General features: G+C 39.7%; 4 protein-coding genes across 4 annotated transcripts; 3 read left to right on the top strand and 1 right to left on the bottom strand.

The window, feature by feature from the left end:
* Positions 1–25,201: 25,201 nt before the first annotated feature.
* On the top strand, positions 25,202–38,342 carry LOC137286727 (betaine--homocysteine S-methyltransferase 1-like). Its single transcript, XM_067818709.1, has 7 exons — positions 25,202–25,281; positions 31,096–31,286; positions 32,188–32,382; positions 32,808–32,919; positions 34,305–34,483; positions 35,376–35,457; positions 37,317–38,342. The coding sequence occupies exons 1-7, from the start codon at positions 25,269–25,271 to the stop codon at positions 37,601–37,603; spliced, it is 1,059 nt and encodes a 352-aa protein (XP_067674810.1). The 5' UTR covers positions 25,202–25,268; the 3' UTR covers positions 37,604–38,342.
* A 5,669-nt stretch (positions 38,343–44,011) lies between these two features.
* Positions 44,012–53,913, bottom strand: LOC137286987 (monomeric sarcosine oxidase-like). The gene is made up of 9 exons (XM_067819059.1): positions 53,736–53,913; positions 51,979–52,045; positions 51,778–51,834; positions 48,756–48,887; positions 47,690–47,903; positions 46,948–47,114; positions 45,880–46,066; positions 44,792–44,925; positions 44,012–44,444 (listed from the first exon to the last, which is right to left on the bottom strand). The coding sequence occupies exons 1-9, from the start codon at positions 53,884–53,886 to the stop codon at positions 44,288–44,290; spliced, it is 1,266 nt and encodes a 421-aa protein (XP_067675160.1). The 5' UTR covers positions 53,887–53,913; the 3' UTR covers positions 44,012–44,287.
* An 8,126-nt stretch (positions 53,914–62,039) lies between these two features.
* LOC137287244 (betaine--homocysteine S-methyltransferase 1-like) lies at positions 62,040–67,853 on the top strand. The gene is made up of 7 exons (XM_067819471.1): positions 62,040–62,149; positions 62,982–63,172; positions 63,692–63,886; positions 65,100–65,211; positions 65,663–65,841; positions 66,651–66,732; positions 67,253–67,853. Exons 1-7 carry the CDS (start codon positions 62,137–62,139, stop codon positions 67,531–67,533), a joined length of 1,053 nt encoding a protein of 350 aa, XP_067675572.1. The 5' UTR covers positions 62,040–62,136; the 3' UTR covers positions 67,534–67,853.
* Positions 67,854–84,523: 16,670 nt separating this feature from the next.
* Positions 84,524–93,625, top strand: LOC137287245 (betaine--homocysteine S-methyltransferase 1-like). The gene is made up of 7 exons (XM_067819473.1): positions 84,524–84,700; positions 85,630–85,820; positions 87,486–87,680; positions 88,451–88,562; positions 88,873–89,051; positions 89,704–89,785; positions 91,951–93,625. The coding sequence occupies exons 1-7, from the start codon at positions 84,634–84,636 to the stop codon at positions 92,229–92,231; spliced, it is 1,107 nt and encodes a 368-aa protein (XP_067675574.1). The 5' UTR covers positions 84,524–84,633; the 3' UTR covers positions 92,232–93,625.
* The last annotated feature ends 16,415 nt before the right edge of the window (positions 93,626–110,040 follow it).

Below are 110,040 nucleotides of genomic sequence, written 5' to 3'. Positions count from 1 at the left end.
TTGAAATATGCTTGGGAAATATATAAAGATTCAAAACAAAGATTCGAGCATCAAGAAGCACTAATGTTAGATTTACAATTGAAATGATGTTTTGTAATAACAAAGTCTATAAGCCAGTAGTCTCACTTGGTGGATTTGCATGGTTATTTGTGAAATCGTGGATGCCAATGCCGAATAAAATAAGTATTGAGAAAAATATGTAAACATGGTCAAGCAACTTGAGAATTGGTTTTAATTGGTTAAGTTTTTTCGGGGGGCATCTGTGGTCAGTTGTGACAAATATCTGACATTTTCCATTAGGAGTAAGTGAGCCTGCTAGTTACATAGCGGGCTTGCAAATGTATGCAATAGCCGGCCCTGTGCGCCAATACATTTTCCAAGGGTATATATTTAACCATGTCATTGACTACGGGCTATATTTCGAAAATAATATACAACCGTGGTAACTTCGTGATGTCTTTTTAGTTCGTGATCAATCAAACTGTAACTTCCACAGATCAAACTACCCATTTATCTAACACTAAATGTGACTGGTCTAGAGAATGTTTACATTCAACGAACAACGTCGTAGTTTTCTGATGGTAGTGACACTAAATGAATTAACAGTGACCACCAAGTCATGGTTTTGTTAACTTTGCTTTTGCACATATTTAGGTTTACCTCACTACAAGTAATTCATTAATAATTATTAACACGGTATCTCAAGTCCTGGATTTAATACAGGGCTGGTTACGTGTTAACAGGGTCGGCATAATTTTCTAGTTATCAGCTCTGTGGGCTTCCTGTCTTTTTGTAGAAGATACATACACTGCTTTTACCCACGAAGGGAATCGAACTCGGGTCTTCGGCTGGACGAGTGAATGCCTTCACAATTAGGCTAAATCAGCGCCCCGTATAAATTTGAGAAAAAAGTGAAAATGATGTACCCAACTTCAGGAGTTGAATATTTAAAATAATACATTCATCGACTTACTATAAAAGAAAAATATTGTCTCGACGCATTAAAAATTATTGTTTACATTTTCAAGTATTTTTTCCCTCTCAGGGTATTGGCGATCTTACTATTAAATGACGTAGGCCATGATAAGTCACATGTCACAAGCAGGCAAGGGCAGTGCTCCAATCGGTCCTTTCACTGGACTGATACCAGTCCTCGTGTCACCTGACATAATAATATTAATCATTTTAAGTGTCGAATATTCCACCTACCAGTGCGTTCAACAGAACGATTGTTTATTCTCAGTGCTATACATCGAAGGTAGGCTGTTGTTTAACGCCGCACTCAGCAATCTCCAGCTACACGACGGTCTGTAAATAATTGAGTCTGAACTCGATTTTCCAGTGATTGACATCATGAGCATCCATACGAGATGAGAATACGATGACGTGCGTGTTAGCCAAGTCATTGAATCTGACCCCCAAATCCTGTTAGTCGCCTCTTTCAACAAACATGGTCTGTTGCTGAAGATCAGTTCTAACTGAGATCTTCACGGTGTTCTACATTGATTAATCGAATTAGTGAAATAGGGGGTAAAACTGAAATGTTTTTAAAATGTTGCTTTATCAACATATGCCTGAACATGATTGTGTTATTGGTCAATCACTTGATTATCTGGTTTGTTTAGAGTCTGTCCTGAATGCCAGTGGTACTCCCCAACGTCTCCAGGCAACAAATATACTGAGGGAAAAAATAACGGATCACATGAAAGCACACGTGTTGCTATATTTTCCCCCAAGGTTTCGCCACAAGCTGTGTATCGCAACCTTGTGAAGAAACCTGGAAACAAATAAGGAAATACTTGTGCTTTCGAGTGATCCCATATTCTTCCACTCATATATTTACTCTTGCATGAACATTGTGACTACACTTTATGGTCAAGATAAGAACTGGTCTTCAGTTACTAATGTTTGTCGTAAAAGGGGATTAACGGGATGGGGTGGTCAGGCTTGCTGAAATGGTTGACATGTGTTATCGGTTCCCATTTGCGTAGATCGTGTTCGTGCTGTTGGCTACTGGACCGAAAAGTCCAGATTTACAGGTCATCACCACAGCACCTGATGAAGGAGTAAGCATTAACTCCGAAACGTTGTGTTCTCTCATAAAGAAGTTGATATCCATAAAAATCTTCATTCTCATCACCATATAGCTCTAACATTGATTAGTGTGTGTCGTGTGTTGTCAATATTTGAAGAATCAAATTGAAACCTATTGTACAGTCAGGAAATATAGTTGTATCATACAGTGGACGATAACAAGAAACAAAGAAACTGTTATTATTTTAGTTGATATCATTGCAACAATGGTATTGTTTCAGACAGACAGACAGACAGACAGACAGACAGACAGACAGGCTATATTAAGTAATTAAGGCCCAGTAGCCCAGAATACAAGTTGCTCAATTTCAGCTACTGGTCATGTGACTTGAAATTATGGTTTTGCGTGGTATTTATGGATAGATATTATATGTTTTGTTTTTCTAAATGGCAACAGATATAATAATATCAGCATTATCAGAATTAAGTACATTATATATTGCTGGTGGGGCATCATTAGAGCATTTTAACTGCGGTATGGTATCCAGTGAAATAGCACTATAAAACCGGCTTAAGTCTGGGATAGTGCAAACAGAGCCACGTCCACATGCATGTACAATGTCTTTTGAGCGAAATGTTCTCAAGTACGTCGTTACACGCCATTTCACTTCACCTAACCCGGAGCGAAATTTCATAACCCACACCAAAACCACTCCTATTGTAATATAAATAATAATATGTACATTTATATAGCGCAAAATGCTCAGGCGAATGCTAACTGCGCTAACAGCCAAAACAGGCATATTATTATCCCAGATAATCCAAGCTGCATGTTAGGTACTAGACGGTTAAAGTCCCATGACTTACTTAGTCACCGGGTGCCCATTTTCTGGTGGGGAAACAGGGGCACAAGAGATCACATGTATCATTTGTTGTGGGACAGGACTTAAGTCCTAGGAACTCAAAGGAGCCAAGCTGCCAAACACTGTCACCCATCCAAGGACTGTCCGAGCTCAACTTTCTTAACTTCAACTGATTTGTGACCTGAGCTCCATGCACAAGACCACAAACCATAGCAATATAGAAGGTCTTCATCCATATACAGAGTAGACATGTTTTGTGAATCCTTTGCAGGTCAGTGCTTACATTACTGTTTAGTAAAAGATACTGTCACTTGTTTCATAGTAATGATTTATGTAATGATTGACTCAGGCTGGCTATCTATATACAAATGTATACACATGCACAAAAGTTGAGCGCCACTATTTTCATAGTGTCTTGATTTCACCACTGAAGATCAGAAATGCAAACTATAAATGTTTATGACTGAATTAGCCTTTCATAGATTCTTGAACCTAAGATTGTCAAGATATGACAAGGAAAACGTTCTTCACGTGCAACTCCATTTCCCTACCATCTGAATCTTGAAAATCAAGTTTCACACACTTGGTTTCACCGGTCTGTTTTGAGATTATCCTTTCACTTCAGTGTTAGAAAATCAGTCACGGTGAGGAGAAAGTTAACTACAGCTGAGAGATGGCATGTGATACTCGTGTAAAATGCTGGCATGTCATGCAGGGCCATTGCAAGGCAAATGGGTCGTCATCACAACGTCATCACCCGCTTTGTTGCCAAACATAATCAAACCAATGATGTCAATGACAGGCATAGATCTCGTCATGATAGTTACCAGTGAGTATCCAAAGTAGCATATCACAAAAATAGTGGGTGACGCTTAACTTTTGTACATGTGTATAGATAATACAGATCGATAACCGTTAACGAAATATCGATCCTTCATCAATGAATATCGACAAGATAAGAAATGTGCAAGACATTGATATATTTCACGTCACTGGTGACACGTTGATGCACTTTCTTATTAACAACAATGCGTCCAATATTGACCTTAAACCACTTTAACTGAGTTCATTGAGTGAATAAATTGAAACTTGATTCTGTCACAAAAGTTTTTGAACGATATTATCGAAGACACTATTTTCACATCGATAATGATTAATACTTTTCCTATCGATTATAATCGTTTCGATTATGGAGTTTGTCCAGCCAGTCACAGTTTTCACCATATACATATGTTTATGCAACAGTGCCAAATATGTGTGAACTTCCTACATCATTTTCGAAATATGAGCAGTGTCTTCAGTCGAGGTGAGGTGAGAACCTCACCCTCACGTATATTGCATTTACTAGGCTAAATATAAATTGAAATGTTTCTCGGGCATCGGCGCGTCACTATTATTTGTGCTTATTTCATTATTTTTATGCAGCCCTACCTTTTAGCGCTTTTCATGTGATATGTGTGCGCATGATGTGTGTCCGTGTGTGAAAACGTACCCATGAATTTCACTTCAAACAAATAACGTATGCACATTAAAGAAACACCGAAACCAAGTAGGGTTGGTTGAAGTTAACACTCATCACGTACCGCACGTGCATTTGATTCACTGTTTTTGTTTAAAGTGCAATTCATCGGTGCGTTTTCACAGCAAACTTAATACATTCTATTGTGTGTCTATCAAAGTTACTCGTTATGCAAAACTTTTCTGCGATTTAGTGACTCACATTATGTTTAAATTGTCAAAAACACTATTCAAAAAGAAAAACGAATACTTTAAAGTCAGTCTACATGTACGTATACATGTGACATTAAAAGTTGTTCACTGGTCGCGAGGGGGCTATGGGCTCATGTACCCTCGAGGGGTGTTTATGTTCCTCGAGCCCGCAGAGCGAGAGGAACATAAACAAAACTCGAGGGTACATGAGCCCATGGACCCCGAGGGACCAGTGAATAGCGTATTTATCCTACTGAACACCTGAATTTTAATTTTGAACTGTTTGAAGCACTGTTGAAGGCGAGACGAATCGCCATTTTGCAGACGACACAAAGTAAACAGATTTAGAGTGATCTCCCTTCCATCGATTTTCAATCGCAAAACATCGGTAATTTCCGTGCTTGATGCGTGATTCAATGTTATTCGAGGTAAAAAAGTACTACCGTGAAGCACCAGAAGAGTTCGGAATTCCCAGCGGTGTACATTGAAAATATACATCGCCTGTGAGCGGGGTACATTGAAAATAATCGAATACAGCTTAGCCAATCGGAAAGGGACATTCGTGTGTGAGGTAAGAGAAATTGCGAGATATTGTTTGTATATTATTTTCATTGTTAAGTAGAAAGTACTACGAGTTAGTGATTCATAATATTTCTAAATTGTCAACAAATACTATATTGGGTGAAAAGAAAGAAACACAGCTTGGACAGGAAGAAAACATATAGTCCATTGTATTATGTATTTTTGTTCAAAGAAATTGCAGATTAGCAACAGTATACATATTCTTGAAGATCACATACTCCAGGGGGTGCAAATGCATAAATCACTCATTGACATGATTATATATGAAACCCCATCATTAAAACTGCTCATTTCTATCTTTAATTACCTTAAATCGACCTTTTTGACAACAGTGCACAATTCTCAGTAGGAAACGAAATTTCAACCAATCACAGCGGCTCGTCTCCGTGACGTAATAGTAGGTATAAATAAGAGGGTCTATGCAGAATTCATCTATGCCGACATGCCAACCGGCGAAGGCGACCTCAAAAGCACCAAACTGAACGAATGAACGAACAGAATTCATCTACATTTCAGGGGGTAAACTGTTTCGTTTACAGGTTTGTACAGACCTGAAATCGCGACAGCTGTTGTGAAAACTGAAAGCTATGTGTTCTCACAATCTACTATTATTTAGTTTTGTCTCCTGCTTTGCCTAGTTTCCGAGTTACAACCCTTGTTTTTATAGACGATTCTGTCAAAATCACTTGGTGTCGCTAGGTTGTAATTCGTGTTAGGTGGTATAAATCTACGCGTTATTTGTGATCATTCACTTGATGCTCAGTTAATGAATTTATAACAGGTATTATTAGTGGTAACGTCACTTAGATTACTCGACAAAGGTCCCCATTTGGTATTTCTTTTGTCTGGGTCGATCAAAGGAGTAGCCCATAACACGCTGATTGATTAATTATTTTTATACGGATTTCAATGGGGATTTGTCAAAAGGTAGTGTTTATGTATGTACATTTACTAATCTATACTGAATACACTCTGTCGTGTATGTGTCCTTTTTTTCCTTTTCCTTTTTTCAAAGGATTAACCGCCAAAACATTGACTGATTGCTCATTATTGGCTAACTACATTACTTTTTTTCTTTTCTTTTTTTTAAAAAATGACGCACATTATGCAATTAGTGTGTGCTATCTTGGGTGACCAACGAGACTATACAGCAATGTGAAAAACCTGAAACGATACATTTCGTGTATTAGATTGTTGAAAGACACATCACTTGGGAAATCTGCAGATGAATTATACATCACTCGTTTTTGTGGATATTGATGGATACATTCCTCGAACAAGGTAAGAGCCTGACATTGCTCTAATTTGTTTTAATTTTAATATTTGCATTTTGTTTTTATTAAGATGTCGTAGCTTTCAACAGAATCATTGTTTTCGTCGTGAAGTTGTAATGATACAGACGACATACACCAGGGCGTGCGTGCGTATTATGATTCATATAGGCAAACTATAGGCCATTGCAAGGCAAATGGGTCGTCATCACAACGTCAACACCCGTTCAGTTGCCAAACATAATCAAACCAATGATGTCAATGATAGACATAGATCTCGTTGTGATAGTTACCAGTGAGTATCCGAAGTAGCAGATCACAAAAATAGTGGGTGACGCTTAACTTTTGTGCATGTGTATAGATAATACAGATCGATAACCGTTAACGAAATATCGATCCTTCATCAATGAATATCGACAAGATAAGAAATGTGCAAGACATTGATATATTTCACGTCACTGGTGACACGTTGATGCACTTTGTTATTAACAACAATGCGTCCAATATTGACCTTAAACCACTTTAACTGAGTTCATTGAGTGAATAAATTAAAACTTGATTCTGTCACAAAAGTTTTTGAACGATATTATCGAAGACACTATTTTCACATCGATAATGATTAATACTTTTCCTATCGATTATAATCGTTTCGATTATGGAGTTTGTCCAGCCAGTCACAGTTTTCACCATATACATATGTTTATGCAACAGTGCCAAATATGTGTGAACTTCCTACATCATTTTCGAAATATGAGCAGTGTCTTCAGTCGAGGTGAGATGAGAACCTCACCCTCACGTGTATTGCATTTACTAGGCTAAATATAAATTGAAATGTTTCTCGGGCATCGGCGCGTCACTATTATTTGTGCTTGAAACATTTTTATTACCATTTAAGAAATACTAATTTTGACTTTGCCGCGTCCCGATCATCTATTAGTCCACTATAAGAATGAGTGTCTGTAAGAACGAGTGTGACCAAATCTACAACTCATTAACACATGCTAAATTTAAACTTCCCAGGCTGTATTTCTGAGAGAAAAATAATAAAATGTATTCATTCCTCCCTCGTCACTTTTTTCTATCAAAAATGAAAAAAAAAATGAAAAAAATGTGCCCGAGAAACATTTCATTATTTTTATGCAGCCCTACCTTTTAGCGCTTTTCATGTGATATGTGTGCGCATGATGTGTGTCCGTGTGTGAAAACGTACCCATGAATTTCACTTCAAACAAATAACGTATGCACATTAAAGAAACACCGAAACCAAGTAGGGTTGGTTGAAGTTAACACTCATCACGTACCGCACGTGCATTTGATTCACTGTTTTTGTTTAAAGTGCAATTCATCGGTGCGTTTTCACAGCAAACTTAATACATTCTATTGTGTGTCTATCAAAGTTACTCGTTATGCAAAACTTTTCTGCGATTTAGTGACTCACATTATGTTTAAATTGTCAAAAACACTATTCAAAAAGAAAAACGAATACTTTAAAGTCAGTCTACATGTACGTATACATGTGACATTAAAAGTTGTTCACTGGTCGCGAGGGGGCTATGGGCTCATGTACCCTCGATGGGTGTTTATGTTCCTCGAGCCCGCAGAGCGAGAGGAACATAAACAAAACTCGAGGGTACATGAGCCCATGGACCCCGAGGGACCAGTGAATAGCGTATTTATCCTACTGAACACCTGAATTTTAATTTTGAACTGTTTGAAGCACTGTTGAAGGCGAGACGAATCGCCATTTTGCAGACGACACAAAGTAAACAGATTTAGAGTGATCTCCCTTCCATCGATTTTCAATCGCAAAACATCGGTAATTTCCGTGCTTGATGCGTGATTCAATGTTATTCGAGGTAAAAAAGTACTACCGTGAAGCACCAGAAGAGTTCGGAATTCCCAGCGGTGTACATTGAAAATATACATCGCCTGTGAGCGGGGTACATTGAAAATAATCGAATACAGCTTAGCCAATCGGAAAGGGACATTCGTGTGTGAGGTAAGAGAAATTGCGAGATATTGTTTGTATATTATTTTCATTGTTAAGTAGAAAGTACTACGAGTTAGTGATTCATAATATTTCTAAATTGTCAACAAATACTATATTGGGTGAAAAGAAAGAAACACAGCTTGGACAGGAAGAAAACATATAGTCCATTGTATTATGTATTTTTGTTCAAAGAAATTGGTGATTAGCAACAGTATACATATTCTATACAAGATCACATACTCTAGGGAGTGCAAATGCATAAATCACTCATTGACATGATTATATATGAAACCCCATCATTAAAACTGCTCATTTCTATCTTTAATTACCTTAAATCGATCTTTTTGACAACAGTACACAATTCTCAGTCGCAAACGAAATTTCAACCTATCAGGGCGGCTCGTCTCCGTGACGTAATAGTAGGTATAAATAAGAGGGTCTATGCAGAATTCATCTACATTTCAGGGGGTAAACTATTTCGTTTACAGGTTTGTACGGACCTGAAATCGCGAAAGCTGTTGTGAAAACTGAAAGCTATATGTTCTCACAATCTACTATTATTTAGTTTTGTCTCCTGCTTTGCCTAGTTTCCGAGTTACAACCCTTGTTTTTATAGACGATTTAGTCAAAATCACTTGGTGTCGCTAGGTTGTAATCCGTGTTAGGTGGTATAAACCCCTACACGTTGTTTGTTATCATTCACTTGATGCTCAGTTAATGAATTTATAACAGGTATTATTAGTGGTAACGTCACTTAGATTACTCGACAAAGGTCCCCATTTGGTATTTCTTTTGTCTGGGTCGATCAAAGGAGTAGCCCATAACACGCTGATTGATCAATTATTTTTATACGGATTTCAATGGGGATTTGTCATTATTGGCTAACTAAATTACTTTAAAAAAAAAAAAAAAAAAAAAAAAAAAATGACGCACATTATGCAATTAGTGTGTGCTATCTTGGGTGACCAATGAGACTATACAGCAATGTGAAAAACCTGAAACGATACATTTCGTGTATTAGATTGTTGAAAGACACATCACTTGGGAAATCTGCAGATGAATTATACATCACTCGTTTTTGTAGATATTGATGGATACATTCCTCGAACAAGGTAAGAGCCTGACATTGCTCTAGTTTGTTTTAATTTTAATATTTGCATTTTGTTTTTATTAAGTTGTCGTAGCTTTCAACAGAATCATTGTTTTCGTCGTGAAGTTGTACTGATACAGACGACATACACTAGGGCGTGCGTGCGAATTATGATTCATATAGGCAAACTATAAAATGTCTAGATATTACATTCATGTTATACATTCGCAGATCGCTTCTTTTTGTTAAGTTTCAAAATGCATACAAGTATGATTATAAAGTAATTACGATTATGAGACCAAATATAAAGACTTATATTGACAAGTGTCTACATACTGGTGAGTGAACGTTCACAAACCAAGTAAATTTAGCAAGTGTAGAAATTTATCTCGCAGTTTTTTCACTTCGACCCCGACCTCGCTTATGTTACGTTACAAATTGTGTCCTCCTTTTGGTCATGATTCAGATACATATTTAACTACTAGTAGAAAATAGTTTTGATTTTCTAACTTGATGAAAACAAACCATAATCTCATTAATTCAAATGGACTTTAGTCCGTGACTTCACGATTTCAAAAATGGCGGCGCCCTGTCTGAGAATGAATGCTATTTAAGTTTGTTTTCACCGACTTACAAAATCAAAATTACTTTCTACTGGCAGTAAAATACGTATTTCATTGATGGACAATAGGATTTTATATGACATTGCTTATAACATAACAATTTCACTCTTGGAAGCGAGATGGAGGGCAATATAATATTACTAGCAATATTAACGTCGCTTCGACCCCCCACCTTGCTTTCGTGGAAGAAGTCGTTATGTTACAAGTTGTGTCATGCAAAATTCTTTTGGCCATGATTCAAATACACATTTCACAACTAGTAAAAAGCAGTTTGGATTTTCTAACTTGATTAAAACAAACCATAGTCTCAATAATTCTAAACGACTTTTATCCCGTGACTTCAACATTTTCAAGAATGGCGGCGCCCTGTCTGACGATAAATGCTATTTAAGTTCGTTTTCACCGACTTACAAAATCAAAATTACTTTTCACTAGTAGTAAAATATGTATTTTATTGATGGACATAAGGATCTTACATGACATTGCTTATAACATAGCAATTTCACTCTTGGAATCGAGTCGGGGGTCGATATAATATTACTTATGATAATAGTGGCACTTCGACAATAGCCCCCCGTCCGAGGAAGAAAGCGTTATATTCATGCAAAATCCTTTTGGTCAGCAATGTGTAGTAAGCAGTCCTTATTTTATAAACTCGATGAAACATGAACTCCATTTTCTATCCTGGAAGCAGGGTAGGGGGCGAGCCATCCGATTTAGTATATACCACAGGCTTCCACAACGCTTGCTGCGCACACACAAACAATCAATTTAAGCACAAACTGCGGGGTCCGGTGGAAATCTGTGCATAGTGACACCATCACTCGACCCCAAGGAGCAATTGACGGCAACACAACAATTCGGCATGTCTTTGGTGACGTCGAGAAATCACCAAAATGACGAGCTTCCTACACATTTTCTAGAGAACTAACTAAAAATCGTTCCTTCTATGACGTCACTGCAGGGCTCTGGAGACAGAGTTACGTAACCTGTCTGTGGTTTCGTTTGCGGGCGACAGAGAAGCAGGCGGCTTTTTAGCAACTTTTGAGACCTTGGTATTAATTAACCACAAGTTTGTTTTTGTTTTGTTTTTTTTTAAAAAAAAGAAAGAATGGTGTTCCGTTTATGACTAACCAGAAATCTTTCACATGCAGTGGTAAATTTGCATGTACACCGCTGAGTTGAACAGTCTGTCTTGCACTGGCATCGAACCATCTCGAGAATAGCATCGTGAGCTGGAAGCTGGGCATCCTTATCCCTATAATACCCACATCTCACTTATTTATTTATCTGTATGATAGCATGTTAGATAGTATGGAATGTCAATCAATGAATAACTGAATGACTCGGGAAATATTAAATACATCTTAGAAGTCAAACAATGCTAAGGAGGAAAGTGGTCTCATGTGATAGATTTAAATGATGTCACATTTTGTAAAGTATTTTCAATCAAAATACATACAGAGATATGTCAGCACTTGAAATGATATTTATACTTACCTTGAAGTCATGCTTGATATCCTCTGGGTACCATCCTTTAGACACAAAATTGCCTACAAATTCTTCATGTTTTGCAAGACATCTCTGCCATGTTGACTTCATAGGGCAGGGTCACAAAGGGAGAAAACTCATATGGCAGTAATCTCCTACAACTAATTATGCTTCCACAACTGGGAAGGAACTTTGTGCTGCCAACTGTAAAGAAGTTTTATTCACTTTAAGAGAAAGTGAAAATTTGGAAACATTGGGGGTTTTTTTGTGAAGAAAGTAAACCCTAAAGAGTTTAAAAACACACACAAAGAAACAAATCTCCAAATGTTTTGAAAGAAAAAATAAAAGTGTACATAATGCAATGGACTAGTAGTTCGGAACTGGTTTAATCTGTGAAAGATTTGTCAAGTTGTTAATCAGGACGGGGTCATCCATGATCTGCAGATGTTGCCAACGACATGTAAGCATAATCGTAAACACTAACACTGAATGGTAATAAGTTTCACTTACTACAGAAACAGCAAACAGGTTCCAAAACTGACTTAATGGCATATCGCAACAATCTTCATTCACAAATCAGCAAAAACCCTCGGCATCAGATGTTCCTGGAACGGTGGTGCATCACTTTGCTTGAACTATTCCGCGTGAAGGTCAAGGTCATACTGGATTTGACCTCAGATGACATACATCAGCAACGATCTCAGCAGCTAAAGCTATTGAATCGGGGATTATTTGCTTCCGTAAACTGGAGATATACATCAAAGTTTTGATATTCGACTGTTGATGTGGAGTAAAATCACTCTTAGACTGTTGAAAAAGGACACAAATGTACCGAATAAATATTTAGGCAATCACCTCTGAAAGAAATATCTATGTCTCATGAATAATCCCTTCCCTAAAACTGAGGAATTATGTCAAGGGTTAGGTCACCGATTCGTACACGCGTGACATTGTATAACCTTTTCTAAGATGCTTCTGTGAAAGATCAAAGACGCCGACAATGCTTATCAGACGATAATGTGCACTTTTTGCATTACGTCACAATGTGTTGACGTCTCTGCACCATTCCAGTCTGCCCCTTCGTAATCAAACCTTAATTTTTGCATTACGTCACAATTTAACCGACGTCACGATGGATGTCAGTTGCCGTCGCCTCGTACAGCCTCCCACAGTACCCTGCTTCGTCGCATTCCGTTTCTTGGTTTGCAGTTGCATCAAACAGCTAACATCACCGGTGGAAACACTACGTATATGTTTTCCGAAGGATAAAACGCCTCGTAGTTCGACTCAAAACTTCACAGAGACACGGTAATGTTTACATTCCCACAATGCAATCGTTTAAGAGAATCATAGATGTGATTAAAATAATCTAGAGTGAGTGAGTTTATTTTTACGCCGCACTCAGCAATATTACAGCTATATGGTGGCGGTCTGTAAATAATTGAGTCTGGACCAGACAATCCAGTGATCAACAACATGAACATCGATCTGCGCAATTGGGAACCGATGACGTGTGTTAACCAAGTCAGCGAGCCTGACCACCCGATCCCGTTAGTCGCCTCTAACGACACGCATAGTCGCCTTTTATGGCAAGCATGGATTGCTGAAGGTCTATTCTACTCCGGGACCTTCACGGGTCAAAATGATCTAGAGAAGATAATTAACCCGAACATAGACCTTCACCAAACTGTTCGTCATTCTTTTTTTTTTCTTTTTGTCTTAACGTAGGGGGCTGACACGTCAAAAGAACAGCGTGTCAGGTAGCCCTGTGCGAGGATTCTTAATTTAGGTCACAGACACCGTCGTTTGTTTTCTGCCATAGATTAATCGAAATTAGGCTTAGAAATTATTAAATACGGCATCTTAGAAAAGAAGCACAGTCCGCTCTACCACCATATATAGTGTAATAAAGCACAATTTCGCCCTGAACTATTATAGTTAAAGCACGAGGACGCTTGCTTTAACTATAATAGTTCAGGACGAAAGTGTGCTTATTACACTATACATGGTGGTAGAACGAACTGTATTTCTTAATTCGAACTCAGAGTTCCCACGCTGGGTGCATCTATTGATTGTTGCATGTTTTCATCTTGGATACATTCGTCGTTATACTTCAAATGGTGTGGTGTTTGTTTAACAGGTTTATATAAGTAAGTATACTCTATGCGTTAAGTTAGAAGTAGTAAATCTAAATCTTTCTAGTCAGTACAGCAGAGATATCACCAGCCTTAGTATTGTTATTGTATTCGGGTTAGCGCGGGTAATTAACCATAGAGTTTGACCTAGCCTTGCTTCAAGGCTGAACTCAATGCTGAGCCCACGGATGTATAATATTCTATCATTTAAAGAGGTAAATCTGGATAAACTGACAGTACAGTCGAAGGACGCGAGTCTGTTTGAGGGATATTTATAATTTTTAGAAGTTATCATTTTAACTATTAATTACTACCTCAAATACTCGTGCAAGTCAGGTATGGCCAGTTGGGCAACGATGTGGATGAGGCGCTGGAAATGGTGGGCTGAGCATATATTTCAGATTATGAGATACTTGGCTGCCTGGCAGTGAGTATACACGTAGAATTCTGAGAGTGAGACGAGACGTCGGTGTGTGTGAACATCCCAACAACTCGCCATCAACACCAATCTCAGAGTTATGGAACTGTTGTCGAGAGATAGGATCGGTCTCTATTCCCACCAACTTTTCCGTCAAACTTCCAGCGTTGTCAAATTCGTTTTCTTCATAAACGACCAATCGCAGTCAACAGTATAGCTCAAATGGCGCTAAAATGACACCAACATTTGACAACATGTATTTGAGGCACGAAGGCGCGAGTTTAACAACTTTTAAAATTTCAAAAAACATGAGTTGTCAAACTTAAGTTTGCTGTGTGAAGGCCGCTTTAGTCTCCTCTTGCGACAAGAATTGGTTGCTAAAGACCCATTCTAACCCAGATCTTTACGAGTAACATATGTTAGAATCACTTTTATATTCTATACCGTGAAAGAGACAAATAGATACGTCAAAGAGATGGAGAATGCAGGTTTTCAACCACAATAATTATCATACACAATTTGCATCCGTAGATCATGATGCAAGTTTACGAGTATTGAACAGAGAGTAGTCATATGTATAAGAACTGGATACATTGGATATTAAATTCAAAAGTCACCACCAAAGAAGAATAATTCTCGAATATGCATGAGACGTTTCACTAGACAGGTAACATTACACGCACCGAGATCACTGTTAAAATGGCGACATTGAAACGTGATCTGAACGTTAAGCGACCTACTTAGTATATGAACTGGCAGCGAGTTGTTCAATGGCCTGCAACGAAGCGAAACCAGGAATATTGTATATTCATATGTTTGGACACTGTCGAAGCATTCTGCTCACAAGGGTACTCATCAGGTTGTTGACCCGCTGTTGTCAAATCCTATTTTTCATGCTAATTCGTAGGAGCTACAGCGACGTCAGGCGGTCTTTAATCTTTTTGCTGGTACCGGATGCCATCTTTGTCTGACTTTAGTGGTCCATTCTCACTGCTTACGGCTATAATATTAGCTACCGTCAAGTGACACACACACACACTATCACATCACGCACGCTTTTATTGAAACATCACACTATCATTCTGGCTTAATAACGGTGTAAACATCTACCCGGAAACGTCGCTCTATGCAATGAAGTCGTTTTGTATTAAGTTGTAAGCGTCGTCAGAATTTGAGCAATTAAACATACATCTGTGAAACTGCTATAGTATGCAAGTTAAGCAACAAGACACTGCTAGTGTCTATTTTTCTATTGCCTCCATAAGATATGAACGTTTCCATGAAGTACAATGCGTCTCGCATCACTTACCCAGGTAGTATTGAATGAATTACCTTCGCTGAAGCTGCATGAAAGGTAAACTCCAGGTTGCTCAGTTCCACATGCTTGCTGCACTCCATTAAACAGTGCAGGTAATTAAAATTCTACTTATGCGACGTAACCTTGGCGAAAAGCTGATTATTCACCGAGGCGGCAGTGTTTGAGTCTAATTAGCCGACGACACAAGAGAGCCTAATGACTGTGTTAATCTACTACGCAGACCCACACAGACCCTGAAACAAACACACCCAAATGCAGGTCTTCAAAGTTTAGAATATGTGGCAAGTCTAGAGTACCACAGATACAGTCCGAAAATGAATACAGTCTCTGTGCTCCTGTTTATAATATTTTATGAATATAGCACTGGAACCTTTTACTGTAATATCTGTAGTCTATCGTACAGTCCCGAACCACACCCCTACTGCAATGCACTCTCTTGCAATGCTAAAGCTCTAAATGAAGCAAGTCTAGACCTCCCAGGTACTGAATCTCTGGTCTCCTTGGGACCCGTTTTCAATTGATACGGGTTTGTTTGCTGTTATCAAAACTATAATAATAATAATAATGTATTTTTGTATCCCGCTAGATTCTATAAACTCGTGTATGCTCAAAGCGGCATATAGTTCAAAAGTTACAGTGTTCGCGTAATAGGGAGGTCTTTAGTTGGCATTTGAAAGAATCAAATTAAGGAGAGAGTTTAATGTTTAAAGACCTGTGTTCTAGAGACTTGGAGCATGAACACAGAATGATTTACCTCCTAAGCTTGGAAAGTTGTACTGGGGAACAGACAGGAGGTGGAGGTTATCTGAGCACAGTGAACGTTGGGACTGGTGGTGATTGACGAGACAGGATAGGTATGATGGAGCAAATCCACCGTAACACTTCTATGTCAGACACAGAACTTAAAATTTCAGTCTGGCTTTTACGGGATGTCAGTGATTGAAGAACTGGAGTAACTGGCAAGAATCTGGACACTCTATACACAGTGTATAATTATATACATTTAGAGACTTAGAGGTAGTATACCATATATCTGTTCATTTCAGAGGCCTGATGCTGGCCTAGACTGTATCCTGCGAGTCTTATTAGCGGACTCAGATGGAGAATCAAATGCATAAGCACCATTTGTTGCATGTCCTAACAGGTGACATATCACACAAAACCCCGTATAATTATACACTCAGTAAGTTACGACAAAGCCCATATTAGTGTAAAGAGACTCAGAGCCTGTAGTGTAAAGCATTGTTTTCCGTGTGGCTTAATTGTAAATGGAGATTTACGAATAGTTTTACTGCTTAAATGTATATATTGGAATATTACATTGCTAACAGCTGTTGTTAGATGCAGTCACCAGGACAGTTGGGAGTAACGACTTGGTTATACATATACCAGGGCCTGTTAATACAGACAATACAGTATTCAATGGTCTGTAGTATATAGACGGAGTGAGTGAGTGAATGAGTGAGTGAGCTTAATTAGCAATATTCAATTCGTTATTCACACCACGTAGTTATAATTTATCATACAGAGTAAACGAGCACACCGACATACTAATAAACCAACAAAATTACCTCATCAAGTCTTGACTGACAACCCAGGTAGGTATAACCGATATTGTTGGCTTTAGGTCATGACGTTTATTTCCAAGGCTTACATGTCCAGGTGATGATTGGTGTTGCTGAAACCTATGGTGGTGACTGAGTGATGATGTGGGGATGTGTTTCATATGACTGCAAGTTACAGTACATGGGAAACTCAATGGTCATCAGAACTATATGCCGTCGTGGTGCCACACTTTGATAACCATCCCCGTGCAAGTCCTCCGACCGTTTTGGATGACAAAGGGCAGTCTGAACTTAGCAACGGATTCGTTATTTTTTAACAACTATTTTTAACAACTAGTAACCTGTTAGCAGTGTTTTCGTTATTCACTCTATGTCCATTAGTTCTAGCAAATAAAAGAGAGTGTATATCCAAACAGCTGTATATTAAGTCACAACTTCTGAACAGCACAAAACTGACAAGATTCGTTCAGCGTATGTCCCTCAGCTCTGTGATATTCTATCTCTCCAAGTTCTTCTGAACATTCAAAAACTAAATATCCTCAAATTGATTATTCAGACCCGAGACAACAAATATAAGACACGTTTTCAAATTGTTTTCTTCTCGAATAACGAAAACGTTACCACTCACTGGGATGCTAGATAGTACTGGTGGGTGAACGGTGAACAGGAAGGAAACAACCGCGACTGCCAACTTTTCCGTTATAACGAATATTCTAAGATGCTTCGGTGAAAGATCACAGGCGCCGACAATACTTTATCAGACGATTATGTGCACTTTTTTGCATTACGTCACAATGTGTTGACGTCACTGCGGCATTTCAGACTGCCCGACATCACGATGGTTACACGAACACACTGAAAATTTGGTATGTTATAGTTTTTATCATACATTTGATAGAAATATATTTGGTGGACATAAAATGAATATCGAACCAGGTGCTGGTTAACCTTTCGTTATTCATAAGTGCTGAATAATGAAACAGCTCCTACACAGTGATACTGAGGTCATGCGAAAGGAACCTACTTCATTAGATTGGTTTCAGTGTATATGACAACATCACTGTAGATATTTCATGTAAAGCCTTTGAATAACTAACCCGCTTCTAGCACGTTATTCGTTATTCGACATACATACAGCTAGTGAAACACTTAATAGGATTTAGGCACCTAATACTTATAACCTCATATAACAAACTCGGTGCTGAATAGCTTATAGCTTTTATTTGGTACAACTGATGGACATATACCGAATAACAAACTCGGTGTTAGACAGCTTATATCTTATAATTTATGCTTGATGGAAATGATGGACACGATAGTGAATAACGAACCCGCTCCTAACTCCAGGTTGCTAACACTCTGGGCCTCATCGTTCATTTCCCACCTTGTAAGTTAAAAGAACAACATTCCAATCTTCATCTTGCATCCACATACAAAGCAAATGAAATGTTGTTTGAATTTTATTTGGCTTGATCGTCTATTGTAGGAAGAGAATTTTTGTCACTTGTTTCTTCTGCAGGTGTCCATGCTCTTCTGTATGTTAATAAGTATACAGAACATTTTTAGTTGATGAAAAAGAGCCCTGAGGGTTCTTGTTGTCACGTTGACGCACTGTGTCAGGAACTCTTTCCTTTGCTTATGCATTGAAAGGTTAACAATGTACATATTTGGGCAAGTTACAGTATTCATACGTAACAGGGTCTCCAACCGGTTTCGTGTTTCATATACAACACGAATGAAGGGGGTGAGGGTGAGGGTGAGGGTGGTGCGGGTATTTACTTGCGCAGATAGTCCTTGGATGTGTGACAGGGTGTGGCAGCTTGACTGTTGATGGTTTCCAGGTTGGCCTTCTACCCCACAACGAAGCACATGTGATACATGTGGTCTCACTGTGCTGTCACAAGCGACAGTAAAATCTGTTTGTTTTTCTCTTAAGACCGTAACCGGTTTGTGATACCAGTGGCGATACCTGGTTTCGGTTTGAGGCATGATCTGCACGTGAAAGTTCATTATAAGCGACGGTTTCTGTTGGTCGCTTTGAAGAGGGATAGCCGTAAGCCAGGCATCATCACGCTGAACTCAACAATATGTTGCTCTACTCATATGAGTGAGTTTATTGACAGTATGGGTGGCCACTGGCCCATTATACATTTAAAAGAGAAATACAGTGTGTAGCACAACAAAGCGCCTGGAACATCAGTTATACATTTGGCAATACAAAACGTGATCGTAGTTTAACTGCTAGGAATACATATTTTGCAAGCAGTGATAATACATGAACATTTTTTGATGCTAACAACTGTTGAAATTTGGTTTCTGAGGGAAATGTGAAGTAGTATGCAGGAATGAGGGAGCTCATATAGGACCACAGTACATCACCAAAGTGTATGTATGTTTTATTTCTTGTGTTTTTGGCACATTTCATGCTACAGAAATATTCTAAGCATTGTAATGTTATTACCAGGCGTGTTTCCCCACTTCATGGAAATCAAACCGCTACTTTCTGAATTTCATAACATTTATGGAAATTATCTTGATATTTTTTCCTGAATGTTATGTTCAGCATAATAATTTGAGAAATATGTATGGGAACTTTGGTGGTATTTACTTGAAACTCTTCATCCGCTTTCACATTAACATGTTCATGAAAGTAGGTTTAAAGGTACACTTGCTTGTATAATTTAGTGGCACGTTGCTATAATATGACGTTTCAAATTACATGTTAATGTATGGACCTAGTTGTTTATATGGACTTATCGTCACCTTATTTGTTACAGCTTTTTACCTTACTCCACGCTGTCATTACCAAAGTCCAGTGGTCAAAAGTCCATAATCTACCGACCATACATGCATGTCAGCAATGTAACTTGTACCGATAACAAAGGTGATGAATGGAAGTGGATTTCAGGTTCGCTATTCGGCATACTCACCTTAGGCAAGTGAGTTTGTTCAGAATTGCCTCTGTTCACCCAACAGAAGCTGGGTACCCGGTGAAATAGGTCGTGAGACTATAAACTCTCCAGTGCCTCACAAGCAGCTTGGGTTCTCTGGTGTAATAAGCTGTTATCATAAGCTGTTCACTGGTCGCGAGGGGGCCATGGGCTCATGTACCCTCGAGGTGTGTTTGTTCCCCGAGCCCGCAGTCCCCAAACCTCTAGGGTACATGAGCCCATGGTCCCCGAGGGACCAGTGAACAAGGTATTTATCTTACTGAACACCTGAATTATAATTATGAACTGTTTGATGCACTTCTATTGAATGCGAGGCGAATTGCCATTTCGCAGACGGCACACGGTAAACAGATTTAGTTATCTCCCTTCCACCGATTTTCAATCGCAAAACATCGGTAATTTCCGTGCTTGATGCGGGATTCAATGTTATTCGAGGTAAAAATGTACTACCGTGAAGCAGCAGAAGAGTTCGGAATTCCCAGCGGTGTACATTGAAAATAATACATCGTCTGTAAGCGGGGTACATTGAAAATAATAGAACAGCGCTAAGCCAATCAGAAAGCGACATTCATGTGTGAGGTAAGGTAAAATGAGTTAGCACTTTGAACATGCAGAGTGTGTGGAAAATTCGCGGTATAAATAGCCATAATTAATATTATTGGTTATTATATGTTGCATTTAGTACTGCCATTGTGCATCTGCATAGTGAACGGATTGTTAATATTCTCGTTGTGCATGTTGTATACAAAACCTTCGTTTGCTGTTAAATATCACGCACATGATTATTCCAGCGACTATGTTAGTCGTAAGAGGCTACTATCGGATGGTCAGGCTCGCTGGCTCGGCTGACACATGTCACTGGTTCCCAGTTGCGCAGATCTATGCTCAAGTTGTTGATCACTGGAGTTTCTGGTCCAGACTCGATTATTTACAGACCGCCACCATATAGCTGGAATATTGCTGAATGCGCCGTAACACTAAACTCACTCACTCATCATTCAAACTAAATGGTCTGGTACGACTGGAGCATGAAGTTGTTCAAATATAAACTTAAAATATAAACGTAAAATATAATATGTCAGCGCCAGATAATACCTGGTCCGCATTATGTGACGAACAGGTCAGCCTAGTTGACTTGGTAGGTTGGTTTGTTATTCAACCACATTCAGCAATATTTCAGCTAGATGACAGCGGTCTGTAAATAATCGAGTCTGGGCTAGACAATCTAGTGATCAACATGATGGCCATCAATCTACGCAAATAGATACAATGGCATGTGTCAACCAAGCTACCGAGCCTGACAACCCGATCGCGTTAGTTGCTGAATACCACTACTAACCCTGCCTGTGATGTGTGTACATGAGGCGGCGATTGGTACTTGCGTCCACATTTTAATGTACATTAACTGAAATGTTAAGACCAAATATCCGTGAATGTCCGTGGTAGAATAGGCCTTCAGCTGTAAAAGGCGACCATGCTTGTAAGAGGCGACTAACGGGTGGTCAGGTGTGATGACTTGTTGACACGTCATCGTTTCCCAATTGATCACTTGATTGCCTGGTCCAGACTCGATTATTTACAGATTGGCTCAGACAGTCCAACTGATCAACTGGATGAGCATCGAACTACGGCAACCGGGAACCAATGACATGTCAACCGCCGTTAGTCGCCTCTCCAGACAAACATGGGTAGGTGAAGATATTCACGGGTCTGGGACAGTAACATATTAATATACAAAAACAACAAGTCTTAGAAAAACATGTTATCCGTCTAAAAGTTTATCGTTTCAAATAAATAATACTTTATTCATTTCAACTTGAATTCAAAGCTTTATAATTGCCTATTTGGTAACAGAGATTCGACCACTGTCAGATTTAGGCTTCTTTGATACGGTCTGCGTGTAAAGGAATACATCATCCTTCTAACTGAAACTACAAACACCACCGACAAAGAATAGTCAGTTCATTGCCTAATGACACCACGTGTTCGCCGAAAAAGTTAGCATGTCCTTAGTACGGAATTTGTTTGCGTAACACCCTACAGATTACAGCTATAACAATCGCGTTTTGGCTTTTGATAGACAGGTAAGATACTGACGTGACACGATATCTTGAACTGATTATTTAAAACATATGTCGATATTTCATTTGTGAATTACATCAGCTGTGCTGAAGTTCTTCTGATTACCTGAAACCATTTCAGAAAAATTAATGGTCAAAACATTCCATAGCCAAGTGTGATGACACACACCTCTTTATGTGTGCGAGTTCCAAATAGACACTCCTAAACGGGCAAGATAATGGAGAAACAAAATTTTTGTCTTATTTTCCGATGATCTTTTGAACAAATTGAAATGTTTTAATTTTAATGGGGTTGTTAAATTTTAAACCGACAGACCGAATCGGCAGAAACAGTGTTTGGTCACTTTACGAAAAACCTGCAAGTACTATAGTTTCCTAATTTGTCATGACACATTATAATTGTTCCGGCATTGTGGGGGCGGTGGGGTAGCCTAGTTGTTAAAGCGTTCGCTCGTCACGCCGAAGACCCGGGTTCGATTCCCCACATGGGTACAATGTGTGAGGCCCATTTTCCGGTGTCCTCCGCCGTGATATTGCTGGAATATTGCTAAAAGCGGCGTAAAACCAAAACTCACTCACTCACTCCGGCATTGTGAATTATGATTTAATAATAAAAAAGTTGTTTAACAAACAAATATTGACACGGTTCACTATTTGCTACGATAATAAATCTGCAAACACGCGGCCAAAACACGAAGACGGCAGTACCAAAGCACGCAGATGACAACTCGCCCGTCCCATAAATGAGAACTGAGCAGTAGAATTTCATCAGCCTATGCGCTGCACTAATCATGCTACGAATAAGTGCTTGGAAAAAGGTTTCACCTCTTCACGGTAATATTCTCATGAATATTCAGACCGTATGGCTCTTTTAAATCGAACTCCGTATTAGTAACCAACATGCGATGCGTTATATTGTCTTGTACCTTGCCGACGTTGCAATGCATAATGCGGTCAGATAATAAAGAATGATACGTGTATTTTTGTCTTTATCTCGGTGACAGTTAAAACGGCCCAAACCAGATTGAAGCGCCCACAGCACACTATGACACAACCTATGTCAAAAGTCTACATTCCTTTTATCCTTCACTCCCCAATATCGTGAGTGCAAATGCTATTCACTGGTTCGTCCTTGACTTCCTAGATGAAGGAAAACAACAACATTGAACTAGCATGAATATCTGTTGGTCATAATGATTGTTACTTGTAACGACCACTGTAAATGCCAAAGGCAGACTATTCAACTCTTCAGTAAGAACTCTTCCCGTAGAAGTAACTCGGCTGGCTCGCTTGTCTCCTGCTTTCTGTATGCATCAACCACTATGGGAGCATCTTTGTCATCCCTGATGATAACAAGGGGACTGAGTGTTAACTCAGTTTCGGGAATTCCGCAGCATCCTCGTTAGACTGACCGACTTCGACCGACTATCTCAGCTGCAAAAGCTAAAACAATCCAAACAAACACGCACACAAATACACGTAGAGGAACATAAGGGAAATACTAGTAATCGTGAATAGATATATCTGTGATTCACCTCAAACTCTCATATAACACTTCATTGCTACATTTCCGTTCGATCCAATCAACAAATACTGAGACGCTGAACTACGAACTATCGTTCGTCTGAGTACAAGGCAGAACCTGATACTGACAATGTGAGTTTGCGTCGGTTTACGTCCGACCCAGTCTTCCGGGAAATAATGGAGGCAGTTTGTTTGCAACCCATGTGTAGAAGTAGAAGACAGAACCCAGGTGCACGAGTCATGAATCAATTTATTTTGGTTATGGCGTATAGCCTTAAAGGTGTTAAGTTCAAAATGCATGTGGTCAATGATTGAAGTTGTGTTTTGCATATTGTCATTAGCAGATAGGCAGGCAGACACGTAGGGGTCAATGAAACAGACATTGAGTTTTGTCAGTGACAGAGACAGCTTGTCACAATGACGATATTTTTCTATGTTTCCACAGACATGTATTTAAAACATTTCAGTTTTCAAGCTGAGCAAATTTTAGCAATGAAATTAGTATTTCTAATGTTATACTTTAAGAAAAACTTGGTTTGCAAATCTACATATATGGGAGCAGTGTATATTTATTCCTGCAGACCAAAGATGCATGTACCACAAGAAACATCTCTTGTTCTTCAGTTTCGACCATAGCGACAACCCTTGCACGCATCACTTGCTGATTTGTACGAGTCGCCTTCGCGGTTCAAGTCGCGCGAACCTAATCATTGCGCATACGCTATTGGCACAGTGCAGCACAGCTGGGGAAACCAGTTTTTCCTCCGGTGCTGAGGGAAAATTAGTGAATCGTTTGAACTGCGATTTCGTGGGCTTTTTTCGTTGCGTTATTTTTCAACTTTATAAGTTGAATTTGCATTTTTGATAATTTGTTTCTGTAGGTCCATACCGAAAGGTATCAGAATATGCAAAGTTGTGTTGTGCGTTGCATGTGACCTTCAAATGCAATGTGTGACTTAAATTAGATTTAAGCCATGTTTGCCTGCACACTTTAACTTCGTGAGGCGCCTTATTAAAGGGAAGGCACAACTGTCAGAAGGTAAAGTGACAACTAGCACGTGCAGTGTTACATAATATTGACTTCAGTTAAGAAATCCCATGTTACACACAGGTCTTTTGTTTGTGTACTTGTTTTTAGTTGTTTAACAGATCGGGTTATATTTGATCTTCAGCGACCCATGCTCTTCTCAAACGGTCACTCAGGTGATCGTTCAGGCTTGCTGACTTGGTTGACTCATGCTCTAGAATTCCAACTGCATAAATCGATGCTCATGATTTCATGATTTCAATTACTGGATTGTCTGGTCCAGACTCGATTGTACATAAATAGCCGTGATACAGTATAAAACTGGGTGCGGCAAAGAAACACCTTGGAACAACTTTCGAATTTTGGCATTTTGCCTACAATTGAAAATCCCCACACAACATTTGTATTTATTATTCAATCCACGTTTGTGTCATTGAAACCTTGAAACAGTCCCTATGACCAAAGATTTTAGAGAATATGGCCTCACTGATCTCCCATATATGATAACGACAGCCCCGGTGTGTATAAGTACCACTGCACTAGGGCATTTTCACTTGCACTATCGGCCTTAGACAACTACACCAGAGGAAACAAGATGCCCAAGAAAGGCAAGTCTCTGTTGCTACAAAATAATACTTTGTCTTGGAACTTTTAAGAAAGTATTATTTTGATTAGTTTAAGTCTGTTTCCATTGTTCTTGTGAACAGTGATAAACGTAAAGTGTTATCACTACTGATGCAGTAATCGCCCTGAAGACAGTTCCTATGTTGAATCGCGTTAATCACGTCGTGTAGTGGTTGTTGTGTATTGCGCACAAACGAATTCCAAAATGTGTTTGCAAACGTGTATAATAAAATATGAAAACGATTATGAATAGTGCTTGCAGAATAAGTTCCAAATATAATGTACGTGCAATGTGTCTTACACACGAAAAGACATCGACTACACAAGGCCACAGGAAATTCATCATTTCATTACGAACTTTACCACGTAAAAGAAGATATGAAATGCCAAACGTGAACGCTACTGGTCGAAATATCGCCATGTTTGGATGGGGGAGAGTCCCAGCCTGCCTTTGTAAGACACTTCAACTGTTACCACACAACCACATCTTGATCACGACATCGATGCACCCGCTTCAGTTCTACACAGGATCGTGCCAAACGTGGCAGACCAACAGTGAGTTGCTCAGGGCCGATTCATTCGGGCGTTTTACCTCTGTCACCACCGTGAATCATCAATGGACAGTGCAAGAAAGGTGAATGGTCTTCGTAGAATTTCCGACCAAACCGTTATTCTACGGACCAAACCGCCAGAATTCGTCCAAAAATTGGACTTGTACTGACACGACTACACCGACAATGACGTGTCCAATGGTACAACAGTATACAGACATGAAACCTGGTAAGTGCATGGAACGCGTATGTATCGCGGTCCCTCCTGCAACGACAGAATGAGAGACAACGTGCCTATTGACGTGAACATAATATCCCGCACCTGTCTGCGTTCGACAGGTAGATAGAATTGGACAGCTGGTGGGAGTTGTTTCAACACGACAACAGTTCGTGTGAAATATGCCTATCAAAACGTCAGTGTCCTTCCCTAGTTTTGCAAATTGCCTGATATGAAACCGATCGAACATCTAAGGGACAAAGCTGATTCGACGCAACCGTAATCGTCCTCAGATACTAGCAGAACTTGCCAGCGAGTTGCAGGAGGAATGGCGGAGTATTGTCTGCGTAGACACACGACGACACATGCAATCCCTCCCAATGCAGTGTCGAGAGGTGACGATTGCAAGGTGTGGTGGCGCCAGGTACTGACCTGAACGCCCCCTTGCGTCCACACATTTAATGCTAACAATGGCAATAATGCATATGCCCAGCCGTGTATCGAATTTCCTTAATCTATGTTCAAACTTAATCGACTTATGTACACAATTTCCGTACTTTTTGTCTGTGCGTTTCTTTTCTGAAGAGTATATTAAGATGTATTTTTTAAGCCACACTTTATAAAATTTGTAATCAGAGGCGAGTGATAGAAGTTGTAACAGAACCTAGGTGTTGTTTACAAGGAGGCGGGGGACTTTTTGACAGGTGACCTGCTACATTTGATGAGCGTGATTAATGAGTTCTCAATCCCTCTCACGTGACCTTATACGTCGGTTGCTAGGTGACCTAATGGAAAACCGCCATCCTTATCAGTTCATGACACTAATATGGCTATAACATGATATGACAAATAAAATCGTATTACCCAATCAATAAACAGTATCCATCCATGAATACGCCGCTCGTGATTCCATGATCCAGCACCATACATGTGTTGCTAAGGTGACCCATGAATACCGTTCTTGATTTAGGCAGATTGTTGTCAGCTGATCTATTTAAAACGATAAGTATGACCCTTTTAATCCCAAACACGTCCTCAAATACATAATCTCCTCACGTGGCCCATACCCTGGTTGCTTAGCAACCTAATGGATAGTCTTACCGCCTTGTTACCCCTCCGGTACACCATTGATGATGTTATTAACAAGAAGAGTAAAATGACATAAACGCAAAGACGACAACCCAGTTTATGTAAGTTCAGATGGAACTGAAAGTGCTAAGGCAAAAAGAGAAAAATCCAGGTAGGGGCCGTTAAGGCTCAAGACTCAAGGCCAAGGCTAAAGAAAATTGGGAGCAAGCTGTGAAAGAGTCATCTAAAGTGGAAAAACAACAACATTTGCTCCTCCCACAGTTGGCTGAAGAAACGAAGGTCGAATTTTAGATGAAAATCAGCTCGTAGACAGGTCTCATGTAGACTTGAACCACCATGCAGTCACAACGTGCCCCGTGCATAAAACGCTGATTCTGATTATTTCAGTACGCGATCCTATGTCAGAAGTGATCTTATCTCGTTCTTAGATTGCAGTATATGCAGGTAAACATGCACAGGTGGCAATGTGTAAAAGGTTTGCACAGGTGTGGCCACAGGTAGGATAGTAAAGCACATGTCACAATCAAGCTAGACTGGGAGTAACTAGTCAAAACATTGATTACAGAACAGTCTCGTTTCCTGTTTACTATGTTTCGTCCCATTGCGCAACTCGTGAAGGTCCCGGGGTAGAATAGGCCTTCAGCAACACATGCTTGCCACAGCTTGTCGTAAAAGGCCACTAATGGGATCGGGTGGTCAGGCTCGCTGACTTGGTTGACACATGTCATCGGTTCCCAATTGCGCAGATCGATGCTCATGTTGTTGATCACTGGATTGTCTGGTTCAGACTCGATTATTTACAGACCGCCGCCATATAGCTGGAATATTGCTGAGTGCGGCGTAAAACTAAACTCACTCACTCACTCACCCATTGCGCAACTTAGTGTGTTAACCAGTCCAGAATTTTGAGACTATGTACATACACATTTTGAACCATACTGTATATATGCATGCATACATACATATGCATATATACAGTATGGTTCAAAATTATTGAGAATAGCTAAAGCATTTCATATTATTAAACGAGAACAAATCAGATAAAATTGAATGTATTGTGAAAGTGAACTGACCTTTTCATGTTGTGTAGGTAACAATTTAATATTTTATCAAGTCTCCTTGAGCTTCACGGCACAGTCTAAGACGGGTAGGCATACTTCCTATCAGAGAGGTTAGTGTCTCGTGAGTTATGCTATCCCAGTATCGGACCACTTCTCTCTTCATGTCTTCAATTTTTGTCAACCCCTTTTGATTCACACATTCCTTCATCATCCCCCAAATATTCTCAATGGGATTTAAGTCAGGACTATATGCAGGAAATGGTAATGCAGTCACATTTTCCTCCTGAAACCACTGCTTGGCATGTTTTGCGGTGTGTTTAGGATCATTATCTTGCTGCAAAATCCAGTCATTTCCATAAAACACATGTGCACTTGGAAGGAGAAAATTATCTAATATGTTAGTGTAGCGTTGACTTGTCAGATTTCCCTCAAACACACACAGCGGGGTCGTTCTTAATAAGGATATCCCTCCCCATACATGAAACTTTGGGCTGTATTTAGGTCGTCGATACAACGGTGCTGACGCAGACTTTGTCCATATTTTCACATTATTGGGATATACCCATATTGAGCTTTCATCAGTAAAAATCACATTTTCCCAGTCAGAGTTTTCATGTGCCAAACACCACTCAACACGCCTGTCTTTATGTTCTTGTTTCATGAGAGGAGAAGGAATTCCAGTCTTTTTCTCCCATCCAAGATCAATCAAATTTCTTCTAACTGTAGATTTTGATACACCTGTTGATCCCCTTTCTATCATTTCATACCTGATGTTGGAGATGCTTGCCCTTTGCTTTTTAGACGCTAAAATTCCCAGCCGGACGCGATCTGAGAAGTCCAATTTTCTGGGTCTCCCTGCTCCTTTCTGGTGCCCAAAATCCTTTCCCTCTTTAAAATTCTTCCTAATCCTATACACAGTAGAAAGAGGAGTTCCTGTTCTCTCTGCCAATGTATTTACATCATCAATTCCTTGATTACACAACTCAAAAATCAACCTTCTTTTATCTTCAGCAGACATTGTTGACAGTGCTGAGGAAAATGACGTCTGCTACAAATTCAGGGGAGGTAACTCTAATTGTACTATACTCAGTAGGCCAAGATGAGTTACCTCCCTTATACCATTACTTAGTTTTAAGTATCAGTGAATCAGTTGAGGTGTTAGGATAGCTCAAAGTAAGAAGAAAAATTCTCAATAGTTATGAACCAGACTATATATGTATACATAAAATATATATTTTCATATTGAAAGTTCAAAGAACGTAAGTAACAGAATTGTATTGCCTCATATGAAGTTTATTTTAATAAGGATAACGCCTAGTTAGGATGTTGAGAGATTCAAATACACGCACGTGCGTTTGCTTACATAATTTGAGGGCTTATATGAGTGAAAGCTAATTCTGCCGAGCTTGTGGGCTGGTTTTGGAGATTGTACGTGCGCTTTACAACAATAGGAAATATACTCGTGGAAACAACTAAGGGAACATGAAAGTATAAGTGGTCCTTTCGTTATTTCCAGAATTTCACCAACTGTGCAATATATACCCTGTGAAGAAACTTGGAAAGGAACACTTGTACTTTTCGTGAATAACAACATTCAAGTCATTGATTATACAGCAGTTAACTTTTCCTGTTAACTGGTTTCGTCCTATTGCGCAACTTGGAACAATAACTACTCCAGAAAGTTTCAGTTGGATACCTAAATATTAATAGGTATTATTTGATGCATCTAATTACTTGTAAATTGCAACATTACGCTCCTTCTAATCTTTGCAAACACGTCCTGTAGCATGCTCTATCGTACAGCGAAAAGGAAATCTGAAAATCCTTGTGATCTCAAAACTAGGCTCGGCCGCTAGAAAAGTCCATCTGATACAGACTTGATATCATATCAGTCACGATGTATGTTAGAACCATGTAGTTAATATGCGCAAAGAACACATAACAGGTGTAACCAGGTAGCCAGATGAATTGTGAATCATTGTACGACTTCTTCACACTGGGGCAGTCTGTGAGGTGTAACAATTTGTTCAGCTTGACCTGAAAAAGTGAATACTAATGCATTGCGTGACCGTGTCACAACAGGATGGGTCTACTATTGTGAAGGGGTGCGTCTTTGTCAGGTGATTGTCAACGTGTCCGAAAAGCGGTGGCAAGGTCGCTGTTTGACATCTCAGAGTCGAAAAACCGTCAGCTATGTCCTAATTTTCTTTAATCAATTAGCTACAGATTGTTTAATGTTTTCGGGCTTTTAGTCAGCGAGTAGCAACAATGAAAGCAATCGGATTATGAAAGTAACTGACTTTACGTTGTAAAGTTAGTAAACCAAACTAGACAGCTTATGACTGTAAAAACAATTCATTTAACACATGAAGTGATTGTTTTTGTCAGAAGAGTTGTTTTCCGGGACTGTAACGAATCCATGCATACATGATTCGCATGAACACAACAACAACTCTGCTCCCCCATTTCATGAAGTTAACTCTTTTGTGCCATTTGACCTACGGAGTCGTGCATATGTACAGTAACTCAGGTCAAGCTGAACAACCTGCAGCTAACGATATGCTGCTTAAACGTCGACATAAACTATAGAAATACGATTTGTTTAAACTTTAGAATTAATCTTATGTGTAAATACCACATTCTTATGATACAAGGATTTGGAATTCAGTGTAACCATAGTAAACATAGTAACGCCTCTTTTCTCTATCATACGAAACAATAGGCTGAAACGTAGATCATTGTCTGTATTGGATAGCGAGACTCATGTTTGGGTTTGATATTTAGATAGTGATAATCAGTGTATGTAATGCATAATTGTTTTTGCTATTACTTTGCTATCACAAACGGGTTAATAAGACGCACTACCAATATGCTTTATAGGTTTTCTGGAGCGCCTACAGAATGGCGGCAGTGTCATCATGGCGGAAGGCTTTGTGTTCGAATTTGAGAGAAGGGGCTATCTCCGCGCAGGACCGTTTGTCCCTGAGGTGGTTCTAGACTATCCACATCTTGTCAAGAGTCTGAGTGAAGAGTTTGTCCACGCTGGAAGTGACGTGGTCTTAGCATTTACCGTAAGTAACACAAGATACTGTCTAAGCTGTCCAAAATCGGCATCTGTCCAATTCGGCAAGTTGTCAACACCAGAATACAGTCTCAGTTCCACCCTTGGCTTGTACATTTATCACCAGCTCTAAAAACTAGCACGCTGTCTGAAGCGTACTATTTCTTCAGCCTCGATGAGTGCCGGTTTAGACAGCTTCCATTGTATTGCTTCCCCAATGTGAACTGTTGTCCCCTGATTGTATGAAGTAAAAGCGATATTTTGCAAGGATGCGTGAACTGTTTTTCTCTTAGCGTCTGAAGTAAAATCAATATTTTCAAAGGTTACGTGAATTGTTTTTCTCTGAACATGTGAAGTAAAAACGATATTCTCTAAGGATACTTTCAATCACGGGGATGTAATTTCCACGGTGCAACGAAGTTAATCAGCCATTAGAAAACGGGAAAACGGTTGTTGGTTTGTTGTTTAACTCCGCACTCAGCATTATTCCAGCTATATGGCAGAGGTCTGTAAACTATCGAACCTGGACCAGACAATCCCGTGATCAGCATCATGGGCATCTACGAACTTGAGATCCGATGACATGTGTCAACCAAGTCAGCGAGCCTGACAACCCGGATCCCGTTATTCGCCTCAAAACCAACCCATCCTCCTGGGTACCCTTTAGCTGCTAGGTAAACTAACTCGCCTAAGGTGAGACCACATGTGTCACGATTGGTTCGTTGGGGGAATAGGATTCAGTCCTACCAAGGAGTCAAGCTGCCGAAGACGGTCACACATTTCAGAACTCTCCTTTGTCTATCTTAAACTGATTCATACTGCAGACTGGCATGTTATACAAAAGATGAAGAAATTAATGTTTGATTTATGGTCTTTTGAAGGGATAAAATGTAATATTTTGTTGATCCCAGTACTATGGCCACCGAGAGAAGCTGAGGCTGATCGGCAAGGAACATCTCCTGGAGAAGCTCAACAAGGATGCCCTGAAGATTGCCAAGGAAGTTGCTGACGAGTCGGGGTGTCTGTTGGCAGGGAACATCTGCAACACTACTGTGTACAGGCAAGGCAGCAAGGAACACATAGAACTGGCCGAGGCCATATTCAAGGTACTTTAGTCAAATAAAACCCTTAAACCTTTAACACATCATAAACTCACAGGCCACCGTACGGTATATTCAAGAAGTTGTAGCTGACCTGGTCATGCTACTAACTAAAATTAGATATATAGCTAATGTCATGTCCCTCCTGAACGATGGCTCTCAAGGATTCGCAAAGCATGCCTTGAACACGAAAATCTTATCTAAATATATGCAAGAATTTATGATCGATTTCTATCAGTCAGAAGTCATACCTCTGTAAATCGATTCAATCACAGTCTGAATATGCTGCATGTATTGTCTGTGGAACTCGACAGAGCAAGCCAGTTTGGCTTAGCTTACACGGTTTTTGCTTGTAGATATTTACGTCAAAATACTCATATAAGGCATGTCCAAGCCACAACAGGTGATTTGAGGAATATTTCACTTTACAGGAACAGATTGAGTGGGCGGTTGAATACGATGCTGATTTCATTTTGGCTGAGACATTCCCAGAATTCAGTGAGGCTCTTCTCGCCCTTGAAAGCATCAAGAAATATGGGCAAGGTAAACACACATGTACACGTTCTGTGTTCTCGGTGTGACATCGTATATGTAGTGTAATGTTAAGGCCGTATTTGAGGTGGCACGTTATCGTGTGTACATCCCGCAGGTGACAAATCTGGCGAAGTTAAGCATCGTGGTCACGGAGAATAAATGGAAGGCCGCCTTCGCCAGCATGACTCCAGAAAATGTCTGGAGCTTTGTTGTTACCCCACACTGAAGGTTTTATATCACATGTGATGTCTCCTAAGGCAAGTGACTTAGTTCTAAATATACTGAACCGAAAAAGAAACGGCACTTTTCAAAACCAAATGCAAAACGCTGTTGCTTTTATAATGGTTGTACCGTATTTTAAACAACAACAGTAGCTGGACATGATCAGTCATTTCTTAAAGTATAGACCCTATGGCCTTCATCAGACACCAAATTCATTCTATGTACCAATGATGCAAATGTCATCGACGCCCTCGTAGGCCGTTGACCATACTGACTTTCAGGTATCTTAATGGTACCAATTTTGGTGATTTTGTTTGCATGAACTCTAAATGCCATTCCCGAAAGTTTTAACGCAATCCCCCGTTTTGAATGTTAATTAGAGCGAATAAAAGTCTGTGATTTAAGAAACCTCTATCGGTGATACGTTTCTTTTGCGGTTCAGTATACGTTTGTACTCAGTCAATAGGTTACCAATAGAATGATAAGGTGTTGTGATTTGGTTGTATATTTCCCAGGGAGCTGAGAATGAAAGTGCGGCTCTTCTATTGGCTGGGTAAAACTATAACAACAATCAAAATGAAACTAAGAAATTTTGTTTCGGAAATATATATTATAACTGACCTCCGCAGCTGATAAACACACGTTTTCACTTTTAAACCTTTATAAACGATCTGTTTCTAGCCCTCTACTCCGATATATCATCTTGCACACGAAAATGGGGACATGCATTTTAGTTGTAAATAGTAGAACAGACACTAAATCCACGAGTGTCTCGTGCTGTAGGCTTAAACTTTGTTCTGTTCACCTTAAAACACAAACTAACATCTATGACGAAACCTTTATAAGGTGTTTTGTTGAAAAGCAAAGTCATCAAATGAGATCTGTCAGATGTCGTACACAGGAAGCACCTTTAAGGGCAGATAACTGCCCAGTAAGTTTCATACGTAAAACCTGTTTATAAGTTATTATTAACTTAGATCCATGCCACTCAGTGTTCACCCTTTTAAGGCATCGAAGAACAGGCTTGGAACTCATGACAAAAGAGCTCATTGTTAGAAAAGTATATAAATAACATAACATAACTACATTTCTTTTACAATATCAACATCGATATTGGAAGACGTGTAAGAGAATGTGTTAAAATGCCTTCTATTTCTGTAACTGCCGTGAAGGTAAACCAGCTGTTATCAACATAAGTCCAATAGCTGGAAACAAGACTCTCGACGGTATACCCTTCACGGATGCCTGTCGCCGGTTGGAAGAAGCTGGGGCCGCCGCCGTGGGCTTCAACTGTTACAGAGGCCCTTCTACGACGTTACCCCTGCTGCGAGACATTCGCAAGGTTTGCAAGGTGAGTGGTTTCGTATACCGTTGCTACAGTGACGTGTGATGGCAATATTGGCAAGGACGTCATGTACATGTCTTCTTACTTCTGAAAAGGGGCAGTATCTTATTTTGGCTAACGTTTACCTGAAATGTGGATAATGTCTTTGCTTTCAGTCTTGTAATTAAATGAAATGTTGTGGTGTAGTACTCATAGACCACCGATTCAATCCGAAAAAATGACAAAGCATTGAAGTAACTGCATTATAAGAATGAAAATCAATGCAATGACGTTCATGTGTGCAGTGTCAGAATAGATGATAATGCAATGATGTGTAAATATCTATTGTGAGAATAAATGACAATGCAGTGACGTGCGTGCATATATTTTAAGTATAAATGACAATGCAATGACGTGCATGTATGTATTTCGAGAACAAAATGTCAATACAGTGACGGGCATATTAGTATATTAAGAGAAAAAATGACAATGCAGTGATGTGCATGTATACATCGTGACATAGCACTACAATGACGTGCTTTTATATGTTGCACAGATACATGAGAATGCATTCATTGTATATATTGCAAGATTTAATGACAATAAAATAACGCGCAAATACACATGCAGAGGTAAATTGCAATGCAATGGAGTTTGTGTATATATTTGTGAATGAATGACAGTGCAATGATGTGCATGCATATATTGTTAGAATAAATGATCATTTTTATTTTGGTTTGCAACACTTCATATGATGAAACTTCATATGGACAGATAACTGATTATGTTTTTCGCACGTGACTGGATGAATTGCCCGTAACCATGACAACATACACAGATACCAACTGACCTTCTATTTTCAAAAATGAGTGTTGTGTTCTGAAGTGGTAAGTGTGTTCATATCAGGTTATGATTCCAGGGACCAATTGCCGCTTTTCCTGTTCCCTACAGAACCTCCAAGGAATTCCCAACAATGCTTTCTCTGATTGACCCTTTCACTGGTGAGTACATGTCTCTGGTTGACCCTTCAACCCGGTGAGTACATCTTGTCTCTGGTTGACCCTTTCACTGGTGAGTAGATGCTGTACCCGCATCTAATCTTCTCTCCACATGTCCTGGTCAGACTGGACTACCATCGTCAAGGGTGAGTGTATATGGTTTTACGCCGCTTTTAGCAACGTTCCAGCAATATTACGGCTGTGGACACCAGAAAAGCTTCTCACAGTGTACCCAGGTTGCGAATCGAACCTTGATCTTCGGCGTGACGAGCTTTAACTATTTAGCAACTCACCGCTACCCCGTGTTCTGTTCCTCGGCAACCCTTTTGGTCTTAAGTTGTTTCAAAGGCATTTAGAAGTTGGAGGAATCAAATTAAAAGTGCTTTATGGTTCAACTTCTTTATTATACAAGGTCACAACGTTTCGAGACAGATTCTAGTCTCTTCTTCAGGTGAGGTGAGGATAAAACTAAAGGGTTGTAGTATATGTACACATAACAGTAGACCGATAACAATGGGTAACAAGATATACAGGTTTGTATTGATTGACGTATGGGCTTCGATTGATTGATGTACAGGCTTCAACTTATGTACAGGCTTCAACTGATTGGTGTGCAGGCTTGTGTTGATTAGGTTAACGAGTTACAGGTGAAGATGTTTGGATAAAGATTAATCACTGAGGATAAGGTGGTTCCATGCATTGGGTAAGTAAACACCTCCGTCTCTGTTGATTGAGGGCTTGTTCCGCTTGATTGCAATGGCTTCTAGGAGCTTCCGTTTTTTGAAGTCACTGGCGTTCCTAACTAATGTCCTGGTGTTGTCCCAAACAATCTTGTGATTGGGGTTGTGCATGATGTGTTCACATACGGCAGACTTCTGATCCAAATTGTGAACTGATGTTTTGTGCTCTTTTAACCTGATAGTCAGTGGTCGACCAGTTTCACCAATATATGTCTCTTTACAACTACATTGGATCTGGTAGATGCATCCTGCTGGATTTAGGTGTTGTTGGCCCGCGTCCATTAGCTGATAGTAGCGTTTTCAGGTTGGTGTCGCTACGGAAGGTGACGTCTATTCCTGTTGTTTTCTTGATGAGACGGCTGATGCGATGACTTATCTGGTCATGGTATGGTATGTTAATTCTGATGGGGGAAGGTTCTGGTTTAGTTGACTTGGGAGTTTCTTTCAGGGTCTTGGTGATGGTGTTGCTGACTAGATAGGGTGGGAACTCGTTGAGGTCTTGGAAGGTTGATTTCAGGTGTTTTAATTCGCTGTGGAGGCTGTCAGGACTGCAGACTGCTTTGCTCTTCGTGCCAGGGTAGCTACTATGCCTTTCTTGATCTGGGGATGATGGTTGGACTGGTGATGAATGTACTGTATGTGTTGGTTTACGGTAAACACTGGTGGCTATGGATTGTTGATGTCGATGGAAAAGAATGTCCAGGAAGGGACGGTGATGGTGTGTCTCTTCTTCCATTGTAAACTGAATTCTTGGGTGTTGGGAATTCAAGTGTTGCAGCAGGGCCTCTGGATCTTGGTTGTCCAGGAGGGCAAGGACATCATCTACTTTGCGGAACCAATGCTTAGGGTGGAATGGTGCAGTTTTCAGGGCAGTTTCTTCAAAGGCAATCATGTATATTTCTGTCAGTAGTGGTGATAGAGGGGATCCCATTGGCAATCCTTTTGGTCTTAGTCAGCATGCCTTGTAACACTCTGCTGATAGGCCTGTCTTTGACATGAGTTTGATAATTCGTTATGTTTAGGACTTTAAATTCTTCTATTTCTGCGTCTCAATTTGCATTGACGGATCCCTTTGTCCTGAAAGTTTATGAAATGACTATTTCTATTAATTTTAATAAACAGGTAAGCGGGCCTTCCCCGACCTGTCCTCACAGCTGTGTGGTGTAGCAGAAATAACGGCGTTTGCGAAGGAGTGCAAGGAAATTGGCGTTCAGGTCGTCGGTGTCTGCTGTGGCAACACTCCCGCCATGACCAGAGCCGTCGCCGAAGTGTACGGCCGTAATCCCCCCGCATCCAAGTTCTCCCCTTTCATGGAGAAGCACTACATCTTCGGCGAGCACAAGGCGGACTATTTCACCGATGACTACTACCTCTCCAAGTTGAGCGCTGCCCTCAGTGAAGCTCCATGAACACTGGTTTCCCAAACTTAAATTCAAATTTTATGTTCAGCTTTTGTGTATGAAATGAATCTGTTGATTTGTAACATCAGAATTTCCTATCCGGATTATACGCAGTGAAACATATTTAATCTCGACAACGTGGAACATGGAAAGCTGACTCCTGAGTCTCTAGGTTTTTGGTCCGCACCAAAGTACATGTTACAACATGTGCTGTCAGTCTTTCCTAGGCAGGTGTACAGTGTGTGCCCATGTTTGGTTGTATGCAGCTGGAATATTGATAATAACGCGCTCCCTCTTTCATAGAAGTAAGGGGCATTTCTGGCAGGGAAAAAGCACCTGAAAGCATGCGCTGGTGATATTCAAGCTTCAAGAACCCATATGGGTTCTCCAGGGAGCAGAGAATAGTCGCGGACATACAGACCCAGTGGTGAGGGAATAATAAAACATTATTCGTATATACGCCCACACAGCATGTCTCCCTTGTAGTAAAGTAACGGGATTAATGATGTATCCTTTATTCCCAAAGCTAATTGTCAAATTAAAAGAAAAGCCCTGATTATTAAAACAAACTGATAATGATGGTGTGGCAGTTATAACTAAACAGAAGATAAATTTTGTTATTGATGTAAAAAAATAATGTTTTTAAACTACTTAGGTTGGAAAACTCGGTAAATGCCATATATGCCCATGTGAGTCAAGAGACTCTGGTGGGAAGATGTAAATAAATAGATACCATCCCATCCTGGAATATGTTGGGTTTGTTTTGTTAAGGTCTGGCCAAAGTGTTCATTCATTCATTCATTCATTCATTCATTCATTCATTCATTGTCCAAGGTTCCTTGACGCCGGCACGGTAGTTTATCATAGGGTTGTGCCATGTGACAAGTAGTCACGTCCTACACGCTCCATTCAGGATTTCCATCTGTTTTTGACGTATCTACATATATATCAACACATGTCGCAGTAAGTTCTAATTTTACTGAGAAACCGTAAACTAATTATTCCTATTTGTGCATTTATCCTATCGACTGCCGTCGAATCCCCACGTGGACGTCGCTGGTTTCACTTACGCCACAGTAAGATTTGCAGCAGCACCTCTATAACTGCGTAAAAACAATATATACATTTCACTGAAAGTTTTGCAAAAGGCGATGGGATAGCCTAGTAGTTAAAGCATTCGCTTGTCACGCCGAAGACCCGAGTTCGATTTCACACATGGGTACATTGTGTGAAGCCTTTTTCTGGTCCCCCTGCAATAACATTGCTGGAATATTGCTAAAAGCATCCTAACATTGTCACTCTTGCAACAGGCTAGTTTGTTGATTTAATGGTTAAGGCATTTGTTCATAAATAGGGTCTGGTTACAGGAAATTAGCCTTCGGTCATCGCAACGTCTCTATACGTAATGTAGACAACACATCGACTATTTTTCACGTTCGAAAACTTGTTCACGGTGAAGACAGCGGAAGAGCTTGTGATATTGGTTTGGATAATGAGTTGGAGCATTCAGTAATGCCTCAGCGCACTGGTTGAATGTGGGAGTAAAACCCGAAATAATGCAGTTCTTAGAAGGGAAGCCACCAACGCCCGTAATATTGATAGAGGAATAATCATTAGTACGGGAATTCGAACTATAAATCAATTAATACTTGTGACAACAGCACAACTCCTTTAATGTTCACAGCTAGCGTTTTATTTGCAGAAAAAATTGTTTCTGAGGATATTTTCTGACTCAAAACACACACACACAAATACGCACGCAAACACGCACATACATTAAATGTACCCGCTCGTACTCACATGCATAACTACACACGCACACACACATAAATATATACGTATGCACATGTGTAAATGTAGTCACACTCACGCTCATACATAAATGCACACACACGCACATACATAATTATCTTACCCCACACCTAAATGACGCTTTCTGACTAGCTAAACGCACTTTTGTTATTTTCAATGCACTCCACGTACAACACAAGTGGGGTACATTGCATTGCACTTACTGCCAATGGCAACTCATTCGTTACTTCGTGGTAGAAATTGTATACCTCGAATAACACTGAATCACTCATGAGGCGCTGAAATTACCGATGGTGTGCGAATGCAACTCAGTGAAAGGGTGATAACTCTAAATTTGTTTTTATTGTTTCATCTGCAAAATCTAGCGATGGCTACGAAAACATTTGCCTCGGATTCCAATAAATAAATTTTAACAAAACGTTTATATGTAGTCCCCGAGAATATTGAGAACGGGATTTACACCGTACACCGTTAATTTATTAAGGCAATACCAGCAAAGGAAAACAGCAAGAAGCAAGATTCGAATTGTTTGATTCACACAGGTTGGCTGAAGTGTACGATCCGATAACCATGCCTCAAATAGTTCGGTACGGTAAACACGTTGTCCACTGATCGCTCGGCACTCATGGGTTGATGTACACTCGATGTCTGTTTATGTTCCCATCTGTTTATGTTACATAAACAAATATCGAGGGTACATCAACCCATGACCCCTCGTGACAAGAGAACAACTTATGATATACATACAGCCACATACATAGATACACATGCACATACATAAATATCCATGCACACACACATACATAGATATACACGCACGCACATACGTCCTCAAGAACACACCCATTGCTCGCATTTCACATCTCTTTATTACCACATTACCCTATTAGATATTACCCTTCACCAGATGGTTTTGGTCACAACGGTTGATTACACTGTCCTCGATGATAAAACACATCTCTTTTGCGATCAGTTTTCTCTTGTCACGGGAGCCGTGAAGGTCCCGGGGTAGAATAGACCTTCAGCAACCCATGCTTGCCAGATAAGGCGAGTATGCTTGTAAGAGGCGACTAACGGGATCGGGTGGTCAGGCTCGCTGACTTGGTTGACACATGTCATCGGTTCCCAGTTGCGCAGATCGATGTTCATGTTGTTGATCACTGGATTGTCTGGTCCAGACTCGATTATGTACAGACCGCCGCCATATAGCTGGAATATTGCTGAGTGCAGCGGGCAACTAAACTCACTCACTCACTCTTGTCACCGTTCTCTGACGCGTCAACACAGTGGTAATATGTAGCGTCAGATGAAAATACCCAACTCTAAACCGATTAGAACTCGCATTCTCCCGAGTAAATCTTCTTCCAAAGCAAAGGGGGGTAGGGTAGCCTAGAGGTTAAAGCGTTCGCTCCTCACGCCGAAGACCCGGGTTCTATTCCCCACATAGGTAAAATGTGCGAAGCCCATTACGTTGATTCTCCAGTATTAGATATCAGTGCCATATTTTTGTGTAGCACTATCTCGTTTCGCTGTTTAAACAACCATACAAACAGAAAGCCGATTTTCATACAACAGAGCGAAATCAATACTGAAATAGAAATAAAGAGGTGATGTTTTCACAAATGTTTTGTTTTACAGTTGTCTGAAGTAGATCAAATGTGTCAAATACAGTTGTCACCAGTGCACCCTTTGGTAGATAAAGTCTGTCTAAAATTGCATCTGTAATGAGCACGAGCTAGTGTAGTGTCTTATTTGCTGCTGACAAGTTCTGTATAAAATATAAAAACCGAAAATATTGTTTTCCTCTGAAGAATTTCTACCAATGACATCAAATGAAGTCGCCACACAGATGAACAGATATGTTACATATCACGTGTCCTTAGGTGTAACTGTATATTTTCAATAAAAACTATTTTTCATTTCCACGTAGAACTAATCGAAACGTAACTTCTTCACTGCCGCATAAAATACACAACTCACCTTACTCAGTTCATACAACCTAAACATTGCTGCTTGCAGTTTATACCTGTCAAAAACGAACCTAGAAAGAATTTATGAAATATGGTGCCAACAGACTCGTTACTCGTATCAGTACCTGTAAACAAAAAATAATTTCCCGGTGAAATTACAATTAAAACGCGCGTTATATGCACACTTGGTGCGAGTTCTGTCATTTGACACGTTGCAAGCTAAAACCCACATACATATATACATAAATTTAAAAGTAACCAAAGAGCCAATTTCACTCATGCATGTTTCATTAATTAATTCAGGGAGTTTTTAATGAGACATGTAGGAGTGAAATATGGCGGAATTGGTTTCACAAAACATGTCACCTGCTATGGTAACGCACAAAACCAAAATAAGGTTCTCATGACTGAGGCTTTGGTGAAAAAGGCAGCTGTAATTGAGAATCTTTCAGCTCCTGGAACATTACGGGGTGCTCAGTTCTTTACATCCACGACAGGTACCAGATGTAGAGTCATTCATTGCTGCAGTGTATGAGGAACAAGTTTTGGAAGTGGATGAAGTAGAAGAATTCAAAGTGGAGGAAGTGGAGGAAGAAGCGTTTTATTATTCCTTAATTGTCATTTCACCAAGCAAAGGACAGAAGCAATACCAATCTTTTGACAAACCTGAAAGGTTTTTAGTTCCGTTCAAGGACATTCTGTTTAGTGGAACCCAGTCCAGCAGGTCACTCCACAAGGTCCTGCAGGTTATTCAGTGAGGATGACAAACTTGTCCAGTTGTTTTATGGTGATTTTCAAGTTACATTGTAAATCCTAAATGCTTGGATCCTGTTATTCTTGATCCTTGCAGCTGTTCTAGTTTGTTATGATTGTCATATACTGACAGTGAAACCGTCTCTGCTTTCAGAACAGAGGCGTTACTGCTCATTTACTCTGAGCGAAATGACTTTCGTAATAATTTGTTCGTGATAATAAAAAAGATGATTATTTGTTCAGTTACTTGGCAACACCACTTAGTATTTCAATGGTTGGTTGGCTCCCAAAGACCGAAACTAATAACAGATACTTCACAGTGGGAACTGATGGGTTTTTTTTCAGCGAAAATATCAGGTTAATGTTTGTCTGAAAATGAAGTGATGAAGAAACATTGACTGCTGTGTTAACTGAGAACATTTCTTGACGTTTGATTTCTGCAAAATACATAGTACTCTTTTTATCTTGCTTTGAAAATTTGAGAGATTAGTTACTTTCTGCAACTATCACTGGCTACATATTAAAACAAAAGTAGGTTTCTTATCCTAAGTATTCAGATACTTTACAAGAATACCTTCAAAATAGTTGTTGCGTTATGTAGTAAAGTACTCTGTATGAGAGGAAACTCTTGTGTAGGCTTAGGAATGAACAAAACTATATAAACAGTTATGTCCCCTGGTGTAGAAGAGGGCTTTCTGTGCTGACACGGCAGATTTGAAAGCAGAAGAGAAAGGAAATTTGGTTCTAGATGATTTGAAAACCAAGGTGTGTGACTGATGCGAAAGAGGTACCTGGTAGCTGACATACCTCTTCCTACAGGATACAGAATTGTGAAGATTGTTCAGTCAGGGATATGGAGACCATGGACGTCCAGTGCTACGGAAAGCCGGAGGCTTGACCAGATTTTGAGAAGCGGAAATTAAAAATCGCTGAGAATATCAGAAATGAGATGATTAACAGAGGAACTCCTCAGATATGCAATGAAATCCTTAGACAAGAACAAGAAAAATGAAAGATGCACAGAAACAAAGACGTTTAGACCTGTGTTGGGCTCACGAACATCAAGAATGGGATGCTGTTTTCTTTTCAGATGAAACTTCTGTGTGTTTGTTATCCAAACTGTGTGACAATGTGGACAAAAGATATAGTGAAACCTATCAACGCCCAAAACAGGAATATTATCACTTGGAGTGACACAGTTGTGTGATTTTACTGGAAATTTTACGAAGGAACGATATGTCGACATCTTATAATTACACGGTCACCTCCTTCCAACATCCCGAACACTGTCTGACGAAAATATTAAAGTTTTACACTGTCCCAGCCACAGACCAGATCTAGACCCCGTTGAGAATGTGTTGGGACTAATGAAGGAAAGACTAAACCAAACAAGGACGTAGAAATATTGAGGATATGAAGAAAGAAGTGTATAAATATTGAGATATGCTGTCAGACGATTTCCAACAAACTTTGATCGGTAGTGTACCTAGACGCTTTCAGTAGTGTCTTGTATGGCAAGGAAACCTCACATTATATTGAAATATGGAAAAGACGCTTTGACTGCAAGAGAATTATATCTCAAAATATTCATGTAAGAAAAGCTGCCATAGTTTATAAACATGTACTAGATATTTGCCAAAACAGTTTCTGGGAATATTGTAATTACATAAAAACCCGACCCCATTCTGGACGTAACGTGTGTGTCCAGTGATAAAATCCTTGGTCTGTTTTTCAAAATACTCACGGCAGGCGAAGGAAAGACGTTTTAAGATCATTACATTTAGGCACTATCCAATTTAAATAAATGCATCGTGTGAAAGGAAACGCTGAAAGATATTTGTTCTGGATATTACAGTGTCCCATCAAACATAAACAAAAAAACTTTTGACAAAGTAGAAATATATTAGCTTTAATACATGACACAATACAGCTGAGGATGCATCAATCATTATATCTACATAAGGTACATGTTCTCGATGTTTCACATATATTCAGAATGCACAGAAACGTCACTGTTATATGTTATTCTTTCAGAAGGCTCAGGACAGAAAGCCATAACACAACGGTGTTGATATCCACTTGTCACCTATATACACCAGCTCCTTTGGAAGACACTATCCGAAGACTTGAAGATTTGAAGACTTGAAGACTTGGAGACTTATAACTTAGCTTCAACGTCGGATCCCAAGTAGAAAATGTTCTTTGCATTCGGGTTTTGGATTGCATCTCTGAGGATGTTAAATTCCTCGATAGGATATTGTGTTTTGCCGTCTAATGCCAGCTCACTGAGAATCTTGCCAAACAGGCAAGAGAATCTGCAAAATACGTTATTCTGTTACACAGTTTGTATCTGAGAGTTGTTACCACGATGGTTGGCAATAATTAGCAATGAAACCATTTCGACTGAGGTGATATATACCTGATTAAAAATGTGAGTGAATATGGTTTTACACCTCTTTTAGCAATATCCGAGCAATATCTTAAATGGGTTTCACACATTGTATCCAAGTGGAGAATCGAACCCATGTCGCCAACGTGGCTACCAAACACTGTAACCACTAGCCCACCCCGCCGCTGATGATGGTGGTAGATTGTAATGATACCACGTGCACTACTCAGTTATATTATTATTTAAGTTATAAACCGAGTTATAAGACATTACTTGAAAGCGTGTCCAGCCCCGCAGCAAACAATTACATCCGGGTACCCCTTGTGAGCGCATGTATCAATAACGAAGCTCCGGTCGGGGGGCATGGTGTAAAGACATGTTTTTGTATACAGCAGAGGGCCATTAAACTGAAAGTAAATATTCAGTAGTAAAGTAAAAAAATATCAAACTGACAGTAAATAGTGAGTAGTAAAGTACAAATAAAATATCAAATTGAACGTGATAATTCAGTAGTAATGTAAATAATATCAAACTGAACGTAAAACTTCTGCAGCAAAGTAAAAACTTAAAGTATAAATGCAGCAGTAAATTAAATAATTTCTTGCTATAAGGTGGTATGTCCTAGTATTACTGCCAAGTTAAGATAACAGAGGTGAGATTGTGGGGTCACTGTATAGCTTAAGCAATTCCCCTACGGCATTACACTCATCAGTGATTAATTCAACTTTCCTATAACAATAACAAGTATCCCTGTAATCAAAGAAACGCAGAAGAAAAATAAACACATATTTCAGTTCCTTCACGACGGAAGCCCAAAGATGGAGGATCAACGTTCACAAGCCTGAGAGAAGCCACGGTATGAAATAGTGTTAACAATCAAAGAGAATTCGCCTCATCGTATTACAGACATTGGTAGAAATTGTTTCGAGGAAAAACAAATTTTAGGCTTTTATGATATTTGCACAGAGCCAGCCAACAGTATACAAGGCAATAAAACTGGTTCATGCTGATTGCATATGTGGACATATCTAAGGGAAGCAACTCTGTATTGCGAATTATGCGAACACCTAAGATATGAATTAGTTAATGAATGCATTTTATCTGTGCATTTGTTACAAGGAATACAGAAAATTTTGCAATGTTAGGAATAACATTTTCCCCATTGAGTTGAGACTGATAATGATGTGCCGTTGAGACTGAGACCAAGTGGTCGAGGAAAACATGTCAGAACCTTCAGCATGTACTAGTGACATGTACATGTTTATATACACTATATAGATATCTTACAATGATAGCATCCGTAATAACAAGTTATTAATAACATGTTAATAATAAGACGTATCTGGATGTGATCCAGTTACCTTCGGACAGATGTCTTTCACAAGGTCAGTGCAGACCTTCTCTCTGGCAGGGTCGGGGTCAAACGTTCTGGTGTTGGCTGTAACAGCCGGACCCCCTGCATCTATTCCAATCTTAGTCCCCGAGTTGCCGTGGATGGGGAGGGAGTAGATGTCGTAGGTAGGGAGATGGTAGTACCACACGGGGAACCTTCAAGAATAATGTCATAACTGGTGAGACCTTTCTGGCGTTGATGTTGGAGAAATTAAACTTTGTTAAAAGCTAATGCGACGACTGCACCCAGACGTCTGTCACTGTAAGGATCATAATCAGTTCGAATTTGGGATTGAACATCCTGTCGCCACGAGGGGACGTAACCATGCGCTGAGTGCGTATGCCAGATCCACTTGTCTGCTGTGCTGTTACTGGTTCAGGAATATCCCATAAATGGTTTTAGAGAGGCGACCGAGTCGATAGTGAGCGTCACTGTGTTCCTCGTGAAGATCCCGATTAGAATTGGTCATCAGCAAGTCACGTTTGTAAGAGGCAACTAACAGGATCGGGTGGTCAGGCTCGCTGGCTTGATTGACACATGTCATCGTATACCAGTAGATCATCATGATGATATTGATCACTGCTGACATATTGGTAGAATATATTTCTGAGTGTGGCGTTAAACAACACAGCTGCCTATCATCGTGTCCCAGTTCGATGCACATAATATCACTCACAGACTTGTCCTGTCCAGAACCGATTGCTTGCCGTTCTACAAGGCACCATCAGCGACAACAGTCGTAAGTCTATATTAAAGTTTGGAAGTTACGATCTAAGGGCTTTTTGTTCAACGGTATCCTGGCATATTAAATGAGCAAAACCGGATGACCCTGCATGTTACGTGAACGCCGGGGGCGGTGGAGTACTCTAATCGTGAAAGCGTTCGCCCGTCACGCCGAAAACACGGATTCGACTCCCAACATGGGCACAATGTATTGAGCCCGTTTCTAGTGTTCCATGCCGTGATCTAGCGGGAATAATCCAAAACGAGCGGCTTAAAACTAAACTCACTCACTACCCGAAGGTCGGACACTTACTTGTCTATGGTAAAGTCCTTCATGTGGGGTGTGCCAAGGTACGACACTTGCTCCTGGGTGACGGTGACGGGTATGTGCACTCCGATGGTTCCCAGCACTGAGTTGAGCCAGCCTCCAGCAGTGACAACAATCCTCTTGCACTCGAAGGTGCCCTTCGTTGTGTACACCTACAACGGCCAAGCATAAATAGCATAGTGAGTGAATGACTTATGTTTTACGCCGCACCCAGCAAGATTCCTGTTATATGGGGTCGGTCTTTAAATAATCAAGTTTGAACCTGACAATCCAGTGATCAACAGCATGAGTATCGACCTACGCAATTTGGGTACGATGACGTATGACAGCAAAGTCAGCGCACCTGACCACCTCATCCCGGTAGTCGTCTTTTACGACAAGCAAGGGTGATTGAAGACCCGGATAGTCACAGGTCCATAGGTAGCACTGATACACATGGGGTGTGATGTAAACAAACCGGAAAACAACCAGAACAGACAATGTCTTGTTTGTTTGTTTGTGTCTTGTTTAACACCGCACTCAGCAATACTCGAGCTATATGGCTACGGTCTGTAAATAATGACCAGACGATCCAGTGATCAAGTGGTATACGATGACATGTGTCAACCAAGTCACCGAGCCTGACCACATTAGTCGCCTCTTACTCACATTAGTCTGCATGGGCTGCTGAGGACTACCACATGGGGAATCCCAGACAACTATATGGGGTGTTTTGATGTGACCTTACCACAACGTTGCCATTGCTGGCTCGACCTATCCTCGTCGCCGGACAATTTTCCAAGATTGTAGCTCCATTCCCGCGGGCCAGTTGGATGTGGACCGCATTGGCGAGAGCAGCGTCAACGATGCCGGCGTTCTCTTGCAGCAGCCCTACGATGTCAGGACCAAGACGGAACTGTGGATACCGTTCCATCACCTGTCTGTTGTTTAGCTTCTGGTACCTGTTGAGATGCAATACATCTCACAGAACACTGAACGTGTAAAATGACATATGCAATATTTTCTTAGAATTTTACAAGTTATTATTTCAGTTTTGAGAGTGAAATATAGCTAAGTATGGTGTGCAAGGTTCACAAAATAATCTAATGTGGGTTGAACATAATTCATTTGAAATAGGGACGGTAGGTAGTCCAGTGGTTTAAGAGTTCGCTTGTCATGCGAGCAGCCGGGTTCGCTTCTCCATATGGGTGCTATGTGGTAAGCCTATCTGATGTGTTCTCAATGTACACCACGTGGGGAATAGAGACTGGGTCTTCGGCTTGGAGAGCGAACGCTGTTACTACTAGGCGAGTGAAACACAGATCACGTGTTAAAAAGCCATAAGACAGGTTACAGATAAAAATGAATTAGAACATTTGTAATTTCAATTAGAAAATGATATTTCAGTGTTTATTTATTAATATTTATTGAAACCTGTAGCTTTGGGGGCCGAATATCCAAATACAATATGATTATGTCAACAAAACAAGATACAACACACGTACCAAGTATTAATAGTGAGTACTAAACGACCTTCCGTGTAATACCAATACAAAAAACATGACTTCGTTGCACAAACGTATGTTACCGTATAAAGCCACCGTAACTCTCATACTGTATGTAGACTTACAATGGTCGTAGCGCTTTGTGCAATATAGGACCCAAGAGAAAGTGAGAAAAAAATCGATATGCAAGGATAGGGAAAGACAGATGTGTGTTATCTGCTAGATAAAGGACAATCGGCCAAGTGAGATGGCACCGTCATGACATTAATTTTCAACATATATGAGCAGGTGGTTTGGTCGATGTCCTACTTTATATTGGTTCTGTCCATCGACTCGGCGTACACGTTCATGATGTGGTCTGCCTCCCCTCGTCTGGCTAGCTGAAGACTAGGTGTCTTGAACACCACCTGGAGCCCAGAATCCTTCTCTACTGCCTCCCATCTGTCAACATTAGGAGCAATATTAGCATTAGTGTCAACATTAACATCTTCATTGGCATTGGTGTCAACAATAGCAGCAACATTAGCATAAGTGTCAACATTAACATCTTCATTGGCATTGGTGTCGACAATAGCAGCAACATTAGCATAAGTGTCAACATTAACATCTTCATTGGCATTGGTGTCAACAATAGCAGCAACATTAGCATAAGTGTCAACATTAACATCTTCATTGGCATTGGTGTCGACAATAGCAGCAACATTAGCATAAGTGTCAACATTAACATCTTCATTGGCATTGGTGTCGACAATAGCAGCAACATTAGCATCAGTGTTAACAATAGCAGTAACATTAGCATTAGTGTCAACATTAACATCTTCATTGGCATTGGTGTCGACAATAGCAGCAACATTAGCATCAGTGTCAACAATAGCAGCAACATTAGCATTAGTGTCAACAATAGCAGCAACATTAGCATTAGTGTCAACATTAACATCTTCATTGGCATTGGTGTCGACAATAGCAGCAACATTAGCATCAGTGTCATCAATAGCAGTAACATTAGCATTAGTGTCAACAATAGCAGCAACATTAGCATTAGTGTCAACATTAACATCTTCATTGGTATTGGTGTCGACAATAGCAGCAACATTAGCACCAGTGTCAACAATAGCAGCAACATTAGCATCAGTGTCACCAATAGCAGCAACATTAGCATTAGTGTCAACAATAGCAGCAACATTAGCATTAGTGTCAACATTAACATCTTCATTGGTATTGCTGTCGACAATAGCAGTAACATTAGCATTAGTGTCAACATTAACATCTTCATTGGCATTGGTGTCGACAATAGCAGCAACATTAGCATCAGTGTCAACAATAGCAGCAACATTAGCATTAGTGTCAACATTAACATCTTCATTGGTATTGGTGTCGACAATAGCAGCAACATTAGCACCAGTGTCAACAATAGCAGCAACATTAGCATCAGTGTCACCAATAGCAGCAACATTAGCATTAGTGTCAACAATAGCAGCAACATTAGCATTAGTGTCAACATTAACATCCTCATTGGTATTGCTGTCGACAATAGCAGTAACATTAGCATTAGTGTCAACATTAACATCTTCATTGGCATTGGTGTCGACAATAGTAGCAACATTAGCACCAGTGTCACCAATAGCAGCAACATTAGCATCAGTGTCACCAATAGCAGCAACATTAGCATTAGTGTCAACAATAGCAGCAACATTAGCATTAGTGTCAACATTAACATCTTCATTGGTATTGGTGTCAACAATAGCAGCAACATTAGCACCAGTGTCACCAATAGCAGCAACATTAGCATCAGTGTCACCAATAGCAGCAACATTAGCATTAGTGTCAACAATAGCAGCAACATTAGCATTAGTGTCAACATTAACATTTTCATTGGCATTGGTGTCGACAATAGCAGCAACATTAGCATCAGTGTCAACAATAGCAGTAACATTAGCATTAGTGTCAACAATAGCAGCAACATTAGCATTAGTGTCAACATTAACATCTTCATTGGTATTGCTGTCGACAATAGCAGTAACATTAGCATTAGTGTCAACATTAACATCTTCATTGGTATTGGTGTCGACAATAGCAGCAACATTAGCATCAATGTCAACATTAACATCTTCATTGGCATTGGTGTCGACAATAGCAGCAACATTAGCATAAGTGTCAACATTAACATCTTCATTGGCATTTGTGTCGACAATAGCAGCAACATTAGCATCAGTATCAACATCAGCATCACCATTAGAACTGGTGTCACTATTAGCATCAGGATATCTGTTAACATTACCCGCAACATTAGCTTACTGTTAACACTGGCATCAGTAAATGTGTTAACATTAGAATCAACATTACAACAGGTGTCCATAATAGCTTAAGCTTTGATGTCAACATCATTACTGAACCGGTATCGGCATCTACATAAGTGTCAGCATAAGCATCTACATTAGTGTCAGCGTTAGCATTAGTACCAACATCAGCTTAGGTGTCAACATTAGCATCTATATTAGTGTCAGCGTTAGCAAATGCATTAGTATCAGCATTAGCATCAAAAGTAGTGTCAACGGTGTCAATATTAGCATCTATACTAGTGTAAAAAATTAGAATCAAAAGAAGTGTCAACGGTGTCAACATTAGCATCTATACTAGTGACAACATTAGCATCAAAAGTAGTGTCAACAGTGTCAAAATTTAGCATATATTCCAGTGTCAAAATTAGCATACACATACGTACGAACAGTCGTGTCAACATCGACAGCGGAAGTGTTTGCTTTGCTTGTGTTTTAATGCAATCAACGTACTTTTAATATTCAAGCTTAATTTACTGTGATATCTTAGTAATTGAGTCTGGCCCAGACAATCAGGTGATTTAAACCATTATCAACAGTGGCATGAACATTAATGCAGCATCGGTGTTTAAAACTTCAGGTAACCATAGTGTTCAAGGCGCCATTCTAGCGTTATATTATTCGACCACATACTCAGCGAACCTATTCACGACTGTCACCAATAAAAAGCTATATGTTGACGGCCTGTAGGTAACCGAACCCGGATGAGACAATCCAGTGACTGATAGCTTCTCAGTAGCTCCTCACACATTTCGGATACAAGTTCTCGAAAACATAAGAGTTCGTAACTTTCCCGTAGCATTCCCACCTCCTATAAGGCAACACTGATCTGCGGTAGTCGTAGCGCCACGAGAGCTCTGTGAAACGGAGCCCAGTTCCGTCATTAGGGCGACAGGCCTCAGCTGTTCACAAAACTGATATACCTTAAAATTTTGAATTAATTTCCGGACACAGTTGTACGTGCATCAAGCAATTGAATGAAAGAAAGATCTTACGCCGGGAACGTGTGTGGAGTCAATCTGGTGTATTTGTCCTCATGATATGTCAGTCGGCTGAAACAGAGGGACAGGCTTTTTAGGCCATGTGACGTCATCCATAATCATACTGTTTCTTTAATAGGCTGACGTAAATGATGAATTGATAGGTTTTAAACCCATCATATTTTGGATGGATGGATGGATGGATGGATTACTTACATGATCCTTGAGAGATCTTGTGAACCACCATTATCATGACCAAGCTTAAACTGCTCCAATCCCAGGACTACAACACAAAATAACATGAATTTACTGATTTGAACTTAATGCCAATTTAAAGGGGTATTTCATTAATGAATAAATATAGACTATTAACCAATAAACACGTACATTATGTTCACTGTTCAAGTTTCTAATGAAACACGTCCCAGATGCTCATGATATCGGTCACTGGATTGTCTGGTCCTAAATCGATAATTTACAGATCGCCACCATATAGCTGGAATATTGCTGTTTGCGGTGTAAAACTAAATTCACCACTACTAACTCTGTCGAGTTTACAACCATTGAACCGAGACATGGCAAAAAGTCATACGATTTGTCAAATAATTTAGCCCGCTCGTCGGGCGCACATTTCAATTTTGTTTTACTGTTTGGGTCTGGTAGGGCCTGGTTTAGCATTACTTCGCACAATAGCCATGTTGTATTACTCATGCCAAGTTGTGACATCGTGGATTTGATGCTGTGATCGGTTCATGTAATACGCCTGCATTGTACTAGGTTTGGAACGTGCTGTGTGGTCCTGTACATTGAGTTCAAGTCACAAATCAGTTGTAGAGTCATTTGATGGGTGACCTCCTTTGGCAGCACAACTCCTGAGAGTTTCTAGTCCTGGCCCACTAAGAAGCACATGCGATATATGTGGTCTCACCTCAGGCAAAACGAGTCTGTTCAAAATTGCTTCGGTTCACCCAGCAGAAAATGGGTACCCAGTGGGAAAGGTCACTAGCGACTAGAGACTCCCAGGCAGGGTGAGTTGTCCAGGATAATAACGTGCAATGTGCGGATAATGCAGGTCTCCAAGACTCCATTTGAATTGCAAATTTGTGTTATCATAGTTTTTCGGAATGCCAAAATGTTATGAATTTCCGGAATTTTATTAATCATCCGTTGAAGATCTGTTTAATAAATGTTATTACACATTGTGTAATAACATCGACTGGTGCCAGAACAATTTGCATTCGGTCACATGACCAAAGTAACGTGATCAAAACAAAATGTGGGCTCTCATTCACAACAAATCTCGAAGACTGGATCTTTAACGGTTGCTCGGTTGCGCGTAACCGGATTTATGAAAAAAATGTCGTTTGAAGTCATTTAGTCCCTTTTTCGTACCCCTTGTATATTTCTAAAAAATCAGATTAAGTAGACTAATGTTGACAATCATAAATGAAATATATTCATACGCGTGCCCCCTGATATGGCTGTAAAATGCACTCTTTGTGTAACTTTTATTCTGTGACACTGTTTTGCTAATATTGGGTGAGTAATACATATGATACTAACCGATGTCCCGTAATACCATATTTATGAGACTCGTGAATGGCATATATCTTCATTCACTCGTTTCAAAATTATAGTATTACACGGGGCATTTAGTATTCTCTAGACATGCACTATGATACTAGTACTGCAAACAAAATGATATCGTATAATACGTTTACTAGTCACTGCAGAAAAGAGTCTCAACTATTTAACATTGTCTGTAACACCTTTAGAGTTTAATTCATCAACGTCAATAAAACCCAGTCTCGATTATCCGCCAAAATAGAATCAATAGGGGTAAAATACTATCAGATTTGTAAGGACCATATAAAATCAGTAAAGACTATACAAAATCGGTGAGTGCATGCATTTAATTGAGTGAATAACCCGTTGAAGAATAAGAAAAGAATAAAAATTGTATCACTATTTACCAGATCGTGATCTTTTCGAGAGCCAGTAGACAGCGCCACTTCCAATGCCTCCACAACCAATCACTATATAGTCGAAGTACGGACGTTTGCCTGTGTTCGACATTCTGCTTATCTTACCGCAATGAATGCATTTCTTCTGCTCTCCGGTCATATACTAGGTATGAGAGCAGGCAAATCTAGCTAGTCTAAGCGGGTTCAAGGGGCGTATATCCTGACGTTGCTCGGCTAACCTGCTGTTGCTACCCACCCTACCTGTACACCAATGAAGATTGACTTAAATGCCTTGACATAAACACAGTGACCTCTGATTTACAAACAACGTAAATATTCTTGGGGTAAACAGATCTACAGCGATGCTTGTGACAACCAGAGGTGGCTGGAACTTCTGCTATCACAAGCCATCACACGGCTCAGCCTCTGAGTCTGACTCATTTTGAATTGTTTATTTCTGAAAATAATTCTTCACTTATAATGTCAAACTGTTAACGCTTCCATTCAACGTTGCGGGGTAAACGATATTCTACAATATCCAAAGCTCGTCATAAGAATATCTTGAGAACGTAAATCAATCTTGTTCATCTTGACCTAATCAAGTGATGCTAAATTAAATGCATTGCGTGACCGTGTCAAAACTGGTGGGTCTATTATTTTTAAGGGGTGCACCTTTGTCAGTTTATTGTCAACATGTCCGAACAGCCGAGGCAAGATTGCCATTTGACAGGGCCGTTCGTTCTCGTCAGCAGTGTCCTAACTTTCTTCAATCAAGAAGTTACAAGTGGTTTAAATGTTTCCATTTTAACCTTTTAGGCAGTGAACAATAGCAGCAACTGGTGTTTCCAGTAAAAATTGAACTGGATACAGGGGACGATAGCGTGAATAGGAATGTGATCATGAAAATAACTGACTTCTTCACGTTGTAAAGTTAGGAAACCAAAATAGATGTCATATGACTGTATAAACAATTCAGTTAAAACATAAAATGATTGCCGTATTCAAAAGTGTTGTTTCAGGAACAAGTTCTGAAACGAACCCTTGTGTTCATGTCCCGCACGAAAGCAAAATCAATACCATTCTCTAATCCCCTGTGTAATTAAGTTAACTCGACCTGTCGTTTTACCTTCAGGGTCAAGAGTAGACCAGAGTCGCTCATGCCAAGCTGAACAAACTGTAGCTGTTTGATAATGTGTTAAAATCGAAGTAGATTCAAATGGTTCTTCTGTTAAAGACATTTAGAACGAAATCAGCTACATGCACAATGAACATTCCACCGTCATTGTTCTTGTTTCTAATCAATGAAATAGACAGCTGTATGCAACATGATTAGCTGTTTATCTCGAAGGCATAAGACATAGCATGATATATCGGGCAGGCCAGTGTCTGCTGTTATTAGCATTTTGTAATGGAAAATATGCATGTTCAAAACCTGATAACGCCGAGATTCGTGATGATCTTGATAGAATTATAAATGATCTTGTTCAAAACATGCTTGTCGTAAGATGATCGATTATTTACAGACAGCCGCCATAAACCGACCAAAAACACAGGAGAAAACAATAGTGCTGTGAACCCATTTACTGTTATTCGTCAATGTTCCACAGAATTTTGCTTACAGCAAAACTGAATTCATTTGAAAACAAAACCAATAAAGGCAAACAGTCAGGTCACTAGTGCACATTCACGTACATACATACATCTACGAATAATCAAACCATACAAGCATCTCAGGTGCAGAATGTACACAGTGAGATGCACATACAAAGACGAAGCATACATACATACATACATACATACATACATACATACATACATACATACATACATACATACATACATACATACATACATACATACATACATACATACACACATACAAGAACGAACGTACACACAGCTGCAGGCAAAATCACATGCCCCCTCCCTCCTCATCAGCCCCTGCTCCCTCTCTCTCTCACACAAACACACACGCACACAAACACACACACATGACCATACAAACACATGCAGTCGTATTTAAATAGACACATTAACATGGGCGTTAACACACGCAGAAATGAAGAAGATATACACACTCACACAGGCACACACATACACATAGACAAACACAGAGAGACATAAACACACCACACATATTCTTGCACGCGGACACACAATGTCACAAAGATACATATACGTGTAGATTATACACAGACACCTTGATATCCACACTCACACATGTTGAGACACGCGGACACATAGACGCAGACACAGACACAGGTACTGAGGTAGGCATGCACAGAGCTACAGGCACACATAGGCGAACAAAGACAGATGCACCACAGCAGACATAAACACATGAACACGGAGAGATAGACAAACACACTGTGTTACCTACACACAAACGATTCGATCCGGTACAATATCACAATAAGCAACCACTGGCATGATGCACACACACTTACATACATATGCAAGGTAAGTTTATGAAGGTAATCGCGGCCCATTCGACTCACCCCCTCATACCCATACCAGACACACAAATAAACCACCGCGCGTCCACACACGCGCAAGCACCACACACAACACATCACACACCGCACATACAATACACACCCACACCAGACAAACAAATACACGCCCACACCGTTTATACAAATATAAACCAACACCATATATACAAATACATACCCACATCAGACATACAAATACACACCCACATCAGACATACAAACACACACCCACACTATACATACAATTACACACAAGCATCACACATACAAATGCACACCCACACGATACATACAAATACACACCCACATCACACATACAAATACACACCCGCACCACACGTACAAATACACACCCGCACCACACGTACAAATACACACCCGCACACCCACACCTTACATACAAATGCACACCCACACTACACATGCAAAAACATCCCCGCACATCCACACCACCACCATTCAGACACGAACAAACAAAATAATTACTTCGATAATCCTAACCAACCGTCAGAGGTTTTTACAGCATCATTAATTATAAGTCATGTATTTCTGACTTTACAAACATATACAAACATGCACTGTATTGAGTGTGTCTGTGAATGAATGAGTCGCAGTAATGCACTTAAAATGTCATCACAGAGAAACATGTTTATCTTTGTCTTATCATGCCAGGTGATGCAAGTAAGGGCTGGTTCTAACTGCCCGATACAGACCGTTCCCGCAATTACTCAGATAAGCGTTGTTTATATCAACCTACAGCCGCTCACTCGCTCTCCAACGTCTACTCGAAGGTTGAGTAGCAGGTAAAAACGTGTCAGGTCAATTCTCAGGTTAATTCTTAAGAAGGCGCGAGTTAGTTCCCTCGCATACAGTGAGTGATGTGAGCTAAGAAGAGAATCTGATGGCTATAGATTTTATGCTGATATATCTTTATCGTTCGTTCGGTCGTGTTGTATGTGTGTATGTGTGTATATGTGTATGTATGTATGTATGTATGTATGTATGTATGTATGTATGTATGTATGTATGTATGTATGTATGTATGTATGTATGTATGTATGTATGTATGTATGTATGTATGCAGCGATGGATGCATGTATGTGGAGATGGATGGAAGCATGCATGCATGTATGTATTCATGTATGATGTCTCACAGAAATATATTTCACTTTCATGCGAACAAAAGTATTGTTGTAAATGTATATATATATATAATAGTCTTCCTCAATTGTACAAGAACATCTTGTGCTTTTACTAATATCACATAAGGTGAGACTTAATTAAAGGTATAAGATGAGACTTAATTAAACTGTCTGTCTATCTCTCTGTATTTGTGTCGGTAAACCATGATGAATATAATAAAGAGGAGTTACTCTAAAGACTATCCCTTATGGGAACGCAAAGCGACGTGTGAATGGCGCAAATCGTCACATCCATCAATATACCGATGTTTTGTTTTGCACAGGCACACCTGCACTAACGCGAGCGCGCGCACACACGTGCGTAAACAAATGTGTCACTGTGTGTGGGTGTGTGGATGTGTGGGTGGGTGGATGTGTGGGTGTGTGGATGAGTGGGTGTGTGGATGTGTGGGTGTGTGGATGTGTGGATGAGTGGGTGTGTGGATGTGTGGATGTGTGGGTGTGTGGGTGTGTGGGTGTGTGGGTGTGTGGATGTGTGGGTGTGTGGATGAGTGGGTGTGTGGATGAGTGGGTGTGTGGATGTGTGGGTGTGTGGGCGTGTGGGCGTGTGGGCGTGTGGGCGTGGGTGAGTGGGTGTGTGGGTGTGTGGATGTGTGGATGTGTGGATGAGTGTGTGTGTGGATGAGTGTGTGTGTGGATGTGTGGGTGTGTGGGTGTGTGGGTGAGTGGGTGTGTGGATGTGTGGGAGTGTGGGCGTGTGGGCGTGTGGGCGTGTGGGCGTGTGGGCGTGTGGATGTGTGGGTGTGTGGATGTGTGGGTGTGTGGATGTGTGGGTGTGTGGGTGTGTGTGGGTGTGGATGTGTGAGTGTGTGGGTGTGCGGGTGTGTTGGTGTGTGGGTGTGTTGTTGTGGATTAAAATAAATGATTGTTTCCGCTTCAGTCAGGCCTCTAATGAATTTGTTTTAGGAACTGGAACCTAGCTGAACGGCAACATCCGCCACGGTGACGAAAATATGTTTACATTGTATTTGTGTCAATATTTGTTTTGCGTCTGCTGCCCTTTGTAAACAAAATGCCCAACTCAATATATATGGTAAGAGCATCCTGCCAATGTCATAAAAGTAATATTTCACACCAATCTACCATCTACCAGCAGTGAAAAAAGGAAGGGCAGTATTGTCACAGAGTAGGAATATTGGCAATATTGGCAGTGGTTGCTCTATGCAGCAGGTGCAATGACAAAATTGACCGTTTTGTGTCGTTGTGTGCGGACTCAATGGCGAGATGGCCAACCAGTACTTATGACTGCCACGTGTTCAGGAGTAGTAATACGCAGTAATGTATGACCACATTTCACCGGGCGATTCGTTCAAATTAATAACGTGATGTATTAATAGAGTTTAATGTTGCTATTAGATAACGAATCAATGCTGTAACCGGATCCTTGTCACGATATAATTAGAAATCACAGTTATGAATAAACAAACGATACACTGCTTGGTACGCACGTCAATGGATGCAGAAGAAAAAGTTAGTTTTTGGTGAATGAGACAAGTCATAGTGTCCATATTTCATGACAACGTATGTAAAGCCGCTTGTATAATAAGAGTGATTCATTAAAATTAAAACTTTAATGCGACGTCAGGTTTTATTGTTGCTATTAGCTGAGGAGAGTATGCTGTGACTGGATAAAGGTCTTGATGGAATCCACCGTCAAGTATTGGATTTTATTTTCGGAACATTAGTTCATAAAAGAAGCCATGCTGTCGGGTGAGAAAATATGTGATGGAACAAGAATCCACTAGAAAATCTTTCTACATGTGAAATCACGGTACACAAAAGCTGATTTCCTGAAGTTTCAAATATTATGTGTATTCTCAGGGTGGGGGTGGGGCGTGTGTATGTATGCCCCGATGTACATATAAGATGAGTCCAGATATTTCTTCTTACCAAACTTCCCTCATATCTCTACAAGATCTTTCTCCGTTTAACAGTTCTTCAGATGGTTAATGAAAACTGAGTGTCGTCATAGGCGACGCACAACTGTAAAAGATATGACATCATCATGAGCGTGATGTTACGGTAAGTGACAATAGCGGGAGACGAAAAAAGCAGCCATGGATAACAGTAGGGATGCGTTTGTGAGGTCATCGTGGTTTTGACGTAATAATTAGAAGGAGCTTAGGAGCTTAGGTTCAAACAGCTTTGTGAACACTTGTTCTTTTTCCATCCTCATTTGTTTGTCATTGTTAAACAATTGATAACATGGAGAGATAATAAACTGGCCAGTTAAGCATTCATGATTGTGTTTGCTTATATTTATACATCGCTCATTAGGATCTCAGATTTGCTGTCTTTGTGTACAGTGACCAGATCCTTTACCTACAAAATCCAGTTTCTCCAGTAAAATGTTACATCCCGGTTTGATTTGTACTCTGAATCCTGTGTCTATCTAAATCTTCACAAGATACAAACACTGTCAGTGTAACAAAATGTCACACAGCTAGATGTGGAACTTGTTCAGCCATAACCGAATACTGCAAATTTACATATTGTGATGACAAACTATTTACTGTGAAAACCAAAATGAACTGCAGCAGCAAAACTGTTATGTATATGTTTTAACATGTGCGGGATGTGGGGAACATTGTATTGGATAAACTGGATTGCAACTAAAGGATGTGTGTGTGTGTGTGTGTGTGTGTGTGTGTGTGTGTGTGTGTGTGTGTGTGTGTGTGTGTGTGTGTGTGTGTGTGTGTATGTGTTTGTGTGTGATAGACAGGCAGGAATAATTTCGAAACTACTAAACGTGAATATACACACTGAACAATAACACGCATGTAATACTTTCTCCCTCTAGTTTCCGGTCAGAGGAAGTATTTCTAACCTGTACAACACGAGAATGTTCAGACTGAACAATAATACTTTTTCCTGCTGCTATTTTCACTATCTCGTGTGACCCTTCATTCAAACAGTAAGGGCTTTCATTTCGATCAATTATAACCAAAATGTCAAACAGCAGCTAAAAAGTGAATCAATAACATATTCCAACCAAGCAATTAAAATATACCGATATATTTTTCTGTTTTAATATTACTTTTGTAATTATATCACGAACACGAAACATCTGAAAACATGGAACTGAATGTTCCTCTGTAATGACGGTACACCTTGACTAAATTAAAATGTTATTGCAATGTTACATGAAAAAGTAATCTCAAGTGCCACAAGTGATAGCGCAGCGATAGCAACTCTGGTAAGAACCAGTCTAACTGTTCAGGTCAAAGGTCACGAGATATAGACCCTGATTTCATCCATTAAAAAATCGAGCATTGCGTCGAATCATGGGGCATTACGAACTGAACTTGTTTATGTGGCACTCTGCCCTGTGAAGATGAAAGGGTGTCAGATGTAATCATCATGTTAATTTTTTTACCTATATATTACATGACTGCAGCTGTTTATACAGAATCACGAGTCCTAATGAATTGTGTCAGTGCATGTGTCATAAGCGTGCCGGCTCGAACGTTGATAAGTGAACCAGGGCTTTGTACGAATGAGACATCTTCGTGCTGCATGTTGTCGCAAATATAAAGTTGTTAAAAATATTCAGTCTCACCAGCAGGAAAAACAATACAATTGATGCAAAGGACAAAATAACTGTTAAACTGTTAAATGTGGACTACAGAGAATCAACGATGACATCAGGTGTTTTCGAAAATGTGTGTTACTGTATGTCAGGTACGATCGTGTTTGCGTGAAGATTGGTTCTAGAAACGGAAGGTTTGATCACTTTTAAAATAAATAAATAATGATGTGTGTACTGACATTGCCCTACCACCCACATACAAAGCCTATGCTTAAAACGCTAACAATATTAACCAGGACAACTATATTATCAGTTAACATACCACCAGGTACCTAGTCATTGCTGACAGAACAGGGTAGCTTTGAGATGAAGATAGAGGGCCGTCAGACACCTATAAGCCTCATGCCATCTTACCTGGTGTCATCTGGAACATACATCACATAAATAATAGCGACAGAGCACCTTCTCACATCCATGTGAAACCTATGCTTAAGGTGGATAGTGATCAGAGTCGCCAGTACAATTGTGAATATATCATGGACGTTTGGTTATGACAATCACAATAAAATGGAGTTAATAACAGGTGCCCGCGAAAAGGTGGGGGCATTCTGACCGAGCGGCCTAAAAACATCACGTAAGTATGGTGCAAAATAAAATAAGGAATCACATAAGTGAAGCGTCATTTGTCACGATGCAATCTACCTTTCGACACATTCAAGCATACTTTAGTGACTCGATAAGAATGAATTTTTTTCTGCGAATATATGCAAGAACTTGATATTTAAATCTTCGTGTAGATGTCCCCAGCATTCCCTGTAACCAAGTTATCAATCTACTCGATAATATTTTGGCGTTCGCATGTATTTCATGTTTTATTCTTCATTCATCGCAATAAACATCATTATGTCATATCAGCATCCACTGCGTATGAGAATAATGTCACTCTGTACCGATGTGAGCCTCCCAGGTTTTAGACTGATATTATCTGACAGCGAATGTAAATGCGCTATACCCGATTGGTTAAATGGAACCTGACTGATCCGGATAGCATTGCTGAAACGCAGATGGCATGAACAGCCCCGCCTCCATCAGGTTGTTTGAGTGACATGCATGGTGTGTATATAAGTGGAGCCAGGGTTGTTATAACCTTCATCTGACCAACGTGTGAAGGTTCACTCACAACAATGTCGAAGAAAGGTAAGCAAAAATTCGCTCGTGTAAATAGCATAATTGTAATAGAAATACTGGTGCACAAAACATGCGCTCTATAGACTTTTCCTTAATCATAAGAGATTTAAAAGCAGAGTACATTGTCTGACTGTGACTTCATCAGAGGCATGTGCTCATCAAATCATTATCAACCAGTACTAATTCTGGTTTCAGAGTAAAGATTTTCCCAAAGCGTGATTTGAACGCTGTTAAATTGTCATATTTATCTGTTAATATATTATCATCATTATTATCATGATTACCTTAATCTGAAATGTTTGTATAGAGTCCAAATATCTCGCTTAGTTCAGTTGCTCAAAGGTCGTGCGTTCCTCCCTCGATCATTGGATGTCAATCTCAAACGGCACATTGTATTACCAACCTCCCTGGGGACTATTCAACTCTAGGCGCACCGCGTTAATGTGGACTGTGTTCACCATTCAAGGCAATGCTATACTTTGTATTAGCAGCTTTAGCGATCAGTGCCTTTTTGTTTTCAGTAACCAACTTTTGGTAAATCAAATGAATACCAACATATACCTTAATGGTACCAGTTCTCCTGATCCTCATGTCTTTGAGTGTAAATGTTCTTCCATAACGCAGAATAGATGATGTTTGCTGCTGAATGACAACACGAACCCTACCACTGACAACTGACATGAGAATACAATGTACCAGATTCATGCGTTGTGTGTTGCCATTTATATTTCATTTTATCTCTGACAAGTATGCTGACTACATGTTTGTCAATGAAGAATGTTTGCATATCATGATAGATAACATATCATGAACTTACAAGGGAAATTTGTTTTGTTTCAAGGTTTTTTGGAGCGTTTGGAGAATGGCGGTGATGTCATCATGGCCGAAGGGTTTGTGTTTGAGTTTGAGAGGAGGGGCTACCTCTCTGCAGGACCGTGGGTTCCAGAGGTGGTTCTAGACTATCCGCACCTTGTCAAGAGTCTGAGTGAGGAGTTCGTCCACGCTGGAAGTGAAGTCGTTCTAGCTTTTACTGTAAGTTGTTTTTTGATTATTATATAATATAATACAATACACACATACATGTAATATACAAATGTTCCTAAAAGGATTATGACATTTACCTTGAAATATAAATGATAGTTCATTAATGGATTTCTGTTATTTCCAATTTCAACGTTGTCACTTTCCACTTTATCAAATATCGTAAAAGAATATTTTCTGCATTTAGAACACAGTGAGTGAGTTTACTTTTACGCAACTTCTAGCAGTATTACACCAATATCATGACGGGAAACAGCAGAAGCGGGTTTCACACATTGTCCCCTATGTGGGGAATTGAACCCGGGTCTTTGGCGTGACGAGCGAGCGCTTTAACCACTAACCGCTTTTAATACGTGGCTACCCGACGTACCACTAATTACACAAAGTGGTCTTATGAAAGTAAGAAACCTTTTCTCTCGTTTTCACACTGACAGGCTATTGACAAAAGATATGTTGCTGCTCGTATGCATCATGTATTTTTTATTTCTGATTAACTATTAATGGCTTCAGTACTATGGGCACCGGGAGAAGCTGAAGCTGGTCGGCAAGGAACATCTCCTGGAGAGGCTGAACAAGAAAGCTCTAGAAATTGCCAAGGAAGTTGCTGACGAGTCGGGGGGTCTGTTGGCAGGGAACATCTGCAACACCACTAGGTACAGGCAAAACAAGCAGGAACATATTGAACAGACCGAGGCCATATTTAAGGTTTGTAGACCCTTTGTATCAAGTACGACTGGTTTTAATTACTGAACTCGTTGTTCGTCTCGCAGTATGGTTGATATAATGGAGCTGAATAGAGCTGCGTCGTCCTACTACTCCTCTTTCTCCTCCTCCTACTGCTGCTGCTGCTCCTGCTGCTACTACTAGAACAACGACTATCATCACAACCACCACCACCCCACCACTACTACCACTACCATTACTACTACTTTTAGTACGACCACATCTGCACCCACTACTAAAACTCTGCAACTACTACTACTACTACTACTACTACTACTACTACTACTACTGCTGCTGCTGCTGCTGCTGCTACAACTTCGACTACAAAATTTAATACTAATACCACTAAATAGGTAACATTTCCAACCTAATCCTTATGTTCATCATAACGAGCTGTCCTCGGATCCATCGAGACAATTCTTCATGAACATCTCGTCATGTCTAAGGTGTGCGCAAGATGGGTGCCAAGAATGCTTCCAGATGAAATGAAGCAAACAAGGGTCACCATAAGCAACTCCATGCTAACCAGATACAAGAAGAATCCAGAGGATTTTCTCTTTAGGCTAGTAACCTGTGATGAAACCTGGCTCCACCACTATGATCCTGAGAGCAAACAAGAATCCATGCGGGTACGAAATCTTGCTGCATCCCCCCTACTCTCCAGACCTGGCACCAAGTGATTACCATCTGTTCCCAGATCTCAAAAAATACCTGCGTGTTCGTAGATTTCAGGATGATAATGAGCTTATTGCTGCTACTGAGGCTTGGTTTGAGGACCAAAATGGCGCCTTCTACAGAGATGGCATCAGCGACTGGCAGAAAAGATGGAACAAGTGTCTTGACTCACAAGGGGACTATGTTGAAAAATAAATGTGGTTCATACCAATATTTTGTGTTTTTCTATGCAAGGCTCAAAACTTATTGACATCCCCTCGTAACTGTGTCTGTCGCAGTCAGTCAAGTAACCAAGTGTCTCTAACAGCAGTTACAAGTTGACGAGAACCAACTCTAGCGTCATGTTTTCACCGTTATCTTACATTTCATATGACCGCCACATGTCACAATGTCATAAAGGTGTCTGTCGTAGTCAGTCAAACAAATCAGGTTGACGATGACAAACTCCAGAGTAGCAATTCGTACGACGACGCACTGGATATTTTGTGTATATTACCATATGGTCATCTTATCACTACAGGAACAGATAGAGTGGGCAGTGGAGTATGATGTGGACCTCATACTTGCTGAAACCTTTGTGGAACTTGGAGAAGCCAAACTTGCTCTCGAGTGCATCCAAAAGTACGGGCAAGGTAATGCTGAAATATGTGTGTTAATTTATCGAGGTTTTTAGTCTAACTTCGAGGTGAGTCTAGAAGAGAAGCCAGTGAGCTATAACATACAGACTTGATATTTACCACAAATCTATTGCCCTGACACTGAAGTAATACCAATTATTTGACTCAAACTGAAGTGACAAAATAGTTAACTTATCTTCTACATGTACGATTTCAGTTGTTACAACACTCGGCGAATTTATTCAGCCGTTGAAAATACACCATGCTCAATCTCAAATACTATGCTGTCACTGCAGTGATTCTAATGTATCAGTCAGGGTCTAGCAATTGAGAGTGAGGGAGTATGTTTTCCAGGAATGTTCCAGAAATGCAGCAGAAATAAATATACATGTATTACATTTATTGGTCATCACCAGTTGTGTGTTAAGTAACTATTATCTAACTCGGAGTATGTGATTATTTACAGGTAAACCGTCAGTTGTCAACATTAACCCCATTGCTTCCGACAAAACACTTGATGGTATACCCTACGCTGAAGCCTGCCGCCAGTTGGAAAAGGCAGGAGCCAACGTTGTTGGCTACAACTGTTGTCGGGGACCCGCTACAACCATACCACTGCTCCGAGAGCTGAGAAAGACATGCAAGGTAATCAGTCAATGAGAGTATATATGGTTGTACACCACTTTTAGCAATAATAGACAGTGTATACCGAAAAATAGGATTCACACATTGTATTCGTGTGAAGAACCGAACCAGGTCGTCGGCGTGACGTTGGTTTAACCGCTAGGCCACCCCCCCTGCCATGTAAGTTCAGTCCACGCAGAACAAGGTAGGACAAGGTACATTTCCTTGCTGCAGTGACAGGCAAGGACAATACTTTCATATTTCCCTGTATTGTTTGGGGTAGAGTCGGAGCGGTGTAGACAAGCTATACTAAGAGTAGCAGAAACAGATGTATTTATGAAACAGAAGCGTCAAAACTCTTTCCACATCGACGTATTTATGAAGCACTATCCAATGTTGATGATATCTGATTTTTATCGTACCTTTTTATCGTGCATTTGGCAGCCGTCATAGACAACTGCAAAGGCTTGTCAATTAGCAGAGACGAACACACAGCGATTGACAACATAATGATATTAGATTAGACGGAGTGATGTTTAGTAAAACATTCTGGTTATAGAACAGGTAAAATCAGAAATGTATGTATTAATAATAGGTTTGTGAAAGGAAATTAATTACTTTGAATTAATCTCCATCGACAGGTGTGCGTATGTCTATAATTGAATTAAGTTCATATTTCAGTTAGGAGATAAACATCATATGTTGGCCAATTTCCGGATGTTATTGAGTATTTGGAGCACGGGAATACATTTGGAACCGACGGCATCAGCTGACCTTGAGGAAAGCAACGGATGTGTTCGTAATGAAATAGTCTTTCTTGTTTTGTTCAGGGTCCGATCGCAGCCTTCCCTGTCACCTACAGGACATGTCCTGACTTTCCTACTATGCAGTCTCTCATTGACCCCTACACAGGTAAGTGTTTTCCACTCGCCTATGTTGATGTGTATTTCTGCATTAAATGGGGAAAATCCTTCAGAGGAGAATTACTTGCTGATACATGCCAATCAATCGGACCTAAAATTGTTTGAGCACACGTAATAATCGATTACCAGTTGTAATCTGCGAGTTCAATAAACAATTTAGATGGCAGTTATGTGATTCTTTAGGATGACCCTTGATCAGTCAATTAATTAGTTTCTTTAATGAAACGATTTTTGCATTTATATTTTCTATAAGTCTTATATTTTATATAGATCCAAATATATCATAACATGTGTCTAAGGCATTTCGCTATCCTATCCTCTGTTACATGCAAGTTGTCCTTTGTTTTAAATGATCGATTCTCCTTGCACTTATCAGCTTATTTCAAGTTCTGCCATATACTTTCAATATTGCTGAGCATGGCATTAAACAATAAACAGAACATAACTGAAGTAATTTCCACACCAGAGCTAATCCCAACTCATTCATTTACACATGATCCTATTTTCAGGCAAGAGGGCCTTCCCAGATTTGTCCTCACAACTGTGCAGTGTTGCGGAGGTGACTGATTTCGCCAAGGAATGCAAAGATATCGGCGTCCAGTTCGTGGGCCTCTGCTGCGGCAACACGCCAGCCATGACGAGAGCCGTCGCCGAGGTCTACGGTCGTCGCCCACCTGCCTCCATGTTCTCTCCAAACATGGAAAAACATTTCATTTTCGGAAAGGACAAGTATTTCCCCGACAACTACTACCTGACCCAGCTTAGACAGGGCATGTCGAAAACGACATGATCGGACAAGACAAGACTGCTTTATACACTGTCCAAAGCTTACATGTCATCCGATGGTCATGTGGTGCGATTATGTAAATATCCAAGAATTCACTTATGCATTCATATATGCATTGACCTTTTTTATTTTGAACAGCTGGTAACGGATTTACTCTCCGTCTGGGAAGTTCATGTATGGTTTCTCAGAATTCTCTAAGACTTCACATTGAAGCTGTAACCTTGCTTTCCTGACGAAAGTAAAGATTGTGAGATTTGTAAGTCTGTTCCAGCTCCGGAGTTGTTCTGTTGTCATGTCTAAATAAAATGGTTTCACAATCAAAACTGTTCTCGTTTCGATGGGTCCTGGCTATGTTTCGTTCATCAACCGTAGATATACAGCATATTCAACATAATATTGTTACTCTGCTGAACAAAAATAACATCAATGATCCAAACATAGCTGGGGATTGAGAAGAGAATTATTCACCAGGTTGTTTAAGTGTCAACCACAAAATGATCAAACCGCCCCAAAGACCAAAAACTCTCCATTTGAGTAAATGTGAACCTCTTTTGAGGCGAGACCGCCTCCTTTGTCCAGTGGACTGAGCGTCCGCCCACAGAAACGTTATCTCGATGGTGCTATTCCCATTTTTATAGCATTATGAAAATGAACCATGGACTGACACACTCGGATTAAGCTGACAGGACCTGTCGCCTGGGACACAGTATGGAAACTTAGTTTTACACCACACTGGGCAATATTCCAGCTACATGGCGGCCGTCTGTAAATAATCGAGTATGTGTGTGTGTGTGTGTGTGTGTGTGTGTGTGTGTGTGTGTGTGTGTATGTATGTATGTATGTATACAATTGTTTCCGCTTCAGTCACGCCTCGGAGACGAAAACATTAATATTGTGTCGATATTTTGTTTTGCACGTGGCAGCTAGCTGTGTGTGAAAAGCGCGCAGCTCAATACATGATAAGGGCATCCTTTCAGTATCATAAAAAGTAACATTTGACACCAATCTACCACCAACCACGAGTGAAAGAAAGGAAGGGCAGTATTGTCACACAGTAGGAATATTGGCAATGTTGGCACTGGTTGCTCTATGCACCAGGTGCAATGACAAAATTGACCGTTTTGAGCTGTGTACGAATTTAATGGCGAGAGGCGTGGATGGGTCTCTCAAAAAGCAAATCAGTCGCATCACACAGAAGCTGACGTATAATCTATCTCTCCAACATAGGATTCCGGCCAGGACTCCAGTTCATCCAAAACAGGTTTTGAATATTAGTATTCAAAAGACTCTCAGAATGCAAATACTTGTACCACCAGAGAACAGGGTTATCATACAACTATTTCTACTCAGTTAGCTGTACATGTTTCTACCTCTAGAACTGATACATTAATCTCTCAGGATACTGAAGCAGACCTACATACTCTCTGCAATAAAACAAAGAAAAATGAAACGATCAAACAATGTACATGGAACATACATGGCCTTCAAGCAAAAGTTAAGTATACTGAATTTATCGATATTTGTCAGCTGTTTGATATATTTTGTTTACTTGAAACAGCGTCCACTGATTCATTAAATGTGCTGCAGACTGCCTTTAATGAATATATCTTTGTTAGCGATGCTAAACGTTCTGGAAACAAAGGACGGTTATCAGGTGGTATTGCTGTCTGTATAAACAAAAATATGTCTTCCTATCTTGAAAGAGTTTACTGACAGTGGGAAAATACTCTATTTTTCAGATGCACAAATGAGCAGTTATCCTTCCACCTGTTCCTGGTATTTGTATACATCCATCCTGAGCACTACTCTCCTGTCTACCACAATGAGGAGTCTTATGGTATAGACAAGTTGCAAGATCAACTTATTCAAATCATGGATGACTTTGGAGATAAATGTAATTTCATTATCAGTGGTGATTACAATAGGTAATGAAATTGATTATGTTATTGGCGATGAAGCAAAATATTTACCTGTCCATCAAGACTATAGATCAGATAACTTCTGTTGGTGTAGAAACTCATGTGATAAAGTCGTTAATAACTTTGGTAGATCCTTGCTGGATATGTGCAAATTGTTAGCTGTCCATATTGTAAATGGACGATTTGACAGTGATAATGTGGGTGATTTTACGTTCGTGTCACACGCTGGGTCTAGTACTGTTGACTATTTAATCATATCTTCTGATTTGTTCGCTGATGTTATTGATTTGTCTGTTCAAAGTAGAACAGAAAGTGGCCATTTGCCAGTGTTATGTTCAACGAAAAGTGTTTTTGTTTCCTGTACACAGAGAGATAATTATGTTGATGAGAAACAAACTCCCATTTTAATTACAACTGGTCCCAAATATCGTTTGTCAAGTGAGCGAATTCCTGATTATATAAGGCACATTTCAAGTAATGAGTCTACACACGTTTACTGAATTCTGTTCTTCATTACAAATTGATTTGGATATTGCCGCTGAAAAGTTATCAGATATACTTATTTCCTGTGGAGAAAAGGCAGGTGCATTATGCTAAAGCCCAAGAAGAGGTATAGAAAAAAAATCAACCGTTGTGGTTTGATACAGAATGTTTACAATTAAAGACTAAGAAGTATTACCTCTTAAACAAATTCAGAACTTTTAGATGTGATGAGAATCTAAAACAAAATACTTGAATGCAAAATCAGAATATAAGAAGACATGTGCTTTAAAGCAAAACATATACAAGATGAAAATGAGTAATGAAATAAATTACGCTACCAAATATGGTGATTGTAAAGAATTCTGGAAAACTCTTAAGAATTATTTGAGGGGCAATTCTAATAAAATTGATGTAGCACCCGAAGTGTGGTACAAATACTTTCAGAACCTAACAGAAACAACAAAGATGAGTGAATTTGATAAATCAGTATCCGAATATTTAGATTATCACTCGTGCGCAGATTGTAATGACTTTCCTTTTACGGATCAACTCCTGTCAGGTAAAATCAGTGAACATGCGATTAAACAAGCACTGAATGAACTTAAGCTTGGCAAAGCTCGTGATATGGATGGAATATCACCCGAATTCCTGAAGAGTATAAGTCAGTTTATAATTCCGTATCTTAAACTACTGTTTAATAAGATTCTGGATACTGGTGTATTTCCATATGTATGGAATATAGGTATGATAATTTCTCTTTATAAGTCTGGAAACAAATTGGAACCCAGCAATTATAGGGGCATATCGATATTAAATGTTACCAGTAAACTATTTTCTGCTATACTTGAAAAACGTATCAGGATACGGCTTGATGTAAATGATTTATTGTAATACATCTATGAAGGTAGTTTCGTATTGTAAGTACTTAGGATTGGTGATATCTTCCAGATTAGTATGGTCTGTTGCGTGTAAGCAGTTAGCAGTCCAAGCATCCAAAGCAATAATGCCCGTGTATAATGTTCAAGCAAAATGACTTTATATCATTTAATTTGGCTTCTTCTATTTTTGATAATAAGATTGCACCCATTCTATTATATGGTTCTCGAATTGGGGGTCTAAAATACCATGACTCAATAGAAAAAATACAAACTTCATATTTTAAGAATACTTAGGTGTCCGTAAATATGTTTCCAACAGAGCAATTCTTGGCGATACAGGCAGATATTCTATCTTTGTTTCAACACAATTAAGAGCAGTCAACTACTGGATAAAGTTATTACGTATGGATGCTTACAGATACCCATATCAATGTTATCGCATGTCAAAACAACTAGATGATAAAGGGGAAAACAGCTGGGTGTCTGATATCAGAAATATTCTTTTTGAGTGTGGGTTGTCTTATGTTTGGATATCACAGGAAGTCTGTTAAAAAAGCTGGTTAATTTAATTTTTAAACAAAGACTAATAGACATATTTTTTCCAAGATTGGCATGCATATGTATTTCATCTAAATATGTCTCCCATTATGCTTTTGTAAAATCGTTACTAGAGCCAGAAAAGTATTTTACTGTATTGCATGACAAATCTTTGAGAAGAGCTTTCTGTAAACTCAGAATTTCCTTGCACGATTTACGTGTTCAGTGTGAACGTAAATGTGAAAATTTTATTGTGTAAAATGTAATAGCAATGAGGTCGAGGATGAATATCATGTGTTATTTGTGTGCAAGCACTACCGAGACCTGCGGAATAAATATCTCCCACACTTATGTACAGGGTATAAGGATAAACATTCTATGATACGTCTATTAAATTCTGAAAATGAAGATGTTATTATCTCCGTTGCACGTTTTCTGAAAAATGTGTTTATTTTTAGAGGTAAAAGGTGATACGTATGCAAATTTTGAAAACAAAATATGTAACTGTACTATACGCCGTTTGGCCTAAAATGCTGAATAAACTGTCTGTCTAACTGTCTGCTAATGGCGAGATGGCCTGTCAGGACGCATGACGCTTTGGGTATTAAATTCAAACCAGATTTGAATGACTTATGGGTAATCAACACACGAAAACGACTTGAAGAAATTGATACTATAGATTACAAGCAACGTGGAGAAAAAGATATTTGACACTGTAACATTGGCTCTTTCGAAACTGGTTCACATTTTCAATTTTTAGCCTAACCCAACTGATGAATTTACCACTTTCCTAGAGAGACTATTTTTCAGATATATTTGGAATGACAAAACATGAAAAAAGTATACGGAGCACCTTGAAAAAAGATTATACAGAAGTGGATTAAGCATGACATATGTTAAAACCTTTATTAATGATATGAAATTACCTACATTCAAATTGTATTTTAGAAAAAAACAAATATGCATAATCCATAGAATTTCCATTAAATGATATCTTAAAATATGTAGCAAACTGACAGAATATTGTTAAAATTGAAAATTCTTTTTGGAAAGATGCTTTGTTGGCATGGAAAATATACTTTAATAAAAATATCATACAAACAGACAATATTTAAGGAACTTTATCATAACCCCTATGATTAAATGATAATTTCGAAAACCAAAATCACTTTATTAGGCATTTGACTGATATATAATTTTAACAATTAAGGACCTTTGTAATGAAGATGGTTTGATGTCTTTTGAAGATATGAAGCTCAAATTTGATACTAGAGGTGCATATATGGATCTTAGATATGTTTTGTATATCATACGTGAATCAAGGACCATAAAACAATGCGGAACTATATATAACAATGACATGGATAATAGTTTTATAGATATAGATTTTATGGATTTGATATAGGGTCCAAGATTATTTATGATATACTCTTATCTGACAATGCTAAAACTCATATCTGAGTAAGAATGAGAAAAGGTATTTTATGACATTGATATTGCATGGCATAAGATTTTTAACAGTTGCAAAAAATTGTGGAACATATGAAACGTCTAGGTTTTCAATTTAAATGCTTGCACAAAATTATTTACACAATGAAAGTGTTTTTGAAAATGAAAGGTGTTGATGATACAGCTTTTGTTATGTGGACAGTGAAACTCCATGTCATGTATATTGGGAATGTAACGTAATCCAAACCATCTGGAAAGAACTTGACTATTGGATAATCCAAAACATACAGGAATTTGAAATAACAAGGACATGGGTTTGGAAGATTGGGAAATAAGCCGTTGCTAAATCATATAACTCACTCTCTCTAGCTACCTCTCTCTCTCTCTCTCTCTCTCTCTCTCTCTCTCTCTCTCTCTCTCTCTCACACACACACACACACACACACACACACTTTACGTTTACACCAAAAACGTACTTGGCATACTAAGCATAATGAGGAAAGCAGCACATCTCGCCACGAACTACTAAATTTGCCTGATGATAAACTGCATTAATACAACCATACTGCAGTGCTTACCAAATAGGGGTTCCATATGAAAGAATGGGCTGAACAAGATCATCACATAACTTATTGTAAACTTTATAATGCATACCATCAACTGCCTTAAACTTACAAAAATCATATCCAAAGCTGTTTTAGCAGACTTAGCTATTTCTTCAGCAGTAAAATGTAAATCAAGATTCTCATGAAGCCATAGACCCAAGTATTCGCAAGTGCAACAGCAAGGAATGATCTCCCTGTCCAATGAAAATACAAACTCTGAGCGTTTACCAGAAACAAGAACTGTAATGTACCACTTCAGTTTTATTAACATTAACTAAGATCCGCCAATGTGAACACCACCCAGCAACACAATCTAGCTTCCCATCATCAAGACTGCTCATCAGGTGCAATCAACGCAACACCACCAGCGTAAAGCAAGCAACTCAACATATCTCATTCAGTACTTATGCCACAATGTAAACTGTCGCTTTCATTGGCAAGATCATAAATATAAACTGAAAAAGTGTCGGGGACAAAACACAACCTTGTGGTACATCCACGTCAAACACGTCAGTGAAGCCATCATGCATACGAACTCGAGACAAAGCGCCCTCGTATATCGCCTTGACGTACCATCAATGCCCAATTTCAACAAGTTACAGGCACTTTCAACGTACAGGCACTTTGGAGCGTACAGTGAAGTAAATGATTCAATCGTCATTGAGTTTGAGTGAAATAAAACATTGTCAAAAAACGAAACAACAACCCAGTGCACGTGGAAGACTGACTTCTCGTGCTGCCTGTGGCACAGTTTCCTGTAGAGGAAGCTACAGACAATTTTGAAGCCCAGCAAATTCTTCGCCATGTCATACCTGAGACCGTTAAGCGCCCATGACAGAAGCAGGGCCATTGCATGGTTACAGGATGGCGAATCCATAAGAAATGTGGAGCGCTGTCTTCAGGTGTCTACCTCTGTCATTCACAGACAGAAGGCCAGGTTTCAGGCAACTGGTAGAGAACAAAACAGACCTCGCTTTCGGAGACCCCGAAAAGCATCAAGGGTAGATTACCGATATGTCCAGTTCAAAGTGCCTGGGAACCGATCCACAACTGCCAGTGCCCAGTTATCACAAGCTGCAAGGGAAGTCTGTCTTCCACATGCACTTGGCTGTTGTGTTTCGGTGTTTGAATCAAAATGGATGTCGGTGTGTTTCAGCACCCTTGTTTTTCCCTGTTATGACGATGTTTCATTTCACTCAAACTCAGTGAATATTTACTCAGTTGCTTCACTGCATGTTTCAACATGTCGTTTAAAGTGTCCATTAAGCACTTAAAAAGTTGTATTTACCTCAGAGTATATGTGATCTCACCACGTTTATGTTGATATATACTTTTTGTTTGTAGCATAGATTACCGTTACGGAAGTGGTATGTTATGGAGGTTTCTTCACCAGAGACATCTAATTACAATACCTGTCATCATGTGCGCGTTGAAGTTACATATTTTAAGTCCTCTTTCATCAATTATTTATTGAGTGAATTTAGGTTTTGTTAAATGATAGTTTACAGGAAGAATTAGACGTTACGGAGGTTAGATCCTTAAATGCAATATTCACCAAATCAAGTTCCATCGCGATGCTAAAGATATATAATTTATATTGACATTAACGCTAACAATATATATTCAGTGACCATTTCTTAACCCTTCTGAATGAAAAATGCATTTATTCCTGGTTGTAAGTTGAAATCACGGGTGACAATTGAAACGTTAGAGTTTTCGCGACATTAAAAGTAAAGAAATATATATAATGTATACAGGAAGCTGACTGACATAAACCTGTCATGGATAAATCTCTCCGTGAGAACTATTTTGTTCTATCGTCAAAACTAGGTCAAACTGACCTTCTGGTATCACTGGAAAGCTCTTGGAGAGCTCTACACGACAGAAATAACATCAATAAGATTTTCTCAAGAATGAAGGTGTCACAAACAGAATCATTTTGTTCTATCTAAAAAACTCCACTGGATTTCAGTTCGGTCCGTTTCTATACATTATTTCATCCAATCAACTGAGATAATTTGCTTCATGTGATCAAAGTTTTTTTTTTATTTTCGTATGGAATGGATGGGATGTTCCTCATAAAATCAGGTGAATTAATACTTACATCATTCTATCATGGTATTCATTCAATAATAGACTTAATGATTTCACAATTCTGTAATTTCTATTTAATTCTGTTCTGAAATAACATCACAGATGAGAATTTAACCTACCAGTTAATGACAATTTGGACATGTTAACAGTCTTTAAGGTTTGTACTTTAACATCTCATCAGACAATGCTCTACAATATTTCTGCAAGACCTCTTTCACTGGCATATAAACTATAGTTGGTGATACTTGTGGTTCCAGGCAACTTATAATGTTAACATTTGAGATGCATGTCCTTTTGATTCAGTCACTTCCAGGCGTTAATGTTTAATTCTTTGAACCAGGCAAATAAGGTTCGTGTTAATGTTCATAAGCCATGGTGTGAAAGCCAGGTCTATTAAAATATTTTCTTCATTCTTATTTGGCGAGGAACCTTCATATTAAAAAGGTTTGTAATTCAGCCATAGTTGGTAGAGTAATTATTTCTTAGAACAATTGATGGCCATGTTTAATCCATGTCCGTTATCTTTTAGAAATGTTAATAAGCCAAGACTGGCGTTCAACACATTTGGGTAACTTACTTTTATCCTTTTCATAGAACAAAAAAATTCTGAGCTGAGTTTATCCATATGATTTCTTGGTTTTGAGTTGTAGTATTTACGTCAGTATATTTTATAATTAAAAGTATTCACCAAACTTCAACCTTTATGTTACTGTTTGCCTCAAATATTAATGCCACCTTTGGATAAAACAAACAAATCCACGCATTGTTCATATTTATTATTACGCATGAATGAAGAACAAAAATAGACCACCATAAAACTAAAAATATGCTTTAAAAAGTATAGAATAGTTAAAGATTTTTAACTCAATCGTTCTGTCTCAAGCATAAAATCCCCTGTTTCTCTTAAACTACGTTTGAATGAGGGTTTAGACGATTAGTTTTATTAAAGTCACACAGAATAGATACCAACAAAGCCATTTGCAGCAGCATAATATTGAGAAATACATAATACCATTATGCCAAAATTTCAAACTCAGATTTCCGCTAATGCAAAATATGACGGATAGCACAAAATAATTCCCATAGAGCGAAATGTACAACCGCCAACTGGTCTTGCCTTAAACGATGTTCCTCTCTTCAAGGGATGTAACTCTTGCAGGCCCTAATGTTTGATTAAAACACCGAATGAGTGCAACGCTCGTAATATATCCCGCTTACAAAGACCTGACAGCTTCTGAAAATCCTTACCTCTCAAAATAATGTCAAAATTGCAAAATATAATAATCAATTACACAAAATGATCCTCGAATGAAGGAAAAGGTTATATCTACTTGAAAAGCTAGCGCGGCTTGAAACCCATGGACTTATCCACTTTACTTAAAGGGATGAAAATTGTCTCATATTGAAAACAATATAAAATTCTCTGTGCCGAATGTAAATTCAGACCTGACTCACACTCTAGAAGAGAGGAGTATTAATAAATTAAACTTACCTCACAGAACAATAGTAATTGCATTAAGCAAACAGTAGCGTTACCCTAAATGAAAATAGACTCACCCAAGCATGCACTTGCCTGGACACTTTGAAAATACTGAAAATATTGCTCCTTACAAAGACTGCCATGTGAATTTACACATACAATATAAAGATTATACGCAATTTGAACCATGAAACGAATCGTACCTGAAGAGTGAGCCTCCCAGCACTAGCATTTAATTTCTCTTTCTCCACATAGGCTGTCTAAACCGGAAATGCACGCTTTTACGTCCACGTCATGAAGTAGCAAAATTATAGGCGTGCGCAACGCAAACTGCGCTCTGAATATTCAGTAGTACAATACCTGACCATAATTTCCCATAGCTAACCTAAAATAACCCTAATAAAAGATCGTAACTTAATTATTGAAGAGATATTTCCTCACTAACACATGGACACTTTAAAGCCGTTGAAAATGTCATTCGATTCAAATCAATTGTTATTTTCTTAAACTTACCTCTTTCGGAAATGATATGTGATCAGAGTACTGCAGAATATATTCCTACTAGCAGACAAAAGGGTGATGAGTTCTTGTCACTGGTACCTGTTGCTCTGAGACTTGTCAAATCCGGTGTTTAAAGGTTGTGACGTCCAAGTTCGCCATGGTACCCCCTTCTGTACAGATGTTTCTGGACATCTTACTTAGTAGCCAAAACCCTGTTGATAATGAGTTTGCAGAAGGTGAAGTAGGCGTATCTGATGTTGAACGTGTTATGGCAAAGCACGTGTTTATGAATCATTATAAAACAGTGATGATACCTGGTGTTTGTGAAACGATGAGGGTGTCCGGCCCCACCGTTGGTATGTGCACTATCCAGAAATAGACACGGATAGACGAGTAATCTGTTGCGAAAATGTCGTAATTTCAAACATGTATAATTCGTCCAGATATATACTTTAGTGCTTGAACTTGCACACCAGTTTAGAAGAAGGTAATGTCTATACAACCAAGTGGATACGTTTTGATAACGGAGACGTTGAGTGCAAGGGTGACGACGTAGCATGACGAAGACGTCGGGTTTCCTGGCTCTCAGACCAATCTCCTGCAGCTTGTCCTGTACACACGCACGCACGCACGCACAGGCTATATATATATAGTTAATGTTCAGTCTGCGCATTCACCTTTAGTACAGTATATGCGTATATAGGGAGTTACCGGCCTTGCTGCGGGCAAGACGTGTCTGCGGGAGCTCCCGACTTAGAGCTCGTAAATAGCTCGTAAAAAGGCAGTTTTGCCTAATACCTAAAGTCGACAAGTATAGTCTGGTTCATAATTATTGAGAATTTTTCTTCTTACTTTGAGCTATCCTAACACCTTAACTGATTCACTGATACTTAACACTAAGTAATGGTTTAAGGGAGATAACTCATCTTGGCCTACTGAGTATAGTACAATTAGAGTTACCTCCCCTGAATTTGTAGCAGACGTCATTTTCCTCAGCACTGTCAACAATGTCTGCTGAAGATAAAAAAAGGTTGATTTTTGAGTTGTGTAATCAAGGAATTGATGATGTAAATACATTGGCAGAGAGAACAGGAACTCCTCTTTCTACTGTGTATAGGATTAGGAAGAATTTTAAAGAGGGAAAGGATTTTGGGCACCAGAAAGGAGCAGGGAGACCCAGAAAATTGGACTTCTCAGATCGCCTCCGGCTGGGAATTTTAGCGTCTAAAAAGCAAAGGGCAAGCATCTCCAACATCAGGTATGAAATGATAGAAAGGGGATCAACAGTTGTATCAAAATCTACAGTTAGAAGAAATTTGATTGATCTTGGATGGGAGAAAAAGACTGGAATTCCTTCTCCTCTCATGAACCAAGAACATAAAGACAGGCGTGTTGAGTGGTGTTTGGCACATGAAAACTTTGACTGGGAAAATGTGATTTTTACTGATGAAAGCTCAATATGGGTTTATCCCAATAATGTGAAAATATGGACAAAGTCTGCGTCAGCACCGTTGTATCGACGACCTAAATACAGCCCAAAGTTACATGTATGGGGAGGGATATCCTTATTAGGAACGACCCCGCTGTGTGTGTTTGAGGGAAATCTGACAAGTCAACGCTACACTAACATATTAGATAATTTTCTCCTTCCAAGTGCACATGTGTTTTATGGAAATGACTGGATTTTGCAGCAAGATAATGATCCTAAACACACCGCAAAACATGCCAAGCAGTGGTTTCAGGAGAAAAATGTGACTGCATTACCATTTCCTGCATATAGTCCTGACTTAAATCCCATTGAGAACATTTGGGGGATGATGAAGGAATGTGTGAATCAAAAGGGGTTGACAAAAATTGAAGACATGAAGAGAGAAGTGGTCCGATACTGGGACAGCATAACTCACGAGACACTAACCTCCCTGATAGGAAGTATGCCTACCCGTCTAAGACTGTGCCGTGAAGCTCAAGGAGACTTGATAAAATATTAAATTGTTACCTACACAACATGAAAAGGTCAGTTCACTTTCACAATACATTCAATTTTATCTGATTTGTTCTAGTTTAATAATATGAAATGCTTTAGCTATTCTCAATGATTTTGAACCATACTGTACATCTGTCGAACAAATAGGTTGCTAAGTCGGACCACGGGCCTTTTGAGCGTTATGGGGGTGACCGTAGGACAATGGAGGATGAGAATTGGACTTTTTCGTCAGCCACGAGGCACAAGGCAAGTCGGCCATATTGCGCCATATTCCCCATTCTTGAAGTGGTCCCAAGGACAGGGAAGTTATACTCGCTGTTGTATATATCAATCCCTCTGGGTCTCCGTGGTACAAGACCAAACACTTTACATGTGGTTTATCATTTTTCTTTGAAGCCCTGTTATACATTATGTGTGACTTCAGTGATCCCATTGTCATTATCGGTGGAGACTTTAACGCTAGAACCGGCGAAGAATCAGGTAATATTGATACCACAATTGCAGATATCTTGGGAGATGACGAAGTAGATACAGTTTTTCATACAATAAATACTAAAAGATATTCTTGCGACAAAATGATTAACCATGCTGGAGAAAGTTACTTAATTGGTGCGCTTCTCTAAATGTATCTATACTAAATGGCCGTTGTGGCCAGGACGCTAGTGTTGGATATTTTACATTTTTAAGCCATTCGGGCAAGAGTGTAATTGATTATGTTATTGGTTCACCTGCAGTTTTTTTCTATGTGTAAACAATTCGACATTGTATCTAGGTCAGACTGCGACCATCTACCGTTGTCATGGCAATTTCAGCTACGTCACTGTCATGTGAAGTCCGTGCAGTATCCAGACGTCTCTCCGCGGCCGAAGCCCGGTTTGTTTGGGATGAAACTAAAGCCGAAATGTTTAGAGAACGGTTACTGTCCACTGATAGTATAAACGATTTTGATAATTTTCTTGATGTTGTGACTGAAAATATCACTGAAGCTGTTGACATATTTGCAAATTTGATATGTAAAGCTGCCTGCTGTATGAAACGAAGTAATTCTGTAGTCAACACCAAAGATTAACCGTGGTTTGATAGGGAATTACCGCTCTGAGAGCGAGAGGTTACTAAAGGTATTCAGAAAGAGTAGATTTGAGGAGGATTTAGCAAGATTTTTGGCTGCTAGGAATTAATTTTCTTCAGTCGCGAGAGAAAAAAAACGCCTTTATCAGGACAAGATAGTGAGACTGTTAACTGACAATTTGTTTAATCGTAAATCTTTTTGGAATATATTTAAACGATTTTCAGGATCGGTGGTACTCCATCCTAATATATCTTTGCAAGAGTGGTATGAGTACTTTAGTAATATGTACAAGGACGCGGCGGGTTTGCAAGATCTAAATACAAGTTACATGGGTGATTATCAGCCTACGGATAGTAATGTTACAATTCTGGATTTTCCCATAACAGCAGAGGAGGTTACAAAAGCAATAAATACTCTCAAATGTTCTAAATCTGCTGGTGATGATAAGTTAATCGCTGAATTTTTAAAACATTCTTCTGACATTCTTGTTCCGTATTTAACAGTTTCATTCAATATGATTTTTGAGAAAGGTGTGTTTCCTGCTGATAGTCGGTCGGCCTTATTGTCCCTATTCACAAAAAGGGAGATCAAGATTCAGTTTCAAATTATCGAGGAATTACTATCCTCAGTGTATTTAGTAAATTGTACATATCAGTTATTAACGACAGACTCAAATTTTGGAGTGAAGCTTACGTTAAAATATCCGGAGCACAGGCAGGGTTTATAGAGCAAGATACTCAACTGTTGACAATATTTTCATTCTCCACTCTGTCAAACAGAGGATTCTAGCAAAAAAGGGTAAACCGTATGCTTTCTTCGCTGACTTCTCGAAAGCATTTGATTTGGTTAATAGATCGAAACTATGGTTAGTTTTGCAGCAGAAAGGATTATCACCTAAGATGTTAGGTTGCATTAAATCTATTTATAGCTGTGTTAAATATTGGTGTTCGCCAAGGCTATGTTTTGAGCCCTTTCTTGTTTTCTATTTTTATAAATGATTTAGCGGATAGTACTGAAACGTTGTGCTACCCGGGTATCCAGCTTAACCCAGAATTAACCCAGTTGTTTCTACTTCTATTTGCGGATGATGTTATTCTGTTCTTTGACACCATTCATGGGCTTCAAGAGAGTATCAATGTCCCTGAACAGCATTGCAAGGAATACCAGCTACATGTCAACTTAGATAAATCCAAAATTGTTGTGTTTAGAAATGGTGGCACCCTTACTAAGCACGAAAAATGGTACTTAGGAGGTAAGTTAACTGACTGTGTTTCATCATATAGATATCTAGGAATAGTATTTTCACAAACATTGTTATGGCACAAGCACTTTGAGAGCTCTATTTTACAATCCAAAAAGACTTTGTTTAATATTTTGAAAAGTGTATCAAAGTTTGAACATATGAAATGTGATGTGTTGTTGAAAATGTTTGACACTAAAGTAATGCCTATTTTGCTCTATGGTGCAGACATATGGGGTCTAGACTGTGACAGTAATTCAGCTATTGAAATAGTTTATACCCTAGCCTGTAAACATTATCTTGGTGTTAAAATGTGTACTCCCAATCATGTTGTACGTGGCGAAATCGGGAGATATCCCATGTATATCTGTGTGTACAAACGCTGTATTATGTATTGGTGCAAACTGTTAAACATCCCTTCTACACGTTTTCCTAAGAAATGTTACAATTTACTACTGTTGGATGCTTCAAATGGTAAATTTAACTGGACATCAAAAGTGAAAAATGTATTGTATACTATGGGTTTTGGGTACGTTTTGAGTTCACAGCTAGAACCCGAAACATATATTTCCAGGAATGGCATTTCTCGCTGTCTACTGTCCCTAAAACGCTTTTATATTCTCAATTTAAACCTCTTTTTGGTATTGAGCCATATCTCCATTCCTTAGCTATCAGGAAATTCCGTATTGCTTTAGCTAAATTCGGGTGTAGCTCAAACCAACTGAATATAGAAATGGGTAGATATACAGAAACACCAAAAAGCATAAGATTGTGTGAAATGTGTTCCTGTAACTACGTGGAAAATGAGTATCATTTCTTGTTGATATGCTGTGCTTATGACCTACGTAACCGCTGTATTCCCGCTGATGTTTTCACTCATCCAACCGTGTGTAAATTCACCGACTAATGAGTAATGCTACTCCTATGGTCTTACGAAATCTTGCCATGTTTATATTTTACGCTAATGATGCTTGAAGGCTGCAAATGTATCTGTACCAAGGGCCGATGGCCTACATTCACATGAATAAAGGAAAGGATATATATATATATATATATATATATATATATATATATATATATATATATATATATATATATATATATATATATATATATATATATATATATATTGTTATACTAGATTGAAATGCTTCAACATGGAATTTCTAAACTGTACCAAAGGTGAATGTGCAGATTGAACATTAACACGCTTTTGATACTTTTTTCTCTCTCTTTGGTTTCGGTTAGTGGCAGTGTTTGCAACCTGAACAACTGTTCAAACTGAGCAAAAATACTCATTCAATGCTTTTTCTGGCTACTTTCACTATCTCCACATGGTCCTTGAATCAAATAGTAAAGAGCTTTCATTTCCAACAGTCATGACCCAAATATCAAACAGCAGCTACAAAATGCCAATAACATATTCCAACCAAACAATTAAAATTATGCCGATATGATTCTGTTTTACAATTATTGTGTTATTACATCACGAACACAAAACATCTGAAAACATGTATCTGAATGTTGTACATCTTGACTAAATTAAAAAAGTTACTGCAGTGTTACATAATAGTGTAATCACAAGTGCCACATGTCATAGCGCAGCGATAGCAACCCTGGTAAGAGACAGTCTGTTCGGGTGAAAGGTAACGCGATAACAATGCGTCGAACCATGGGGCATTACTGACTGAACCTGTTTATGTGGGACTCCTGTTAATGTCCTGTGAAGATGAAAGCGTGTCAGATCTAATCATCATGTTAAGTTATTATATTACTTATATTATATGACTGCTATTGCTGCTGCTGCGCTCGCACACACACATGCACGTGTGTGGGTGGATGTTGGGTGTACATGGTATGTGTGTGTGTGTGGGTTGGTTGTGTGTTTGTGAGTCACAAGCAGTCACGGCCGCAAGCACGCGTACACCCAAACACACAGACATGCGGGCTCAAACGTAACTTGTTTTATAAACAAAATGAACCAGAACTGAGCCACATTAAGTGCTACGTTTGTTTGTAAATATAGAGTTGGTGAAAACACCCAAATTCGAGTTTCCTGATAAGCATTCTATTTCATGCAGAGGACAAAAAATTATCAGAGAATCAGCAAGGACACCAGGTGTTCGCGAAAATCTATGTTGCAGTGTGTGAGGTACGATTGTTTCGCGTTAACATTGCTTCGAGAAACTGTGATCTGAACTCTTAAAATAGAACATAACGTGTCTTATTATATTGCCCTACCATCCATACGTAAGGTGTATAATAAAAGCGTGTTATGACTGTGGATCAATGTGCGCTACAACCCAAGCTACCCGTGAAGCGTTTGTGGGTTAGTTAACATTCCACCGGGTACCCATTCTCTGCTGGGAGAACAGAAGCGATTTTGAGATGATGATACAGGACCACATCCCAAAACTATAAGCCATATGCCATATTACCTGTTGCCATTTACGATGTACGTAATGTAAGTAATAGCGACAAAACCCTTCTTACATCCATACGAAACCTCTGCTAAAAGTCTCCTGTAGAATTCTGAGTATTTCGTGACCATTTGTTTACGACAATAAGCCATAATGTTGGGTGTTTGCGAAAAGGTGCGGGCAAGCTGACTGAGCGGTCTCAAAACTCATGGTGCAAATCAACCTAAGGAATCACACAACGGAAGCGTCTTAACTTTCGACACTTGATGACGTGGCAATTTCTTCAATTTCTTTCTTCCTGTCGGACTTTACACTGATAGTATCTGACACCGATTGTAAATGCGCTAAACCCGATTGGCTAAACGGAACCTGGATGATCCGGATAGCATTGCTGAAACGCAGATGGCATGAACAGCGCCGCCTCCATCTGGTTGTTTGAGTGACATGCATGGTGTGTATATAAGTGGAGCCAGCGTTGTTATAGGTTCACTCACAACAATGTCGAAGAAAGGTAAGCAAAAATTCGCATGTGTAAATGGCATAATTGTAATAGAAATATGGGTGCATAAAACATGCGCTCTATGGACTTTTCCTTAATCATCAGAGATTTAAAAGCAGAGTACATTGTCAGGGTTGTTATAACCTTCATCTCACCAACGTGTAAAGGTTCACTGGCAACAATGTCGAAAAAAAGTAAGCAAAAATTCCCATGTGTAAATATTAGGATTGTAACAGAAAAGATGGTTGCATAAAAACGCATGCGCTATACAGACCATTCCTTAACCATAAGAGATTGGTTCCAAACGTGATTCGAGCGCTTTGAATTGTTATATCTATATGAGCTAGTTTTTGTCATTTTTAGCGCTATTCTGTTTATATCTATACTTGTATAGCGCCAATATCCATCTCAGTTAAGCTCAACTGCTCAAAGCCGCTTTTCCCTCGATCACTGGATGCCAATCTCAATTGCATATTGCATTTGTAATCTCTACTCACTGGGGACCATACACACTTGCAACCACACGCCACAAAGTTCATGTGGCTTTTCCATCAGTATGTTAATCATTCAAGACAATATTAAACTTTGTGCAGGCAACTTTAAGGACCAGCGCTTTGTCTTCTGCAAGCGACTTTTAGTATATAAAATGAACAGCCATTTTTACCTTAAAGGTTCCAGTTCTCCAAAGCCTGATGTTCTTCCATAACGCGGAATAAATGATGTTTGCTGCTGAATGACAACACGATCCCTACGACTATTTTTGAGATTACAGTTGCTTTACTTACTAACATGTGAATACAGTGTACCAGATTCGTGCGCTATATACTTTAATATTCAGCATATGCTATCTCGGCAAGGTTTCTGAATAAAGAATGTTTGCCGTGTCCATAAACGTTCAGATAACATATCATGAATTTGCAAGGAAAATTCGTTGTTTCAAGGATTTTTGGAGCGTTTGGAGAATGGTGGCGATGTTATCATGGCCGAGGGGTTCTTGTTTGAGTTTGAGAGGAGGGGTTACCTCTCTGCAGGACAGTGGGTTCCAGAGGTGGTTCTGGACTATCCACACCTTGTCAAGAGTCTGAGCGAGGAGCTTGTCCACGCTGGAAGTGAAGTCGTTCTAGCGTTTACTGTAAGCTGTTGTTTTTAATTGTTATATGATATAAGGCCTGGCGAGACAACTTAGGAATGGCCACCGAGTCCTAACTTGACACACAGAAGGAAGCAAGCTACAAAGACATATTTTATATCATTGGAAAGATCTCGAGGAGATGAACACGAAACGTTCATTTGCCAGTGTGTTCACGTGTTAATAATCTAAGAATTTTTTTCCTGCAGAACTTTCTAGCAGTATTTTTTTTTCTGGCAGAATTCTTTTATTTCACTACCAGAATTATCTTTATTTAACAAAATTAGAGAGTATACGTAATGATACTGCTGCGTGAGTGGTAGTTTCATGTTTATTCCAAGTAATAAGCTCTTAGCGTGGTCAGCTGATCTGATTCGCTACCAGAATTATCTTAGTTGAATAAGATTAAACGATTAATCGTTATATAATTTAATATAAACGTTCTTAAATGATGTCGTTTTCCCTGTTTAAAGCCTACTAGTACCAGACAACCGAGTATTTTACAGTGTGATTTTAACCGTATTTCATTATAGCTTTTACAATTTAAAAGACTTATGCATAATGATTATTCCAATCCGTTTCATTAGAACACAGTTGTAACTTCTTAGTGGATTCACATCGTGCAAGATTAATTTAACAGTATCGGGGTGTATTTTCCAATCCCAATAAGCCTACATTGTTTTTGTATGCGATATGGGTTGAAGGCGAATAGAGACGAAACCAGGCATATACTACATACACACAATAATAACAATGTAAGACGTGTGAACCATAATTTGAATTCATCAAGAAAGTTTATATTAAATTATATAACGATTGTGTTTAATCTTATTCAACTAAGATAATTCTGGTAGCGAATCAGATCAGCTGACCACGCTAAGTGCTTATTACTTGGAATAAACATGAAACTATCACTCACGCAGCAGTATCATTACGTATACTCTCTAATTTTGTTAAATTAAGATAATTCTGGTAGTGAAATAAAAAAATTCTGCCAGAAATTTCTGCTAGAAATTTCTGCAGAAATGCATTTTCAGAGCCGATTTGTGAGATTATTAACACGTGAACACACTGGCAAATGAACTTTTCGTGTATATCTCCTCCTTTCCAATGATATAAAATATGTCTCTGTAGCTTGCTTCCTTCTGTGTATCAAGTTAGGACTCGCTGGCCATTCCTAAGTTGTCCCGCCCGGCCTTATATGATACACACATACATGTGATATACAAATGTTTCTTAAAAGATTATGACATATACCTTTAAAACCTAAATGGTTTATATAAATATGCTAACTTATTAATCGGAGTTCTGTGATTTCCAGTTTCAACATTAACGCTTTATCACGTTACCAAATTATCAAATGCCGTAAAAGAGATCAGTAAGTTTAGTTTTACGCAGCTTCCAGCAATGTTTCAGGATTATCACGGCCGGAAGTGAGAAGTGGGCTTCACACATTGTCTCCATGGGGGGAATCGAACCCGAGTCTTCGGCGTGACGAGCGAAGGTTTTTAATACTCGCCTAACCCGACCATGACACAGAGAGTGATGAAACCGAAAAACCGTGTCTCTCGTTTTCACACTGACAGGTTATTGACAAAAGACAAGTTGCAATATACCAGCTGTTCGTAAGCATCATGTATCATATTCCTTATTAACTACTGACTTCAGTACTATGGGCACCGAGAGGGGATGTATGTCGTCGGCAAGGAACATCTCCTGGAGAAGCACAACAGGGAAGCCCTGAAGATTGCCAAGGAAGTTGCTGACGAGTCGGGGTGTCTGTTGGCAGGGAACATCTGCAACACCACTAGGTACAGGAAAGGCAGCCAGAGACATATTGAACAGGCCGAGGCCATGTTTAAGGTTTGTGGAGCCTTTGTATCAAGTCCGACTGGTTTTATTTACGGAACGCGTTGTTCGTCTCACAGTATGGTTGATATAATGGAGTCAAATAGAACTACGTCGTCCTACTACTCCTAGTACTCCTCTTCCTCCTCCTCCTCCTCCTCCTCCTACTGCTGCTGCTGCTGCTGCTACTACTAGACAACGACTATCATCACAACCACCACCACCCCACCACCACTACTACCACTACCATTACTACTACTTTTAGTACGACCACCTCTGCACCCACTACTAAAACTCTGCAACTACTACTACTACTGCTGCTGCTGCTGCTGCTACTACTAGACAACGACTATCATCACAACCACCACCACCACTACTACCACTACCATTACCACTACTTTTAGTACGACCACCTCTGCACCCACTACTAAAACTCTGCAACTACTACTACTACTGCTGCTGCTGCTGCTACTACTGCTACTACTACTACTAGTACTCCTCCTAGTACTGTTTGGTTTCATATTTTCCTTTATTTGTTTCCATGAGTATATATCAAAAGTCGGTCCTGCCTGTATGTTAATGTAATACATGGTTGACTTGAATCTCATGTTCTCACCGTTATCTTACATTTCATATGACCGCCACATGTCACAATGTCATAACGGTGTCTGTCGTAGTCAGTCAAACAAATCAGGCTGACGATGACCAACTCCAGAGTCGCAATTCGTATGACGACCCACTGGATATTATGTGTATATTACCATGCGTTCATCTTATCACTACAGGAACAGATAGAGTGGGCAGTGGAGTATGATGTGGACCTCATACTCGCTGAAACCTTTGTGGAACTTGGGGAAGCCAAACTTGCTCTTGAGTGCATCCAGAAGTACGGACAAGGTAATGTTGAAATGTGCGTGTGGATGTATCGAGGTTTTTAAGTCCTCATTAGGACATTCAGTAAATCTCATATTTTTCATGATCTAAGCATTGGTTGAGAGTGTGTTAGTATACTCCATTTTCCAACTATGTGTGGAATGGTACTAGGGATGAACGAACGGTTTTACAGCACTCGCCTACCACCTAACAAGTGAGAACAACTATCGCGAGGGATGTGAAATGTCATGTTGTTGTTCAGACGGAGTGCTCGTCATTACCAGTTGTGTGTTAAGTAACTATTATCTAACTCGGGGTATGTGGTTATCTACAGGTAAACCGTCAGTTGTCAACATTAACCCTACTACTGCCGACAAAACATTTGATGGTATACCCTACGCTGAAGCCAGCCGTCAGCTGGAAAAGGCAGGAGCCGACGTTGTTGGCTACAACTGTGGTCGGGGACTCAATACAACCATACCACTGCTCCGAGAGCTGAGAAAGACGTGCAAGGTAAACAGTCAGTGAGGGCATATAGTTTTACAGCGCTTTTAGCAATATGTTAGCAATATTACGCAGTGGTACGCCTAAAAATAGGATTCACACATTGTACCCGTGTGGAGAATAGAACAGGGTCGTCGGCGTGACGTTGGTTTAACCGCTTGGCCACCCCACCTGCCATGTAAGATCAATCCATACAGAACAAGGTAGGACAAGGTACATTTTCTTGCTGTAGTGACATGTAAGGGAAATACTTTCATATTTCGATGTATATTCCCTGTTTTGTTTGGGGTAGGCTCGGGGCGGTAAGCTAAACTAAGATTAATTTGATAGGATACACACAGGAATTGACAACTTAGTGATATTAGATGAGACTGAATAATGCTCAGTTACACATTCTGGCTTGTGAGCAGGTAAAATTAGAAGCGTATAGTCAGACTGTTTAATAATAGATTTTTGAAAGGAAATTAATTACTTTCAATAAATCTGAAACGACAGGTGTACGTACTGTTCACTAAAATCATGTTTTCTTGTACCAGTCCACACCTGTAAGTGAAGTACATATTTACAATGAATATTTAATGTAAAAACCATTGCAATAATCCTGATTTGAGAAAAACAAAGGATGTGTTCGTAATGAAATAGTCTTTCTTGTTTTGTTCAGGGCCCGATTGCAGCCTTCCCTGTCCCTTACAGGACAACTCCTGACTGCCCTACTATGCATTCTCTCATTGACCCCTACACAGGTAAGTATTTCCCACTCGCCTATGTTAATGTGTCTTTCTGCATTAAATAGGGGAAAATCCTTCAGAGGAGAATTACTTGCTGATACATGCCAATCAATCTGACCTAAAAAAATGTTTGAGCACATGTAATAATCGGATTCGATTTAATCCTCCGTTTAGTTTGCGACTTACAGAAATCCTGGATTCCCTGATTCAGTTATTTACAGACCGCCGTCGTATAGCTTCCATAAATAAATAAATAAATAAATAAATAAATAAATAAATAAATAAATAAATAAATAAATAAATAAATAAATAAATAAATAAATAAATAAATAAATAAATAAATAAATAAATAAATAAATAAATAAATAAATAAATAAATAAATAAATAAATAAATAAATAAATAAATAATGCTTGATTTGCACATCGCTCCACTTCTCCATTACCGACCTAATAAGTGCTACATAACTAGAAGACCCGTGAATATCGGGTTAGAACTGGTCTCCAGCAAGCCATGCGACTAACCAGATCGAATGGCCAAGATCGCTCACACGGTTGACAAGTGTCATCCCTTTTGCATAACTAATGCTGTTGATCACTGGACTCTCTGGTCCAGTTATTTACAGAACGAGAACTGAGTTAAAAAAAGAAATTTTACAAAATGTAATGTTTAAAATTAATGAATATTTTTTCTCTGATGATACATCTGTGTATCCGAAATGGATCCCTATCTGTCGACTCTAGAAAAACGTTAGCAAAACCCACTTAAACTCACCCATTCGCCGTGCAAAAAACGTTAGTGCCAAATCAGGTTTTGCATGTGCAGCCGATCACGTGATCTTCGCATCGAAGTTTTCTTCATTTGCACGTGTTTGCATTGGCCTCAAAACACTTTGAAACCACGGTACTTTAAATGTCACGATTGTCAAATGTGCCACGTGAACGTGCCCTTGGCAGGTTGCAAGCGGGAAGATCAGTTTTTGACGTCGCAAGAGCAATGGGATGGAGCCGTCGTACTGTGTATGACTTGCGAGGTAGTCTACACCAAACTGGCACCACTGGCCCAAGGTCGGGTCGTCCACGTGGGACGTCACGAGCAGAAGACCGCCAAATCGTCCTACGTCACCTACGTGACAGATTTCTGCCGGCTACGCGAACTAGGACTGAGATAGATGTTTAGAGGTCGGCTGTCCTCACAGATCATTCGAAATCAGTCGCGGGCTGCCTATCTCCATTCTCGCCGTTTCATCAACGTCAACGTCTGCTGTGGACCCAACGTCACCTCCGGTGGACTCAGAGAGACTGAAATCGAGTCGTCTTTAGCGATGAATCCAGGTTTACCCTCAGATTCGCAGACGGCAGGCACAGACTGCGCCTGGGGACGACGTCGTGAACGGTATGTGTACAGGAAGTCGACAGATTCGGGACCGGAAGTTGCATGGTGTGGGGTACTTTCTGTGGGAACAACCGTTCCCGATCCTGGTCATCCGTGGAAACCTCACAGCTGCTGCTTACCTGCTCAACACTGAACTCGTTCCTTTCGTGGCGGCTCATGGCCCAGGTATACAGTTCCAGCGTTATAATGCTCGGCCGCATACCGCGATGTTGACACGAAATTTCCTTCATGGACTGGCCGTCGAGGTCCCCTGACCTTAATCCAACAGAACACGTTTGGGATGCACTTGGGAGATGGTTTCATGGTCACAGGAACCAACCTCAGACTTTGCAGGAACTTGCCGCAGCCTTGCAAGAGCAATGGCGCAAAATCCCACGTGTTCACAAGCATCAGGCATCGATGAGGAGACTGTGTTAGCCAGTGGTGAATTTTCGGGGCGGCCATACACAATATTGAACTGAGAAATTTGGAATTTATATTCTTGTGACTTGACATTCTGTACACCCATGTTTTGGAACGGCAGTGTAGCCTAATGGAACTGGTTGTGGCACTGTCAGTGTATTGAGTACATCACACAGATCTCAGCAATGAAATAATAACAATTTAACCATCTTACCATCTCTTGTTCTTTTATAGTGCCCTGAAGAAAAAATCTGAAGTTTCTTTTTTGACTCAGTATAGCTTCAATATTGCTGAGCATGGCGTTAGGCAATAAACAGAACATAAGTTGAGTAATATCTGTAGCAGAGCTTATCCCAACTTACTTACACATGATCCTAATTTCAGGTAAGAGGGCTTACCCAGATCTGTGCTCACAACTCTGCAGTGTTGCGGAGGTGACTGATTTCGCCAAGGAATGTAAAGACATCGGAGTCCAGTTCGTGGGCCTCTGCTGCGGCAACACGCCAGCCATGACGAGAGCCGTCGCCGAGGTCTACGGTCGTCGTCCCCCAGCCTCCGCATTCTCTCCAAACATGGAAAAACATTTCATCTTCGGAAATGAGAAATACTTCTGCGACAAGTACTACATGACCGACCTTAGAAAGATGATGTCGAAAACATGTTGATCGCACAAGAACTCACTAGATATCTAAGAATTCACAAATCCATACACACATCCATTGACATATTTATTTTTGTAGCTTGTGACGGATTTACTCGCCTTCTTGAAAGTATACACATGGTTTCTCAGAAATCTTTAGGTCTTCTCATAGAAGCTGTAAGCTTGCTTTCCTAAGTTTTGTGCGTTCGTTCCAGCTCCAAACTTGTACTGTTGTCGTGTCTAAATAGACAGGTTTCACAATCCAAGTTTTTATTCGTTTCGATATTCTTTGCACTACTTCGTTCACAAAACAAAAAAAATAAAAAATAAAAAAACCCCCAAACCCCCCAGAGAAAAACAACCCAAAAAACAGTAGTAAGCCATGCGTGAGTCAAGTCTATTTGTATGCGTGCGTGTGCGTGTGCGTGTGCGTGTGCGTGTGCGTGTTCGTGTTCGAGCTCAGGGAACATACACGAACATCAAGAGTACCTCAACCCATGGTCCCAACGTGACCAGTGAACAACTTATAATGTACACAACATAGGACCTTTTTCATATGTATTGTGGTGCAAGTATATGTTCATGATATTGCAGTACCATATCCAGACATGACATCGAGACACAGCATGTATACATGGCCTGCATGTGATAAATCAAACATCCGTGGAGCAAATATTTAATACCACCAGTGTTTCACAATGACCATTAATTGCAGACTGCAGATACTAACCTGTAACACCTTTAAGCTGCACCACTAGGCTCTTTATCGTTTTTGTACTTATGTGACAAAATTTGATATTGTCAGCGTTCAGAGGTTGCCCATAAACATGAGCACTACACACTGCAGAATATGTGACAACTGATGCCACTTTCTCGAAGTTGAACACAAAATAGAAAATATGGCGGACTGATACGACTGTATTGGCACCTTACGTGAAGGTATTTCCAGGGGAGGATGGAGTAAAAGTAGGGTTTTCATTTGTTGTTTATAAAGCACCTAATATCCACCGTGTACGTAGAGATGGGGTTGCGTTGAAAAAGAAAAGGTCTACAGCTACAGCTTTCCCAGACTGTAGCAGTAAATAGATGGGTCTTTAGCAGAGATTTAACAGTTTCTTTCCATGAAGTGTTCTTCATTTCCTTTCGAAGAGAGTTCCACATATCATGGCTGTCAAAAGAGAAGTGTCAGACAGTTGGTTTGGAGATACGCGTTGGGCCAGGAGAGAGTCAAAGGAGAGACTCCGCTCGGGTACACGAAGACGTGTTGTCTGTTACATTTAGGAAAGTCATATTTGTAGATGTAGTCATGAGACAGGAGGAGGATTTTGAAGGAATGTCAAGTCATCAAATCACACAGCTGTGCATGTTACAGGAGAATTTGCAAAATTAAAATTAGGGCCTTCATTGCCACAACCACAACCGTGTGAGCTGTTATTTCCCTCTACTGGCAATGACCACGCATGGATTTGAGGTGACGGAGATAACATGTCGATGTCAAAGCCACTTTAGTAGGCCATATTTATCATGCCCAACTGACGAATGATGGATACAGAACGAGAACAAACCTCTTCATGTTTCCATCGCGTTATACAAGAAATGAAAGATTCCATGTCTCCTTCAAGAAAATGCTTGTGGTAGTCAAACTTTTACTGTACCTAGTACTGATCGTCCTGTAAAATATTAACACGTCTCTGAATCACAGGATCGAGAGCCTAAGTAGATTGTGACGGGTTAAAATGAACAACGCTTTTGAAATGTTCCGTGTTTCAGATTTTAAGGGTGGTAATAATTTTCATCTTTAGATGATATTTGTTTTATCATATTAAGTTCAATATTTGGAGTATTTTTCTGCATAAAATCTGAAACAGATGATGATATCTGCCCATGAATATCTGTGTTAGAACTGGTCTTCATTCCATGCTTGACACAAGTTGCTAGGCAACTAACGGGATAGGGTGATCAGGCTGTTGAACACATGTCACCGTAGGCTGTTTGCGGAAATCGACGCTCATGATATAACACACAGGACTATTTGGCCAAACGGGGCGGCGGGGTAGCCTAGTGGTTAAAGCGTTCGCCAGTCACGCCGAAGACCCGGGTTCGATTCCCCACATGGGTACAATGAGTGAAGCTCATTTTCTGGAGTCCCCCGCCGTGATATTGCTGGAATATTGCTAAAAACCGGCTTAAAACTACACTCACTCATTTGCCGAACAGGACTGTTTTCATGACAATCCTTATACTTGTGAAATAAAACACTGAAAACTTTGTTATAAAGTAACACGCACACACACACACACACACACACACACACACACACAGAGAGAGAGAGAGAGATCGAGAGATCGAGAGATCGATCTTACCTCACACATGAATGTCGCTTTCTGATTGGCTAAGTGGTATTCTATTATTTTCAATGTACCCCGCTTACATGCGATGTATTATTTTCAATGTACAACGCTGGGAATTCCGAAATCTTCTGGTGTTTCATGGTAGTACTTTTTTTACCTCGAATAACGTTGAATCACGCATCAAGCACGGAAATTACCGATGTTTTGCGATTGAAAATCGATGGATGGGAGATAACTCTAAATCTGTTTACCTCATGTCGTCTGCAAAATGGCTATTCGACTCGCATTCAACGGAAGTGCTTCAAACAGGTCAAAATTAAAATTCAGGTGTTCGTTAAGATAAATACGTTGTTCACTGGCCCCTCGGGGTCCATGGGCTCATGTACCCTCGAGGTTTCGTTTAAGTTCCCCGAGCTCTGCGGGGACATAAACATACCTCGAGGGCACATGAGCCCATGGACCCCTCTCTGCTCTGTAGAGATGCTTCAAAGGGCATTTACTACATCAATTAAAACAGGGCGGAAGTAAAATAAAAACAGTAGCAGAAGACGTTTTATTTCATCGACTCTCATAAGCGCAAGGAACACATATCACGTTAATGGAGATTTTGCAAAGTGAAAGTAGGAAATCATGCATGAAAACATTCATCTAGGTAAGTACTGAAGAAGTACATTTCATTTACGATCTATTGCTATATTCAGATCTGGATATCTGATCGAAAATCACCTCATATTGACATATGAGTCCAAAATCCAATCTACATAGTGCCTTAGTTTCAGACTGAACACCTCCTCGGACAATAGATAGTATGTTTACACATGACCACACAGAACGTTTACATGCACTTCAGTATATCTGTTGACAGAACAGAGATAGATCCCATAGGTGTGTAACATTTAATTGAAATTATGTAGATTTATTTATAATGCAACGCTTGGGAGGTGTTGTAGTGTAATATACCTCTCCCTGTGGAATTGCTGTCTTTGGTCATGAAGTCTTGCCTCAATTACCATTTGTTCCTATTCTTGTCTATAGGGAGAATCAGCGCAATGTTTGATGCCCCAGGTTAGGGACACGTGCTCCCACCTCACAGATTAAGCACTGTGACAATGCTTGCTGTTATCATGGTGAATATATATCCAGCCTGGTTTGATTCAGACCCTGCGACATAAATAATTCAGTAGAGTGAAAAATAAGAAAATTTATATTTTTAAAAGCATATTTCAACGAGATCTTTAAACTTTATTATTTATTGTGAGTACATGAGTGAGTGAGTTTAGTTTTGTGCCGCACTCAGCAATATTCCTGCTATATGGCGGCGGTCTTTAAATAGTCGAGTTTGGACCAGACAATCCAGTGATCAACAGCATGACCATCGATCTGAGCAATTGGGAACCGATGACATTGTATCAACCACGTCAGCGAGCCTGACCACCCGACCCCCTTAGTCGCCTCTCACGACAAGCAAAGTCGCCTTTTCTGGCAAGCATTGGTTTCCGAAGGCCTGCTCTAACCCGGACCTTCGCGGTTTTTGAGTACATGAAACAATGGGAACGCATTTAGTAATATTGACACGCTTCATAACGAATTTCTGTGTGGAATGAAGTCTGGAATCAGGGCACGATGCCCCGTCAACAACCTAGACATAGAGTTGGAATGTCCGGTCCAAAAAGACTTAACACACACAAATGCTAGGATCAATTCTGACTTGGAATCACAGCTTGGTCATCATTTACGCATTAGTCTTCAGTATTTAACCTGAGCTCTGACCAGTACTCTCATCCCCTAACTGACCCATGGCGTCCACTCACTCACTGCTCAGTGGTGTTTATTTGGTCTAGACACCCGTGAAGGTCCCGGGGTAGAATAGGCCTTCAGCAACCCATGCTTGCCAGAAAAGGCGACTATGCTTGTCGTAAGAGGCGACTAACGGGATCGGGTGGTGAGGCTCGCTGACTTGGTTGACACATGCCATCGGTTCCCAGCTGCGCAGATCGATGCTCATGTTGTTGATCACTGGACTGTTTGGTCCAGACTAGCATTTGGTCTAGCATCTGATCTCTGAAATGAACACATTTTATTTTTCAAGAAGTAAGATTGTCAGCTGTGGCAGAAAACAGCATTCATTCACTCACAGGAAGAGGTCAACGAGAAAGTCAGCGAGAGAGATTAGAAGAAAGTAATCGTAATCAATCAAAAGTTCATTCATTCAACCCGTGAGGTTAGAATTGGCCTTCATCAACCCATGCTTATCATAAGAAGCGACTAACGGGATCGGATGGTCAGACTCACAGACTTGTCACCGTATGCGTAGGTCGATGATCGTGCTGTTGATTAGAGGATTGTCTGGTCAAGACTCGATTATTTACAGACCCTTGTTATATAGCTGGAATATTGCTGAGTGCTGCGGTTCGTGAAAGAACCAAAGTGAAGTGTGTTGTTTCCGTTTCTGTTTTGCCCATCAAAACATGCAGTTAATAAGACACTGTGATACCTTTTGACTATAGTTTAGCGCCGAGCCGCCAGTGTGTTCATGTCTGTGGTATGCGTTTTTTCTGTGTGTTTCACCCCAACACTCAAGGGACGCAAGAGCAAAAAGCGCATACCGCACGAAAATAAACATGCACTTGGATTTCTAACAGCTCCGTAAAACAACGATCCAACCAACTTACTACACTGTGCATGTGTCATGAGAAGAGACGCCGCATCAGTCATTTCCTGTATCGTCAAGGATGTACAGATCACCGTGGATTGACGCAGACAGAACAGGTACGCTTGGGTGATGCTGTGAGGGCAACAATGATATTAATAAAATAATATATAATAACAATTGTATAGCGCCTATATCCAGTTCGAGTGCTCAAAGCCTCTTTGTTTTTCCGTCTATTATTGGATGTCCATGACAACGGCACATCGTATTTTAAATCTCCACTCCTGGGGATTAAACAGCACTTACTGACTACTAGTCACATCGAGTTGAAGTGGCTTTCCCATCCTCACTTCCTCATATCAGTCTAAGTATATTTAATCTCAGTATTATCCGTTACGTACCAAATGAGTCTAACAGGAGACCTAGTAGGAGGTCGCGTTAGGTAACCTTTGAGACTGACCAATCAGAACAGAGATGACTAAATCGCAAAAGTGGACATTAGCACATACCTTCTGAACTTTTACCTCCAAACGGTTTGTATCCGAAAGATTCCGAATGCTATTTTCCGTATCGTTGCTTCCGGATGATGCACCTCAACAATGAGTAATCAGTCGCTTAAGAAAAACCCTTTTTGCTGTATTCAAGGATGTGATCTTGTGTTAAGTGTAATCTAATCAACTAAGTGTTCTGAGAGACGTTATGATCGATCTACAGACCTACAGAGCTAGGATCGGACACTTCGTCCACTCACCTGGGACGAGGCAGGTGAGACATGTCGCCATTGACTCGGAATACACACCGTTTACATGTGTGATCGACATACCGCTCTGGATCTCTGTATGCATCTTATTGTTCACTGTACACTTAATGCTATCCACCATGACGCTCAGATCCACAGATCTTCATATTAGCAACGGATTTAAGCTCACTGAGTCACACTCATTTAAAAAACAACTGTGAGCAGTAAAGCGTATCATGTTTGTAGTGAACTGTCGTCTCGCAGTTCTATCACAGCAGCAAGTATGGCTAGACTCCAGATACTTCTATCTAGCGACGTGGAAACCAACCCAGGCCCGACAGTAACCATGAAAGATATAACCTTAATGAAAAACGATCTATACATGAAAACTGAACTGACGACGATTAAGAGTACACTAAGCAATCTCTCAGACAAATGTTCAAAGCTAGAAAGGCTGTGTTGGATGTACGTAAAAATATAGATAACGTCTCGTGTAAGCAAAGACGCGATATATAGTGATGTAGATGTGCTACGGAGCAGCCTTCAGGCCGTAGAGGAGAGATTAGATTCTCAAGGCAATGGGCTTGATACACTGGTCGTAGGGACAATGTCGTGTTCTATGGTTGTCCTGAACGTGAAAACGTACCTTTTGAGGCTTGCAAGCAACATATTGTAGAACTATTAAACACGCATGTCAACACTATGGGTTGGCAACACAGTGACATTATACGTGCGCATCGTATTGCTAAGCACATCAAGAACCAAACAAGGCCACGCCCCCTTATAGTGAAGTTTTGCGTTCACTGACGACAAAATTGAAACTTTAAGACACCGAGAACAGTTCAAAATGTCTAAGATCGGTGTTGCTAATGACTTAACGAAAAAACGAGAGACACTGGGTGATCTAAAACGTAAAAGTTTGTATGGCTACTATTAGAGCGGCCAACTATTCACTAAGCCATCCCGCCCTGTCACGTTCAGTTGATCCTAACGCCCTAGAACTACATCGAACACAGCCAGGGACAACCCCAGTATTCCAGTCACACCCAAGGACACCGTCTGTGCACCTACGCCAACCCCTAGACAGACGTCGAGGTCACTTGACTCCCCTACCGCCGAGACAATGGTTGACGAATAGGGAGGGGGCCGGGGCCGAAAACCCAGTACAGACTCACCAGGTGGTAATGTTTCAATACATGCTCAAGACCTATCTATTCTGATATGGCATGTTCATGGGTTAATGTCCAATATTGATGACACTGAATTCATTCAATTTCTGCAACAATTTGACATTGTATGTCTAGTAGAAACATTCCTCGATAAAATCATCAATATACCACACCTTTCTGCTTATGATGTTTATGTGGCTAATGCGCATAGACTAGATACTGTTGGGAGATTATCGGGCGGAATTTATATGTTCATTCATAAATCAATTGCTAAACACTGCCAACATTTGAATTTGAATATCGCCAATGCTGTTGGCATTAGACTTGATAAGTTCCTAACTAGAAAGAATAAAGACCTGGTTCTGATGTATGTACCCCCGACTGGCTCCACGTTTTATCGGTCCAGACAGAGAGACAGCTATAAACGAGGTGGACCAGTGGCTGACCCACAACGCTGACGATATCTTCGAGAGCGTCCTGTGTGGGGATTTTAACTCACGAGTCGGTTCTTGTATTGCAAACATGGACAAAAAAGAAAGGCGAGATGTTAAAATTATCTCTCCATAATAGTTCTTTCTTTTGGAGAGATTTAAGGCGCTTGAACCACGCTCGAAACATGCTGTACTGTGGATAAAACTGTTTTATACGACAATTTTAAAGATTTGTTTAGCACATTCAAACATATTGATGACACACCAGAGAATGATTATAACTTTGATGACCATAAGCCTTTAAATGAGATTGATAATTAATTCCATTCTTGAATTACCAATTACTGAAGATGAAATAAGTTCTTGTCTTATCTTGAAAAATAGGAAGTCAGCCGAAATTGATGGGATTATTGTGGAATTTTTTAAGTCGTCTGAACATATTATCATGCCATTTTTTAAAAAGATTTTTAATCATATGTTTGTCATGAGCACTTTTCCCGTTACATGGACAAAGGCAATAATCATACATAAAAAGGGTAATCGGACAAATCCAGATAATTACAGAGGAATCTTCTTAATGTGCATTTTAAGCAAGCTATATACTTGGAATAAAATACATGAGACACAGGCTGGTTTTAGACAAGGATATTCCACAACAGGTCATATTTTTACTTTAAATGGTATCATTAAAAAGTGTCTCCTGAAGAAACGAAAAAAGTTATATGTTGCTTTTATTGATTTCAGAAAAGCCTTTGATTCGTTTGATAGTTCCAAGCTATGGCATTGTTAATTTAAATCGGGCTTATACGGGAAAATCATAACTGCTGTTATGAGTATTTATATATCTCTGTAAAAGCTTGCGTTAGAAATGATAAATACATGAATTTACTGACTACTTTGATTGTCCGGTCGGTTTAAAGCAAGGGTGTGTTCTCAGCCCGCTATTGTTCTCTCTAGTATTCATAAATGATTTATGAGATGAATTATCCAAAAATGGTAAATATGGTGTACAGTTATTCCCCGACCTATTAGAATTTTTATTGCTTATCTTTGCAGATGACGTTGTTCTTGTGTCTGAAACAATTTCTGGTCCTGAAACAATTTCTATGAACACGCGGGCTTAAAAATTAATTTAGATAAGACTAATATTGTTGTTTTCAGAAGGGGAGGTCGCTAGGCGAGAAACTAAAATGGTTTTTGAATGATAGGTCAATACCAACAGTTAATACTTATAACTTTTTGCGTGTAATATTTTCTTATGTTTAAAATGAGAAATTGTGTTAATGATCTAGCTAAAAGAGGGAAACCGGCTCTAATGGAAGTATTTACTAACCTCAGTAAAATTGGAATTCTAGACCCGAGTGTGTTTTAATAAATATGTGAGACGCATATTCAGCCTTTATTACTTTACGGGGCTGAAGTATGGGGTATGCATAAATTTGATCAATTAGAAAAGGTCCACTTGATAGCCTGTAAAAGATTTTAAAATGTCACGCCACAAACCACTACCGCTATTGTCTACGGTGAGTGTGGAAGAGTGATAGAATTCCTTTAAAAGTCTGCAAAATGCAAATGTACCATGATAATTTGGGATATACGACATATGCTTCATATACAGTATGGTTCAAAATTATTGAGAATAGCTAAAGCATTTCATATTATTAAACGAGAACAAATCAGATAAAATTGAATGTATTGTGAAAGTGAACTGACCTTTTCATGTTGTGTAGGTAACAATTTAATATTTTATCAAGTCTCCTTGAGCTTCACGGCACAGTCTTAGACGGGTAGGCATACTTCCTATCAGAGAGGTTATGCTGTCCCAGTATCGGACCACTTCTCTCTTCATGTCTTCAATTTTTGTCAACCCCTTTTGATTCACACATTCCTTCATCATCCCCCAAATGTTCTCAATGGGATTTAAGTCAGCACTATATGCAGGAAATGGTAATGCAGTCACATTTTTCTCCTGAAACCACAGCTTGGCATGATTTGCGGTGTGCTTAGGATCATTATCTTGCTGCAAAATCCAGTCATTTCCATAAAACACATGTGCACTTGGAAGGAGAAAATTATCTAATATGTTAGTGTAGCGTTGACTTGTCAGGTTTCCCTCAAACACACACAGCGGGGTCGTTCCTAATAAGGATATCCCTCCCCATACATGAAACTTTGGGCTGTATTTAGGTCGTCGATACAACGGTGCTGACGCGGACTTTGTCCATATTTTCACATTACTGGGATATACCCATATTGAGCTTTCATCAGTAAAAATCACATTTTCCCAGTCAAAGTTTTCATGTGCCAAACACCACTCAACACGCCTGTCTTTATGTTCTTGTTTCATGAGAGGAGAAGGAATTCCAGTCTTTTTCTCCCATCCAAGATCAATCAAATTTCTTCTAACTGTAGATTTTGATACAACTGTTGATCCCCTTTCTATCAATTCATACCTGATGTTGGAGATGCTTGCCCTTTGCTTTTTAGACGCTAAAATTCCCAGCCGGACGCGATCTGAGAAGTCCAATTTTCTGGGTCTCCCTGCTCCTTTCTGGTGCCCAAAATCCTTTCCCTCTTTAAAATTCTTCCTAATCCTACACACAGTAGAAAGAGGAGTTCCTGTTCTCTCTGCCAATGTATTTACATCATCAATTCCTTGATTACACAACTCAAAAATCAACCTTCTTTTATCTTCAGCAGACATTGTTGACAGTGCTGAGGAAAATGACGTCTGCTACAAATTCAGGGGAGGTAACTCTAATTGTACTATACTCAGTAGGCCAAGATGAGTTACCTCCCTTATACCATTACTTAGTTTTAAGTATCAGTGAATCAGTTGAGGTGTTAGGATAGCTCAAAGTAAGAAGAAAAATTCTCAATAATTATGAACCAGACTATATAAGAAATAATCTTTTTTCACATGGTTTTGGTTATGTTTGGATTTACCAGACGGTCAGTGATAAAGTGTCTTTTATAAATGAATTAAAATCAGTGGCAATCAATAGGTTTTTCCAGTCATGGGCGTGTATATTTGATAACAGCTCACGATGTTATCTTTTTAAAGAATTAAAAAGTCCTTTTGCCCCCGAGAAATATTTATGATGTATTGTCGACAGAAAACTTCGTAAAATATTGATTAAATTTAGATGTGGATTGCTAAGATTCAATTACAATGTAGGTAGATGGCAAAATATATCTGTCACGGAACGCAACTGTTCATTGTGCAATCTAGGAGGGGAAGATGAGCATCACTTCTTGTTTGTTTGTAATGTTTATGATGCTCTTAGAGCAAAATATCTACCGACTGTATATTGTCAAAAACCTGATTATCATAAATTAAAATCCCTACTAAATACTAATAAACACTTCTAAGAAAAGTATGTACAAATTTATACCATGCATACCAACTGAGAGAATAGGAAATACGCCAATTCATCAAGATAAATATTTGTTTGTATGATTCCTCCATATATTGCATCATTATGTTTGTGTCTTGTTAGCTCAGACCTTCTAATTGTATATAGGCGTAAATGTATGTTAATTTGTATATATGTTGTAACGGGCCTGTGGTCTGTAGACAATAAAATGACTTCTTTTGACTTGAAGTTTACTTAGACTGTTCCTCATATGACCGTTGTTTATAAAAGCCTTTTTCACTTGGCGAACTTTCATATAAGGCCTATGAAAATTAACTTACGATTAAAAGTACAGTTTCATATATACTGTACAGCAAAACAAACGCAAGTTTCGAAAACATGAATTCTCATGAACGTAAGCGTTCACGTTTATGTCTTCTATGTAACAACTTGACTAAAAGCCAAAAGTGCGTTTCTGTTCAGTATACACGTGACTCTGTTACGTCACCATTGGGCAACAACAGCGACACCCACAACTTTCTCAGAATAAATGTCTGGATGAAATTTCCGTTCCATCACGGCATATATTACATAGTAAATACTGGCGACAGAAAATTCCATCACCCATATGAAACCGCTGCCAAACTCAGATGCGATTGTGTTTATGAATGTCAATCAAATAGTGATACCAGGGGTTCGCAAAAGGAAAGAACAATACGAGTGAGTGAGTTGGGTTTTTTACGTCGTTTTTAGCGATATTCCGGGAATATCCCGGCGGGGGACTCCAGAAATAACCGTCACACATTCGACGTGACGAGCACAAGATCACCCCAAGCACAATTAAAGGGAATCAGGTCGCAGACACTGAACACCACGAAACCCGGAGTATAGACATTGTATTGATCTTCTAACTTTAAGGTCATCCATGCAGCCATGTGTCTGGGATTAGAACCCATAAACCGCGTATCCAGGTTTAAAAACTGCACTAATGCAACCTCCTCCTTAGAGCAAGGAAATGTTACATCATTGTTAGTATGAAATCGAATTTTAATCCTCCTTAAGAGGTAAAGGAGAGCACACACCACGTAGAGTACTGAGACCATCTAAAATTGTTTATAGAATGTTGATTACATGTACAAAGAAATAATCATAAAAATTTGATTCGAACACGTAACCTCGGATACTGGGAATATTTTAAAAACCTGAATGATTTAAACCAATTTTGTTTTTCATTCCACGTGTACACGCGCATGCACGCACAAGATACCCATTAAGATGAAGGTATCACGATGATTGCTTTGGTTATCGATGGCATACTGAGGGAAACAAATAAGGAAACACCATTCCATCGCGGTGTGTCTCTGCTTATTCTCAGATTCGCACCACTTTCTGATACAAAGCTTGTGAGGAAACCTTTGTTCCCTTATTTGTATATATGGATACGTCATTTGACTCACATACATACCTGCACAAGGTGTTTGTACTTCCAACAGCTGTCTTCATGCCTTCGTGAAACTCCAGCAAGCAGACAAAACTATCGCAGTCCTGGCCTGTCACCACCACATTCACGCTTCCTGAAATCAGAAGTGGCAAATTCGGGATTAAGATCAGAAAGGCTGCACCCATATTGTGTGTGTGTGTGTGCGTTTACGTCTGCGCGCGTTTGCATGTATGTGTCTGAGTATGTGTGTCTATGTGTGTGTTTATGAGTGTGTGTTTGTGTGACTTTTTGTCTTTTTGACTTTAGTCAGCACTAATACCAGGTGTATTCATTTCTAGCAAATGGCGCAGAGAAACAAAGACAGCCAGATCAACAAAATTTGCCCAAAATATGACTTTGAAGTCTCTTGCCTTAGGTTTGTTGCCTCTTCACATTCATTAAAACAACCACTCACCGGTAAATATCAAAATGATGCACAACACTCCCCTGTTTGAGGGCGTCATCTCTACTGTCAGAGTTGTACGGAGAGTGAGGCAGGAGGGTTGACAGCAGTGTAGAACTACCTCATGGTTTTACTAGTAATCATGTTGACACTGATAACGAGCAAATGACACCCCAGGAATGGACTGGCTTCGAGAAGACAACATAGCTGACTGTTTGATAAAGCTGGAACCCAGTCGACCGTCATCTACACTATCTGATCTTGGAAGGAAGATATGAACTTGAAACGACAATTATGCACGCAATGTGAACAAATATACTCAACACAAAAATGTGAAGGACCATCCGACTGTTCAATATTTGAGTACAATATGGGTTATAATCTGAAATGTTAAATACTTTTAACATTGAAAAAATCTGAAATCTGAACTAGATGAAACTCAGCTAATAAGGATAAGTTTGTTGGACAGTTGAGAAACAAACAAACAAAAAAAAACCCAAACAAACAAACAAACAAAAACAAATGGACAAATAAGCAAACTGATAATGCAAGGGTGATGCACATGATATTTCACGGCACTGAACGATATTTTTTTCAAAAGAAAAAGGCTTGAAAATTGTTCGAAGATTTCCAGTACGCTTTGTTTTAGCCGTTGTCAGCTTGACCCCTATAATTACTATACAGGTAATTCACACTGGGAAGGTAAATCAATGACGGATAGGCTTACACTGTCGGGAGGCATGACAAACACCAGACAGAAAGCCTGAGAGAATCCGGTATCGACACTCCTGGCAGGTGTTGACTGTTAAACTTGATACGTGGATCATCCCTTTCATTGCGTTCGTCACGCTGAATGACCGGGTTATACATCTCACGTTTACACAGTAATAAAGCCCTTAACTATTGCTTAAAGACGATTTACTTAACAAGTATCAGAACATGGTACCACAGACGTGCTGAGTCATCAGGTTGATTGCATTCACATGGTGTAACCTGATCTTATTCGTAGCTCACAATACCATTCACACAATACGGTGTAGGTTCTAACACCATTATCAGGTGATGCATAGAATAGGGATATAAGGATACAAACTGAACTACGTGTATATAGTATACCAAAATGTACCATATCTCAAACTTTAAAGAAATATTTTTGCAGGTAAATTATACAATGAAGACCCGTGAAGGTCCCGGGGTAAAATAGGCTTTCGGCAACGAAAGCTTGCCATAAAAGGCGGCTATGCTTGTCGTAAGAGGCGACTAATGGGATCGGGTGGTGAGGCTCGCTGACTTGGTTGACACGTCATCGGTTCCCAGTTGGGCAGATCGATGCTCATGTTGTTGGTCACTGGATTGCCTGGCCCAGACTCGATTATTTACAGACCGCCGCCATATAGCTGGAATACTGCAAAGCGCGGCGTAAAAATACACTCACTCACACACTCACTCATACAATGAAACATTTCGCCCCAAAGTAGCAATTTGACACCTGCAGTGAAATTCACGTACACGTCGTGAATAAAACGGCAAAGTGGTCAGTTGTACAAACCATGACTTTGCCCTCTGCACAAAGGGACTAAAGGTTGGTGTGCGGACGAGGCTACACATGCAGTTTCACAAGAATCACCACAGATGCCACGAGTATCAGCAGTTGAGTGTGAGAGGGCCATAGGTATGCTCCAGATGAAGTCAACGCACGCCAGCGTTGCAAGAACCTTCCGTCTTCAGACTGCTGCAATGTTACAGACAGACGGCCCAGGCACAGGATAGACCAAGAAATGGGAGACCACGAGTAACAACACCAGCTGAAGACCGGCATTTGAAGACCGTCATCAGCGGCACGTTCTCTAGAGATGTCCCCGATCGAGCTTATGTGGGATGCACTAAACAGACGTATGTGGAAACGTCGTAGTCCACTACAGAATAGACAGCGACTTGCCCAAGCCCCCCAGGACGAATGGCTTCGAATACCACATGACCTTGTGTAACGTATTCGCCTAGAAGGAGGTTGCATGGCTTTATTTAGTTGCCAAGGGTGGACATACAGGATACTAAAATGACAGTAGTGAAGATGTAATGTTTATTGTGTGTACCTTAGTACCTGTTAATCCTCCATGTGTTTGAAAACTGGTTTCCAGTACCCCCAGTAAACGCGTGTTTCTGTAGTATGCGAGTGATTTTTAGCTCATGTTGTTGTTATCACCACTGCATTATGTTTGTGTGTCTAGGTACTCTGGGTCAATGATAATGATCTCTTACATACCGTGTATACTTTCCCTTGGCCGGTCAGTGTATATCCGAAAGCCCATGTAGGTCTAAAAAGTGTATGGAAAGTCTGGGGTCTAAGTGTGTGGGGATGTTTGTGAATTAAAGAGTTAGTTAGGCTTTACACCGCTTTCAGCATTATTCCAGAAAGACCACGGTGGGGGCTTCAACCACAGCACTACCCTAACGCCCTTGAGTAGATGCTTGTACAATGCAATAGGGATAAAGACAGCAATATCATAGGGAAACCAGTTAACAAATGAACAGCACATAGAATCTTGACTTCACGCAGGCGAATCCTGACAGTTTTAGTTCTTCTCAAACCATGCATGCGTTTCACAGTCTTTACGGCTGCGTAAAGACGATGAGGTAAGTGAGCAGCTCAAATGCAAATTGGATGGTAACTGTTGAAAGGGCGCTACTCGGGAGATCTTGGACGGATCTGGTCTGTAGGACACGATCTCAAAGGCGAACGTATGGTACTGTCGTACCTGGGGTTTGGGTGAGGAAAGGACTGCGATATGATCTGCGTCAGCAGAGGTTTCTTCCGCGAAAAGATCGACGCATTCCCTCGGGAAAAGAGTCCGTTGTGAGTCCCATTGGTCTGGCGTGCTGTTTCCGTCGTTCCGGGGAAGCGATCTTGCAGACGGTTGCACACAATCTGTCGACCTTGTAGTTGTTATGTTATTAAGGGTCGGCCACTGCATGGGTGGTATTGGGTGCTGTTAGTGACCTGATACCACTCTTGCTAACGGTAGATTATCCTAACACAAACATTGAAATGATTGGCAGTGTGGCCAGCTTGCAATCACCTGAAAACATGGGTCCGCTAATCTCTCGTAATTCGTGCCATGGACTCGCTTTCATTGGTAGGTTTGTCACAATATGCACGTGCATTCTCATTTTCATTTCACGAATGTCATACGGAACCTTTTACCACGTCTGCCTTTTTAGATGCTTTTGGTCGATATGCTTATAAGACAACACACTGATGTTGGTAATAACTGTCAATTTGGACTGAAAAACCTGTTTACTATATCATATACAATAATAATAAAAGCCCCAATTTGTAAGAACAAAATTGTGCATTTGGTTTTCAAATGAGTCATTTCTTTTGTGGTTCAGTATATATTACTTGTAAGAAGCGAAAATATTGCCGACGGGACATTTTCTGTTAACATACAGCGACAAAGCCCTTTCCATTCACTCTTGCATATATTCCCCAAATAAGAGGACACAATCTATTTCAAACGAGTCATTTCTTTTGTGGTTCAGTATATATTACTTGTAAGAGGCGAATATATTGCCGACGGGACATTTTCTGTTAACATACAGCGACAAAGCCCTTTCCATTCACTCTTGCATATATTCCCCAAATAAGAGGACCCAATCTATTTCTGTTCGACTTTGGCTGGTTTATAATTTAGTTTATCCATGAAACTGTTTCAGACGTATGTCCGTTATCAGACGGTTGGACTTACCACCGCCCCTCAAATTTCTGCTACAAGCGCAATGATTACAAAATAAATATTACATTGACAGAGACCTTGTGTATGGATGCTGGAGCAGGAATTGTCGTCAACACTGACGAGAAGAATGACAATCTCCTAACATTACATCCAACTTCAACATACATTCTTCGGCTGTTTAAACTCCGCGAACGACACTCTGTCTATTCAGTGCTCATTAGCGGTAAGACGTACGATTTTAACGAGTGAACTCACTTGACACTTTGTTTCTTTTTGTCAATTTGTTTACATTCATTGCGTTGCACTCAAAATTCAACACAGTTGTAAACACAGCAAAATCTTTCTGTTTTGAGCAGCTTTCATGTGCAGATGCTGTCGGACCGAGCATTTCCTGGTACAACCAATACATTCCAGTATAGAGATTTGTAATCTGGAAACTTTTAAAGACTTGATCATAGAGTAGGCACATTCTCCGTCATATGCCTCACTCAACATCAAGATCAGCGGTTGAGTGAAGATCATTTTTACGACCCTTTTCATTTAGTTAAAAAGTTGAGAATATGTTCCAGCGTCTTCTGGAATATCATGAAAAGTGGTATTAACAGTGGAACATAAAACGTTTGTTTGTCTTTAACGTCGCATCCATTTATATTCGAACTGTGTTAGAGCACTATCTGAGTCTAAGGTCTGAGCCAAATGACTGAGGTCCAAAACAATAAAGTCCTGGATATACTGCCTGAAAGTAGGATTGTTGTAAATGACATTTATCCGTATAGTTCAGTTTTGAAGTACATTTTTAGTTTTTAGTTTTAAAGTAGACTTGCTAGTTAGTATGTGTTCTGTACTTCTGGATTAGTTTCATCTATGCAGTAAGTGGCTGAGGTAATGTCATTGTTTCGTCGGTTCTTTTTGATTTCAGTGGCTCGTTGAAGTTTAATTTGCTAATTTCAACCGGGAACCGTGACACTACATATGCCACTTTGAAATCAATAGACAGTTCACAAGTGACAGGTCTTGAGACAAACATTAAGAAAGCGACCAGTGTTAGGCGTTAAGCTTGAAGCACCTTGGGCTCCTTGGGCTCCTTTCACGAAGCAACCTTTACTAAGATTAACCTTAACTCCCATTCTTTAACATTGCACTAAGGTTAGCTCAGTGACCTACGGTCATCTTATTGCTTTGTGAAAGACCCTGGTGATATAATCGATGAACGTTGAGGTACACAAGAGTCAATAATTTCATCAGGAAAGACATGTATTCACTGAATTGTAATCAGAAACATTATGTATAATTACCTCTCAACATACAGATGCGCCCCACGTTGTGCTGGCTGAACACGTACACAAATACACAATCAGATGGCATGGGATTGCTACTGCTTCTTATCTTCTGGGAGAATAGTAAACCTTCCATAAGTAATGACCATGCCTTTCTCTGAATCAAACACAGGTCTCCGGAAAAGTAGTATTCTCACGAAGACTCTTTATCCACAATCAATGTATGTTGACTTTAACCCTTACT

Source organism: Haliotis asinina, chromosome 6, assembly GCF_037392515.1.
Source record: "Haliotis asinina isolate JCU_RB_2024 chromosome 6, JCU_Hal_asi_v2, whole genome shotgun sequence".
Taxonomy (NCBI): domain Eukaryota; kingdom Metazoa; phylum Mollusca; class Gastropoda; order Lepetellida; family Haliotidae; genus Haliotis; species Haliotis asinina.
This window is presented reverse-complemented; position numbering and strand designations above follow the sequence as displayed.

Excerpts from the sequence above, each read along its gene's own strand:
- LOC137286727 (XM_067818709.1), top strand. Across the intron at positions 32,920-34,304 it reads CATCAAGAAATATGGGCAAG|GTAAACCAGCTGTTATCAAC; the intron begins GTAAACACACAT and ends ACTGCCGTGAAG. Across the intron at positions 34,484-35,375 it reads ACATTCGCAAGGTTTGCAAG|GGACCAATTGCCGCTTTTCC; the intron begins GTGAGTGGTTTC and ends TTATGATTCCAG.
- LOC137286987 (XM_067819059.1), bottom strand. The coding sequence starts at position 53,886 with ATGACCGGAGAGCAGAAGAAATGCATTCATTGCGGTAAGATAAGCAGA. Across the intron at positions 48,888-51,777 it reads ACTCCACACACGTTCCCGGC|ATGGGAGGCAGTAGAGAAGG; the intron begins GTAAGATCTTTC and ends TAATGTTGACAG. Across the intron at positions 44,445-44,791 it reads GGGGCTGGACACGCTTTCAA|ATTCTCTTGCCTGTTTGGCA; the intron begins GTAATGTCTTAT and ends CGTATTTTGCAG.
- LOC137287244 (XM_067819471.1), top strand. Across the intron at positions 63,173-63,691 it reads AAGTCGTTCTAGCTTTTACT|TACTATGGGCACCGGGAGAA; the intron begins GTAAGTTGTTTT and ends TAATGGCTTCAG. Across the intron at positions 65,212-65,662 it reads CATCCAAAAGTACGGGCAAG|GTAAACCGTCAGTTGTCAAC; the intron begins GTAATGCTGAAA and ends GATTATTTACAG.
- LOC137287245 (XM_067819473.1), top strand. The coding sequence starts at position 84,634 with ATGCATGGTGTGTATATAAGTGGAGCCAGCGTTGTTATAGGTTCACTC. Across the intron at positions 87,681-88,450 it reads AGGCCGAGGCCATGTTTAAG|GAACAGATAGAGTGGGCAGT; the intron begins GTTTGTGGAGCC and ends TTATCACTACAG. Across the intron at positions 88,563-88,872 it reads CATCCAGAAGTACGGACAAG|GTAAACCGTCAGTTGTCAAC; the intron begins GTAATGTTGAAA and ends GGTTATCTACAG.